The sequence below is a fragment of the Lepisosteus oculatus genome, chromosome 2 (assembly GCF_040954835.1).
Source record: "Lepisosteus oculatus isolate fLepOcu1 chromosome 2, fLepOcu1.hap2, whole genome shotgun sequence".
NCBI classification, from domain to species: Eukaryota; Metazoa; Chordata; class Actinopteri; order Semionotiformes; family Lepisosteidae; genus Lepisosteus; species Lepisosteus oculatus.
Genome location: NC_090697.1, coordinates 19165849 through 19281630, shown reverse-complemented (window position 1 = coordinate 19281630; position 115782 = coordinate 19165849). Strand labels below are relative to the sequence as shown.

The following is a 115782-nucleotide window of genomic DNA, read 5'->3' as shown; positions in this document are numbered from 1 at the left end:
AACAAATGGACACTTGGTAAGTATAGCGAAACAGCTCACTGCTTATGTTTACAGACACACCTAGATAGGATGTCTCTGCTGCTTTGAAGTTACCATGCAGAAAACATACAGTTACTGTACATGCATGTAAATAATGCACAGTTAAGGAATATAGGTGCATCATGTGACAATGGAACGCCCACCTCACAGCAAGGACTTGTGGTGTTCATGTCTTGAAATTCCTTAAAGATGCACCATGATTTGCAGATGACAGCATAAAGTAACATGCATCACATTTTTTTAATGTGCCCTTTTTTACCTTTTTATTTATTTTTTCATCTGACCTTTACACTGTCGCATTATAGTAATTTTACTAAGATTTTAGTATTTAGTAAAGTAATTTACATGGACATTATCCTTAAATTAAATATACTGTATATGTATAATTCATACCTTGTCTGAAAACATGTTCTTGTCAGTATTCACTTTACAAAAACGTATGAATCCAAAGTACCTTCAGCAAAACATTTCAGTGCTGAATGACAATGCAGAGATGTTATTTCTGACCATTCAACCCTCTTTAAAAACATATATTCTTAGCTGTTACAGAATAATCATTTCTCTAATGTCATAAGAGAAAGTTGAGGAGCTTGGGGCACTAAAAGCAATTCATTTTCATTCAACGGGATGACTAATAAACCTGTCAGAAAACTTGAGAGACTGAGAGAGAGCATGAGAGTCCTACAGTTCTTACAACTAAGATTGTGGATTGGATTGTGAAGTTATTTACAGAGCATAGAGCAGGAAAGGAGAAAAAAGACAAGTGGAGTAATATGATCCTGCTGCCTAGAAGACAGTAAGAGTTCAGACAGTAGTGTACTAAACACATTGCCGACTTGAAAGAGTTTTCTGTGGGAGTTGGCTGGCAGGGAATTACAGTAATCAAGTCTACATATGACCATAGAATGAATATATTTGTGGAAATCAGCTTTCATGAGACACGAAATACTGCAAAAACCTGTTTAATTAAAACTCATGTTGGAGCAGGGTTAGACAATCCTTGTCCTGGAGGCCCGATGTGTCTGAGTTGGTTTTCATTCCAGATCAGCTCTTAACAAGCTAAACCGGCTGATTACCAGCTTAACCGGATACATTTAACAGCTTTTTCAGGTCAGATTTTGCTGCTTTAAAAAGACCTGCCGATATATTAGCCATTCAGGAATAGTCATCCCCTGGGTTAGAGCCCTGAGTCTAGTATGAACCCTAAATTACATGAAATCGTCATGTTTTTAAAGCTAGAATATAAAGCCTATCAACCAAAACAAAGAAACTAGACAGTATTCCCTCCCCCAGTGATAATTATTCACCATGAATATTCTTTTTTCCACATTTGGTGCCCTCTTGAGTAAGAGCTTTAGAGTTGAGTTGTAGGGTAACAAGACACAATATAATTTGTCTATTTTATTTCGATGGATATGTTTTATTTTATGCAAAATGAGCACTTATTATGGTCAGATTAATTAGAGAATGAAAACGCTAAAGGACCACCCAACTGCATGTTTATACCTAAGTGCCAAGGAGTATTAGAAATAAAATGTAAGAGAGTGGTGTCAAGTTGCATTAGAATGCATTTACATCTAAAATTGAAATTCAATAAGAGTGAGTATTGCTGAAGAATATAGCATAAGATCATATGAACAGTGGTTGGGGTGTAGCACAAAAAGAGCATTCAGGAAGATACCCTCAATGCATCACAGGTCTCAGAATCTACCAGTCTGGTTTGACTGTTCAAGGAGTACACTATTGTAGCAGAATGGCCCAACCCCCTCCCGATGAGCTCATCGAGGACCTGTCTGTACAAGATCTTTCTTCGCTTCCTACTCACTTGACACAATTTCATTTCTTCTTTTTTTCTCATTCTATGTAACAACCCACAGCCCCCAATCACAGTTTACTCATTTTTTTCTCTTGCTTCCCAAGAGAGCCATTGAAGTCCTGTGGTCAGAGTTAGCCCAGCATTCCCCTCTAAGGAAGTCAGACAGCCCATATACTGTAAATAAAACCACTTATAACTGTAGTTCCACATCAATTCCATACAACTGCAACTTCCCAAATAGACACCTGCTGAAAGCCTGTCACAGCTACAGTACATTCAACCGAATTCAGATATTAATTATAGTGCAATATTGTATAACGAATTCAGTTATTCGAGTGAAAATGGCAAAGGTTAAAATTTCTTTACCTTTCTTCACATAGATTGGGGAATACTAATATGCACATCTGCATGGAGCGGTGGCTCTGTGGCTAAGGATCTGCACCTGTGACTGGAAGGTTGCCAGTTCAAATCCTGTGGCTGGCAGAGGAATCTTACTCCATTGGGCCCCTGAGCAAGGCCCTTAACCCCAACTGCTCCAGGGGTGCCATACAATGGCTGACCCTGCACTCTGACCCCAAGCTTCTCTCCCTGTCTGTGTCTCCATGGAGAAAAGTTGGGGTATGCGAAAAGATGAATTCATAATGCAAGAAATTGTATAGGGCTAATAAAGAAACATTATTATTATCTGAAACTGAAATGTCACGCATGGCTAACAATTGCTTTGCTATCTCAGTTTATCAGAACACCTACTGTACAAGAGGAATGGTCTATACTGGTCTATTTTTTACACAATAAATATAGAGTAAGGAAAAACATTGTGAGAGAGCAATTGGAACTGTACAGGCACAATAAACCTTTTTTTAATTTCAGGAATGCAGACTATGAAGGAATGAGACAGTTTGAGAGAAACAGAATGGACTAAAATAAGAACAGAATCAGTATAGAATGTAGGGATTGTAAAAGCATAAACATATTCTCTTTAAATCCCACAAGAGATTCATTCCATTATTAAATCAAAGTCTATAAATCAGTGCCCCATACGTTTTAGAGTCTCTCAATGTAGATGTAACAAAATGAGGAATTCCTTTATCTCACATTCAGTCAAACTACTCAATAAAGGATTATTGGTTTATGGGCAAGTGCAATTAGTTGTTAAATTAAAATGAAGGGATAATGTGCACTTATAGGAGCTTGGAGTGATGGTAGGGGAAGTAAATTTACAGGTTTACTGGTAAAGCACCTTGGGGCAACTTGGCGCTATATAAAAATAAATTGAATTGAATAATATGGTCTACAGTATATGCATTCCTGCAGGACTTTGTATGGGTTGCTGTGTTTTATGTAATGTTATATTATTTATTGTAATTTTTTAAAGCCTGTGTGTGCAAACATTGCTGCCTGGATGATAAACATTTCTGAGAAATCAGACAATAAATTGTCTTAAATTAAATTAAATTTAATTAAATTCTGAATGATCATTTTAGAATTAATTGATGTAAATTCAGAATTGCAATTTTAAGTGGGCATTTAAGGAAAGGCATGTTTTTGAATTGAAAGCTGTTTAATAAACAAAAACAGACAGATACGGTACAAATGCTAAAATTGGGACAATTCAAAACAAAAAGACCACCAATTTTCCTAATTTAAATCAATATTTTGTACTGATGTAGAATTTTTTACACACAATACCCTCCTCTCATTGGACGCCTCTTAGGTGCCCTTACAGTATATAGATATCATTAATAAGCCACTAATAACAAAAATTAAAAATTATGCGTGGTGTGGTTGACAAAATGCATTCAAGTAGGGTCCACAATTAAGTCAAATATAATCATACACAATTAGTGGTATACACCAATGAGACATTAAACACAAACCATGGTGGCGTCAGTCCATTAAACTTTCAGAGTAACAGTATTTTGGGGCAGTACATGTATATATACTTACAGTATATGTTCTAAATGTTAAACCCTATCTAACTGTTTATACAGTGGGATAGTACCTAACATTAGTTTCCGATTGATGCAAATGTTTTGAATTGTCTCTCATTTTCTGAGCGATCCTTGAGTGTGGGTATGCGGATTATCATGGTGAAATATTCATTTAACAATCGTATTTACAGTAATATTGATACTTTTTAAGAAATGTTGGAGCACGGGTCTTGAAATGCAGTGACATAACATACGTAATGCTGTATAATGATGTTTCTATTGATAACGTCTGCTCATAAAGTTGGCATTAATTATCCCACATTTTAGGCCAAATCAATTTAATTCCCTTATCAAAACAGCATTAAATGTTTTATGCTTTCCCTGTGAACATACTGCATACTTTACTGCTGTCAAATGATTTGTGAGTGATCACTCCTGTATTGCTACAATACGTGCTGTTGTTCAGTTCACGGATGCATCATTTCAAACTATAGTTCTGCTGGAGTCCATTTATAGTGGATAGGCAGGACCGAGCTTGCCATTCCACCTTCCAGCAATATTCCCAGAACATATTTCTCTCTTCTAGTGCCACAGAGTCATTGTGGTTTAATTAAACTTGCCCAACCAACATGTACAGTACAATAAATGCAAACTCAAGCATAAATTATGTGATATTATCAAATAATTATTGTAGTTTTTAAAGGTATATGCCACATAATATCATACTCACTTAAGTTCATTATGGAAGCTTTCTAAAATGACCAATTAAAGTTGAGAATATATGTTGAATTATTAAAGTGTTTATTTCGTGTGGGGAGGGTCTGATGGCTACCAATCTGGAATTCCATTTTTCTACATTATTTGCATTTATAGTTACATATAAAAAATGTCAGAGATCGTGTTTGTCCATTGGCCTATCACCTTTATGTAGTCTGCATTCTGCTCACTATTCAGTAATGCAGAAGAAGGCTGAATGATGTCATTGCAAATAGTTTTGTTTCTTTTCCCTCACTATATCTTACTTCCACATGTAGGATCCTTAACCTCTAGAGAGGCTAAAGATAAAGGATGCTTCCACAGAATCACATTTTTTTTTTCTGTTGGCTACTTTAAAATAAGACGATCCCAACAATTTAGTCCATATTTAAAAGCAAAATGTTGATAATGTTTTGCCAATTATTGTTCAGAAATAGACTTCAGGGAGTTCCCTTCTACCAGTGACGGGGACACTATACTCTAAACAGGCGCCGTCCTTTGGATGAGATGTAAAACAGAGGTCCTGACTCTCTGTGGTCATTAAATATCCCAGGACGTTTCTCGAAAAGAGTAGGGGTGTTACACTGGCTTCCTGACACAATTCCCATTGGCCCTTACCAATCATGGCCTCCTAATAATTCCGATCTATGAATTGGCTTCATCACTCTGCTCTCCTCCCCACTGATAGCTGATGTGTGGTGAGTGTTCTGGCGCACTATGGCAGCTGTCGGCAGGTGGATGCTGCACATTGGTGGTGGTGGAGGGGAGTCCCCATTACCCGTAAAGCGCTTTGAGTGGAGTGTCCAGAAAAGGGCTATATAAGTGTAAGCAATTAAATTAACTAGACCACTGTGAACAGGAGTTATTCTTGTAGTTGTGCATTTTTCATTGAGTACTTAAGAAAACTTGCCTCAGACAGAGAATTAGCTGGTGTTTATGTCTTACTGGGTGCTGGAGGTTTTGCAGTGTTGTTGGTGAGAGTCACATAATTCTTCTGGTCCATGTTAATTAATGCTGCTGTTGGCACTGAAGGAACCACTGTGCAAATGTGGAAATGGTTCAACAGAACTCATCATTCTGTCCTGATAGACACAGAACAGGGTGTTACATGGATTCAAAGATCATTACGTCTTAACAGTAAACGTTTACACTATGTCTCAGGATGAAACCCTCGAGCAGGAGCATGAATAATGAGAAGAGAGTGGGTACAAACACAGTGTCCTGCAGGATTCCTCACATTGATTTTGATAAGCATGAATTAAAAATTATGCGTGGTGTGGTTGACAAAATACATTCAAGTTGGGTACTTTACATTCCTCCTCTTGCAATGTTTTAACAACCTGAGACTTCTCACAAAAAGTAAAAAAAAAAAACAGAAGCACTAAGGGATTTTTGCCTTTAAAATGAGCTTACATTTTGCTTATTTCAATTCCTTAGTATGTTTTATTTTGTCCTGCTTTGTATCATAAGAATGTCTAACTTGTAAGTACATTTTTTTCAAAACTGTTAGTGTTTCAAAGACCATCCTCTGAGTGTCAATTTAAACAGATTCTATTAACTACATAGAATGAGGATATATTAAGTCTTTCAAATGTTGAGAAAAGATAATTTTGCTTCTATATTAAAACAATAATAAACCAACATTTCGAAAATTCTACAAATATTAGAATGTACTTGTAAAAATTCATCAATGATCTTATAATATCAGAAGAAGGGCATCATGTTTGAAAAGGATGATGTATGTTGTCTTCCATGGAGAGACAGATGTATATTATACATACAACATAATACAAAAATAGCAGAAGATAATAACTCTCAAGAATAAATCGGGACACTAAATCCGATCCTTCTACTAGTAATGGCTTCATAGTCTGTCAATTAGAAAGCAGCTGTCATCAAGTTCATATTTTAGGTCAGAGTAATCTGTTGGTGTGTGTTAATTTGTTTATTTTTAAATTAACGTTTACGCTGTATGTGATTCCATTAAATATCTTTCTTTACATGTCACTTGTAACATACTGTACATTTTAGTGTTGTTACCTCTTAGATAACTTCCAAAAGTTCAGAACTACTTCAGCATATTATCATTATTTTAACAGGTTTGGTAATGCTCATTTCAGGTTAATGGCTACCACGCCATCCCATTTCATTGAATATATTTTAGGTTAAATTCGTAGTACTGATGAGTATGTCTTTTCTGCAATTTCCCTCACGGGATCAATAAAGTATCTATCTTTACAGGTTTTCATTAAATTTCTTATAATATTTTTAACAGAAATGTGTGTTTTTGGGAGACTAAGTGAACTCTTCATACAAATAACCGTGAATTATCGTGACCTTTCACCCTATAAATGACATTTCACGAATCACGACTAACTGACTTAAAAGTCCCGCGAGCTGTCAAAACATCTATCAAAAAATAAACAGCATCCATTTAGAGTTTTTTCTTACTCAAACTGAATGAATAGTGTCGTCTTATAATCTTCTTCGTGGTCTGTTCTTTTCTAAGCAGTACTATTTCTTGCACTCTTTTTGAAAAAAAAAAGGTGGTATCGTTAAGTTTCGGAAAGCATCTATTTTCACTTATCGCTTTTATTCTATTGCCCAAGAAGACTATTTCAGAAGCCGTCTGTCCCAAAAATGTTTTGTTTGTAGAAAGAAAAAAGAGAAATGCATGTTATTTCCTCTTTTTCTAACGCAGATCATATTACTTGTATTGCAAGATCTTTTTTATTATTAATCGTGTTTTTTATATTGGGTTGTTCTCCCGGTATTTTTCCTTGGTGTTATTGTAGGGTGGGGCGCCAGCACTGCCTCCAGTTGTGCGGTTGAACAATTCATGACTCGAAATCCGTTTCCAACAGCTTTAAGCATCTTATCTAACACGGAGGAACAGGTTCATCAAGGGAATGTGTCCTTCTGTACAACCACGTTGACTGGCTACAATCCCGAATGTGGAAATTTATTTAACATCGCTTTATATATGTATATTAATCCATGACGGGCTGAATGCGGTAGTACTGTCAAGTTACTGTACCAAAGTTTTTTAGAAGCTGAAAACTCCACTCGGGCTGCGGAGAGAGAAAGAATGCTTCTTCGCAGAGACCAGCGTCCAGGGCAATAATAGAGAATGTAAGTTCAGAACTTATTTATTTTATTTTATTTCGCTCTTTTATGTTATGTATCATTTTTTTTCTTAAATTCTTTTTGCATGTTTCTGGAAATACTGTAGCCATAGTTTACAACCACATTCTCCGTTGCTCATTTTTGTCTTTAATCACGTTCGCTTTGTTAATTAAAATTTTGTACAATGTGTAATACAATCTAAGCATACATTAAATCTTTCTTTTACAAATAACACGACATAAAACATTACACATTCTCTCTATTACGTCTGTAGATCATATCTTAATCAAAACTCTGTTGTCTTAAGTCTTGTCCGCTTCAAAGCCAGGTTCATACAAATCGGAGGGTCTTTTCTCAGAGACACAGTGCGATTTGGTGTCTTGTTCATCACACGTACACTTCGTCAAGATAATAATGATAGAGAATCTGCAAGTATACAGTAGGCTATCTTAATGTGTTACAGTATATTCTCAATTTAAAATAACAACCAATAATCTGACTTCTTTGAAATGGCTATTTAATTCAGTTCAAAAACTTTTTTATCATCATTCACCTACTTTTGAAAGGCATTATTCACGGATTCTAGAAAACAAATGTCTAAAGATATGGGAATCTCAAGTTTCTCTGCCTAGGGAATTTATTTTCAAAAACGCATTTGCATCCATTTTCTAAACCGCTTTATCCGCGTGGGAAGCCAGAGCCTAACCAGAAAAGCAAGCAAGGGGCGCAAAACGCATTACATGATTAATAGCAATAGTGCTATCAATTATAAAACATTAGAAGTGGAACTGCAATTTAAATGTTCCAGTGTTAAAATAATCAGTGGAAACCAAATGTATAACAATCTTGATTTTGTGCCATAATATGTTTTGGGTGAAAGTGTCCTCTTTGTTTTGCGAGACCCTGGGTCAGTTGTGAGTACCCCTGGGGCTCCTTGGACTCCTGGCTGAGACTTTTAACATTCAGATATATATTTTTAAAGGAAAGTGAGTTGCAAAACTTCAGTTAAAATTTTCATTAAAACAATCTAATAAAGGATTAACTCCCAAAACATTTCTGGGTTGTATTCTGCTTCTCATTAGATACAGCACTAGGAATTTGTAGTTTACCATCAACATAAAACGATGTATTTCTAAAGAGACCCAAAGGGGCATTTTGAAATTGTTGCTCTTTACTTACCCAGGATTATTGAAGGATTTGAAAATCTGATAGCCATGAGCTGTTCAGATTATTTGTTTAAGTGTGGTAAACTCACTCTTAGTGATGCATTTAGTATAAAATTACATTCTGAACTGTTTTTTATGCTGTTCTTTTATGCTTTTTTAACCTCAGTGAGAATAATTTAGCGGACATGTGCCTTGTTGTTTGATGAACATTGAAGAGCAGAACTGTATATTATGCTGCAGAGATGTAGCCAGAAAGGAAAATCAAGCCCCTATAGTTAGTCTGTTTAGTGTCTTCATAGTCTGGCAGAGTTCCAAGACCTGAGCTGTACCATAGCTGGTTTCGGGTTAAGTAAAACAGTCAGGTGTAGAGTAGTTATTACCACAAAGGTGATGTTGTGGGAGTCTTTTCTATGCCCCAACTATACAAACAGTGATGAGTGTGATCAATAATGACTTTTATTTTACAATGGTTACCTCGAAGTAAGAACACAAAATAATTTAACTTTCAAACTTATAATGAAGGTGGATATTATTGAAAGGATTTGGATACAAGTTAAACTGTTAAAATTTCTATTAGTTTGTAGTAAGGCTGTACACCTTTGTGTCAAGGTTAAATAGAAATTACTTCATACATCATTGCGTATAAAGCGGTTGTGTTGCTATGGAAGAGTTCAATAGCTTTTTTTATTTTTCTTGGGGTGCAAGTTTATGGTGTTTTACTAAGTATAAAAACACTTTTTAATCTCTCTTTAAGTCTCCATTGATGTTCCAAAAAATAAAGCAAACTTCAGCCGTGAGTGTATTCTCTTATGTAATAGCTTTACAGTACATCAAGGGAGTACACGCATCCCCTCTTTTCATAAATTAACTTTTATTTTCTGTTTGAATAAGGGTTCAGGTTTTTTTCATGTGTGGCCATTTTCCAAAGTGCAAAACAAACATACTGTAAGTAAAATCAATTTCAGCCACAGCAGCTCACTGGGCCTGATCCTATTCTGGTTGCTCTAGCATTAAATGGACTACAGAGCATGGGACACCCCCACTGGATGAGACAGTGGTACTTCACATGGATTATTCCCCAGCAGGGCTGGTCCCCAGTTATCCAGCTACATGGACTGGAGCAAATGGGGTTAAATACTATACAGTACCCCCATCAAGGTACAACACCAGTTTCTGTAATAGAGACTTGAATCCAAAACCTGTTAGTCAAGAGTCTGAGTCCAAAAGCTGACCCACTGTGCTATACCACCTCCAAAGAGCAAGAATCTTAAACGTAATGGACTTTGAGAGAAGAGTTAAACATAAAAATAGTTATCTCTATACCACATAATGATAAGAGAACTGTGTGTGGAGAGAAACATACAGTACCTGTATTTAGCTGTGATTCACAAAAGCTGAGAGACATTCACTACTTTGCTGTTCCTTCAAGCATAATTCCAAAAGTAAATGTGATTTTAAAAAAACATGAATGGAAAATGAAAAAGAAGAAATAATTTGCAGTTAAATTTAAATTTTGTAGAACATGGTTTCTTTATTGAAAAAACACTTTCTTAATGAGTAGGCTGGATACTATGAGTACAGTCTTATGTTCTACTGTATAACAGAGTACAGTACGTACAGTATTAAAATATGCATTTAAGCTTTCGTTCTATTTACATCAAATATAGATGCCAAAGTCGTATCTTGTAGAAAATAAGAACATATACTACAACTATACTATACAATTTTCTGTATACATTTATAATTAAACCTGACTTATTTTTTTCTATGTCAGGTACTTAAGCTATAACTGTTATGATCTCTGAACTTTCTTTTACCATCTCTTAGTCAAACATTATTTCTCCACATATCTTTGAAAAAGGAATGTTTTTTATCATGATCCTCAGTGTTTCTTGACTTTCTTTTATGATAACTAAACAGTTCATACTAGTAGATAACCACCACCTAAACCATTAGGTATGGTTAACCTGAATATGAATGTAAAAATAGAATTTTCAAGGACTGGGGACTATGCGTTTGAATTGCTACCCTTGGTTATTTTACATTAACATGAGTTGACAGAAACAGGACCATAAAATTGTGGCAACACAGCCCCAAGACACATGGAAAATAGGATATTTGTAATTTCACATGTATTCCTGCATTGGAAACTATTTTGCTTTAGGAATGATGTGATGTCTCAAATTGGTTAATGAAATGAGGTTTTCATTCAAAATGTGACCAACATAAGAAAAGGGTAAACTGCCAATTTTTCACAGAGGTGCCATGAATCAGCAAGTGCATTTCATATACAGTACAGTCTTTTAACTGCTTCAGTGCACAAATAAATGTCTTGTTGTGGTTTTCAGTACTGTTAAAAGTAGTCTTTTAATATTTTAACAAGGTTTCTATAACTGCTGCTGTCTTGTGTCTTATATATCATGTCTTATGATGGGAGTTTCTGGTTTATCCAGCAGAGAAATTAATGCAAATCCAAGCAATAGCGGAAAAACATAGGTGTTTCTGCAAAACGTTTAATGCATACAAGAAACACAGACTCAGGCAGCAAATTCATAGTAATTAATGTGTTTTTTGCCATTCCTAAAATCTATCTTGGTCTCTTTCCTTGTACAAGACCATCTGTCAGGATCCTGTCCCACATTACTTCTGGGGTCTTCTTATATAATAGGCTCCAGTAACCGATCAATTATTATTTTAATTATAGTTAAGAGAAGTATGGTTGTGCAGCGGTTAGCAGTGGTTAACATTACTGCCATGCTGCCTTGCGGTACTGGTGTCCTGGTTTTAATGGCTGATGTGCTCTATGTGTGGAGGTTAACTGAGTTCTTGGGAAAACTGGCCCTGGTGTGAATGTGTGAGTGTCTGTGTCAGAGTGTGAGCCCTGCGATGGACTTGCGTCCTTTCCAGGGTGTATCCTGCTTTGCACCCATTGCTTCCCCGGCCAGGTTAGGAGCCACCGTCATCCTGAATTTGATAAGTGGTTTTGAAAATAATGTCATGTGATATTGCAGTTTTTAAGTAGAAATTCTGCAGGATGACATTTTCTAACCTCACCATTTCAACTCTTCTATGCATACATGTCTCTTGGCCACCCCTTTGGCACATGTTTTTCACATCCCTTCCTCCCCCACATCTTCATCCTTTCAGCTGCTCCCTGGTTCATTCCTCATGAAGTGAGGGAGGTGTCCTGTCAGCCTCGTCCCTAGAGTTGCTTTCATTTGCTTAACCAGGCGAGTTAATGCCAAATAACATCAATACATTTTGTCTCTATGTGGCATTAATTAGGAATTCACCAATCTACTGAATCATTATTATTTAAGTTCAAGAACAAACAGATGTTTACAAATGAGACGAGAATGCTAAAAAACTAGATAAGAGCTATTTAAACTTAATGTATTTCTCTTGTTTGTAAGTTTCTTACATTCTTATTCAGTTATTCCAACCAGTTTTGTAGATAATAGTGAATGTATCTGAACATATCATGCAGTCTTTTCAAGAAAGAAGCTAGGATATAAACTTTAGCTCTTTTGCTGAATATCATATTTGCATATTCCCACAACCTTTTGTGAAAAAAGTACCTTCAATTCTTGGCTTTAAATGCCCTACAGAATAATCCTATTCTCAAAGAATCCTATCATAGTTTTGGGGATTCATGCATAGTGCTATTCTGTGCCAACAAAGAATGTAAGTGTGTCTTGTAAATATTGTTCTTTTATTTCAATTCAATGAAATGATTTGTAAACATATGAATTTTCATATAGTACCAAAATCATACAGACCACTTTGTTTCTTATTTTTAATTTTTACTATTTTTAATTATATTCAGACTTACAATTTGTGGAATTATATCACCTATGTTTTAAAGAGGTTCCAACAAAGGTGTCCATTTGCCAAGAATAGTAAGGAAAATGATCCGTGCTGCTCTCACACTAATTATAATGGAGAACAGCAGTCATCAGGAAGGTGACAATCAATGGTGCTGCTCCAGAAAAATCCACATAACCTACTGCGTGCCAGTATTTGGAATAAATACAGTGGATCCTCATATTATGCTACCATATTATTTGTGACAGTTGATAGATTATGCCTTGCACAATTGATATTATATATGCCAGTTTTTACATCTTTGTAACATGCATTATTTTCAGTATTGGGTGTGTAACATTATGATGATTTAGTCCAAAATTTTACCAATTGCAGAGTGACTTAAGAACATGTACAGTGAGTGGGGTTATGCTTTACTTTTCATCAAACTTTGAGAATTGTTTAATAATCAATAGCAAAGTATCAGTCAGTGAAATACATTTCCTGGTATTTCTGACTGTAAAGGATCGGTGCACTTCAAACACCTGGTGCAAGTTGTCGTGCAGAAGACATTTATTCATTAAAGGGTGTTGCTTAATTTAGTTTCACAACTAACACGAAATGTGTGGGCAGTGAATGACTACATGGGCGTTACCATTCATTCTATCAGTGTTGTCAAATCTCACTCCAGTCTCTAGGAGCCCTTCCCATTTTTAGAATATTATATGGAAAGGCAACTATTGTTGTGCATATGGGACCTCCTTGAAGCATGGGTCTAATAAAATATGTTTCCAATTACCCCTGACTATAGATGATATCATAATCTGGCATTTGAAACACTAGGATTCCAGCATATTGGGTCTATCATACATAAATTTCATCTTACTGTAAATGAAGCATTATGTATCAGTTATGGTTTTAGTTAAGACAGGTTTATAGTTGTACATGGATTTAGACATTATACAGTACATCAGGCACGTAGAGTATTAGTGATAAGGCAACCTTGCAACATCCTTTCCCCGAATAAAAAATTCAAATAGGTGGTGATGCTTAGGAATGTCATAAAATATTTAAACTCTTTTACTGAGAAAGTATGTACTATATTCTAAGATTTTGCTTGCTATAGCATCTAAGTTGCATAAATACAAGGATCTTCTGTACTAACATATTTAATTTTAACAGATTTGTGTGTACATTTTTTATGAACATGTGCAATAGTGTACATTATTTTTCAGCCTCCTGCATATCATTGTAAAAGCTGGACAAAAATACAGAGAGACTATTGTTTCCCTTGAACTTAGGTGATTGATATCATCTACAGAAACCGTAATAATGATAATTACTTATTTACTTATACAGTACATTTAAACAGTATAGTGCTTTTCTGGAAACTCCACTCAAAGCGCTTTACACCAATGTGCAGTATCCACCTGGATGATGCCATGGCAGCCATAGTGCGCAGTACACTCACCACACATCAGCTATTAGTGGGTAGGAGATGAAGAGTGATGAACCTAATTCATAGATAGGGATTATTAGTTGGCCATGATTGGTAAAGGCCAATGGGAAATTTGGCCACTTTAGTAGAGACACCTACTATTTTTATGAAAAACCCTTTTAATGACCACAGAGAGTCAGGACCTTGGTTTTACATTTAATCCGAAGGATGGCACCTTTTTACACTATAGTGTCCCTGTCACTATACTGGGGCATTAGGACCCACACAGACCAAAGGGTGAGCACCCCCCACTGGCCCCACTAACACCTCTTCCAGCAGCAACCTTAGCTTTGCCAGGAGGTTTCCCATCCAGGTACTGACCAGGCTCACACCTGCTGAGCTTCAGTGGGTTTCCAGTTGTGAGTTGCAGGGTGGTATGGCTGCTGGCAGACTATTCGATGGCAGACAATGACTCCACCAAGAACAATTTTAAACAAATTAGCAAGCAACTGAAGAAAAGGACTAAATCAGTCACTTTTCTAAGGAATTGTATCAGCTTCTGGCAAAGTTGAACAATTATAAATGTTAATCCATAAAAACAACACACAGAAAAGGACATGGTGTTCTGTGTGCAGAAGAAGGCTTCATTTTTTTGGTTACTGGAAACCTTTCTATGGCAAAGACCATCTGTACTGACACATTTAATTTAAATAGCATGGGTACCAGTTATCTTGGTGCAAGAATCCACATACTGTAGAAATCCAGAAATATTTAAACTAGAAAGTTATGTGGAAAAAAACAAAGAAAATGGAAAGGGAAGTTACAAGGGGTCCAAAGACCAAGAGAGAACCAAAAATAAAAACAACACCAATGATGATGTAACTAAGTGCTTATACTTAAATGCTGCAAATATCAGAAACAAATAAAGTGTTTATACTTACTCATATTTAAAGGTCCTGTAAAATATGTGGAAGCAAAAAGGCAAGCAAAATGCTATGATATACTGTTAAAAGTGCATAATTTAAATCAAAGGATAGTATACTAAAATTACATTACATTATGAGTAAGGCCTCATTTAAAATATTGTCTATGCTGCACTTGCAACATGCCAGAAAAGAGCATACATTTCTATGGGTTTAAGGGGATGTCTTGCACAGAGTAGCCGAAGGGGCCAAACAGTTTTAGTATTGAGCAAAAATAATAAAAGATATTGACAAAGACATTGAAAAATCAACCCAGTGAATTTCTTTAGAATGAACAGTGAAGTACAAACCAGAAGGTACAGTGGAAACTATGTGGAAGTATATTTAAAACTGAGAACAGGCATTTTCCTCCCCAAAGGGTTGGGCTTTCATTCTGTTCTTTTCTGTTCACAACTGGAATTAATTATTATTTTGTTGTTCAAACTGTAAGCACAGTTTATACAGTTGATGTACTGTATGAATGAGTGTACAGTAAAGAAACAATAGACAACATCGTTCATGGAAAAGTATCTGTAAATTTGATTTCATCAGAAGTAAAATGTACCTGAAAACTGATTATTTAATATTTTGTAAGATATGCTTTAGTAAATATGCTAAATGGTATTAAACAGAAAAAGATTTCAAAATGTGATCTGGACACAAAAGTGACTGTAATTTATTAGTTCTTATTTATAACTATCAATCTTAACATGGATAATAGATTTTCCTTGTTCAGACGTTGTTGAAGAAACACGTGTAATCCCTGTGCAACTTCTTAAGATGCTGGAGCCTGAACATGTTCCTTTGCTCTTTTGCTGTCCAACAGGTATCTGAAAATAATCAGTATTGAGCAGTTGTTACATTTACGTACTGTATCTAGAAATTATCTAGTTTCCTTGTATTTTGATTTGTGTGTTATTTGGAGATAATCCCATTTCTGCAGACATTCATATGAGAACATATGAAACTACATACTGTACATCAAAATTTAGACCAATATTTAAATAGTAAGCAGTTCACTTAATATTCTATATACTGTACAGCCTAAGCTCTGTTTTCTACAAATATATTCATATCCTTGATAAAATGCAATTGAAATTACATGGGATCCTTTCAGAAATGGATAGATGGAATTGTTGGATCATTTAGCTTTGGGCAAACAAATGAGTATGATGGGCTTTACGGCCTCGTTTGATTTGTAAGAAATCAAGAATCTCAAAGACTCTTAGGCATCAGTCAGGATACTGAGTCTACAGCAATATGAAAAGAAAAGGCAGGTGATTTCTATGCAGCAACAGAGTTAGATAAGATAAGATCACTTTATTGGCCATATACAATTTCTTGATTTAGGAATTTGTGTTTTTTCACATTCCCCAACTTGCTCTCTATGAGACACACAGACAGGGAGAGAAGGTTGGGGTCAGAGCATGGGGCTAGCAATTTATACGGCACCCCTGGAGCAGTTGGGGTTAAGGGCCTTGCTCAGGGGCCCAACAGAGTAGGGTTTCTCTGCCGGCTGCAGGATACAAACCAGCAACCTTCCAGCCACAGGTGCAGATCCTTAGCCACAGAGCCATCACCCTGACCCCTTGGTGAGTTGAGTTGAGTGGGACTATGTGATGTGGTTGGAAGAAGCACCAATTGAGCATCTTGGATACTCTCACCAGTGGTATGTTTGGCACAGACAGGTCAGCATTGTGGTCTTCAGCATTATACAGCATAATATGTAAAATCATGTACAGTACAGTATATTCCTCAATTTACAGTTTTAAATTGTTTTGTGATCATTATTTTGCAGCTTTTCTTTTGACTTTGATAACTTGAACAAATTCAGGTTCTTCTCAAGAGGGATTTTAGACTACTCATCCATGCAGAACCATGGTCACATTTATGACCTGGTCCCTAAAGGACATGAAATTACTGCTTTACAGTGTACTGTATGTGAAAGTTGATAAACATTATAAATAGTCTTCCTAATTAGCCACTGATGGTTGTCAAACTGTCTCGTTTGTACACAAAAGACTGGTTTGGTGATCTCTGAAAAAACTGTAAATTATTAATTAAAATAACTGCTTGGCTATCTTGCAAACCATTTCTTACCAGAAAAGGTCTTCAACTGGCCTGTAGAGCTTCCTTCTTAGGTGTTAGAGATTATCTTCTTACAGTATGTAATGTTCTTGTTTTAAGTGTGTTTCATTTTTCTAAAGAAGTTTCTTTCCTAGAACAGTATTTGGTCCATGTGGAAGTCACTGTTGAATTTCTTTCTTTGTTCAGTATTGCTGGAATACTGTATATCTTGATATACTGTACTGTACTTAAATCATAAGTTACTTCACACATCGTGACTTGTGCCAGTACACTACATCATATGATAGCTTTTTAAAAATATAAGCTGTTTTTTAAGTAGAATGAAGAAACACAGGAACTTATAGGTCATGAGGACTGGGGAAGTTCTAGGCACGAGCAGAATTTTGAAATAATTAAGGAGCTGTGGCCTGGAGAGGGAAACAAGTTTAAGAGATATCTTTTAAACAAATGTGCTTAAACCCACTTCTTGTTTAATTGATAGTAAGCTTATTCAGTAAATTAATTTGTTGACAGGAATTCCCTTCAAAGGGATATGCTGAAAGACCAACATAATGCATTTTGCTGACAAAATTACATTTGCTTATGAGTCGTGGAGCAATTTTAAAACTTTGAAGTAAATTAAAAATTCTACCTTGTGGATGTAGGTCAGGAAGGTCTGGCTGCTTCATTCTTAGGGCACCAGAGGGAACTGTTTTAACTTTGTATAAGCACTCAACCAACCAATGAAACTTTTTTCTAGTTTAGAGTTGTCAGGATTAAACTTTTTACCAAGTGCAAAAGCCAGAAGTATTAATTTGATATTAATATCCTACCTGACCAAAGGAGGCCAGTGGGTTCAATTGTAACTTAAAATCAAACAAAATTACATCACAAAAAGTATACAGTAGTACGTCCTTATCCATCTTATTATTTTTTAAACATTTAAGTGTTTCCATCTTTCCATCTTCATATTCAAATAATTGGAAGTTTATGAATTAGAAATATTTTTTAAAACTTAATACTGTAGATTTAAGGGAAGAGCTATCCTAGTTAAATAAAATGTCCTTTATACAGAGGTGCTGAAGAATCTTCACGTATATACCAGTGCCATTTTTAAAGGTCTAATACAAATATATTGAAAATATTTTGTGTCTTTCCCACAAACAATGGTTCATCATGTTGCCACTGTAATTGCATTTTAATTAAAATCCCTGCTGCTTAAAACACACAAAAAGTTTTTTTAGTCCAAGACTGCATTGCTTGATAGCTAAAAAATGTTTGGCTTTGATTGCCTTTTAACAGTTTTCCTCTTTGCACTGTCATGACAAAAATTTGTGTGGACTATGAAAATATTTGGACAGATATTAATCTTTATTGTACACACTGCACATGCATTTGCATTTTGATCCCCGTGAAAACTTAATATTGTTGAAAGGCACTTGTCATCGAGTCAAGAATCAAGAATCTGGCATGGCATATACTGTACTGTACAGTACAGTAGTACAGCTGTGACAAAGGCCAAACAAGTATTGAAAAAAGGCAGTTTTCCATTACTCATGAGGTACAGTAGTCACCAAATGTTCTGGCTGAAATAAAATCACACTCACTCAGAAAATGATTGTGTTGGTTAGAATGATTTTGTGTCGCAGTAGCTCTTAAATACATCGACTTGTCATACTAAACACTAGTAACTTCTGCAAATGTAGTTAATTTTATGTTCCGTATCTTTTGTTTTGGGCTTTTTTGTCATGGCATGTTTTGAATTCAAATTAATCATTGATTTTATCAGGTTAAAACAAAAGGATTGAGTTAAAAAATTAAAATAAGTTATGGATTATCTTCCCAAATACAGAAAAACACTATTATTCCTTTTTCCATCACGTAGTATAACTGCATTTTAATTCAGATGCTGGAACTCTAATAACAGCTCCTTGCATTTGTGCCATGCTTTTAATCCCCAAAAAGTGTTTTTATACACAGGAGGGGATCCACTTCATTCACCATTGAAGTGTAGCACCCACCTGGGTGGTACACAGCAGTCAGTATGCAGCAGCAGCCTTGCTGCACTACAAGCTGTTAAAAAAAGAGAGGAAAATATAGGTGCCTTATACAATCTGTGTAAAATCAGAGCAGAATATGGCATAAATTGGGATAATACCCCTGCTCTTATGAACAGTGCCATGGGATCATAAAGACCAAGTACTATAGTCAGAAAATTGGTTTTCTGATGATCACTGGATCATTTCATAGAGGCATCGTGAAAGTGGCCATTTCAACTCCTATAAGTTGTAACCTGACAAACATGATAGCGGTGAACTTAACAAGAATATGAGAAAAGAAGTTAAAAGAGAAACACAATCTTGTAAATGTACTTTAATTTTTAAATAATTTATGTTAGCAATAGAGAAACAGGCAAAAAAGTATTCCCTACTGTAGGCTTTTTTTCTGGAATTCATTACAATTTGAATTTGGTATAAGCATTAATTATATAACTACATCAATAACTATGGAAAATGGCATTGCCATGGTTTTATTATCCAGTGCCGTAGACATACATTTAAAACATATTGGGTACTGGCAATGTTGGACACTGAAGAACACACAGGAAAAATATAAGCAAAATTGATAGACGTCAATGGATATAATGCACAAATAACACAATGCATGCTGCTTTTCCCTTTCCACTATTTGCTTGTTTTAAATAAGATTTTTATTGCTTGAATTAAATACCATAACTTTTGAGAATTAATCAAAACTACACAACGATTTCACCTGTTTTGTGACTGACAGGAAGTCCTTCATCAGAGGTGGATGGTGGAGATGGAAGTTCCGGAACATTCTCTATTCCATTGCTGTGCTGTTGATGTGTCTGCAGAAAACAGGTAAGCACATGTCTCAATTTAGACTCTAACAAAGTATGTCTCACAAGATTACTTTTAAGTCTTGCATGTGTATGAAACATTATTTTAAATGTGACTACCCATTTGAAACGTGCTTTTCTTTTTTTAAGGTCTGTATGAACTTTAAGTTTTTCTTGTGCATGTCTGCTCTTTCTGTTTCCCCTTGTCTCTGCTTTTAAGTTTGGTATAACTTTCATTGCTCTACTAATTTTCAGATTTCCAAACCTGATGTTATAATAATTCATTCAATTCAATTCAATTTATTTTTATATAGCGCCTTTCACAACAACGTTGCCCCAAGGCGCTTAAATAACGACACAGTTAAAACAGTATTATTTTCACATAAATAACCCAAGGTAAAATATCTGGATAATGTCTAGTTTCAAAATGTGTACAAAGTGTTTCAGCTTTAAACTGTTGCGGTGTGTATTTTACTATGGACTGTACAGTATATTTCAGGGTTTTATTTACCTAGCCCTCAGAATATTAAAAAATGTGTTTTTTAATTATACTTTTTATCACCACACCAAATGTTGAAATGCATCTTTGCAATGCACGTATGCTGCTTCAAAGGTAGCTGATATTTTTTATCTCTGTGCCTGGAAGCAGTACAAATTTGAACCAGAGCTTCTGGAAATTTCTAGTGTTTATGGGGCGCCTGGGCCTCTGGTGACTTGGTAATAATTGGTGAGCATAATGTTCTCAAAGCCACCCCATCCCCCTCCCCCTCCTCATTATTGTGTGACATGCTTGGAAGCCTACTGCCTACCTGCTTCCCCAGTGCCCATCCTCCACACCGAAACCTGGTTTTATGCTCGCAAACCCCAACACCGTCACTGGCTCCCCAGACTCTCACTTTCATTACAGTCTGTCTGTTGGTAATTTACTTCCGTGAAGTCATTAAGAAATACCATCTACCCAAGAACATTACGCACTTGTTATTCATATTTCTAAACAGCGTCTCAGACGTATCTTAAATAGGATAATTGTTCTGTGGCTTGGTAGGCTGTGACACAAAGTAGAAGGCTTTTTTGTGTCTCTATTTTTAAGGCAGCATTTAAATTTCTGTACAGACAAAATGAGGAAGTTATTGTCAGTTATGCAATATTGTTTGTGACTGGATGTTTCCAATCAAAGGCACTTTAGATTAAAGGGCAGAAGTGGAGAGCCATCATGGTTTTGACCACAATTCAAGAAGCTGCTCACAAAACGTGAGTTGTACTTTCAAAAGCATGTCTCATATTAATGTCACTTCCCACTCCAGTGGGAACATGTTTTCATGTTATTGAATTATTTTATTTAAATACCCCTGTGAAAAAATAATTGATATTTTTTTCTGTTTCTCATCTGCTGTTAGTAGCTCAGGAGGTTAGCTGCGTCATATGTTGTGGACAATAACTATGTGTAAAATTTGTAAAATGATTTAAAAGAACAAGCACATGCAAAAAGTATATTTATAGACAAAGAGAGAGGTAGAAAGGAATACTGCAATGAAGGCTAAAATATTTTTTTTTAGTATTATGACAGCAAGACCAGTAAAGGATGAAGTAATGTTTCTGGGTTAATAACTGAAAATGAATGATGTATTGAACTTACATAAACGAATGATGTATTAAACTAATATTTCATTTAGATGCTCACCAAGTAAAAAAAAAAATCATCAACAGGCTGAAGAAAGACAAATATTAGCAAAGGAAAGGCTGAAGTGTTACGGGCACTAGCAATACATGTGGCATTACGCGGGTCATGCCCAGTGTGGAGGTGGGGCCCTGGTAGAAGGACGACGTCTGGCCTTTGTAGTCCCAGCTGTCCTGGCTTCCAGTTGATGAGCCCCAGCTGGGCAGGTCCTATAAACGCACACTGGTAACCGCCTGATGGGACTAGTAGGGCCAACTCTGGAAGGAGGGAGTTTGATACCAACAGTCCCGTGTAAGCTTTTCTTTTTTCTTTTCGCCTACCCCCTCACGTATCTTCATTGGGGCAGACAAACCTTTTTCCACACACAAAAACAGTTTTTGTTTTGTTTTTGCCTTACGCGCCCTGCTCTACCAGACTGGACCCCGCTAAATAGGGTAAGTCCAGACTGGTCTCCGCTGTGCTAGCGGTTCTTTTTTCCCAGGCTGGACCCCGTTAAATAGTGTAAGACTAATCTGGAGGTATAGCGGCACAGCGGAAACACTTTATTTTTGCCTTTTGGTTGCATTTTTTTCCACCCTTGTTGTATTTTTGGTCCCTGCTAACCTTGCAATGCTGCTTTTGTCCCCTAACCCGGGGATGTTGACTTTTACTGGTGCTCGTCGCGGCACTTCCCACTACACACTGTCACACACAATCCAGATAAACACATATTCCAGGCCTGATGATGTTCTGCTAATTGTACATAAATATCTGTAGGCCATTAGCAAAGCTCTACCAGGAGTCACTCAAAAAATTCCCCCTTCTCATTCTGGGTAGGGGTACCCACTGACTGGAAAATTGCTCATTTAGTGCCAATCCTTAAAACATGTGACTGAACCAGATAATTATAGACCAAGGAGTCTTGCTTCTATTACATGTAAGGTTAAGGAAAAGAAAATTAGAACCTAAATTAGAGAGTCATTTAAATAGAAAGAGGATACTAGATGATAAAAAGCACAACTCTAGAAGAGATAGATCTAGCTTAACTAACTGGTTATACAGTATTTCTTTGAGTAAGCAACAAAAATAATGCATGAAAACAGACAGTATATGATACAGTGAATTTAGATTTGCAGAAGGCTTTTGATAGCGTTCCATTAAAGTTCCATTTAAGATGAATTCTCAAATTGTGCTTGAAGGCATTCAAAAGTACTGATGAATACAGAGTACAGGAGGGTGTATGCTCCAATTGAGGTGATGCAATTTGTGGAGTAATGCAGGGATCTCTAATAATTTTAGGACTCTCTCTAATAAATAATAGTATTATTTCTTACTATTATAGTATATCTATTAGTACTGTTGGTACTGGTGCTTCTTCTGATTTATATTAGTTATTTAGGTTCTGGTGTTGTTAATAAACCTGTAGACTAACCTCTGGTAGTTACGTTTAATGTAGTTGAGTGCAGAGTATTAAAGCAGGTAGCAAAATGAAAAACTATAGATACAAAATGAGAAACACTGAGCTTGAAGAAGCTATTATGAAAAAAGACTTAGATTTTCATCCTTAGGAAAAATAGCTGAACAATTAATGAGAAAATGTTAGGCTATATATTAACATACAGTATATAGTTAAAAGCGAAGAAATTTAAACTAGTGATGATTTTATGTTAAAGCTGTACAATTTCTTAGTAATACCTCATTTAGCATATTACAGTATGTATTACAAAAAGACCTTGCAGGAAGTAGTATAGAGAGAACAATGAGTTACATTCCTGCGCATAAAGGAATGTCTCACTTCAAACTGCTAAAAGAACTAAATCAGTAAAACAGTAATCACAGATAGAAACAGGAGGCACTTTGTAAAAAAACAGTTGTGGGTTCAGGAACAAGCTGTTGATTCATGTTGTAGAATCTGATATTCTGGCTTTTCTTCAAGAAACAGCTAGATGAGATTCTTGGATCAATTAGCTATTAGGATCTAAATGGGTGAGACAGGCTGACAGACCTATTCTCATTTGCAACCCAACTTATTTTGTTTTTTCTGTTCTTAGATCCCAGTTTATTTGTGGAAAATTGAACTATTTGCTATATACCTTCATGATAGGATCATATAGTGAGATCCTTGCAGCCATGTATACATTAGTTCATCTATAGTTTAAATGTTATAATAATTGCTTACACTTATATAGCACTTTTCTGGACAATCCACTCAAAGCTCTTTACAGGTAATGGGGACTCCCCTCCACCACCACCACCAATGTGCAGCATCCACCTGGATGATGCGACGGCAGCCATAGTGCGCCAGAACGCTCACCACACATTGGCTATCAGTGGGGAGGAGAGCAGAGTAATGAAGCCAATTCATAGATGGAGATTATTAGGAGGCCATGATTGGTAAGGCCCAATGGGAAATTTGGCCAGGACGCCAGGGTTACACCACTACTCTTTTTGAGAAATGCCCTGGGATTTTTAATGACCACAGAGAGTCAGGACCTCGGTTTTACATCTCATCCGAAGGACGGCACCTGTTTACAATATAGTGTTCCCGTCGCTATACTGGGGCATTAGGACCCTCATAGACTGCAGGGTGAGTGCCCCCTGCTGGCCCCACACCTCTTCCAGCAGCAACCTTAGTTTTTCCCAGGAGGTCTCCCATCCAGGTACTGACCAGGCTTACACCTGCTGAGCTTCAGTGGGGTGCCAGTTGTGAGTTGCAGGGTGATATGGCTGCTGGACAATCTGATATTGTGAGCAATGTTGTTATGTTCTTGGCATTCTGTTTTCCATTTTAACCCATATCAGTTCCATTCCCTGTAAACTCTTGCTTCATTTACATAGTTTGGATATTATTTTGGTATATAGGCCCACTCTACCAATTCTATTCTTCATGTCTTTCCCCAGAGATTTATACCCACTTATTTCATATCTACCACTATAATCTTCCCCTAGCTATGTTTCAGATATTCTTAGTGTAATAAATTCCTAGTTTTCTGTAAAATGTTGTTGATATTATGTTATTATTTTTTATGATGCATTGAACATAAAGGTATAGATTAAATTTTAATTTAATTTACAGAACAGTATATAAATATGTACACACAATTCACACTTAACATTTAAAGTTGTTACAGTATATGTTATCTTTTTTTAGAGACTCCTTAATGACCCTAATTAGTCATCTGCAGAATTGTTTGCCCTGAGGATTATACTGATCCCTGAAAATCCCTGAGATGGTTCTTTTAAAATGCTAATACAAGACACTAACAAGCTTTGTGCCATCACTTTTAAAATCACTCTAAAAGGAAATTTTAATGACTCTTCCCTCAGAATTTATGCCAGCCACAGTTTCTAGACTCCAGTGCTGAACCGCATTGCAAAGTATGATTTCAGATTCATATTGCAATGAAAATAACACTCTGCCTCAACATAGTGCTTGATAATTAGGTGCAGATGTTTACTCTAGCTCCTATCTTGCTGTCTGATCAAAATCTGTGTGTGAGTGTTTTGACTAATGAACGAAATTCTTTAAATATATTTTGGCATGCCATGAATTTAATTAATTATCATGCTACAGTTAAATCCCCACTGACTCCATTGCCAAACTTGTTTCAAACATTTCATGGGCACTCTGAATGAAAAGATGAAGACTTTTCGTGTGTGTGATCCAAGCTGACTACTTCATCAAGTCATACATAATTACAATGTTAATGATAGACGATAATGATGGACAGAGGAATGCAATTTGGTAGGAAACACCTGGGGGACAGAGATTGCAAGTGGGCTGCAAGCAGAGATAGATAGATATAAAGTGAAAGGCCCTTTGGAACTTTGTAGAGCTCACTCACCTGTGAGCGATCTTTTCAGAAATTAAATATTGCTGACGGGTAAACCTCTCCTGCCAACTTTCCCCATTTTACATACCATACAATCCTCCAGTATCGCCTCTCTGCTCCTGGCCTTCAAGTGACATTTTCTATCTGACATTTTAATTCCTTACACTGACCCTGGCCAATAGTCAGGCTGTTAATGATATCTTTAAGTTGACAACGGTTATTTCTTTTAAAATAAACCGTTGAAAGTAATGCAGATGGAAAAATAATGTGCAATCCTCTTTCAACCTGCTGCTCTTCAGAAAGTTCATTGTAATTATACAGCAGCTAGGAACAGATGACTCATTCATTCATTGGTGGCCACATTCCTCTTCATCAGAAAGGCCCGTCATTGTAGATTTGTTCACTAGAAAATCTTTGAATCTTCAAGTCACACTGCAGCTTTATTTGAGATACCTCACATGTGTCTTCTAGACAAAAAGCAAACACTGCTTTTTTAACAACACTTGTTAACATTATACAGGCCTTTTAAGATTTTTTTTGTCAGTTCATTTTATTGCTAAAAGCTATCTTCATATCTTTTCATTTATAGCTAATGTTGACATAATCTCGCAATTACTAACTTTTTAGTAATTTATTTGGCTGATTTTGCATAAAGTGACATACAGTAGGTTTGTGCCCATACTGTACATAAAGCTGGATGTTTTGCCCAGAAATCAGAGTAAAGCATGTTTTCCAAGGGTACAACAGCAGCATACATCATGGAATTTTTAACCTACAATTTTCCAGTTAGGAGTCTAAAGCCCCTGATGAACCCAAATAGTGAGGTTTGGCAAAGTCACAGTGCTGTAACCTTGTTAGAAATAACAGTTTCAGGATATATGACTATTGTCTCAAGTGACATCATACACTAGTTGCCCTGGTTTCATAAAAATAAGGTAACCCAATTCCTGGGTCACAGCTTTGGTGCTCTTCCTTATAAATATATGAATTATACTGTATGATATTTCAGACATTCTGGATTATGTAAATAACACCACACTGTGACAATTTCAGTGGGATTTAGTTTCTGTAAATTAACGACATTGGGACTTTGCATAGCCTGTGATGTGGGAAAAGGTATATTATCCAATTTAATGAATAATTCATATATTAAAGTAAATGATCACGCATATGTAGACATCTATAGTCATATTGCATTATAAGGTATCAGACATTTTGCTGACTGCAGCACCCTGAAGGTTTGCTTGTTTCACAAACCAAAAAGTGAAACCTTTGGTTTCGTATACCTTGCAGTTTGGTAAAGAGTATTGTGGCATCTTGTGGCATTTTCTAAAACCTGTAAAAAACAACAGCCTTTGCAATTGTATGATTTAGGCCTCTTTGATATGGTAGATGTAAATTTACCATTGAAAATTACTAGCACGCCTTTGAATATTCCACCCACTGCTATTAGAAAATTGATAACCGCTGCAGAATATATCTGGAAGCCACATCACATCATTGACTTTTCACTGGTATATTACCGTTCCTTCATCATGCTATACTGTATATCTGTCAACATCATGTTACTCAAGCAACCGTAGTTCTTTAATAAAAATACAAAATGACCAGATTTATACTTTAATTACACCAGCTGCTGTCCATTTTCCACCAGACTTGTGCAGGATTTTGTTAACACCTTACAAAACCATGAGAATACATTGTGTTCAAATAATGAAAATTGTAAAACAGTCTCAAAACTGAGTTTGTTTAATGAAGTCCCGGGAAGCTATTGTATGCTAGGTTGTATGAAGTGCTAGTTTGGGAGAAACAGGAAATGGCATGCTTGTTGATGGCCGAAGAGGGAGTCTTAAAGAACTTGTGTGATGTAAAATAAATAATTTTGAACAGACGTCCCTTATTCCTTGTTGGTACATGTTCCAAAGTAACTAAACACTCACAAATTGGTATATGTTAGCACTCTGAACACATTGCTAACATTGCTAAACATATCATGAAATAGTTGCTTCCATATTTTAAAACATTTTGTTGACAAATCACAAAACAACTGGAATTCTTAAATGAAAATCCAGAGAGGAAATCAATTTATGGATAGCAGAACATATTTATTATGCTCTATAATCTGAAAAAAAAAGTAATTACCTTTTCTAATTCATGGTGTTATTTACCAAAGTGGAGCATTGTGATTCTACCAGACAAATGTCTCATTCACAAGCAAGTAAAAACTCAGAAATTCAGAAGGAATGTCAAGACATATGAAAACCTGGACACCTTTCTAGTTCTGTTGGCTATTACCATGTGTCCATCTACCTCTAATACAATGTGATGCATTTTCCTTTCATGTTGGCAAGGAACCACAGCTTCTCTGGCTTATTTCCAATAAACAGTTCTCTTGGTTGCTCTGTGGTCCCAGATAAATTCACAAGGTATCCTCTGTCAATATTTAAAAAATGTATTTTATGATAACTCAGAATTAATCTGAAAGAGATTGATTCAATTTAGAGAAATATGATGCAATAACATTTAACTCAAGTTAATGACATTTAGTACTATTTAAATGGCTCTCCAGTTGAAAATGATCCTAAACACTAACCTTTCAGTCTGTACTTCTAACATCTGCTGGTCAACTACAGTCTACATATTAGCCATCATGAATTTGACCAACTTGTCTAACCAGTTTTCAGTCCAAAACCTAAATGTATCCACTTTAATGCAATGTCTATAAGTTTTATTGGGCCAAATGTTACCTACTAACTTATAGGACTGTCTTTGGCATTACATATAGTGTAAAGTATCCTTGAAATGAAATGACTTAATCCTAATAGATCTGTATTTTGTAGATTCAGATTAATGCGACCCAAACTAACTTGTATTAATTATAATGGTAGAAAACACGAATCCCCCAATAAATTGTTGATACTTACTGTATATTGTAACTTGATTGTGGCTAAGTCGTCTCAGCCTTTTGCTTTGTGTTAAGCATATACTCTTAACCACATGCTCTTAAGCACACTAATGTAAAAGCATGCTTAAAAGCGTACAGTAGCCTCAGACTGATCATTTTTCATCACAAGTATAATACTATCATCCACATCACTAGAGTTATATCAGTTATCACATGGAGCTAAGCTTTAAGATTTGTATAAGCAGAGAGGACAATAGAAAACAAGAAACTCATAACCTGGTTATTTATTTCTGCTCGTCTACATGTAACTGAACCTCTAAATGATTGAATTTCATCAATGTCCTAATTTTCATAAAAAATGTCAGTGTTCTAAAAAATACAAACAAATGACAAATTTCTGAAGTAGCGTAAAATGAAGTGATTACTCCTACCAGGGGGGAAATGAATGCACACTTGTACAAATCTACTTTCTCTTACAAAGTTCACAAACGTTCAATTTTAAACAAGCCTAGGAGCAACTCGTCATTGATGGCCAGAGCATTGCATAGTCCTACAGGTAGGGACCTCTGAAATCATCAGTCCAGAATTCAGTATGTAATAACAGGGTAGTATACTGTATTGTATAACAGAATAACCAGCCTTCCCAAAACACTTTTGTTATAAGTGGCAAATAGTTTAATTTCAGGATGACAGCATGACTCCTCTGTGGGGACTCATGTTCTTCTTGCTTTCATGTGAGTTTTCTCCAGTTTACTTCCACCTCCACAGACATGCTGGCTAGGTATGGTTGGCAATTCCAAATTGTCCTTTTCTCTGTGACCCTGTGATGGACTGTCATCCCATCCAGAGTACATAACAGGATAGTCGTACTGTAGGAATTCAGTCCTTTCTTGTGCCCAGTGATTCTAGGAAGGTTCCAGGTTACCTCAACCCTCACCTGGACTTTCTGATAATGAGCAGTAAAAGATAAAATAAGGTCTTGGCTTTATGATCAAGTTATTGCATGAGAGTGACAAAATGAGATCTCAGAAGGCACCATCCTTTATGTCACTTTCTAAGGGAGTACATGTGTCACGGTCGTCGGTTCTGACTCCTGTGAAATGCATAGTTAAAGACCCTATGCGAGACGGTATAATCCGTGACTGGAGTAGGACATCAGTGAAGACACAGCAGGATCAGGTCGGGTAGAAACACAGGGGGTGATGACGACCGTGATCTGGTACATGGGGGGAGTGCAGGCGAACGAGTCCAAAAAGAAGTCCAATAGGGGAAGTCAGGGCGCAGTCCAGGGTCCAGGTGCCGGGAGATCCATCCAAGATGAACACAGGGAACAGGGAACTAGGAATACAAGGCGCTCCGAGCCCCGGACTTAGTAGGTCAGGACAGTGCCTGTGCCCGGTGGTAGGTGGACTTCTGAGCCCAGAACTACGGAGACTCTGGGCTTAAATATGGAAAAGGTGATAAGACACAGCTGGGACAAATAAAACTGGGAACACAACAAAAAGGTAGAAACACACTCTAGAGGAGGGATGACGACCGTGACAACATGTTTTCATACTGAAATCTGAAGATCCTCTTGAAATATGATTACTCAAACATGTATCTACATATGTACTGTGGTACATAAGCAGATATATTAACATGCATTTCTAAAACAAAAAGTGTTATGGCTGTGGACTGAATAAAAAGAAAAAAAATGGGTACTAGTTTCACTTTTAAAAAAAGGAGCAGAATTCACAAACTCTGCATATTTTTTTTCTTCCAATTCTGCCATTACTTTTTTTAATCTTTGTTCGGTAACATTCATCTGGAAAAGCTAAGGAATAAAAAAGACTTTGTTTTCTCACAAAGAAATAAGTCATGATTTGTTTTCCTCAGATCCTTCTCGCCTAGTTTTAGGAAGTTATTTTTAAAAGAACATATTCATATTTAGATATAAAATGTTACAATGGCCATTTTTTGCGTAAGTCAAACCACATGTGTGAATTTAGAAATAATGGGGACATTTTATTCATTTTCGGTTTTATAGCCATGTTTCTGGTATTATAGAAACTTATAGCCTCTTCAAACCATTGTTTTTATTTTGTTCACATTTTCTTTCCTGTATTGTTTAATAGTAATTAGCAAAATAAGTGGTCTTGTTATTTATGTTGGATGCATTTCAATTACTCAACAGTGGGATTTTTTTTCTTGGATTTTTATATTTGACTTTATGATTGCTGTGGTTTTGGCTCATTTGAGATGCTGGCATTGATGAAGAGAAGTCATTGTTTGCTGAAATAAGACTGCTTTCCAGGTTATTAAAATTGTACTCAATAAGAAGTCTCCATATTACCTGTTAAGTTATGTGCGCTTTAAAAGTATTTGTTTAAATACATTTTTATGTATTTAAACTAGAGATCATTCAGTTTTTACACATTTTTATGTGTTCCATTCCCAGACGTTCTAGTGTGTAGTATATTTTAAAAAGCTGAAATGTGCAGTCTAGTTTGAATAGGCAAAGTTTTTTTTGAAAAGCATAGATCATGAGACTAGACTGCTGACTATTACGCATTTCTACTGAAACTAAGTCTGAATTTTCCCTGTTTCTTTCTGCCTGGCTCTGCATTCTGGTCCACTAACATAATTCCTGTACAGCTGCTAGCCTAGCTTTGCACTGAAACCTGTGCTCCTCAAGTCTTCATTACGCCCTCTGTCCCTTGCCATTCCTTTGGCCCTCAGTTTGAAAGTGACCTGTCCCTGTTTTGGTTCAGCAGTACTGAGCTGTCAAGTCGACTGCAACAAAGTGCTCACCGCCTCTTCAGGATTTTTTACGTCCCCATGCTACCCCAGCGAGTACCCCAAAAGTCAGGCCTGCAAGTGGACTCTGCAGGCACCAGCAGGATTCATCGTGCAGATCACATTCTGTGATTTCGAGCTCGAAGAAGCTCTGGGGTGCATCTATGATCGTGTCATTGTGAGCAATGGGAAGAGCGAAGTCACCTTCTGTGGCATTACAGCCAATGGCTTGAGCTTCAACTCCACCGGGAACGTAATGAACGTATCTTTTAACTCTGACTTTAGTGTACAAAAGAAAGGCTTCAATATCACTTACAGGCAAGGTATGTTGAGAAACGGGCACATTTTATTTAATTTTGTTTTGTTTTTGTTATTGTTGATCTTTTGGGATCTGTTTCTATATTATTCTTTTACTTTTATGTATTACTTTAAATAATTTGTGTACATGGCTTTTTATTATTGTTTGTTAATTATTTATAATTTATAAATCATAAAAAACATATTTAATAATGTTTTTATTCATTATTCATCTCTTGTGTTTGTTTGCAATGCCCCTAATGTTTCTCTTGTGTATTGAAAACTGAAGATAAAATACACTAGTTCCATGATAGAAGTGGTTTCTTACTATATTTAAATGTAGGAAAGCACCTGTTTTATTCCCTTTCAGTGAATAGGACTTACTGTAGCATTCAAAAGCATATAATCAGTAGGATGATATAAGCTTATTATATGTTCATGTATGTATTATACAATGAATCCAGTATTCATTAACTAGTTAAATTGACTATAGTCTTTAATATGCATATATATATATATTTTGTTAATTCATATTTTGGTTTGCCTTCACTCCTCACTTCTGTATTTTTTGACAATTGTATTGTTACATCAACCTATAATAGCATGCTCTACTGCCATGACACGTTGACCTGGAAGTGATATTTTATATACAGTACAGTAAAAACAGGAGAAAGGTTCAAATGCCATCTTCCATTCACAAAAAAATGGAGATCTTACAGATTTGAATAAAACTGACTTCTAAACAATTACTTAAAATATTGGAAGAGTCATTAAGCAATAGAGTGGAATTATCAGGACTTTTCCTAGTCGGCCTCAATGAAAGTTCAGTTTCATAGAAACCAGAATTTGCTGGTCAACTATCACATATCTTTATTTTAAATATCAGCACCCTCCTAATCCTTGAAAATAATGTATTTAAAACAGGGCTAATATCAGCAAAGAAAGATCATAACAGTGGAAGTACAGGATTCCAACTACAAATAATGTGTCAGGAAATTTGCTCAAGCTATACTTTCACAATAATTCAAAGTCTGGAGAAAGATTTTACAGAAAACGTCCTAAGCCAATACATTGGAAATAACTCAGTTTTTTTCTGTGCCAGTATAGTTCAAATACTGTTAAACAGTAAATCTAGCCAAGAAATCTGGTTTGAACTGTGCTTGCTCTGCATAATGATGTGAATTATCACAAAATTTTGAGCTGTAAGTTTGTTTAGGATTGTCAGAACAACTGATAGGGAAATTAATTAAATATTGTTTTTTAAAGAATAGCAATTATTTCAAGCAATTATTGAAGTGTATGCATTGTAGACATACAGTACTGTTTCCAAAAGAAGCTAGTTAACTCTTGGGTGTCAAGAACAAAAAGTTGTCATAAAATTGAAGGGAATATTTTGTGTTTTGTAAGTCTTCAAAGGAAAACATTACCTCTGTAGCCTACCCAAGACATAGAAGTGCGATAGTTTTAAATGAGAGTTATTGTAATTTCCATGGGAGTTTGAATAATTTACAGCTTCTTTGAAACATGATTCCCTTTCTACACACTGATGCTTTTGACATCAGTCCTCATTGTTCTTGACCTTCAGCTCGGTTGATAATGTTCAGGCGGGTAGAAAGACAACATAAGATGTGAATGGACCACATGGTGTCCTCTTATTTGCTACCTTTCTTATGTTCTCATATCTTGTATGAGTGTGAAGTCAATTTTCGAAAGATAACCTTACAGTACAGTCACAGTTGGGGCTATTGTAACCAGTTGCACATTGATAGTCACGTACCACTGTTAAGACAAACACTGAAATCATATTAACACCATGAAATTGATCTATGGCTCCGGCTCCCCAGAGATCCTGTGTCAAATAAAGCAGTTAGAAAATAAATGGATAGACAGATGAACGGATATTTGGATGGAGAGACATTTTGGACAGGTGGCGTTAAAATGTGACGAATAATTTTGGCCACACTTTTTGGATTCATTGTATTGTTTATTCATTTGCACTACAGGCAACCTTTAAATGCTCAGTAATTATGTCCAAATCTAACAACCATAAACCTCTACCACCCAAGCACCAAACTGTCTAGTGACATTTTCTTTGATGGCAGTGCTGCTTCATATGCGCTGGCGGCTATGGCAGGAATTAAAGCTTCTGTTAGGAGCTGGTAATTATCCTGGCAGACAATCTGTAGACAAGCAGAGTAAGAGACGATTTTGGATTTTAAATCTTGCAAACAGGACTACAAAGCAGAGGTGCTTTTATCAGAAGGTGACTTATTTGAAATGACATGACTGTACCCTGATTTTTACCTGCAACTCTTTTCTAATCCATGACAAGGGAGGGGAGATGGGGGGGATAAAGCTGTTAATGGTAGGACATGCAATATTTTGGGGAGAAAATGAGGCAAATAGAAACTGTTAACACAGAGGTAATCTAACACCAGAAGTTGCAGAGAAACAGGAAGCAGAATAATGATTATAAAGGCAAGCTTTTGCTGCATTTTCTAAACCACATTCTTAAAAACTAGTTTATACCATTTTTTATATCATTATTGATATATTTAGGAAATGTATTGCAGTAGTTTAAACAATAAGTCATTTTGTGTTATTATTACATAAAGTTATTATATCAACTGTATTAAATGGTCTGTATTAGCTGAATGTTAAAAGAATATTATGGATTACTTAAAAATGTAAATGGAATGTAAAAAAAGACCTGTAACATATCCAAAATGAGCAATGTACAGTACATGGAAACTAGCAAAGCAGTCGATAGCTGCTTGTTATAGGTAAGTACCCTCAGCTCAGAATGGCAATTACTAAAGAGTCAGGACAGTGTGAGTGACAGATATCAGTGTAACAGGTCCAGTATGTCAGTGCTGACTGGTGTATTGCAAATTGCTGTACTAAATTATGTTCAAACTAAACTGGCATCTTGGATTACAGAAATACTGTATTTCTCATAAATGAAACTGTTGCTCAGTGAATAATACTTTATATAAAACCAACCTCTGTTATCATTGCTTTGCTCTCTGAGTATTTATGCATCTAAAATGTACAATGTCTTCCTAAAGTATATCTGTTTTTTTTCTCTTTCTTTAACAGTTGCTGTGTCACTGAGGAATCAGAAAGTATCACTTAAACAAAATAAAGCATATATTGAAAGCGCACCTCAAGTGACCATACCTGTTCTTCGCCAGTTCACTACTTGCTTCGAGGCAGCAAAATCTGGCAGAGTCAACAAAGACTGGATGGTTTACTCCTACATGGACTCTTCTTCTAATGACATTCTTACTTTCGTAATATCAGGCACCTACACTGCTTTAACTGTCCTGAACCAGACATGCATGTTAACAAACATATTGAGTGAGAGTGATTTCTCATTACAGATGACCCTTTTTTGTCTTACATGGGATAGTACAACAGGGAACACTGCAGTGTATACTGGAGGGAATTATAAAACCTCTCTTTGTGGAAATACCAAAGGGAAGATACCACAAAGCAATGGGATGTTTGTTCTCGGATCCAAAAATGGGAATATGGATGCCTTTTCTGGAGACATTTACAACTTCAGACTGTGGGATTCTGCAAAGAGCAAACAGCAACTTTCTTCCCTCACCTGTGATGTAAAGGGAAGCATTCTTGATTGGGAAAATGAGTTCTGGGTTATCCCTGCATCCTACATAAAAACAGACAGCACATTGAGTTGTAGTAAGTATACCCTTATAATATAACAAATATAAGAAGCAGTTGAATCCTCTAGCTGTTATTCTAGGTTTAGAAAATGTTTATGTCACAGATTTTATCAAGTACTTTTTTTGCACTTTGATAGGAGATTATAAGGTTAATGATTGTACAGTCTGGTGTTATAAATAATATATATGGTAATTATGTGTATACAGTTTAATTATACTCAATTTAATATTCAGGCCATTTTCTGACATCCAGTACAGTTATTATACAGTAATTCAAATTTGTTTTCTTATAGAAATGGATATTGCATGCTTTACGCAGGTTAGACGTATATAACGTACTTTCATGTGCCTAAATATTTTTTCTTAGGCTTTTTCGTTAGAAAGTTTGGTTTAGAAATTGGGGTTTAAAATCACGTTTTATGCCCGTTAAGACATTAATGTTGAATTTCATGGTGAGTCTCTTTTCTTTTTATACCATTTTCAATTCAGGTTATTAACAGAAGAATCTTTTCTCATTTAAGAATTCAACTCTGAATCAGGCTTTATATACCCAGAATAATGCATTTGTAAAATTATCTTCTTCTTTTCTTTTTTCTTTTCATGACCATTCTAGCAAAAGACATAACTCATACCTGTACATACAATAGGTTTTCTTAATGCCTAAACTGTGACCCAAACCCTTGTATTAATATCAACCCTAATTCCTGTCCTAACAGTAATCATAGCTATAAACCAAAAATACATGCAATTTGCTAAATGTGATAAATATTTTGTTATGTTATAAGGAACAATAGTCTTTGGCATTGCATGTTGTTAGAACAACTAACAGTATATACCTTCTTCTAAGGTATTATGCAGGCTGCAAAAATGTAATAACATTCATAAATAATAATGCTACTGCATAAAACCTAATTCAAAGGAAGTGTGACAAAATACTTTGATATGAAACACATTTGTTGCTTTGCTGCCTGTTAATATTTTTTAGTTATTGCAGTTGCAGAATAAGCTAATCTAAGCAATTGCTGGTACAGCAGCATGCAGATGAGCTTTTTGACAAGCAGTAGCGTATGGATGGATCTCACAGTGTTTTGCTGTTTTTAAACAAAATGGCAAGTGAACTGTTAATGTTAAATTTAAAAATAGATTCTGATAACTTATGAATATGCTTACACAAAGTCTGGCAATTTATGATAATAGTAATACATCATAAACACAAATGTACAGTCTGGAACACTTAACAAAAAAAATTACAAACAGCAAATGAGAAGTAAACAAGTAGTATTTCATTCACGAATGCTTATCAATATATTTATAGATATATAGCAATTTCCAATGATGAAAAGTAGGCATACATGTATATGTGTTCAAAATTTATTCTCTTATTGGATTTTGGATCAGTGCATATTTATGACAATGTGAATTGAAGTAGGGAAAAATTCCTGATTTTCCACGTGAATTGAATCACATTGTAATTGAGGTCCTAGTAAATGAAAATCAATGGCATCAAATATGTATATGAATAGAGATAATAATGTATTAGTGATAAAATTAGTTATCATTAGCAAGTCAATCTAATGCTACAATGAATTATGTTTTCCAGATGATAAATGCTTTTATGAATGACCCTGTAAATACTATCATGTTAAGCACCAATAGTATCATAAAGGAGACATTGTGGTTTATGAATATTGATTGAAAACTGTAAAACATAAGATGAGCTGGTTGTAATGGGAAAAATGTCTTTCTCTGTATTCGGAGAAGCTATTGTGGTGTTTCAGATATTCTTTCTACTGCCTCTGATGCTCCAGTCATCCACAGAGCCTGAACTTTCACACCAATATTCTTCATGGACACATTTACTGTATACATTACTTAGCTCAAGATCTTATTCTGACAGGCTAAAAAACTGATTAGTCTTGAACAGATAAAAACTACAAAAGGTCCTGATTCAAATTCCAAAACCCTGAAAAGAACTGACAAAGTCCCAGTGGAGCTTTTCAGAATCAACAGGTAAACACAAACCACAGGTCTCAAATGGAAAATGAGGGGAAGTGTGTTTTAAAATTTAAAAAACAGGAGGCACATTATGACTGAAACTTGGGGCCCCTTTACACATAAATGGTTATTTGAGTCTGTAACAAGCTACTGAGTCGTGTTGTTGAAGCCAGTACCATGGCTTCTTTCATGAAACAGCTGATGGAGATCTTTATTCATGACGAATTAAAATTAACCACTATTAATCAGATGAAATAAATGGACCAAATGGCCACATCCTGTCACTGATAATTTTATGAGCTATTTTACATCAAACCTCTGAACACTAGCCTCTACAATCCAAAATACTGGGATACATACAATGAGATACTTTTCAGCTTGGTAATATAAACCTTGACAATTGCACAAAAATTGTATTTGATGGAATATTTGCAAATGCAAATCTCAGCAGAGTGTGAGGCAAAGGCTAATTAAAAATGTCAGAGTTGTACATCTTGAAGGCAGAGTGCATTGGGTTAATCTTCTCACTTCTTAAAGACTTTGGAAACAAACAAAACACTTTTAGTCAATGTCGTCTTGTTCTCCTTTAGTAGCAACAGATGTCTTAGTTAGAATGGAGCTCTGACTGATTATTTTATAGTACCCGAATAAACAGAGCTATGCCTGTATTTTATTGCACTGTGTCTTCTAGAGTATAAACATGAAGTGAAACCAAGAGACCCAGTCATCACAGCACTCAGAAACAATAATTTTAACAAGCAAAGCAGATGCATGCAATCCTTATTAAATTATGACAAATCATAACTTAATGAGTGCAAATACTTACACCCTGGATTTTCTGTGGAAAGTATACATAGTGAACATCTATTAGTTTTTATTATCGTTTTATTTCTGTCTGCTGTCTAGTGCAAACAGTGAAATGAGCCTTGAAAAAGAGGTCTTCAATTTACTGATTTTGTTGGATTTTTTTTTGGAAAAGCTGTTTTAATGGATAATACTGAAAAGAGTGTTTCGAGTAAGAACACTGTGTGTGACAGCTCTGAATGTAATGGTTTTGGAGTGGGAGCTTTAGAATTCTCTCTACAGGAAGATATTGAAAGACAGATTAAATTCTGGCAGCACTGTGCTCACTAGAGTTTGTAACTCTGTGGTTGCAGGGTAAATGAACTACAGAACTGGACATTTCTTTTACTTATTCAAAACCTCCTTGAAAAAGGTTCAGACCTTAATGTTAGGGAAATATTATTTCATCTATAGAGGTCCCGAAACATTAGATGTCAAGGCACATACTGTACTGATTGTCAACTTATCCGAACTAACAAGCATTTTAATTTGTGGTGTGCAGGGTCATGTAGTAGAAACTGGAGTAACATTTGCTTTCCATCATAGTTGTGGATATGGATATTATTCAGAGTCTTTCTTCAGCTTGTCTGTTATGTTGAACATTTTTCAAGTGTTTATCTTGGAAGTATGCACAGCATTTGGGTGTGGATAGTGTAGCGTTATAGAATCTGCCATTAATAACCTTCTTAAGTTACCCTGGCAAATCTAAACATTATAATGCCTGAATATAACTATTTTTCATTATGTTTTTCAAATATTTTATGCTAATTTTGTTTGATATCACTTAGATAATGTGATATCTAATATGGCATGACCATATTTTTTTTATTTTAACTTAATTGTGCACAGAGCTGTTTCGATATTAACGTTTTTTGTGTCTGTCTCTTTAATAACCATGGCTGCTACTACATGCAGTTTTAATTAAGTGACCTGTATAATGATCCCACTAATTGTTAATCTTCTTTTTACAGTCTGTTACCCAAGTTGCTCACACTTAACAACAGCTACCCCATCTCGTGGTGAGTTGCTTCTAACAAAGTGCTTGCTTAGAGGAAGTGCTTGCATGTTAATTGCTTGTAAAACGGATGATATGACAGTGTAAACTAGTGTTTTGCATGTCCTTAATTTTCTACAGCATGAATAACAGTGTGTTTAATTTGATAACTCATTGAAATCAATGAGACAGGTTGACCTGTACCAACTGTCTGTTGGATAAACTGAGGCTGGAATCATTGGAGAATTTGCTTTGCTGGTAACATACAATCAGAAACTATCAGACACAATTATGATATATTTCAGACTGAGTTCTTTGTCATACTGGAGCTTTCTGCTCCTTGGATAGCTCAGGCCTGTTCAGCAGGCAGTTATATTTTGATAGATACAGTATGTTTATGAACAGTACATACACATACTGTACCTTGGTGCATTAAAAGCATGTTTGTGGTCATTTTCAATTTTGCACTCAGACTTTTGATGCACAATTTGTCATCCTGTAATGACTGCTGAAACCAAAATCTCTCACAGACAGTAATTAAAAACTTCCTTTTCATTGACCTGCATAGAAAGACATATTGACATGAAGTCTAAAGTTCCAAAGGATCAGCCTAGATCAAACCATGCAGATACTAACCTTACCACTAATAACCCATCATCTGAAGGATTGGCATGGGATGTGAAAACACCCAGTATACTGCCAACTTGCACCGATCCACCCCCAGAAGACATCAACAGCCCCCTTATAAACCGCGTTGGGTTAGCTTCAAACCAAACGGAAATTGACCCTGGTTTGTCTTTGTGTTTCCATGACCTCCATCTTTTTCCAGGAAGACCCACTGTTTTCGCAGAAAGGTGGGGTGTAATACGTAAATCAGTCAAACGTTTGGCCAAATACAATATCTTGTGTTATTTTTCCAGAAAAATCCTGAGAAAGTGGTTTCCTTGTGGTTTACAACCTCAGAAAACATTTAAACCTACAGTTAACAGGTGACACTGTATCAGAATTAAATTGTTTAAGCATGTTAATGTTAGGCTAATGTAATAAAGCAGTGATTTGTATTGCCTCTTTTATTTGTTTAATGTCTATATACTCCTGATTAAAATGTCTCAAATATCGCTGAAGGGCAAATAATAATATTATTTCTCAGCTCTCGCTAGATACTGCACCTTCCACTAACACATTTTAAGACTATCTGGATTGGGTACAGGGGATGTATGTTTTTACCCTGTCATGGTTAAAAGGAGGAGGCTTCCATTAGAGGAAGATTATAAATGTCTCCCAGCCTCATCATCCTATCCTTTATCAAACGAGTCGAGATATAGGTGGGTAGCTGAGTCAGCATGCATAGGCTGCAAAGGAACAAGTAATAGGTTTATTCCATGCTGAAAAGACAAGAAAGAAAACACAACTCAGGTGAGAGGCTTACATTACAGTATACTTGATCACTTTTTCAAGTGAAATTGATGTTTTCATGTGAAGAAATTAGGCAGAAATTTCCTTATTACTCTTGAAAATCACAGATAGAAGAAATTTTACCCCATCCATTGGACTGACCCCTAATTAAGTCATAAGCATCAGTTTTTACAGATTTTCTCCTAAGTATTGTATTCATGCACGACTGTATTGTCACTTCACGTGACTATAACATAATACTGCATCCTTAAATCAGAGGATGTGTGCAAGCCTCCCTCATAAAATCATTACAAAAACAGAAGCAGGCACAAGGAAGTCATTTTACATTGTATGATAAAGTGATTAAGAAATGTTGCTGAGGACATCTTAGTACTCAATGGAATAAGTAAAGTGCAAAACACACAACCATGTTTAACCTGGTGAACCAAATATAGTCTGACAAATAAAAGCCCTTGCAATACCTCTAAATAAAAACCACTTCACCTCTAGTCATTCCTCCCTCAGTAATGCTTTACTGTCACAAGCTGTGAATAGGCGGCTTAATTCATCAAGTATGTGTCCTACTGTGTTGTCAAATTTTAGTTAAATCGCAATATTATACATTATAACATGGGTTCTGTGATTGGCAATTAGAAATCACTGATCGGAAAAGAAAACCAGTCTTATTACAACTCTCTGTGACATTTGGTCTCTGGTTAGAACTTTACAATCCAGAATCTTCTGTGAGCACTGCTTGCATTCCCAGTTTGAAAGACTCAAATTGCCTCTTAAGAGACAAATTCCGGAGCAACTTTGGTTCTCAGCTTGGAAATACTGTAATTATTTGTCTCTATTAGAAATGAAGTAACTCTCTGTAAGTAACCAAGACTCCACAATGTATAGTAGTTGATCTTTTTCATTGTTCGTGGCTGGCAAAAAAGTTTGGCTGCAATATAATAAAGTACTGCAATATAACCACACTGTATGTAGGTCTAATGAATAATTTTCCCCTCTATCAATTCAACACCACTAAAAGAATTATGTACAGTCAGTACTGTGCATTGCAATAGTATCGTGAAATTACAAAATGATGCACACCCATTCTTTAAACTTACTGTAATATTTTATTTAGAACTGGGATGCTCAAATTGAAGACTTTGAAGGGTGTGTTAAGTTATAGTAAATAATTCACAGAACCTAGGGAAAACAATTATATACAGGTATGTTGATTGCTTAACTATTCAGACCCACGTACTTACAGTAATAGCTGGTGGAAGTGCCATTGGCTGCTTTTTTGTGTAAGTCTCTACCACGTTTGCGCACTGGCTTTTATTGATTTGTTCATGCTCTCCCACATTGCTTGAGGATGATTCCACAGACACTCAAAAGAATTCATGGAATAACTTTGATTATCCATAGACATTTATTTTCTTATTTTTAAACAATTCCAATGGAGCTTTGATCTGGTGCAGCTCTGGATTATTGTTCTGCTCAAAGCTACATTTTTGGCCCAATTTTAGGTCTGAAGCAGCTTTACTAGTACTTTGCTCTGTCTATGTTCATATTAGTCTTCTCAACATTCAAGGAATCTGCTGAAAAGGAAAACTATAATATAATACAGCCACAACCATGCGTGACAGTAGGGATTGTCTAGACTGAGTGATATACTATGTTGGGTTTGCTTCTGATATAACACTTTGTATTTAGTCACAAAAAGTCTAATTGTGTGAACACAATACCTTTTTACTACATGTTTGCGGTAACACTCAGGTGCAAGAGTCCTTTGTGCAGTGACCAAGTATTGTTGGACCATGGACCATTCTTCCATGTCAACCACTGAACTCTTTCAAAGTTGTTGTTGGCTTCACAGTGGCATCACAAACAAGTTTTCTCCTTGCCTGGCTTCTCAGTCCGGAGGGTCTGTTCGATCTTGGCAGTCTTTCACTTCTTACTGATCGACTTCACCATGCTCAAAAAGATATTAATGGTCTTTGAAATGTTTTAATATCCTTTTCCTGATTTGTGCCTTTATACAGCTTTACTTACAGTACATACAATATTTGCTTAAAATTCCTTATATGACTACGGGACCTAATAGAGATGGTTTTAATTTACTGTAACAATTACTTTACAGTAAGTACTTTGATGACTGTTCAGTTGGGATTCAATCAAACATAATAATTTACAGTTTCAGAAATTGATTTTACATGTACTATACAGTACAATATACAGTTTGTTGATATAACACCAAACATGCATAACAATCCACAAACATAATAAGAATATTTTTGTGAATCAGTCTGCTGTGATACAAAAGGCTGATCATTCACGCAGGGATTACAAAGATCAGAGTTAATAACTTCAGAGTTAAAATCTAAAAATGACTTGTCTAACAATGTAATGTGTTATGATTTTATCAGTCTCAGATAATTATTCATCCTCCTTCAACTGAACTGGCAATCTGACTTTCCAACCATGTGACTACACGCAGTCTGAACGAGGACTAACTTTTCTCCAAGATGCCAGGTTGAGAGAGTGTTTTACTAAAGTACAGAATTCTGCCCAAGATATTCTTTCTGCAATAGAATAAACCTTGTAATTGTAAACCCATTGTTATTTTCGCCTAATCAACGAAATAAGACAGTTGTACTCTTTTTAATCGCCATCCTGAATATCCAATTATATTCAGAACCAAGATATAGCAGGGATGAACTGAGTTCTTTCCTCCTGTCTTCCCTGTGGCCTGACCCCAAGAAGACAAACTGTACACAGACTCCTTTTAAAGACTGAATTTGAGCTTTAGGGCAGAGACAGGACAGGGACAGTGTGTTAACCAATGAAAAGTAACTTTAGTGCTAGCTTTTAAGGTACAACACCACAGGTGGTGATTAGTTTAGGCTAATTAAATTTAATACATTGAGGCTAGGGTAACAAAGGGGGGGGCTTTGGGGGAGTTTAGACAGAGCTGTCCCAACAAAAGGCAGAGCTCTTTCTTTCTCCTGGACCATGCACCAACCCCAAGCTCTGTCTTTCCAGCTGTTAGTTTAAACTCATCAAGGACATTTGGATCTTTGAGTATAAAACATCTTTATTCACATTATAATTCTTAACAGTTTAATTTTTCCAAACACGTTTAATAGTTTCGTCCACAACAGTAAATGCATATTAACTTGTATCTGAGAATGTAATGTAATGACAGTATATGAGACTGATAAATACATACAGTATGTTATAGTCTAGGTGTATTTTTAAAACAAAATTATTTTGAGCTCTGAAATTCTTAACTCTTCTTCTTTTAATCCCCGAGTTAACAATCAGGCTTTCGTATCACTGCAGACTGTTTCACACAAGTATTCTATTACATTTGTTTCTTATGCATGTTTGGTGTTATATCAACAAATTTTACAGTATATTGTATATTTAGAATCTGTGTGTGAGACTGCAAATGACCATGTTTGATTGGTTCCTAAAAGTTGTCAAGTATTTTTGCAATTTCCAGGTTATATAGTATCCTGCCTTGCGCTCATTGCTTGCCGGAATAGGCTCTTGCTCCTCTGCGACCCTGTATTGCATAAAGTGGATGGATAAATCTTTCTATTGCAACCATTTAAGCTAAGAAAACATAGATTAAGCAAGCTGAAATGTATGATTTGAATATGTTTGTGCAGAATTTAGAAACAGTGAGTTTGTAGTGTACTTTTGAGTGGTGTACTATACTTAATACCAACACAGAACTCAAGGTCCTTGTAATAAAATGATTGATGGATGTGTTCACCATGTTTGTTTTAGTTTAACCTACAGTGTGCTATACTACTGTTTATTACAAGAAAGATAAGTATTTTGTGTTTGGTTTGTCTTTCAGGTACATCTATAGTTTCTCCTAGTGCTGCACCAACAGCTAGTTGTACCTCATCTGGTCTTGGCTGTCCAGGTAGGAAGAATTTAACCTTCATTTTTATTTACCTGATGGAATTTATTTGAAAGATTGATTGTTAAAATACAGTATCTGTAATTCAGCTTTAAACTATTAAATACAATCAATATTATTCCAGTATTATTATTCTAAGGGAAACTGACGCAAATAGAATTGATCGAATGAAGAAACAACCAGATAAGTACCATACTTAGTTCCTGATGAGAATTTGAAAATAATGGAGTTTGCATGTTCTGTTATTGGCATGCATTTGAGGAATACTGTAGGACAAGGTTCAGTGTTGTGACTGAAAAATATGGTTCCAGAATAGGACAGGGTAAGTCTCATCAACATGAGAGAATAGGTTTAAGGCGTGAGAAATCAGTTTGCTAGTGTTTACCCCTCATTATTAATGCATCTTTCTAAAATTACTTTCCTTTATGCAAAATGTGTCACCTCCATATTTTTGCATTGCATCATAAATAAAATAAGATTCTGTTCAGGGTGGATCAGCATTTTCTTTCAAAGAATAGCCATAAACACTCTAACTGCTTTGAAATAATATTTGGATTACATCAGAGTGGGGGCATGTTTATAAAAACAGGTATACTGTATGTTCTCTTTTGTTAGCTAATTTTTTTCCAAACCAGTTATAATACAAAGTGGTCACAGCTTGATTTTAAACTGGAGGAATCAAGTAATAAAAAAGAAGTCACAGAACAAGATGTGATGAGGCATATCAGGTATATTAGGCTGAATTAATGTTGTATTTTATGTGGAAAATTAAATATTTTTGTCAAGTCAATAATCCATATGCAAGCTAAGAGAATATACTGTATGTATTCACTTACAATTTAAAATAAGCTTTGTTTAATTGCATAATACAGACTTTCACAACAGCATAGTGACTATTCTGTGTGGAACATAATGTACAGTACTGATGAATGTATATAATGAATCTCAGGAAGAACTAACTGCTTCAGGTACTATTATTATTTCTAGAGAACAGAAAGAGTATGAATTAAAAATCCAGAGTTGGAAAGTACAGTATTACCATTACTGTACAGTAGGCTTTCCTTTGACCATGCACTCAGTGGGGAAATCAAACCCTTTGCATGTATAGCTCAGTTTCATTTACCAAAACTTTGATACATCAAAATCATTCAGGTATGAAGACTACTCATTTTTTGTGCCATTCATGGCATTTTACAGAATACAATATATGTATTGATGTCACAGACTACTTAGATAACATGGAAAAACAGACATTACTTTTTTGACAACTGAAACAAAACAACAATTTAAAACAAACGTTTTTCAAAAGAAATATGTCTCAAGCAATAGATGTGATGTCACACTGTATTTCTTTATGTTTGGTCCCTCTTTAATGAGACCTCTGAAGAAGGGCTTCAGAGGTCTCATTTATATGAGCTGCATTGTTCCACAGTTTTTGACGACCTAAAATAGACATCATCTTGAATAAATGATGTGTTATAATGTATACTGTATATATTTTTATTTGTTCATTTTTAAATTTCTTGAATTCAAAGAAAAATACAAAAATGTTTTTTTTTCACAAAATTAAGCAAACACGTGGTCTTTGAAATCATGCTCACCAACACGTGCATGCTGAGCTTGTTGATCCAGATGTCCTGATTTTGAGCTGTTCATGTCACGTGGTGATGGTGAAGAGGATTCCCCATGTAGCGCTCCTGTGATAGGAAAAGGATTAGTCCAGGACTCTCTGAGCTCCTAGAGACATTCCTGGAGTGGGAGCAGACTCCCATTGACATCCATAAAGGACCTGCCTCTTTACCACTTGACACTGAGCTGGTTTTACACTGTTGCAGAGCTGTTACTGGGTGAAAGGTTGAATATCTCAATGTGTGGGTTGATGGAGTCCGCCTTTCCTCATTCCCACACATGGGCCTACTGTAGCTGTCACTGCTGTGACATAAAGACACAATAGCTAGGTCCAAACTGAGTGTGTGTGCTGTATAACAATAAATACTCATCAAGTCCTAATAAAATTGTCTCGGCAAACTTGACCTTAAAGTATTTCTTTGAAAAGTTTAAGTGAGGTGTGACATTTTTTTCACTGTCTAGAGTGGTGTACCATGAAATAAGAATGTTGAATTAATTAATAATTTACAAAACAATGCATGTCTTATTTTCAAGTAATTTTTCCCTTTTTTCTTGAAAAGCTCAAATTCCTTGCATTTATATAGCACTTTTCAGCCCAAAGGATCTCAAAATGCTTAACATATACTGTAGATGGAGATTCACAATATTAACAACTGAAGTGCAGCAACATCTGGATGACAAACTTATCTGCATAATAAGAACTGAAGTAGTCCAAAAACATGACATAATGTTGAAAATTAATGGATTTGGATTTTTTACACATAGCTGAAAAATTAGAATTTGTTTCCTGGTTTTATTAGAAAAGAGATAATAAGTAAAGAATTAAAAGGCTAATACAATAATATGTCTTCAGAATATTCTACTTTTATTGTGATATACAGTAGCTTGAAAATACATTAAATCAATATTTCAGCTTTTCACCACTACGTTTTAAGTGTGATCCATGTCGATCCAAGTCTAATACTTTCACTCAACTGGTAAGTGTCCTTTAATAGCGCTTTGTGTTTCTGAGTATTTGTTCCATGTATTCTTTCAACATGTTTCATCACACATCCATTTAATTCATATTTAACCTTTTTCCATCCCTTCATCCAGCCACTTTAACTCCTACTACAACATCCTTTGTCACCACTAACATGACTGATACTAATCCAGCATCACACGGTAAGAAAGACTTTTAATTGTTCAAGGTGTTCACTGTTGTTATGTTGTTTGAAAAACTTGGTGTGAGGAGGGAGGGAAAAGGGGTTATTTTTAATTAAAAACTCTTGTCTGCTTTTCTTTTGTTGTTTAACCCAATGTGGAAATTTTGGAATGCCACCTCACTGACGTAACTGAGAAATAGGCCCATTATTTTGCAGCACTTAGTTAAACTTAAATGTTTACCACAATTTAATAAAAAATCTTTAGCTTTGTGAAATGTGCCAATTTCTGCACCATATTTTGCATATATGTTATACTGATTTTCAGGACTGGATGTTAGAATTGCTAGTGATAATCTAATAGTCTTCGCTTGCTGATTGTGGTGTGTCTGTACACATGATTTATATATTATTAATAAATGACAGACAGTTTAAGACAGTTGTGACTTGAAAACACCAGAAAGCAAATGACAAAATAAGCAAACATTCTGATTGATCTTTTCATATTGAAGTATAATATAAAGTTATTTCCTTCAGGTATTTATGTAACAATATATTTTTTTGTGTGGGTGTCAGACTTGCTTTATGGACCTATTGCTTTCTGTCGTGGAGCTAATTAAAAACTGTGTGACAGTATTATGGAATAAGAGTATTAAGTAACAGTCCTACTTTTATTAGAGTATGTAGAGCTGTAGACCACATGAGAGATCCCACAGCACATACCGTATAAAGCCTGTTTTCAACCATTAAATTTCATTTACTGCTGGGAAACTATGGAACAAGGGTGGAACTTGGATTACTTTTCTCTGTTTAGTTGATCTAAGTCACTGTGAATGAGGTAAATTATTCCCTTCCCAGCAATGACAATCTGAATGACCAAAGCAGTGCTCCACTTTAGGTCCTAAATAAAGTCAGCAACTTAGCAATCTTGGCTGAGCTCAGTCATGATTATTATTTTGAGTCTTTTTAGAATGTGAGTTAAACAATATAAAACATCAGTGCCCATTGCTCCAGTATGGGGGGCTCTCTCACTATTTAATTAATATTTAATTATCAGCAAGGAGCAATATGTTGTTTACTTTTAAATGATGATCCAAAAGGGAATAAATATGTCCAAAAACACTTAAGGTTTATATCACCTCACTTCACTTTATTCAATTCAGTGAATAAACTAAACAAAATCAAAGTAATACTGTATGTTACGAAATTTCCTAAAGAGACCACAGTCAGAATTTCTCTCATCCACCAAATGCATTTGTGTGTAAATGCACTTTTTTTCAAGCAATAAACCTTTTTATTATTAGTTAAACTCTTAGACATGATCATATCTTGAATTAAGCAAGACACCTCAATAACAATTTAAAAATCACTGTTGTGTGCACTAGTTCTGATCCAGCTCCTTTTAGTCAGCTGTTCTTTTTGATAGTATTCTGCAATGATTCCTCCTGTCTACAACCAGACATTTGCAGTCATTAACATACAAGCAAAGCTATCTGGTATGGATTAATGTATATATTAAAATAAGCACTTATTTTAACTTAAACCTCTATGATTGTTCCATTATTATGGCCCAGGCAGTTTAAAGTATGAACTGTAGCTTTGTTTGAGAAGCGTCTAATTCCCAGCAGGTCCATTCTCATTTTCCTCTCGGCCGTGAAATTACTTCTGAGTTCTGGTTTCACTGCTTGTTGAAACACGGTGGGTGACAGTTATGACAAATTCATTTTTCCATAAAACATTCTTGAACTGGGCACAGGACAAAGAAAAAATAACAGTGATTACTTTATGCATTTCATTAAGTGAGAACATGTGAATTAGTTCCAAACTAAGGCTTACCAGCACCCTTGCAGTGATTATCAAAGTTTTCTATTACTAAGCAAAATTAGCTTCTGACTTTGCAGAAGTTGGCTAATTGCAAAAACGTCGTAAGTATCAGTGGAAATATGTAACATGGAGATTAACATATATTTTTGTTTTTGGAATTTTATTTTGATTTTATCTGGTAGGTAAAAGTGAAACATATTTTCTGCTGGAACAGAAGGCTATGATAAACGTTTTTTTAGCAGTCAGCTACATCAACATCTGACAGAAAGGATTAGGTTTTATTTTAAATTATTGTATTTTAAGGATTTTGTTTAAAATGTGAAATGTGTAAATGCACATTTGAAACTGTGTTCAAAATTGCAGTACAACTAAATAAACTAATTATTACTAAAACTACAGAAATAATATTCAGGCACTGCTTTAACATTACCCATTTCGTAGACATTTCATGAAACTCATATTTGTTCCACAAATTCCTCTTTTCACTCTCAATTATTTTAGATTACAATTTCCTTTTTTAATTGGCATTTCAAAGCATCACCTTGTCCATTTTTATCACCAGTCTTTACAAAACCTATTGCAGCTACTGTCACTACTAACTTGCCTGACACTAATTGTACAGTACAATTTCTCACACATTTAAATGTTTTTCCTGTTGAAAGAAATGTACGTCTTTTCTTAAGATACACATTTATTGAGGTAATAAACAGAGGTAATTACATAGATCCCATACATTCCTTAAAGAATCAAAGCTTCTGGTAATGCAATGATGCCATATTTTCTTAAAAGCATGATTAAGTTTAAAGAATAAAAGAATACTTGAATCCAGCCACCAACTGCAAATGTGCACTATGAAAAGAATTCAAACAAAGAACATACTTGTTCCTCTTCCTCCAACTGAAATATTAATAGAAATGTTCATATAAATAAAATGCCCATTCAGTGCCCATCCAAGCACATACATTGATTTTAACCCTACAGCTTTCCAGTGCAGAGCCCACTTCAGCTACTATGATTCATTACTGTATAAAGAACAAAATAATTACATAGCTATTGATACCTGGCCACCCTGTTGGCACAATACCCTACTAGAGCACAGTGCCAGACATATTCTCCTAACCTCCGCTCTGCCACTTAAAGAGCAACCTACATCCCATGCTGTTCCTCCACTCTCTGAGCACCCTGTAAGGCAGCAAAGCTAGCCTCACTGCCACTGATCACATACCTATGGTTGAAGCTACTTTCTTGAAAGCAAGGTTTCCCCTGATGGCCACCCTATTAGTATCACACTACTGTGGGTGCAAAACTTTCTGCCATGTGCAGAAAATTGTCATACTGTCTTGTATTCTACAATGCATTTCCAGGACTCAGTTTCAGGATATGGCTATTTCATTTTTTCCTGTGTTCACTGCATTGAATGCACTTTATGTATGGAGCATATTCTAAAGAGATTAATGGAATAAAATTGGAATAAAAGGAAGTAATTACATAAGTATTGGTTTATTCATGTAAGCAATATATCCTGTAACATACTGTACTGTAGCATTTGTTCTGTTACACTGTAAACCTCTAAATCACATGCAGCAGTCATTTGTTACTAACACACCTGTCTCTTGGTCACAGCATGCCATATTCTGTGTTAATTTCTTAAACAATTTAGTTCACATTTCCTATCCTTGTCACCTGTTATTCATTGCTCTAGTATGCCCTCATCAGCCATGACTTGCATCCCAGTATTCACCAGTAGAGCGTAGGGTAAGGCTTACATTTGTCTTCTGGTGTTCAGAACTTTGCAGGATCTTATATATGCCTTTTTCATAGGCTGAAAGTTACTGTAGTATGATTTTGTTCTCGAAATACAGACTTAAACAGTTGACAGCACTCTTTGCACAATTCTGCAAACATTAAATTCTCTATAGATCTGCATGCCTCTGCTGAAAAAGAAAACAATTTGACGTGATATTTTTTAAAAGCATAAATAGCAACATATTAGTTACAGGATATAGAACAAGTAATAGGTTTATTCCATGGTGAAAAAAAGAAGAAAGAAAACACATATGCTAAATATATTAGTTATATGATATATTAGTCATATTAGCAGTATATTGTATTTTCTGTGGAGACAAGGAATACTGTAGACATTTCTGCATCAGTGGAATTCCCCAAGGGGTCTTGTAGCAAATCATCAAGCTCATAAGTAGATGAAGTGTCATACACAAAATACTCCACACATTCAAAGCAAAATTCACAAACAACAAAAGGAACATAAATAACTAATGCAAAAGAAAAATGGAGAGTCATGATTGCATTGGTATTCATATCCTTAGCTGTGACAGGCCTCAACTAATTTAGATGCACAACATTGCCGTAACGAGTCACACAATTAGTTGAAAGTCCTCTGCCTGTGTAACAATAGTGGTTCACATGATTTCAGAATAAATACATCCATCTCCGTAAGATCCCCCTCTCAGGTAGTGAGTTTTAAGCAAAGATTCAAACATGAATACCAAGGAGCTTGCAAAACAACTGAGATAAAGTTGTATAAAGACAAAAATCAGTGTACCACTCAGTTAAAACCATCCTACCTGTCAAGTATTATGTTATTGTTCTGCTTCTCAACATATAGTATGGTATTTGGAAGTTTGTCAAGACTGCTGGGAACATAGATGGAGGAAAGTTTCTCTAGTCCTAGAGAAAAACCAGCTTTTAATATAAAGTGGGAAAAAATAGTCTTTCGGTAGGACAGGTACCCACAACCAAGGAAAAACCAGCATTGGAGTCACTTATAAGAAACTCATAAAAAAGGAGTTACTCATAAGAAAAAGTGGAAAATATTAAATTGACCTTTATTTTAGATTTACATCCAATTGAATATGTATTTTATATGCTAAAGAAAAAATCAGTCAGACCACCTGAAGAATGGGCACAAACTCAAGGTGGCTACAGTAAAGGCTTTGCAAAGTATTTCACATTGACACAAAGAGTTTGGTGAATTCAGTCTGCTACAGGCATCACTTCTTTACTTAAAATGAGTGTTTCTCAATACTTTGGGTCATTTGAAATCACTGGCTTTTACAGTATGTTAAATGTTTAAAGTAAAACACAGTATGTATTTGTTCTAATATGATCAAATGTTTGCATGTAATCACCCAAAAATAAAACATTTATTGTACCTGTCATTCAAATTCAATCCATGATCAGAAATATACATTATATGACTGTAAAGTAAAAAATTCTTTTCATTTTGTCATCTCAATAAATTGGAGGGCACTATACAGTATATGCCAGTTAGTGTGGATCGGTTAGAGTTGCATCAGTGTGTGAGCTGCAGAAGGAACAAGTACTGTAGATATTCAGCTTTTCAGAAATTACTCCACTTACTGTGCTTGCTCCTTATACTGTATACTGTACGTGTGTGTTAAAGTAATATCATATGTACAGTATTTGCACATTTTCATAACTCATGTGACCATTTCCTTAATCCTTAAATGAAAAACATTATACATAGATAACTAAAGCAAGTGTTTTATTTTCCATTTGCCTTTCTAATTCTTCTCCTCATGTGCCATTCTTTGTAGTAGTGTCTGATACATCTACAGCTACTTCAGCCACTAACATACCTCCTACTAATAGCACTTCACAGTGTAAGAAATTCATATTTATGCTATTTCCTGGTTGTCCTCAAGAACACCATCCTGCTGCAGACCGAGCTCTTTAAATGCCCTTTGTACATCTTTAATTCTGATCTTCACAACACTGACAAGCAAATCTAATAGCTCAAAGTACAGTCATAGAATACCTTTTTTTCATATGTTAAATTTAAGGACTGTTTATTTTTATCTTGTTTTAACAGACTTGTTATCCTTATTTTTAGAAGATAGGTTGTTTATTACTTAAATGTATACTTTTAATACTATTTTATACTTAAATACTTAAAAAGTCTTTGTGCTACATACATTAGCTAGCTCGTGTGCTTTTGACGTGAAGAAGACTTGAAAATTAAGAAAATATAATCCTTACTATTACAGAAGAATTATGTTTTTAAAAGCTTTTAAAAATCTTGAATGCACAGAATGTGTTCTTCTATTCATATAAAAACTCCTAAAGTATACTACTTATACAGTATAAAAATGCTATGTATCAGACACTGTATCAGATACTAATTAACATACTTGCTACAACCATCACATTTGAATGCTCATGAAAAGGCTAGTTTGAACTCTTTCCTATGGACTCTCTTTAATGCATATGCAGTATTCTGGACTATTTTATGTATATATAATATAGACCACATAATATATTAAACAAATGCTCTTCTCCTTGATGTAACAGAACAGAGGGATCTAGAGTGTTAGTCGTGGGTTAGACCATAGTGTATAAACACTCCTAAGGCTGAACTAAATAGTTCACAATCTGCACGGGTTTGTTAGAGATATTGGTTTCACCTGTTGCTGAAACATATTTTTTTCTTTAAAATGCAACAGGAAAACTTTACAGATGGCTGCTGTGTCAGGATAAAAAAATATCATAAATTCCGCAAGGAAGATAGAAGCTTTACTGAAAGGGAGAGTGGAATGGCTAAAGGCCAAACCAGGGAGAGAAAATTTAAAAGAACAGGGATGGTCTGACCTCTGCCAATTAGCTACGTTTCCTAAAATTAAGAAAAATATAGTTATATATATATACATAGCTCCTTCAGACCACACTACCTAAAGATCTTCTACTAATTTCATACTGTATTTCAAATAATTATGATATTAAACAATATTTAATAAAGATTCTACTTTCTCACAAATATAGAAACAGTATGTACAGTAAACCAAATAAAGGGAACATAAACACTGGAAGAAAATTTAGAAATCACCACCTTTGCAGCAGCTACTGGAATTATTCCCCTTAGGGGAGGGAGTCTCCATTCTCTGTCTTGTCCCTTTTGCATCAATATTCACACAAGAGGTGTGGTATTGACTATGGCTGTCTGTTTTAGCTACCCAAAACTGCAACATGTGCCGTCTCTAAAGCTATGGTCCCTTTGAAAGGATCTAAACTAGTTTTGCTGTCTTTAAAAGGCTGCATGATTCTTAAATAACAAGACTCTGTGTTCATTTTACTGAAACATGTGACCAACCGATTGAGTATTTGCTGGTGAATTAGGTATCTTTCACTGAATATAGATATATTGAGAAATATTGCAACTCTGGCTGGAGTGGTGGTTAAGTAGTCATTATTTGCTTAGTCATTTTAATATAATTTCTATGTTGTGTTGTGTTACAGTCTTTGAACACTTCGGTTTTAAGGAGGATCTTTGACTCTGATAGTATTTCTGTCCCCCTAGAGTGCTACCTGAGCTTTCAATGTTACTAACTCTGCTTTTAACATTTCCTACAAGTAGTTTACATACTGATGCCATTTAGTAGGTAGTAATGTGGAGCACTTACTGTATTAGGGTTGTGGACTTCTCACTGGAAGGTTGTGGGTTGACATTCTAGGTGAAAATTGTTGCTGCTTACTTCACCATAAATTGTTCCATTAATATACCAAGCTGTATAAATGACTTTCAGAATATGTTTGCCTTTGATAAAAGCTTCATCCAAGGTTTGTAGTTCAATCTGCTCATGTGCTGCTCATTTACTTGCTACTTTTGGCTGTTTCAATTTTACTCAGCATGTCAGTTTTGCAAAATAAAACTGACTTGTGGTGTGGGTGTTTTCAATCTATATGTGAACTGCACATTTCTGATCAAAAGACTATTGCTGATTGACTGTTAATCGCTCTGTCTCCTATAACAGTAATAGACTGAGTTTTGTGAATTCACTTATATGTATTTGGTGGAGAATTTCACAAAAAACTTAGTGTATTTCAGTTTCTTTTGCATGAAGATTGTTTTGCTCTTCACGATAACAGTCTTAACAAGAGTATTGATATTCTAGCCCAAACATATCATTCTAGAGGAAGACTAAGCTAATCTGATCTGACTGTTCATCAAGAGGTTTCTGAAGAACATCAGCAGGGCTGTAGAAATGCTTTTAAGGTGGCCATATTCTCTTTCTATTCCAGTCTTACTGGGAGATGTCACAGTAATTCCAGTGTCTTTCACTCTCCTATTGATAAGAGGCTTGAACAATATAATAAGACTGTTTGTCGTTCTACTACTGACCAATGTAACACATTAATGCAATTATTTCATGAATAATATATATGATTAAAATATATACTGTATATACCTATATATATATATTATTAAAAATCAGATCCTAACCTCACCTCCTGCAGTTATAACAGCCACACCTGTTCCTTCTTTATGGCTTCAATTTTCTCTCATTTTTCTGCTGTTGATACTGCCTGTGAGGCTGAGGTGGTAGCTAAAATGACACCAGTTGCACTTGTTATGCCCCCTTTCTCTACACCCCTATTCAAAGCTAGTTTATCTGTTCTTTGTCCATTTGTTATTAACCTCAATTATGATTTCCTGGAATCTGATCTTGTTCCTGAAGGCTTTAAGTCTGCTTGCTCTCACATCTGTGTTAAAACAAACGTGGCCTAGTCGCATACTTAACAAATGGTAAAACCAAACTTAATTTCCCTTATATCACAAAAACACTGGAATTAAAGTGGCAGCTGAATTACCATCTCTTCTTATATCCAATGAACACTTTGAACCTTTCCAGCTGACATTTAGATAGAGAAACGCTACAATTTAAGGAACAATTCAGAAATGAAACAGCCATTTTACTATAATAATTTGCTAATGGTTTCTGACTTTGGGTCACTTAATGTACTTGTATGTCAGAACGTTAAGTGCAGCTTTTGGTACTGTCAGATAAGATATCTTACGGGATCACAAGGCAAATTATCTGCGAACCAGTGGAACTTATTTCTTTAGTTTGATTTCTGTTTCACTACGAAGAACACATTTATTGATTTTAACTGTTTAAAACCTAATGTTGTCCTACTTTATCAGTGAGGTTCTGTGCTGGGACTTTTACTTTAAAGTATGTACAGTGCATGTTTATTTCTTCATCAAAATATTAACCATCAAGGAGAGATTGAATGCAGTGCTCGTGACTTTCAGATGTATTCACTGACCAAATCAGATATGACTTCAACTGAACTGTAATAAGGCTGAGGTTCAAATAAGTCTAATATCTTTGCAAAGTTGGTGACTTCATTGTTGTTGTTGTTGTTGTTGTTGACAGTGATGTAATAAAACATTTGGTGGGAGTTAGAAAACATGGTGTTATTATTCTCTGCTTATCTAAAACTGAAATATTAGATACATGCTTTTATATTATCAAGATTAGATTACTGTAACATCTTACTTACTGGGGTATTGTCTTAGGTACTAAATAGACTTCAGTACATCCAGAAGTCTGTGGTGTACATGCTAAATAAAAGTACTTCAAATCAGTAGAAACTGGTTCCAATTGAAATGTAAGGAAATCCTGTTCACACATTTGGTACTGAATGGTCTAGCCCCAGGTTATTTAAATTGCTTATTCCATCAGTACAGTCCAGATCTTAACCTGAGATCTGAGCAAACCATCTTAACCTACCAAACTCCAGACTCCATCTAATAGATAACAGAGCCATCTCACGTGCAGCACTTCATCTGTGAAACTTGTTGGCAAACAACATTAGAGATTCAAAGAGTGTCAACATTCTTAAAAATGACTTTTTTCCCCTTTGTTTTGCAATTGTTTGTGCAATTGTACAACCCATTGAGTTTGTTGAAAAAATCAATAGTTGAATTTTTATTCATATTATTCTGAAGATGCCCTTTCACGACTGACCCTCTATTTCTCGGCTGCTTTAGACATTTGAAATGGCTAAATGAAATGAAAATGAAATAAAAATCAATTAATACATTAACTGTCAATTTATACATTAACTGTTATACTGATAAGACATCAGTTTATTTTCCCAAGTACTTGCTATTAATTGTACAGAGCTAACAAATGTGTATGTGCGACCTGTTCTCCCACAAACATTCTTTGAGGTTAGATTTCAATATTACTATTGAACAGCTGTAATACAAGGTTAAACAAAGGTAATTTCCACTTCTGAAAAACAAGCTTTATGAAGGCAAGATACCTGCAAGTACAACTTTGCTTGATTCAAAACCTTCATATTGGACTTTGAATAGCTTGGTTTGGGGAGATTAGGTCACATTAAATCTATTGTTATATTAGAGGTAAAAACACAAAACTCTAATTTGCCATTTTATTCACAGCATTGAAAATAGTTATTTTAGAATAAGAGTGTAAGTGTATTATATAGACCAGAGTTAAGAGAAACCAATAAGTGCAAATAACAGTAACAATTTGCTTTAACTTCTTTATTTTTCACAATGACCAATTGTCACGGAGCAGGAAATGATACGCTGACAGATCTTTGGTTGTCTTTCAACTTCACCGAATCCGAGGTAGCGGGCTCTACCCCACCACAGTCAAGATCACATGTCATCCAGGGTCCTAGGAGTTTGAAAACATCCTTGGGGATAATTTCAACACCTTTAATTTGGCCCAATAGGAAGAAACCAGACATTGTCACTCAGAGACAGGAAAAGCCGGTGATCCATCTGACTAAACCTCCGATCACAGATGCAAACCACACAACAGCCGTTCCCTCTAAGCCCAAAGTGGCCACAACACACTCCGTTGCTAGGAAAACAAAGGAGATACCTCATGACACAACTCATTCAGAAGTGGCTTTCCCATGGCAACCAATGGACAGCCAGAACAGAAGTGATGACATAGAATCATTTCAGGCAGCTTCACTCAGTAATCGCAAGAATAAGCCACTAGTTCCATACTGGACCCTGAATACTGACAGCGAAAACAAAACACTGAATTGGACAGATGCTTCAGAATACCCTTCTGGCTCTGAACCAGCTGTATATGACATTGAAACTTTCAGTGGCATGGAAACCTTTTCTTTCTATGACATGGATTCTTCTTATAAAGTAAATGCAAGCTCAGTTTCTGTTCCTCATAATGCTTCCAAAAATGCACCTATTGTCACGAAAGAAGAATTGAGCCAGATGACTTATTCTGCCAGAAGTTACTTGTTGGCAGAGAGCTCGCTTCGGGTTGCTCAAAGCCGCTTTGTAGAAATCCATCTTTTCAACAGGGTGCTTGAAGGGACAGGTGTGCAAACGCCTTCACAAAGACTGAGCACAATCAGTCAGGCAACAGCAAATATGAACTTTCAAACCAACCAGGCTGCACTGCCATCCACATCTCTAGACTTCATTCAGCATTTAAGAGCTGAATCACAGACACAGATATTAAGTTTCAACCCATCAGGAGCCTCCGTGCCTCATGGGTTGTCCACTGGCATTATACCCAACTATCAGGAAACAGTAATGTCTGTTTCTGGAAAAGAACACCATGAAGAAAGTAGTAGTTTCGATAACTTTTCAAAAGAGTTAACAAGATCTCCATTTCTATATAAAAATGACATTTCTACATTTAGGAAAGATACTGCCTACTTTGGCAATATTAAGAGTGATGCAATGCTTCCTAGCAATTCAGTAACTATTCAGCCTTCTCAAACTCTCACAGAGCACTTGAAAAATTCAGAAGCTATTTTAAAGGCATCAGCAGGGATTCAAAGTGAAGTATTAATAATAGAACCATCTAGGCCAAATATACTGCTCTTGTCAGATATGTCAGAGGTTTTCCCTTCTTTAATACATGATTTTATGGAAACAACCCTCACTTCTTATGATACAGATTATAGTTCCCTACTTCTTCCATCCTTGAAACATCAGTTAGAATTCACTGGAAACTCCCATACAGAGGACCAAAGACTCCCAATATATCAAAGTTCATTCCCTTCAAACCTGAAACCAGATAACACAATAATCATGTCAGAAACAATTAGTGATTCTGAGATGAGTTTCTTTTTATCTTCAGAACAATCCAATATAAACAGTTCAACAGAGCTCCTTTTCAGCAGCTTGACAGGCTACAACAGTAATAATCCTTCAGACTCTGGCCTTAAAGAGTTGTCACCTAAAGCTCATATTTACTTCAGTGCTGTCACTCATTTGACTTACAAGGCCCTCGAATCAATGAAAAATGAATTGACAGATTTACAGTTTTTGCCTTTTAATGCATTTTCTAAAATTAAAGGAGGGACAGCACAGTACACATTTAGCACAGACTCCTTTCTATCAGAAACCAGTATCCTTCCAGAAAATGTATTTGAGGAACTGGCAAACAGTTTTTCAATGAATTTAACAACAGGAATTATTGAGGATGAAAGTATTTATTCCATGGTTCAAGTATACTTGTCATTTTTAAGTGCCTCTTCAGCTTATTTAACAGGCAGGGCCCACTCAGAATCCATTTACTCTCTTACACTGAGGGAGATATCTACATCCTTCCATGGTCTACAGGGAACTCCATATAACGTTAATGAATTAGAAAATGCTTCAAAGAAAAAAACAATTGTATCACAGGATTATTTCTATAGTGGTGTGCAGCCTCCACCTAGCAGTAGTTTTCTCGGATCTAGCAGTGCATTTTCACACTTGAGCCATGAGCTTCTGCAACATCCATACATCAGCAGTTCCACTAAAACAAACTTGCAAAGCACTCCAACAAATTTGAACTCAAGGATTACTTCTCAAGGATTACTACCTGAGATATACTCTGATATGACTTGGTATTCACAGGAGTCCCAGTCTGTCAGTTCTGAATCTTACATGAATCTCTCACAACTGAGTGAGCCGTTTCAATTCAAAGAGCAAAATCAATTTTCTTATCCTACCCATCTTCTGGAAATGACCTCCGTGGAACCCACTGCTGCTCCTCAGCACATGGCCACTATCTTCAAAACCCCTGTGTCGAATGAAGTCATTATGCAAGAATCTTCTATCCTGTCAATGAAAATGCAGCCGGCATCTGGCCCAGTGTGGTCTACCAGATCTTCAGGAGCTGTAGAAAGTGAGTCCCCTGTGGCCAAAGATGTAATGGCTTCATCTGAGCTGAATCTTCTCCTATCTGGTTCAATGTTGGCAGGAAATGTGCAGTTTGAGATTTCTGCTGAAGATGACAAAAGTGATGAGAAATGGGATGATGGACTTGTGCTTACTTCTTTGGATCAGGATTTGCCTATGGCAAGTGCTTCGCTTGTTGTCCAGACACCTGCCAGTTATGCAGAACTCGTATATAATAAAACATCAACAGAGGACCACCTGTCTGGCTCAACAAAGGATCCTCATATTTTAAATATGTTAGGAAGTGGAATCAGTGGAGAAAACATTGACCTGCAATTGGGAAATACCACTGGAAGTCAAACAACAATGGGTGTCACTGAAGTCACCCTGTGCCTATGCAAAGATCATTTTGATAATTCATGTCTTTGTGGATTTTCAACCAGCAACCGTATGTTATAAAAAACACTACTATATATATGTAGTTTTGGACTAGTTCTTAGTACCAATAATAAAATGCAGTAGTTGTTTTTTGTTTCTTTGTTTTCTTTCTGTAGTATTCTGTAGATTTTCTTATATCTAATGGTGAGGTGATTTGCTGTGCTTAAATGAGTGGAGCCCATATAAATTGATGGGAGGAGGGAAATTAATCACAACAGACTACAATCAAAAGCCTGAGATTTTTTGAGCACTGGAAAATGATTGTTTAAAATGCAAAATCAGCTACTAATCTTGATTTCTAGTTTCCTTGTATGCCAACTCTCAGGAGACTGCATGTCAATTAACTGTATCTCAGTCAAAACAATGGGGTCTTATTTGGGCAATTAAAGAAAAGTCTGTCAATTTATTTGAAATCACTTAAAATACTGAAGTCTCCTAAGAGTGAAAGATTCTGCTTAGCACTTCAGTAGAGATGTAATTCAAAATAGACTAACCTTGGATGGTACTGGGTTGTCATCTAGTGGTGACTGTGTGGCATAGCAGCAGAGGACTAGTAATTTATGTTCTTTATTAAAACATTTGTTCCTAAGTTGACACCAGGCAATATAATGCTGATATTTATTTTGGTTACATTTTACTGTATCTATTAACATTTTTGTTTGCACAGTTCAGTTATTATATATTTGGAATTAAAGGTGTAGTACAGTGGACTATGCCTTGAATACATTATTGTTTTAAGGGCTGCAGGCTTTGTCATGAAAACTAAAGGTTAGTCTAACAAATGAATTGATGGTAACAGTGCTGAATGTTGTAGCCATGTTAAATACCTCTTTGATTAAACCCTAAATTAAGACTTAAACCCTTATTACTAAAAATAACGAATCTTTAATTTACAAAATGTATTAAATTTTTGTGCATAATAATAACAGTAGGCGTCTGGCTCCTTCCGAATGCATTTTTGCATGCAGCAAGTTGCATTCATTACACAATGAATGTAATGTTTGTTTTGCATGCTTTTCTTTTCATTTTGAGGGTGGTACACCCCTTGTTAAGCAGTCATCCAGTTAACATATTTACTGCAACAGACAGGCACATCTCAGAAACGTGTCTACTTTTTCACCTAGTATTAATACAATACAAGTATAAAATACAAGAAACACAATGAATTACTAAACAAATACTAGATAATTTACAAATATGACATGGCTTTTAAAGAGTATGCGTTTAGTAAAATACTGTGCATACTGCATCTTTTGAACACCAGCATTGAACACTACATTGAGATTTTTGTGAATAATGTTCCAATACTGAATGTGAGAGTGTTTTTTTACCCTCCTGCATTCCTGCTATGCGACACAGTGTAAGATTGCTCAGACACAGACATATTCTTCTCATTGGTTAATTTCCTGTATTTCCTTTTTTTAACAGAAGGGATATTCTACAGAATTTCTTTTGTTGTGTATGAGTACCAGGTTCATGTTACGGAACTGGAAGTGGAACAAGCTGTACTAACCTGGGTAGGACATATTCTACGTCAAAGTCACTTTGACGTTTTATGAACTATATTTAGAAATATAATGGCTGTATTGTTCTTCACTGCCATAAAATATAAAGCAGTTTGTTGTGTTAAGTAAAGGCTGAAAATTGTTTGGAATTGTTTATTTTGGATATATAATACAGACTGTATGTACAGTATGATAGAGTGTTACTGATATCTCACATTACCGTATTGGCAAAGCAATGGTCAGATTTCTAAAGTATCTGACCATTTCTAAAGTGGTCAATTATATGCTAACTGAAGTAAAAAAATCAAATTATATGTTGGCATTTTCTCAACAAAATAGAAAAACAGTATTACATACTATTCTCTGTGCAAAATATAGGCTTCAGTGCCTTTTATTAAAAAAGACCACTTCTCTTTTTAAAGATTTTCTTTAGCTAATAGCATAGTGAGAACATGAAAGCTGCGTGATTGCATAATGACTTGCTGTACAGTACATATAAAATCCAAGCAATGCTGTAGGAATATTAAATTTCATATGTCTGTACTAAATTTATTTTATTTATTTTAAACAATTATTAATAATATGTATTTTATAGTTTACAGTCTTAATTTATGGTGTGCCTTTACTTTTTCAGCTCAACCACACATTTCAAAACTGGACATACTCTGTTTATGTGGCTAATATCAGGTAGAGTATACACTCTGAATGTGTTACAGTGTTGTTTTAGTACAGTCACATGTATTGACTTATACAAGGAAAACTCTTGATTTATTCACTCTTATATTCTTAGCTTAAATATCCCATATATTTAACAATAAACTAGTTGCAAGATTCAAAACTGAGTTTGTATTTTTACAAAGTGTATATTAATTGGACAGTGAGCCTTAAGCTCTTACCTTATTTTTGTGTTTACCAGCATTCAGGTCAGCAGCAGCATATCCTCAAGATCTGCACGGAGCACTGTCAAAAGGTAAAAATTACTGTACTGATCTGTCATCACAATATTTACCCCTTAAAAGTAAAGGTCATTAACAGATCTTCTCAAACAACTTTTATGACAATCCAAATGTTGTAAAAATAGGCAATAATTTTGTGGTGATACATCTTTAAGACAAATTAATTATGTATTTATTGTATCAAAATTACAGTTAACATTTAAATTCCAGCATTATAATATCTTGCACAAGCATAACAGGTGTCACGGACGTCCAAAGGGACTAACCGTGGGGAGCAGGAGAGCAGAAAAACACCCATATGCGTAGCGGCGAGACGGGAAAAAGACCCGGGCTCATTAGTGCAAAGAGTTCAGGAATGCCGTATAGAAACCTATGCCCTCAGGGAGCGGACGTGGGGCGCCCTGGTGCTAGGCGGGTCTCAGAACATCCGAACGTCAATGCTGAGCGAGGACAGAGTGCAAGACCCGGAAATATATAGCCCAAGGAAGAGAGGGACAGGAAGGACAGCAGACCGGAAACTAGGGACAGGACAGAGAAGGAGCACCCTCTGGCTGCAGAGGGCGTGACAACAGGATGTGAAGTGAGGAAGACCTTTTGAGTGGATATGGATAAATATGTTCAGGACTCAGAAAATCAAACCCTAAAATGCAAATACTTGTTTACAAGAGACAATGATAAAAAAAAACTATGATTTTGTTTTAAGAGAAATCTATTTACTATACCTATCAATACCATTTTTTGTGTATACCATGATTTTAACATAGTCACATTTCTTTGAAGTTGTTTCTATTTCTACCATTCTGCTTAAAGATTTTAATTTGCTTTCGTGGGATTACTTTAATACTCTAGTCCTGAAGGATTGTTTTTTGTTTAATCTTTGTCATTATTTTCACATTAATTTCAGTGAAAATGACTCACCCACCACCAGAGATAAGATTTCCTATGTCTCAGTTCACTCTGTCACATGTGTGTATCTCTGCCGAAGTACAGAATGTCGGGTACAAACAGAGACTTGGTTATGTGGGGGATTCAAAACCCTAACATTTCACCTTGAAAAATCTAGGGTCTTCATTCTGGTTCATGTCTCGATCGAGAATAAATAAGGTGCTTTCAATTTAATTCTGGAGGGCATTTTTTTCCATCAGAAGTGGAAGACTGGGTGGCTGGGACCTGGGGCACTTTCAGAGCTATAGGAAGGAGTGACTGCCCATAACCAGTACATATCCCTTACTTTTCATTTGATTTGTATTAAAATATAAATTAAACTACACTCATCCCTTTTAAAATTAGCACTTTACTTTCAAGTACTTGCTAAAACAAACAATGAATATACATACCTTTCCCCAGCTAATCCAAGCACAGACTGCAACTTGTTCTTCCATTTGTATTTTTCATGCCTCTCAGCTATTGTCTTAACAGTGTCTTAACAGAAATTGTAAGGTTGTTATACTACTTATGGTGCAAAATAATATTTGAATGTATAGCATAAAAAAAGAAATCTGAACATTTTCTTCGACAAAATGTTTTATTTTGATTATGCACACTATAAATGCATGTTATTGGTGTGACCAGACAGGTCGATATTCTGTCTTACTTTTAAATGTTATTTTTTTTTTATTTTATAGATATTAAGCTGTACAAAATGTATTAACTATCATGATACATTTTTGTTTATTGAGACATCTTGATGAAATTTTAGTTCTCCCCATAATGGCTTCAGAATACATTCTTATGTGTACTTCATACACATAATAATCTAACAAAAGAATTTACCCACACTGGACTTCTAAAGTAATTCAGTTAATTAGTTATTTTCTGTTTTATATTTATAATCAATTGAGGATGATCTGTAGGATTTTGTTTTTACTGTGACATTATAGTGTGTTTTGTGTTAATAAATGGCAAAATATCACAATTAAATTATGATTCCATATTGAAATTTCACACAATACCTTGCGGAAAAGTGCAAGAAGGGTGAATACTTTTGATACCCACTGTAACCACTTGCATAAAAAACGAATTGTTGGTAAATTCTGCTTCTTATAATGTATACTTAGCAATTGATGGTGCCAAACTATTCAAATACATCTGAAAGGTAAAGTACCTACAGTAAATGCGGCTGGTTTATGCCCAGCTATGAGGACTTGGAATGAATAAGTGACCTTTAAATATGTTTTAATGGGAATTTGGGAACCAGTCACCTGCACAGTGAGAGATGAGTGTATTAGTCTTTTTGATTTTTATGCACTCAAAAGACCTTAGAATTTATATTTATGTAATAAATAAAAGTTTTATCTATAGTGACAATTTTGTCATTTCTAGATACATATGTCAAGCATTGCTCATTTACAAATATACCAGCGTTATCCTTCTTCAAGAGGAAGCCATCCAGCGCCGACTGGTACAGAACAACATTACAATGGGCAGTGGGCTGGTGCTAGAAACTGTAGCTGTCCAGTCAGTTGGTAAGAGTAAATCTACGGCTCAAACCTTTAAATTAATGTGCATCACAGTTTGGTTCTAATTGCAAATGTTGATCTACTTTGTATAATAATTTGAATTATCAGATTTCTCTGTCCTGGCCCACACTTCTGGAGGATATTTAAATTTAGTAAGGTACTGTATTGATTGGTTTGTATGTATAAAGCAACAGACTCAGGTTCATTTTTAAATAAAATGTATTTTACCTACTGTATATATGATGAACTCTTGTTGACCTAAACATACCAAATTCTGCTAATTAATATATTTTTGTAAGCAACATTTTTGTGTTTTCTATTTGTTTTAGTCAAAATCTCTTAAACACTAAAAAACACAAGAATATTAAGTTACATTCTGTGATGCATTTTAAAGAAAAGAAGAATAAAAAGTGGAGACATTATCTCCACTAATGTTTCTATCTTGCTTGGTATTCTAGAAAACTGTTATGCTGAAGAAAATCCCTTCCATTATAAATGGCCAGAGAGCAGACCAATAGTTACTCAGTTTTCACCCTGCTTCCCAAATAAAGCTCAGAATGCTTCAAGAACATGGTGAGTCATCTGTACTGTGCCTTTTTCTTTTTCTGAAGAGTAATGGTTTACAAGCCAACTGTTACCATAGTGAGTTTTTACAATGGGTTATACATTTTTGGTATTTTAAAAGCATGTGGGAAATGGTAAAGGGCATTTTGAAGGATATATTTTGCGATAAGGTTTATATTATATAAAAGATAATGTAAGGCAACATTAGTGTTTGGTGTTTTCTTACACTGTGCTGTTTTTCTGTTAGCATGTTAAATTTGCAGAACTACACATCTTATTGGAGCCCACCTGACCTTGGTAATTGCACAGGTGACATTGACAGCATTGCAGTGTCTGCTGGTAAGGTTTAAAAACACTGATACAGCTCTATTAATTAATCTATTGGCATTGTTATTAATGCAAGTACGGACAATAAGGAAATTAAACAGGGACATATTACTTAAACTAGACAGACTCCTGTTGTTGAAATTTGATTTTTAATTAGGATATGAACCAAGAATAACATTTCAACTAAAAAACTTGGAATAGAGAACATTTTAAGAAAATCTAATGAGGAAATTATTAAACCAAACAAAGAGTGGCATCAAAGCTCTACTGAAAACTTTTATCAAAAGATACATTTTTTTTCAATTTTGTTCCGGTGTAGGATGACTATTTATCTCAGCAAAATAGTTCATAATCAGCAGAAAAACAAAATGTAACCTGTACATGTAGGATGATGTTTCTCAGTGCTAATAGTTATGCTGATGCTGACAGTATCCCCTTTTCACATTCACAAAAACAAAATACAAAAAGTAGGGGGGATATTAATAATCAAATTATTGTTAAATTACTTTTTATACAGTTTCTATTTGTCTATTGCATCATTCTTACTATCACATCACTGAGAGAGTGTCTTTACATATGTTTTTTCCACTTTGACCATCTTTTTACAAATATGTGTTGTCGATTTCTAATTTCCTCCATCAGATTCAGTACATTTCATTCATAGAGACCTTCCACATTAGGCTAGGCCTGTTCAACTTAATCCAGTTTCTCTGGATTTGTTTCATGGCTTCAAGTCCGATAATTCTAAACAAATATTTTTTCTGCTTCTGTTGGCAGTTCATGTGGTGTTTGTCCTAGAAGCAAATTTCTAGAATCCAGTTTTAATCTGACACTGAAGATTTCTAATATTTCCCTGAGACTCCTTCTCCAATATATTTTATTACTTTGCATGATGAAACAAATGCAATTTGTGTGATTTCCAGATGTTCCCCACAATTCCTCCAACATTTTGTATTCCCACATTTATCATATTTATCTTGTAAATGAAGGGGTTCTATAATAACAAATATGAAGTTTCCATGTATATTCTCTACATGCAGGTGAATTTGTGGTTTTATGTAAATTTAAACTTCCCATAAACTTCCCATTCCTCACTTGGTATGAAACCTTATTTTCATTTTGTGATTATTTACTTTACAAGGATTTATTATCAGTTTATTTTCTTCACAATGCTATTGATGATAACGAAACTGGTATGTTTGTCTTTTTATCTCAATTTTAACCATTTCTATCCCTATATGACAGAAAATGCTGCAGATGTAGCCACACAGCTGGTAGACATAACAAACTTTGAGCTGACAAAAGAAGAGGTGACAAAAATTGTGACAAAACTGAAGGAGATTATTAATGTGGCTAAGATCAATGCATCACTGGCTTCCACTGTTGTGACAGTATTTTCTAATGTAATGACGAGCTCTGACAGTGCCTTAGCAGCCTCTTCACCACTGTGAGTATACAAATGAGACCATAATCTTGCTATTTGCTGTTATCCCGTTATTGAATTATTGCAAATACCGTAGATGGCTAGATTTTCCTGGTACACTTCACCACTAAGAATAGATCCTTTTTTCCTTTTAACATGCCTATTTTAAATGAAACCCTGATCCCAAATATGGACTGAGTTTGATTTTTAACTTGCTATGAAAACATCTCAAAGCACTGTGGTAATGAGTTCTTTAGCACATTATAAGATTGTCTTAAATTTGTAAACCAGCATTGCTGTCTGCAATATTGCACAAAAATGTGAAGTGAATCATTTCAAATGTATTTGTTGTTTTAGAAAATAAAGATGACACTACTTTGTAGATTACATACATGTATGTTATTGCATTTTTTGTCTGAAGATTAAGCATAGAGATCTTAATGGAGTTTATAACAAAAGTTCGGGAGGGATGACAGCAACCACGCTCAATCGTACTCAGCTGTCAGTAATTAGCAATCTCTCCCATCATCCTTCCTCCACCAAAAGCTATATACCAATGTGATTTCCTACTCTCCCTTGTGTACGACTTTTGCATCCTACCTCCACCCCAACTCCACCTCTGCAGCTACCCCTTGGTTATCCTGTGTGGGGGTCCTGGCCTCCTTGTGCTATGGCCCTCAGCCAAGTGGGTTAAGCCAATATCTGCTCCATAATAGTTCATCACACTTTGGTCTTGGGCATTGTCATTCCTAGTTAACTTTATTAATACATTTTTACGGCCCATGAGTATATGTACCTAAGTCGCTTCTGTTTTAATTTTAAAGTGCACTGAAAACAGTGGATGAATTGGCCCTGAAAATCCTTTTTGATGGACCATCCCTGAGCATCACATCTAAAAACCTGGCTCTTGGCATTTCAGCAGTGAATCACAGCATGTTTAATGGCACATTATTTAGTGCAACAGCTGCCAACAATGCTTCCGATATCCAGGTACGGTTGAACAGAATTGTTACATGACACGTTCTTTTTCTTTAAGTAAAATATCTTGAATAGAAGAAGTACAGCAGGTGATTTCAACGTTAATGAAACTGAAACCTTAAGGAATCTGTTTTCTAAATGAGGTGTTATTAGTTTTCTTAACATCCACTATGGAAAGGAACCATTTCTTTCATGTATGCATCTCACAGACAATACCTCATTTAACAGAGCTTCCAACATTGTGTATTGCCAGCTTTCCTAGCATGGGCACTGGCAATCATCAGTATCTAATTCTGACCAAATGACCAGCTTGTGAACAAAGAATTAAACGGAGAATACACTCACCACACATTGTAGCGTGTGAAACTAGCAAGAAGCAAAATAATGAATAACACAGTTCTTAGATACAGTAAGTTTTTACTTAAATTGTGCTGTACATAGTTTCTAACTTCTACATGCATTTATATTAATTGTTATATATTTTTAAAGGTGGATTTTGAGACTGACCAACAGAATCCACTGGCTGAGATCCGATTGCCTTCAACTCTGCTGAGTAACCTAAGTGATGTGGAAATTGACATTGTTTCTAGGATACACTTCACATTTTTTAGTAAAACTGGGCTTTTTCAGGTGAGTTCTTGTGCTTTATACAAAGGCAAATTAGTAAGATTTTAGAAGACAAAAATAAGTCTGGATTTGATAGATTATGTAGTATTATAGTGAAGAAATTGCTTTAGTGGTAGACACATTATTTAAAGAACGCAAATTAATGAATAGAAATTATACATCTTGGCAAATTAAAAATGTACAGGATTGCTTGTTGTGAATAAAACTGTGTTGTACAGTACATACGGAATATCAGAATACTATCAGTGATATCGACAATATCAGGTTGAAAATAAAAATGTATAAATGCATTACAAAAAGGCTGTTAACATTAAACTGAGAATGAATAAAAGAATATTAATTCGGCAAATAATGTATATGAAGAATTATATGTATGAGGTTCAGTTGTTATAATAAACATGATAACCAGTAAGAATCATGTCATACTAAGTTATTACTCTTAGTCTGTGCATTAATCTAAATACTTAAAAAAAAAGGATTTGCAGATCATAATTCAGGTATTAGGTGTTAACAAATATATAAGTCAAGTAATCTACATGAAACAGTCACCAGTCTAGTAAACAATATGACGTCATTAAGCAGTCTTCATATTGTCTACTAGACTGCATTGCTACCTCATATTTCTATTTTTTAGGAACAAAAAACCAATGGAAATTCCCTGAACAGTTTTGTGGTGGCAAGCAGTGTTGGGAATGTATCAATAAATAATCTGCAAGACCCTGTCAGGATTCAGATCCAGCACATACACTACCAGGTACTTAAAATAAAGAAGTATTTTCCACAGTCAGAGGCTGTACTGTGCATTACTTTACATTGATTTTTTCTGCCTGGGAAAAATGAACTGGAATTGCTTAGTGGTTAGTAGATCGGAAATGCTGCCATTTCATAATTCTTAACTTTAAGTGTATCTTATCATTTTTTATAGCCAGCCAAATTAGATTAGTGTCATTGAAAATATTAAGTAATGTTAGAGGCAGCAGTTGTTAGGGGTCTATATTCAGAATCCCAGGTGAGACACTCGTTACCTTGAGCAAGATAATATCCAACTGAATAAATGGGTACTAATGTAACTTAGGATAAAGGTGTCACCCAATATTACTATTAACTAGTAGTAGTTAAATAGAAAATAGATTATTTATAATCTATAGAAAATAGATTAACTTTAAAAACAGCCTCTGGAAGAATTAGTTCGCTTTACAAGATTATCCTCAGTCAACATTCTGTTTATTGGGGACACAAATCTTCCAGAATATATACTGTATGGATAAGCAGTGCTAAGACTTATTATTTTCATGTTTCCTTACAAAACTAAAACTTTTTTTTTTCAGCCAGAACCAAAACCTGTGTGTGTGTTTTGGGATTTTACTTTAAAAAGTAAGTGCCATTCAAGACTTTGTGTACATTCTGCAAATATTGCAAATATTTTGGACTTATATTTTCAATAGCCTGAAAATATTAAGCAATTGTTTAAATGTGTTTAAAAAGTGTGTTATAATTGTTAACTATCAACCCCATCTATGCACTTAACTTACAACATCCTTTACACCCGTTAAAGGCTAATAGCACACGTGAGACAATAAGATACAGCTATGAAAGAATAATATATCTTATGGTTATTACCATTTATCTGTTTACTATTATATTATATTTAATATTGTATACTATTTATACCGGGCAATTTATACTATAAACAATATTATACAGAATATAATACACAGTATTAGTACAAGGAATAACTTTGCGGCTACAAGAAGGTTACAACAAGGCTAGCACAAACTGGGCAGATATGAAACTGTGGAATACAGTCCAAATGCAAATTCATGAAATATTAAAAACTCTGTGGCCGACTTGTCATTCTTTTCTTCAGATGGGAGTGGGGGGTGGAGTGGGGATGGCTGTGCTGTCAGTCCTGAATCGAACAGCAATATGACCATCTGCCTGTGCAATCATCTTACACACTTTGGAGTTTTAATGGTAAGATTCAGATTTGTAAAGAATGAACTTTCACAGTCAGCTGTGGTGATGCTAATATTGCACTACCTAAAGATTGCACTGAATGGTGGGAATCTGTTTAATACATCAGTGACTTATGTTTATGTCTTACCATCTTTCTCTCATCCCGGAGGTGATGATGTAACTGACACTTCTACATTGCACAAATGAACTGCAGTATATCTTTACAACGGCCAAAGCAATTTTAATAATTAGAAATATCTAAATATAGCAAACTCTCATAAACCTTAAAACCAGATCGCAGAAATTCAAAAAACATATATGGTCAGTACTAGGATGGGAAATCACTAAGGAGAAGCGGGCTACTGCTGGTCGTGGTACAAAGAGTAAGAGTCCTTAGAAAATTCTCATTTAATTTTACTCAGTTTTGCCTACCTGAATTTCTTCCTCAATTAAATTGATGAATTAATTTCTTACTTTTGCACCTGATCTGCAATGTAGTCAGGCTGAGGGGGCAGAAAGGGTTGTGGAAGGCTGGACCAAGTCATCAAGTCATGTTGTTGAAGCTGATTTCTTGACTTCTTTGAGGAAACGGCAGGATAGGATCCTCAGATTTATTAGATACCACCAGCCAAACAAACTAGATGAGCCATATGGCCTCCTGACATGGCTTCTTTACCACATTATTACAACATTCTAGACTGAACTCACCAGATCTCTGAAGATAAGAAGCCTGGGCTAGACTTGGTCTGTACTAGGATTGGAGACCTTTTAAGTGAGCCACATTTTTGTCAAAAGAAATGTTGGTAGACCAGTGTGAAAGTGTCGCTTTTTGTTCTGGACTAGAAATTCCAATCCAATGCCCTAGTTTGGTGATCAGGGCCTTTGTACAGTATTAAACCAAGGTCTTGATTACTTGGTTAAGGATCCCAGAACCAAGTATGGGATTAGCCCTGTTCAGGTTAAGCAGTTTCTAACTTTTCCACCTCATCTGCTGTGTCCTGATGGCTGCCGTGCATCACCGAGGTTGGTGCTACTCTTTGGTGGGTGATAAAGTTGAGTTGAAGTAATTTGGGATCTTTCTGGATAAAGCACTATACATTGCAAGGAATTATTTATTCGTTTTCAGATTAAGTACTGTAGTAATATTCAATATTTTTTGTATATAAGGAATAAGTTGTAAGTGTACTGTATATTCCTGTAGCTCAATAGCGTCATATCAGAGGCCTGCTACCCTCTGGTCAAACGGTGCAGAAAACAGTGTTGACTTGGAGACTAGCAGTGGCTCTGATATAGTTCCTGTCTTTTGATTACAGCTAAATTAATACTGCTTTAACCACGTTTTAGATGATTCTACAGTACACAGGAAGAACACAATCTTTAAAGATGAAAAATAGAAATGTATCAAAAGTTATTTGATAAAAGATATAAATAGTTATTTTAAGCAAGTCTTTTTTTGTATTTTCTTGTTAACAGGACATTTCTGGAGCTGCTCATCAGATTGATCAACAAAACACAAAGATCCTGACCTTCATCACCTACATTGGCTGTGGCATCTCTGCCATCTTCTCTGCTGCAACACTTCTTACTTATATAGCCTTTGAGTTAGTATTTTGTTTTACTTACATGTTTTTATGTGAAGTTCAGAATTTACCAACTACTGCATGGTCATGGACTTAAAAGCACATAATCCTTTATTGTGTATTTTTCCTAATGTTAATGGCACGAACTAGTAGCATTGTGTAGGAGCTTTGTTGCATCATTAAGGGCCTAACAGAGATGCTTAAACAGAACGCTGATATTTAACCACTGAGGTAGAGGTGTGGCGGGAATTCTGCACAACTAAAGTACTACACTGTTATTGAAGGAGGTCAGTGTAATATGTCAGTACTGTTTATAGAGAAATATATCTTAAATATTCATCTGTGGTTGAAAGCATGTCATTTTAAATAGAAACAAATGAAAAAAAAAGCTTTATTACTAAGTTAATAAGGTAATATCTGTTTTACTTTTTGCCTTTTTAATTTAATTATCTAATCTATATTTATAATTACTCTTAGAAAATTACGCCGGGATTACCCTTCGAAAATCCTGATGAATCTCAGCACTTCTCTGCTGTTCCTTAACATGGTGTTCCTGGTGGATGGCTGGCTGACCTCCTTTGAAGTCAAAGGCCTTTGCATTGCTGTCGCAGTGTTCCTGCATTATTTTCTCCTGACCTCCTTCACCTGGATGGGTCTAGAATCCATTCATATGTACATCGCCTTGGTTAAAGTGTTCAACACTTACATCAGGAGGTACATTCTGAAGTTCTGCATTGTTGGATGGGGTAAGTTTAGAGAAAAAAGGGTTTTTACCTTTGGGATAAACAGGGATCATGGAGTACATGGCAAGGTCTTGATTTTTTTACTTTAATAATAGATAAACTTGGTCACTGTTTAACTAAATCTTATCAAAACAAGGGTGGGAGACATAGAAGTTTTTTTTGTTTAATATGTTCTTCACATATTAAAAAAGAATTTTGGCTTTGTCAACAATTTTTAAGCCTTCATTCACAGTATGCTATGTGAAATATCATTTGCTTAACCTTTATGAACGTGTTTACATATATTATTAAAATATATAAATAAATATATTGAAAAATGATGAATGTGGTGTTGAGGTGGCACAGTGATTAGCATTGCTGCTTTGCAGCGCTGGGTTTCCGTACCTGCGGTACAATCTGCTTGGAGTTTTTGTTATGTGTTTTGTTATGTGTTTCCTCCTGGTGCTCTGGTCCCTTCGCTTCTGGGAAAAGTGCCCTGCAATTGGAAAAAAAGGTTAGAAATTGGATGGAAAATGGTGAATACAGTTCTGACTGATGTGTTTATTTTTTATAAAACTTTTTATTTACTTTTCAGGACTTCCTGCGGTCATAGTTGGCATTGTAATAGCAATTGATAGAAATTCCTATGGAAAGCAACATTATGGAAAAGATGAAAATGGACAAAGCTCCTCTGAATTGTAAGTCTCATATAAAATACTTAAGTGAACTGAACAGAAAAAATAGAATGTCATGATATATCCCAGTACATTTTGCATGCTGATACCTCACAGGGCAGTCACTATCATAATCCATTTTGTAGTTTGGATTTAATTTGTAAAACATTTGTATCAAAATGTTTTAATATATACTGTATGAATAGCAATGCAGAGAGTAAAAGTATTAATATCCTGTATCATACTGTATATCCCTCAGTTTCAACTTTCCATTTAAGCAACGCTTGATGTTTTCTATTAAATGGATCCAAAATCTATTTTATTTCAGCTGCTGGGTGAACAATCAAGTGGTCTTCTATGTCACCTGTGCGGGTTATTTTGGGATTGTGTTCCTAATGAACGTGGCCATGTTCATCGTGGTGATGATGCAGATTTGCGGAAGGAACGGGAAGAGAAGCAACCGCACCTTAAGGGAAGAGGTTTTGCGCAACTTGCGGAGTGTCGTCAGTTTGACCTTCCTGTTGGGGATGACCTGGGGCTTTGCTTTCTTTGCCTGGGGACCTGTTAACCTTGCCTTCATGTACCTCTTCTCTATTTTCAACTCTCTTCAAGGTCAGTCAAAAATTCTCCTTTTAATTTTTTTCAACTTAATTTGGTAACTTTAAAATGAGAATGCGCTGAAAAAGAATCATTCTTTTCCTTCTGCTATTACATTTTTTATCAAGATAAAAAGACCGACATTTACACAGTACCATTGAAGGCAAATCTTCGGTTCTGAAAAGCATCTCTGTAACAATAAACATCTTAGTAAATTACTTAGTAACTGTTGCACAATACACAGTGTGTATTTGTCAGGGAACCAATACGTGGAATGGGAGGATCCTTATGTGTGACCGGAATCCCACAGGAAACAGGGTAGCAAAGGGACAATCCAAAAGACAAAATCCAAAGGCTGGGTTGATAAGGGAGGCAGAGGATCTGGTAACAAGAGATATTCAAAACAATTCAAAGGCAAGGTCAAGAGGCAGAGGCAGACGATTCATAACAGGAGATCAGTCAAAAGGTTTGGAAACACACACTGGAGAATACTAAGATAGGCTTCTCAATAGTGAGCGTGGGAAGGTGTGCGAAAAGGGGTTTAAATACTGAAATGAAAGGGGTGTGATTGGATGATTGGTTAGGGAGTGACAATTTGAGGAATCTGATGCATCTGAGAATGTGCTGGGTTCAATCAGGGATGAGACTGGGAAGCAGAGGTTCCGGGAATGTAATGTCATTTGCGAGGGAGAGTGTGGGGCGTGACAGTATTGTGCAATGCTTTTGTTTCCAAAGACAAAAATCCTTGATCATCAAAGGTGTGACCTGTTATTTTAAATTACTTTCACACAACTCACTTGAGTGATTTTGCCCCGTGAAAAAATATCATTGATATTTGCTAAATTCCTTAACTATTATAGTAAAAATATCTTCTTCTCAAACTCATAGTGATGAAGTAAGAAAATTAACCTACTGTATGTGTCGTTACCGCTTTTTTATCAGTTGGTGAAGCAGTATAGTTCAGAAGTGAATAGATTTACATGCAGTTCAGAAAACATCTGATTCACCATCCACTGTTTTGCAGAAATACATAACTAGACATAAGCTGATAAGATTATTACTACTGCATTGACCCCCAGTCAACTGAGCCTTGTTAATCACTCTTCTGTCAATTTCAATCCATTTAACTACATTAAATTCACCCATTTGGGATGTTTTTCAAGGTGACAGTTTTGATGGAGGAGGTAATGAATACGTTATGAATACATTCTATTAACTGAGTTCAATGGACAGTAAATAGCAGGGTTGTGTATAACAGCTTACTCCTTAAGTAGGAATGTGTACAATCTCAATACTATTTAAAACGGCCTTTGCAAATGCGTTTGAATGCAAATATGGATGTAACACAGACAATGCATGCATATTTCCTGCAGTGAAATTTGGTACTTTTAAGAAGATATTTTAGAAGATGTGCAATCAAATTAAAGTTCAGTGGTACCATAAGTTTATGACACTTTCAAAGAGCTATAAAGACATCTCGAACATCACCGTACTGTACATCCCAGTAACGCAGATCATACAAGGAACAGTACAAGGAGCTGTTCAATTTCTGGCCTCTGCAATCCATTCCACTACGCAATTTTGCTGATACCAGCTCCCTATTTATTTAATTGATCATAGGCCAGATTGAAGTAGAAATTAGAATGGCAGAAAATGGAGTAGCTGTGCTCTGAATCTACTCATCTAGTAGATTAGAACACTGGAAGCATACACGTTACTCCTTAAAAAATCATGTCTGCTATGAGCCAAGCACAAGTTTTCTTAAAACACATACAATACAGTATCATTGTATACGATATGTTACTGTTGTACTTAATTATAGTGTATAGTAGATGGTTGTAGGCTCATGAGCAACCACAAATGCATAGTAGTCTATAGGCAATACAGTCTGCAGCTAAATGCAGGTAATATATATGGTTAATTCATTCATACATGACTTTTTGATCCATCCTTCTGGTCAAATGGAAAATTACTGTAGCTCAAACTCAGTAATTTACTCCTTAAAAGGTCAAAGGCAAAACTGCATCGAAGTACCTTATAAAGTGTATTAACTAATCATAAACCAATCAAGAGTTTAAACCTATGCACATTTTCTCCTTAGAATGTAATATAAAATATGAAGCTCTAATGGGTTCCCTAGAGATAGCACCTGAGGTCATGGCTTGTAAATACATATAGGAAACCATATATACTATATCGAAAAATGTCTTTGTCCATGAAGAATATGTTGGCTTGACCACTGACAGTTGCTTTTTGTAACTATGTTATTTTTGCTACACATTGATGGTGTCGAGCCAGACATTTAATTTATTAAATGTATCATGAACACTCAATTCTTAATTAGTAGTCAAGAATTTGTCTGCTAATTAATTATATTTTAGCACCATTTTTGTATCCATGTCCCATTATTTTCCTTACAGGCAGTATGGTATTTTGATTAAGAGAGAGTGTAATAGTTTAATTGGATTATTATTGTTGTTTAGATTAGTAGAACCTGAATGCCTACAGTATATAGGATGCTGGAGATTCAGGTCTGTGTTTACAAAGTTAAAATGTTTTGGTTGGGATATCTTGTGGGACAAACAACCATCTACAGCAAACTTAAAAATAAATAAACACATATCCATAGAAAACACCATTTTAGAAATAAATTAATATATCATTTATATATAAACTTTTTATTTGAAACAATAATGTAAATTGTAGCTTCTACTGAATGAACCTGCACTGCTGTATTCCAGCAGAGGTCTCCCCTGCCTACAGAAATTAATTGTGCTTCACTTTGGTTCAGTTTGTTATTTTCAGTGATAGTGACAGTCAATACAATTGCTGTTCAAATAGTATGTTAAAATATACTCTTGCATGATGAAAATTCAGTGGTTTAAGTTTTACATTAATAGGTCATTGGACACTTAGTGGTATTGTCTGAATAGTTACAAAATCACAAATTCAGGTCACAATTGTATAACAAACAGCAAGTGCTCAGTGTTTGGAATTTGAGTTAAAATGACCAAAATGTGATTAATTAAGAGTTAGGAATCTATATAAATGGCCAAGCAAAAGCACGGATTTTAATTTATGTGAAAATTAAAATCTTTAGTAAGGAAGACAACCTGGTCACTTTTAGTATGGTTGAAGGACATCTGTCTATGAGAAAAGTTAGCAATAGTCTAAAATGTTCTGTTTCAACAATCAACAGGCCACTGTCAATAAACAATAAACTACTCTCTGAGAGAAAGACCACATCCTGCAAGAAGGAGAGTCACTACTCATGTCCTTAAGATCCATCTGTGTAATTGTTTGCAGACTGTAATGGCTATCACAGCAGCAGACACTTCAGGTTGAAATAACACACACACATCAACAAATTGACTGCATCTCGCCATCAGCACGAGAATTAACTGCATTATGTTCAGGTTAACATGTTGACACCTGAGAGAAATCGCTGTGTTCTGTGGGCTATAGAACAGAGGTGGCAGAGATAATGGTGGAATGTTTTCATCTCCAGTGAAAGCAATTGCCATTGACAGAATTGCTGGAAGGCAAAATGTGTGCAGGCAACTGTTGTGTGATTCAGGTCCTCCAGTGGGGTAATAGCAGTATGATGATGTGGGGGAAGAAAACCTTTTAATCAAGCCCAGATTGCAGATTGAGGGAGATTTTGCTGCACTGTAACCTTGGTTAACAAAGGCTTTGAAGAAATATTTCTTTCTCTGTGCTTGCAAGCCTGTCCAGATGTATCGATTTTCCACCGGGTCAATGTTACGCCACAGGGTAATTCGTGCACTGTGACACAACTTCAAGAAAATATTTTTCTCTTTACCTGAGTCCAACAGAACATCTGTAGGGCCAGCTTGCCCATGCTTTAAGCAGCTGGAACTGGCTGACCCTTAGTCAAAAGCAAGCTGTACCTGCATGGTGAAAATGGTGGAATGTCCTATGCAGGTTTTCTTGAAAGGGTGATCATATATATCTGTCAATTACACTACTGTTCAGGGAGATCATATTAATTTTATTTTACAATGTTGTGTTTTTCATACTGAGAATGTCTCATTAGTCTTTGATCTGTATTGATGCTCAGAATTTATGTGATTTTGTTTAACATCTATGCTTAGAAAATGACTTGAGTTTTGTGCTTTTTTGTATACAAGTACATATTACAGTATAATCTTACATATTAATTATGTTCTATGTAACTTTTTTCTATTAGAAAAGTCAGAAAAGAAAAATGGACTGAACCATTGACAGTGTCAATATAAGCTGTTTAAAGTGTGGTTTGAAAGTGTAACAGTACATTTTACGATACCTTCAAAACTGATATTCAATTCTTATTTTTTATGGCAAAAAGTATTTTTATATATGTGGTTTTAATGCCAAGTGTGTCACGCTTTATGTTTGCAATGACTTAATAATGCTTTCCTGCATAATTCCATTTATTTTTTACTGCAGGTTTGTTTATATTTATTTTCCACTGTGCTTTGAAAGAAAATGTTCAGAAACAATGGAGAAGATATCTGTGTTGTGGAAGATTCCGCCTCGCAGATAATTCAGGTAAATTATGCAGACAGAGACCATGAGTTTAACTGTTCATCTGTCTACTTTACACAGTTGTTCAAAACTATTGTTCAACAGAGAGTAGTTTGCCTTCATTTTCATTGTGCAGGAAATGCAAAGATAGATACTTTATTGATCCCATGAGGAAAATTGCAGTGCAACAGCCGCTTAACACAGTCAACACAGCACAGTGTAACGAATGATTCAATAATAATAATACAATACATGCAATACAATCAGTACAGTGAGAAGTGCACTAAGAAGAGTTACTCACAGTCTAGAACATTCAAAGACAAACCAGAGCAGTACACAAAAAGTTGTATTGCACAATATAAATATAAAGATAAATGTATTGCACAAGTCCCTGGCATATATTGCACGAAAATGGTTGCAAACGTAAAAAACACAGATGTAGCAGTTTGCTGTTCAGTCCAAGAACAGGTCACTGTCAATGTTGCCCCTGCCCAGACGCAAAGTGGATGCATTGTACAGTCTTAGGGCAGAAGGCAAGAATGACCTCCTGTAGCGCTCCCTGTCACACCGTGGATGGATCAGCTTATTGCTGAACGTACTATTCATTTCCACAAGCATATCATAGAGGGGATGGGAGATGTTGTCCATGATGGCCTCTAGTTTGGACACCATTCTCGTCTCAGCCACTGCCTCCAAGGGGTGCAGGCCAGACCCAATTACTGAGCTTGCTCTTCTGATGAGCTTGTTCAGCCTGTTAGAATCCCCTGCTCTAATCCCAGAGCCCCAGCATACCACCACATAGAAAATGGCGCTCGCCACAACCTATTGATAGATCATATGTAGCATCTTACTACATACATTGAAGGACCTGAGCCTCCTCAAGAAGTAAAGTCAGCTCTGACCCTTCTTGTAGATTGCCTCAATGTTCTTAGACCATTCCAGTCTATCGTCGATGTGCACTCCCAGGTACTTGTATGAGTCCACTATTTCCACGCCACTCCCATGGATGTAGACAGGAGTAGGTTGAACCCTTTTCCTCCTGAAATCTATCACCAGCTCCTTCGTCTTTGCTACATTGCAGGTGGTTCTCCCAACACCACTCCTAAGAGCTGCTGACCAGTCCTCTGTACTCTTCCTTCCGCCCACCCTCGATACATCCCACAATTGCAGAGTCAACTTCTGCAGGTGGCACAACTTTGAGTTGTATTTAAAGTCCGAAGTATGGAGGGTGAAGAGGAACGGAGAAAGAACTGTCCCCTGAGGAGCCCCCGTGTTACTACCCGTTCAGACACACAGTTCTGAAGTCTGACAGACTGTGTCTGCCTGTCAGATAGTCAGTGATCCATGAGATCATGGAGGGACCAACTTGCATCTCCTCTAGCTTCCTCCTTAGAAGTAAGGGCTAGAAAGTATTGAAGTCACTGGAGAAGTTGAAAAACATAATCCTTACTGTGTTGCCAGCCTTGTCCAGGTGTGAGTAGGCCCTTTGCAGCATGTAGATGATCGCATCCTCCACACCAACACTGGGCTGGTAGGCAAACTGTAGGGTGTCCAGTGATGAACTGACCAGGGGTCTCAGGTGGGACAAGACCAGCCTCTCCAGTGTCTTCATGACGTGAGAAGTCAGCGCAACTGGTCTGTAGTCATTGAGGACAGAGGGGCGCCCTTTCTTTGGTACCGGGACCAGGCATGATGTCTTCCAGAGCACAGGGACTCTCTCCAAGCGCAGGCTTAGGTTGAACAGTTGCTGGAGCACTCAGCTCAGCTGATCAGCACAAGCCCTCAGAATTCTGGGACAGACGTTATCTGGTCCTGATGCCTTACCCTGGTGCAGCCTCTTCGGCTCCCTCTTCACCTGGTCGGCCGTGACGGTCAGCCTGGCCTGGGGGATGGTGCTCATAGCGCTGTCAGTGCTGCAGGTGTTAATGGCGGAGGTGTTGGAGAGTGGTAGCTGTGGGGGATGGGGGGTGAGTAGTTGTCGGGAGTTGTAGCTGTAGGCGGCCATGATTGTGTGGGGATGGAGGAGGTGTTGGGCAGTTGCAGCTGCGAGGGCTTAGGGAGCGTGTGGCTGTGGGAGGATGGGTGTTGAGCCACAGAGGGCCCTGAATCAAACCTGTTAAGGAACTGGTTCAGCTCGTTGGCCAATGTTGAATATAACATTCAAGTCCGGAATAAGTTCCTGCAGCCACGTCTCGGTGAAACACATGATACTGCATTCTCTATACTCCCTCTGACTCCTCACCAATGCTCCCAGCTCGTCCATCTTGTTCGCTACAGACCTCATATTTCCCATAGTGATCAAAGGGTTTAAATCTCCTTCTCTTCGCCTTTTGCGTCGCACCAGCCCTACAGCCTTGGCTTTTTCTCCTCAGCAGCTCCAGAACTGATGGCTTCTCTCCAGTGAGTAGAGCCGGACACGCTAGCGTGATCAGCTGGTCCCGCGTGTAGTCAATGCCTCTGTAGCTATCGGCATTGCAACCCGATAAAAACAGAGGTCCGAGTAACAGAAAAAACAATAAAAAGTATCTCAGCTCCCTAGTATCCATCATGTTGCGATCACAAATCTAGTCACTGGCAAGGATATGAAAGAAAGACACTAACTCACTAACACTCACTTACTGAAAGAAACAAAAAAGACAACAAAAAGACACAGAGCTGCTGTTACAGGCTGCAACTAACACGGCGCCATGTGATAAAAATATCACATGTATTATGTTTATAATTGAATTCCTAGGCAAAGAAACAATTAGTTCCAATATTTAAAGTTAATATTATTTGGAATCATACCAGTGCTGCTAAATACTCTGTTCTAACCCATAACAAATTCCAATAAACCCCTACGCAACGAACTGCTTCAAGGTTCTCGGATAATAATAGAAATGGGATTATTTCAATTGAAACCTGATAAAAAACATTGAAAAAGACTTCCTGCTTCAATTTGATAAAAATAACAGATATAATAAAACAAAAAGTAATTCATTTCTGAGAACTGTTTTGTTTGTAACTTTCCACCTTTGCCTCGTCACAACACTGGGCAGTGGTGTTACAATAGTTCACCTTGCATTCTAGAAATTTACAGCTTTTAATTTAAAATCAGTAGATGCCGCTGCAACTGCTCTTTTAGAAAATAATATAATAATAAATAGCTGTTTTAAATTCATAAAGGTATAAACTTGTATGTGTTACAGATTGGAGTAAGACGGCAACCAATAACACAAAGAAAGTCAGCTCAGATAACCTTGGAAAGTCATTATCGTCTAGTTCCATTGGATCCACCACTGCCAACTGGACATCTAAAGCCAAGTCAACTTTAAACCCCTTTGCAAAGCGTGGCAGTAACACAGGTATGGTACTATGGGATTCGGAAACCAAGTAATTGCGTGCAAGTGCCATGCATTTAGTTATAATTATTTGAACATGCAGGAAGACTGCAGAAGTAACTACTTTTTAGTTCCATTTACCTTTCTTTCAGAGGGTATTTTGCAGTGTGTTTGATGACACGGCTGACCTTTTGTGAATGTCTCTTGTTCTTGATTGCTTTTTTGCACTGTAGTTAATCTCTAGCAGAAACACATGAAAGGAAACTCATGTCTTGAGTGACTTAGCTAGAGTTATCACTATGTTTCTTGAATATTAGTTGTTATTCATGGAGCCAAAGCTCCATTGCTTTTAAAAACAAGATAAATAGATGTTGTATATACAGTACACTGTATTCCTAGTAGAAAACAAGTATTGCATTCCGTTAAGAAGCCAGTGAAGACAAAAAAATCTATGTGATTAATATAAATATATAAAGACTTGCTTCACACTTATCTGTTCAAATTCTCTATTAGTTGGTGAAACGGAAAACATAAATTATGTAATATTTTCTTTATTTTTTCATTTCTATTTTAACAGCTGGAATGTTGGTGAAAATGTCTAAGGTTTTTTTTTTTGTTAAAAAAGGAAATTTTAGTCTACGTTTCAGAAGGACCAATATGTACCACTCATTAATGAATTAGACGGGGTCTTTTGTTCTTCCCACTGTATATTAGTATATAAACTCTCCATTGTACATCTCTCCAGATTCTACACTACCCATTTAAGGAGCCTCTAATTTCTAGCTCTACCTAGGGGTTTTCAACTTTGATCCTTATCTGTGTACAGTAGAAGTCAAGGTTTCCTAAAGAAACATCTCTTACATCTGTTCCATTTCCTCATGTCAGCAGCTGGAACCTATTCACAATCCAGTTCTTTAAAGTTCACTATGAGGCTAATAATCGCATCTCTGCTAAATGGGCAATCATTACAAAGCAGAAGCTTCTTTCCAGTCTAAGAAAAGTAGAATTAATAAACTGTAACTCACTTGTGGGGAGATTTAGGGGTCTAGTATAGTTGTACTTCTGTCAGAAAATCTTTCTTGTCTTTGTTGTTATTTTGTGGGTCACTAAACTCAGTAGTTCTTGATCATTTCATTTATGTTTGTGGTGTAGATATTGGGTCTAAGTCCTTCCAATAATCAGATGGGGAACTCCTGTAAGGTAAACTATTTCACAGCCAGCTTTGCTCCATGCTTCTTCATCATGTGATTAGCCTTTTCCACTTTGAAATAAAACAGATATACAAAAAAAGTGTAACATTTAGACCTTTCAAACCACAAAGCTCTGTTTTTTAATCAAATCAAAAAAATGAAAAAATGTTTTACATACTTAAAATCTACCTGGGTCAAAAGATAAATGAGGCAGACTAGATTAGGCACAAATTAGTCTAGAAAAACTAATGTTTTGGGTTAAAATTTGAAACGTGTGCAGTAAAATTAGTATTTTTTAATAAATAGGTGAGAGGTGAACTGCCCTTATGCCAGCTCTGTTTGAAGGGTCTGATTGTTACTTTCTCTCATACAATGCTAATTCTGCTTTCCTGGGAGTTTTTTTTTTTTTTTGGCTTGCTGTGTTGACTACAATACAGAAACCTACAAGTCTCACACAGCAAAACACAGAAATGTCAGATGGAGAACCATATGCAGTGTGTGCACTCCAAAGTGTTTTAAGGCAGCCCCTAAATCTGAATTGACACAGTATTTATGTAACACTTTGATCTATGGCTATATAGACAAAAAATACATGAATTAAGCATTAACCCTTAAAGTGACCAATGCACCATGTATATGGTTTAAATGGCATCAATTTATTTGCTTCTTAACTTGGGATATCTTACCACATGCCACTTCATCATTTATTTGAGTTCAATACTAATATTTTTATACCATGCATGACATTTGCGTAGATAGCCATGTTCTGTTGTATGTGCAAAAACATGTTTCAAACAGCAAGTTGCAACTTTTAGCAATCTTATGTTTTAGTATTTAGTCTTGAAATGCCACAAAGAAGAGAAATGTATTGAAGAATGTTTGCAGTTTAAATGGCTTGAAATATTCATTCAATCTATTTCCCAGTACTATAGATTTTCTGTAGACAGCAAACATGCTGTTATCAATGACCTTATCATCACCATTCCTGTGCAAAATACCATGCAATTCTTTTTCAGAGCTTATTGTACTGCATTCTGTGAGGTTGCCATTTTAGTTATATACAGTTTCTGTATCACAAAGACTTTAATCTCAAGGATCAGTTTAAAATAAAATATATTAATTTTTCATGAAAAGTAGAATGGGGGCAGTAATCATACTTTGTGCTACTGTTACATCTGTCTTTCTTAGATTTATTTACCAAGGTGTGTACTTGATATAGTTGTAACACATTTGTGAATGTCTTTGCTGACTTGACTGAACTGCAGTTCACGTTTATACAGGTTCTAGATGATTGTGCAACTGTCTATGATGTACAACACACTTACTGTAACTGTCAAATTATACTGAGCGCAGGTGTAAAATATACTCTGTAAAAGTGCAAAAAATCAGGTGTGATTTTAGAGAACAGAAGATTCTACATGAACTATTGTTTTAATGTAAAGATAACTGAAATCACTTAAACACATAAAGACAAAATAATTCAAATGTTGCATTCAAAAGTAATAAATAAATATCAGTATCTAAATGAGTTAGATGGGGAGGGGAGGTATTGATAATTCATAGAACAAGAATAATTTATTGTAGTTGGGTACATATTTTAGTAGCTTCATAAATTCAGTTCACTATTTATGGTAATAGAAAAACTATTGAAGACTGAAGACTGCATAGAATAACAGCAAAACTGCAGCAAAATTCTAAACATACAGTAATAGTTCATGGTGTTTGTCATTTTGAACTAAATGTTCCACAGGCTATGGGCAATGCAAAGCTTTTTAAAGTAAGTTTTAAAAGATTATGTGTGAAGCACGGTTTCATTCTCAGAGTAAATAACTCAAAGTTTTAAAATCAGTGGCCTAAAAGGTTTAATAAATCAATTAAGAAAAATATAAGAGAAAGTTGTACATTTTATACAATGATTAAACAAAAGGAGAACAAAACACTGTAAGAACAGGTTAAAAATATTAGAAAGGCCAATCTAAAATAGATCATTAAAAAAACGATAGTTCTTATCCATGCTACAATACTGTACCAATAAAAGTTAATGTAAATGTAAAGTCTCTTAAAAGATAGCAATGGGAAACTTTTATGAGATGAACTACAAATGGCTAATGTGTTAAATTAGTATTTTACTCTTTTGTTTTCTCAGGAAGGAATAGACAACAAGGCCCAAGCTATGAAAATACAAAGTACTATGTTAAATAATATTAACATAGATGAGCACTAGAAGAATTTAAGATAAACAAATTTCCAGATATACTGACAACTATGGTGAAGGAAATGTTGACTGTTTTTTGTAACAACATCAAGAATGTACCAGGCCACTCTTCTTTTGGACTAATCCTAGAGTAGCAGTGGTTTTACTACTGTACTATATAATTTTAACATTTCTTACAATCATAACTTAATGTTCGTTTAAGACCATTGCTACTTTGGTATTAGTCCAAAGAAGAGTGGCCTGGTACATTCCTCGGTTTGTAGAAGTGTCCTACACTGACATGCTAAAATAACTAAATCTTTTTAATCTTGAGCAAAGAAGATTACAAAGAGCCCTGACTCAAGATTTCAAAATCCTTAACCAATTTACCAAAATCAACACAAATGACTTCTTCAAAACCAACAGTGCAGCACAAACCACAACACACAAGTGGAAAATATGGGGAATTGCATTTAAAACTGACAACAGAAGGGTCTTATTTTCCATGGAGAATTGTGGCAAATTAGAGCAAGCTATCCAGCCATGCTGCTGAAACTGATATCTTGGCTTCTTGCAAGGAATGCCTGATGACATCCTTTACACCAATTAACTACTCACAATCAGTCAAGTTATCTGGACAATAAAGCCTCCTGTGGGGGAGATTTCCTTCAGTATGGCACACAATTGGTAGAGCAGCTCTGAGGGTAAAGTTGGGATTAGTGGGGCAGGGCTCTCTTGGACTTGCAATGAGGTCCTGCAGACATGCAGTGACATCAGTAAGACACATACAGTACCACTTCTCTGTTCAGTGCCAGCTGCCTGTCAGGTGCTATGGAGCTTTCAATTTGTGAACAGATGGATGGGTCCTTGGGGGGACAGGTAGTATCTGCCCCTTGCTGTACCAGAAGTACAGCTGCTGTGAGCCAAAACATAATCAATTGATGGTTGCAAGCTAGGAGGGTATAAACTGAAATAGGATACTAAAAACATGTGCGTTTCCTGTCAGTTTCTTGTGCTTTCCACACTGTTTAGTAGTCTGAACAGTGTTCCTACTTAATATGGAGTGTTTCAAGGGACATACGCTGAGGATGCAGTAGGAAGACGGTTGCTTAAACTTATCTAACTTTAAAAGTTTGCAAAGAAATGGTCTACGATAATATATGGGTTATGTATAGTCCTGTGAATAAAAGTGTTCCACATTTTCTGTTTTATTTTTTCTCACGCTTAGTTACTTAAACAAGACCTTTTTAGTGTCCCAGTTAAAAACACTAAGAATCTGCTTTTCACTTTTCATTTTTGTTTAACAAATTTCAGCTGCTGTTTTGCATCTTAAAACAGTTTACAAGTGATACTGATCACTAATCCCAGAAATTTGCATTTAAGTTTAGCTTGCATTTAAGTCCTCCAGGTTACCACCTGATACCTGATATTCATTTCATGTTTCAACTTCAGTCACTTCATGGTTACTATGCAGGTATAAAAATATTTTGAAGTGTTACAGAAATACAGGGCATATCTGTATTTCTTATTATACCATACAATATATGTTATAAATAAGCAGTAATCATATCAATTTAGAAAAAAAATCTTTAAAGCTTGATTTATTTTGTTATTTTCTTTCACTGTGGGAGCACAATAAAATCACAGAATCTGAAGTTAACCTTAGATGTAGTATAACCCTGCAGTCTTTTTCAATGCCTAACGTATACACATCCAGGGTATGACCTTAAATATTTAAGCCTAAACTACACAGATATGCAACTGATCTTGACAGATTTAATAATTCTGGAACAAAAATGCATCAAAAACTAAAAATAACACAATAAAAGGGAAACATCCTGCAGAAGTAAATAAAGTGGTGTTTGTAATTTCCATGACTAAATTTCAAAGATGCTCATTTTATATTTTGTTTTGTCATTGCCAGGTAAAATGTATTCTGACCAGACTAACACTAAATTGAACCCAGTAGAAGGGGACCCTACTTCCATCATTCCTGTGCACCAGGTCATTGACAAAGTGAAAGGATACTGCTCTGTGCGCTCTGACAACTTCTACAAGAACATCATCATGTCAGACAGCTTCAGCCACAGCACCAAGTTCTAGAACAACCCCTTCCTTTTGCAAATGTGATGTGAATCGCCATTGAAGTTGAGAGTGGCCCGAGCAGTAATGTAAAAAAAAGTAATTGGAACATGTGTATACAATCATGAGTAAATAGAACTTAAAAGCAAAAGCAGATAAAATACTAACTGTATAGATAAATAGGAAGAACGTAGTGTGAGAATTACATACTGTGATGTTTTTTAAACTGGTTCTTTGTTTTGATAATATTTATTTTTGGTGTATTTTCTAATTGCTTTCTGTGCCTGTTCCATGTTCTGTTTCTGTATAGTTTGCTTTCTTGTGTATGAATGTTTCCTTGCACTGGGACCTTCACATTGCTCTCAGAGTGACATGGAATTGCAAACAGGAAATAAAAAGAGAGAAACCGCTAAAAAATCTGGACATTTCCGAACATTTCAGAATATTTAAAAACCACAAAGACTAACAGAACTACTGGATGTGTGTAATGCCACTTTTGGCTTTTGAAAAGGAACGTCTCTGATTTTAGATGCTTTCCTTCCTGTTTTTTGTTTGAGAAACTTATTATTTTGCTGGAAAGCACTGTAAGCCATCTTTAAACAGTTACCAAAGCTTACACATACATATTATCTGTTTGAAAACCTTCTTACAAATATTTTTCATACTTTTCATAGTTCGGCTTGAAAGTGCTTTACTACTGAGTGAGATAAAGTCTAATATCTTCTTCTGAAAGGGAGAGAAGGGTGCTGATCATGATGGATTCATACTAGCAGTATCACACATCTGGCTACAGTATGTGTTCTTCAGTACAGTGGAGCTTAAACAAAGTTGTTGTCAAACATCACCATGCTCACCATCTGAAAAAAAACATTTGATTTTGCCCAAAACAACTTCAGTGTGCTTATTATAGCTAAGTATTTAGGCCTACTATCCTGTGACAAATAGAGATCAATATTCTTATTCAGACTTTTTATTTTGATATAATGCCGCTAAAGTGAATAGTAGTGTGTCCTACCTGTCTTGAGACCATTAATGTCTCATTGTGTTGTTTTATTATAAAGTGTGTGAACCATCACAGCAGTTATAGTGGATCCATAGCTAAGGTTGGAGCCTTCTAAATAAAACTGAGAGGCAAAAGCAATGGTGAGTAGAAAATGAGGAAGAAGGGTGTATTATTTTATGTTGTTATCAGAGTATAAAGGTTTTCATCAAATATAGTTTTCAAGACTGTTCTGGACAAAGTGGTGGAAAAGTAGTGTTTGAAACATTAAGAAAAATACAGAAGATTGTTTTCTCATTCTCTAATTTGTCCGTTGGATCAATGAAGGTGGCTATTGTGGTCACTCTAAGAATATATTCTGATGACGAATATCCCAGAACCAGTTTGTTTGTAACTTTATTTGCCCCAGAGTTTATGTCCATCAATTCATGTGTGAAATGTTTTTGACCTACATTTCCAATCATTATAAATGGCCTACACATGATAGGCTGGATATATAATTTTCTGTGAATGTTCAGAAAAACTAGTATGGTCCGTAATAAAAGCAATGTTATCTTGTAATAAAATTGTTGGGTTATACAGTTAAATACAATAGATGTTAAAAACTGAAAAAGTGCTGTGGGAGAGAAACTGGACCTGGGTGTGCTGTGTATTTCTAACTTGTTTTTCAGTGCATATTAGAAAAATTCATATGAATTAAAATGTTGAGTCCACAAATCATCATGAAAATTGTTCTAAATCCTTTAGCAATAGAAAGGCGCTATTATGGAAAGTTGTTTATTTTGTCCATAATTCATCCCTTTTGAGTCCAATTCATATTTTAATCAATCCTCTGAACTCTCATATTAGACCACATCGTAAGTAAATTAAAAATGTGGGATAAAAAAACAGCTACTTGCTTTAGAGTTACAATTTTCTAAATCTTGTATGTTGATGAATAATGGCAACACAGAATTGGATGCACTTCAGGATGTTAATTTCTGTTCTGATGATGCTTAAATATATTTCCTTACTTAACCTGCTACACGCCATGTACCATCAACTACGTAAAACTCATTTAGTAACCCTATCAATGGATGGCATTGTGTTGGAATTTCAAGAAAGTTTAAAGACTTTTCAGGTGATGTTTGATCCTGGCTTGACTATGTGCAGAATATTGTAAAAACATCAGTCTTCCATCTCAGAAATATTGTCATACTACATCGTATGTTGTCTCTGACTGTAGCAGAAAATCTGGTCAACACGTTTGTCTTCCCTGATTCCCTACTCACTTGGGTATTTAAATCCCCCCCTTAACTCTCAATATTTTAGAATTCGGCAGACAGAAGCCCGACCATCACATGCAAGTGATCACGTTACACCTACCATGGAGTCCTTACACTGCCTCCTTATGAAGTCAACTATATTCTAGTCAACTTCAAAATCCTCAGGCTTACAGTATAAGGATATGCATGGCTTAGCACCTCAATACCTTTCTGACTTTTTATCTGTCTACTCCCCACCTCACAGTCTTCATTCATCTGACTTTAGTCTTCGATATGTGCTCCAAGTTCATTTAAATTCTATGGGTGACAGGGCCTTCTCTCCGACCCAAAGCTAGACCCAAAGCTCTTCAATTCTATTCCCAAGGATTTCAGGAAATCACCTCGCCTATGTTCATTTAAATCTAGAATCTAGAGCGCTTTGAGAACTTTTAAAAACATAACATAAATTCAAGTATCATGACATTTGGATTATTCCACTTGGCTGAGAGCCATCCCTTTAATCATAGGATGAAGAGCCTGGCACCCCTATGCAGAATGAGAAGTTAACCATGGAGTAGCTACAAAGGTGGAGATGGTGTGGTATATGATCATTCATAAGAGAGGGATTTGTGAATGATAATTATAGTTTTTAGGGATAACATCTGGAATTTTTATAATGCATAGCAACTTCAACAAATGTGGCTGTTATTTCAGTTAAGAACTTCCATACAGTGCATCATAAGGAAAACTACATGGTCCAACCTTCCTACAACTTCCCCTTTATTCTTAAACATCTTGTAAGATTTGGTTGAAATGACTAGAGCCGAGTTGGATATCATACCTTTTTTGGATGCTATTTATATCTGCAAACCAAATCAACCGATGGCTTAAAAATACCTATAGTACTTAATTATCTTTCTGAAGTAATTTACAGAGACAGAGAGATTGACCCTGAAGCTAAAGACTTTGATTATACAGAAACGGAGACGGTTACACCCATTTTGTGACATTTCAGCTATTCTTTATTACCCGGACTGATTTAGGCGTGTTGTAGCAAAGAGGCCAATTACTTGATCATCTCATTTTCTTTAAAATGCAATTTACACACAGATTTTTTTTCTTGTGTCAGTTTGAAGTTTGTGTAGATTCTTTATGTCTTATTTCACATTGTCATGATTAAAATGTAATGTTTTTCAGGATTGCAAACTCTTACATTGCAAACAGAAATAAAGTCGTTCAGGTGGGTCGCCGCGTCAGCATGCATAGGCTGCAAAGGAGCAAGTAATAGGTTTATTCCATGCTGAAAATAGGAAACAAAACATTCCAGCTGTGGAGTCTTCTTCAGGTGTCAAAGAAGGCTCCTGGAGAAGGCTCCACAGCCTAAACATTTTTTTTTCCTTTCCTCTCTTTTCAGCATGGTATAAACCTATTACTTGTTCCTAAAATGTATAAACTTTACAGAAGGATGGACACGGTTTGAAGGCACTGCACGTAACAGAGAAATAACTTACTTTAAATACTATTGCTCAAATAGAAAATCTCCTGTGCCTTACCTATTTGCAAAATTGTACAAGTAACTCAGCAGTGTTTTATTCCTTGATCTTTTGTACAAAAATGTAAACAAACAGTAATCGCAAAAGTATAATTCAAAAACACCTTTTAAAAAAATAGTTTACAGAAGAACAAATGCAATGAATAACAGAAATCATAATTGTAAATGCAGTAGTTTTACTCAAAGTATTAGATACACAAAGTGGAACACTTTGGAGGAACACAGGTGGAGAATGGAGTGAATGAGAAATATATACAGTATTGTATGACTGCAAGTCAGCAAACAGTAACATTTAAGGATCTGGCTTGCTTGAGACTGGAACTCCGTGGCAAGCAGCTGTATTGATGCAAGAAGTCATAACATATGTCAGTAAAGTTTTGAAATGCATTTTTATTTTATATTAAGGTCACTTTATTGGCCATATACAATTTCCTGTATTAGGGATTGGACTTTTCACATACCCCAACTTGCTCTCCATGAGACACACAGACAAGGAGTGAAACTTACAGTACATTAAGAGCACAGGTTCAGCCATTGATAGGGCACCGCTGGAGCAGTTGGGTTTAAGGACCTTGCTCGGGGGCCCAACGGAGTAAGATTCCTCAGCTGGCCACAGGATACAAACCAGCAACCTTCCAGCTACAGGCGCAGAGCCTTAGCCACAGAGCCACCACACCGGTTTGAAAGGCCTTTTAGAGAGAATTTTACTTTCTCTCAAATTTCTGTTTAACAACATCTTGAAGTTTGACTTGTGCAAAACTGTAAAATCAACATTCTACCGTATGTCTCTTTGATTGGAATTCCAAGCACAATAATGGGGGATATTATTAAATGTGATAAAGATCAAATCTGGAGTTAAAAAATGTAACAAATCACAATGTACAAAATTATACAAATTAGGATGTGAGTGGTTTTACCGAATAGGCTTTCCATTCAATATTTTATTTTTACATTTTTGACACATTCTTACTCTTCCACACAGCTGGTACACCTACTGTTAAACAATGGTTTAGGGTAATGTCTGTTTAATGTTATTCCAATATGTGAGGCTCAAGGCTTATGGGCCTACTCTCACAGAAAAGACTATGCATACATCACATTAAATTACACTTACCTGTTTGCCGCATCAAGGAACGTGTGTTTGTGAGGTGTAGCTACCAGAATGAGAGAACAGTCTTATATAGGAAATGGTGGAATGTGTTCAAGGACAGAGAGGGAGTAGCTACTAGGAGGCAGGGCTTCAGGTATATAAAGAGGGAGAGTGGTGCTGACCTAGGCCAATAAAACTTTTTGTGCTGGGAATATGTTGCTCTGAGTCCTTTGACTAGCTTGGTGTCAGAAACCAGTAGGGCTGATTCGGACCCTATGCGGGGCTGGAGTGAACGGTAGAGAGGGAAAGTATGAGTCCCATTACCGAAGTCCAAATTGTAAGGCAATACTGCGGTCAAGAAGGAGGGCACAGATCCGTAATCCCGAGAGCAGAGTCTGAAAACCAAATTCAATCCATGAGGCAGGTTTGATGTTGATGGGGAGGCCAAATCAGTAAACCAAGATTCGGGAGAGATTTCCAAATCCAAATCATGAAGCAGGTCCGTGGTCGGTGGTAAGGCTGAATCCGTAATCCAAAACGTTGCTAGACAAACAGCAAAAGGAGTAGCTCAGGTGAGTGAAACTCAATAGTGAGCATGGAAGTGTGCCGCAGAACGGTTTAGGCAGGGAGAAAGGTGAAAACAGGTTGAATAATGGATTAATTGTGGTGAACAATAAACATTGGAATGCGGCGGTGAATGAGTGGATGCGTGGTGACTCTGACACTTGGGCCTGCTCCAGTGAAGGTACTATTCACATTGAAGTATCGATCTCCCTTCACTTGTGTTTTACTCTTATTTTTATTGGTAATAAGAAAAAAAATGCAGTTAAGATGGGGGTAAACTTTCCACTGATTTTCCTCTTTTTCCCATTTATTAAATTCTCTCAGCTTTTTGCTTTCTGATAGACCTACAATGTTTGAAATCAAAACCAAAAGAATGAGATCCAGCCAAAGTGTTTGAAAAGGTCATTTAATGCACATGTTCAGTACAGCCAAAATAAGAACCAAACTAACTTTTTAAAGACTAAGTACCACAGGTCATTCTACACGATCAACTAATGCATGAATTCTAAATGAGGTTTCAGATAAAAGCTTGAGTGAAGGTCAAACCATAATATCGCCGGCTTTTGCCTACCTACATGGATAATATAAATCATTCTTCATGATTCTTTACCAAGGTGTGCATTTTGTTTCATATGTTACCATTTTACACTTGTTCTCACATGAGACAGACCTTAATAACTCTTGGCGACTTCCTTTATCCATCTGCTCAAAGGAAACTAAATCCCAAACCTTCCAGTGCCTCAGCAAGCTGCAGAACTCCAGTCTGATTAAGATGCTGAATTTCTCCTGGAACACAGCACTACCCAGAATTCCATTTCCAATTCACTATCACTGCTGTCTTCTTGCTTTTTCCATTCATTTATCTGTCTCCAAAACCTGCACCACAGTGGCTGGCGGCATCACTCAGACTCCTGCTCTCAGTCTCCCCAAGCCCCCTGGTCTTCACACAGGTCTCCCAGCAATTGGCCTCTATCTTGGCTGCTTCAGTCCATTCTGAATTCTTCCAGCACCCAGATTCAACCAGGGTCCCAAGTCTCTTCTCCATGCAAGCCACTCTAGTCCAACCTTTTCACATCACATTGACAACCTACTCACTGGAATTTTACTACCAAGTCCCTTTTCCCTCAGCCTGTCCTTTCCACTGAGCTCTGATGCAATCATACTCCTCGTGCCAAACCATTCATTATCACCTCTCACGTTGGCAACCCTTGTATTCTTTAATTTCAGAACTGACATTACAAAACCTTCCTTAACTTCTAAGAAACTAATTAAATCAGACATTTTCTTAAAATTTGGCCTTTTTTTATTTCTATCTTACAACCTCCAAAGAGGTTGTTAAATCACACTAAATGAAGGCCTGTGCATGCACTTCTCTGACATACAAATATGTCAGATTAATTAGTTATTCAATGCACTTTGTGCTCTACTGTTAAACCAAGAAAATGTACAGTAATTGAAGATGTTGCATGGATACAGTATGGTGAAGTGTGGATAAAAATTGAAACAAACTTAGTGCTGTCACTGGTTGTTGGTACTTAACAAAGAGAATGTATGGGAAAGATCAGGTGTTGTTGACAATGAGACCAGTGAGGAAAACCTGCCGAACTCCTGATTTAGGATCTTAAAGTGGATGTGAGATTTACAGGATGTAAAGACAGACAGACCATCTGGTATCCCTTCAGAAGATATGTTCTGTCACTGCTTTTCTCAATAGGAGGGCAGTAAAACAGTAAATTAAAGTTAAAAGGGTGAAGCAACTGAAAATTGAACAAATGTTCTACAGATATATCAAAGACAATATAACTGTCGCAACCATCAGCCGGCGGAGATCATCTCACAAAAGAGTTAGACAGTACCAGCAGCGGGTTAATAATAACAAGCGCCGCAGCACGTGCTAATCCATCAGCACACGCTCTACCGTGCGACGAACAGCTCTATTTAAACCATCCTAACCCGCTTCCCATTGCTTGGTATTGAGTCTACTCCTCGAGAGCTCTACCTGGCATTTATGCTGTACCTCCCATTCTTCTGGATTCTGGATTCTGGATTCTGGATTCTGGATTTCCCTTTGCCTTTCGACTGGACTTCACCTCTCATTTCGGATTGTTTGCCACTATTTGTACTTCCTGGATTTCGATCCACCTTTCTCCTTTTGACCTCAGACTCGCCTTACGTACCGGATTGTTCGCCTGCTTTGTCACCTACTGTACCTACTCCTGCGTCTGCACAGGATCTGTATACCTTTTTATTGAGGATTCCTGACAATAACACCTGGATTCTGTTTTGAAAGGGTACAATGTCTTGAAAATGTTATGATATAATAAATTACATGTGCTTGAAGAATTTTCATTGGGGTTATACTAATGATAATACAACCAATGTAAACACTACATCTTTTATTGGGCTTGATCTTACTCTGTAATGACTTTACAAAAATTAACAGTCAATGTAATTTCACAATATTATGTAATTAAGGCAAAACTTTAAACATAATTCAATAACTGAAAAACAGTTGGTACAGATCAAACCAACTATAGAATTAAATATGTTGATATTGATAAGGAAAAAATCTTGGAGCTTAGGTTTGAATATTGATAGTTGTGCCTCCTAGCATTAACATTTTAATCAAACACGCAGAGCTTCCCAATTCCTTTAGAATAAAAATAAATACTCAAAAGTAAAAAACAAACCATGATTTTATTACTTAACAGATGTGATGAGTTTTTCATTATGGACCTCTCCTTTTCATTGTCCCTGTTTTCAGAAACAACTGAATTATCCTGCTTTTGGACATAAATGAACACATCTGGCTGGTGGATATAGCTTTTGACACCATATATTCACCATATGAGTAATGTCATGAGCTTTAGGTTTCATTGTGCCTCAAATACAGTGTTTAAACCTCTTGTTTGAGAGTGTTCTGATCTTTGTCATGCTGCATGTCCTTATTTTGCATAGTTTGTGCAATTTCCTAAATACTTGTTGGTTTCAGTATGCATTGTAAGGGGATATTACCTGGCTATGAAACAGTGTTTTGTTAATACTAATTTTGTGAGAAATATGTGAGAATTGGTTCAATCAGTTCATATTGTTCCTGAACTTTTTCATTTTGAACCAATGAAAACATTTTATGTCATAGTTTTCTGTTGCATTGCCAATATAGATAATGCAGTCAAAATGTTGCCTGGTTTGAACATAAACACTTGGGACACACCCAGATGGACATATCCCAGTTTCTTTTCTTTGTTTGATCAAACAAGAAATTTCCAAAATATTCACAGGCCAAAACCCTCAAAATGGTTTCAATCATTCCCCTGCTGCAGGTCATTTTGTGTCTGCAATGCCTTGCTACGGCTGACTTAGACGTGGCCAGATTTAAACCGAACACTTTATTATAAACACATTTATACCAAGATCTTAATTTTTTTTAATGGCATAGTTGAACTAAACTCAATATTTAAATTTTGTTTCGCTTTTGCCTATGTCAACTTAATAGATAATTTAGTTTTGTACTTAAATCTGTTCACATTTGTTCACACTGAACTGTATGTCACACAATTTACCAAAAAATGTGGGTAAAATGTTTTGGTGGTTGCTGAAACCCAAAAGAATATAAAAGTTGAGAAATAAAAAGAAACAGTAAGGTCTCAAAACCGTATTTTTATATTCAGAGTGAGAGGAGGCAATGAGAAATAAAACTTGAATTAAGTTTTCATCAAGAAAATTAATAAAAATAAATGTAAATTAAAAGTAAATTAAAATAAGGAGCTGGTATTCAATTAGAAATATCAAGCGAATATCAAAACTTTAATAAGGTGTTTTAATACTGATAAAATGACACTCAAGTTTAGATCTGTACAGTATCTCATAATAACCCATTTGGATATTTTTATTATCAATTGAGTTATCAGTACACAAAAGCACATTAATAAATCTACTCACAAAATATTATAAAAATTAAAAACTATGCAAAAAATGTTTTAAATATGTGAATCTAATAAAAAGCTTAGTTTTTGGACCAGTGTTTTAAATCAATCCCCACCCCTTCTGGAGATATTAATACTTTCAGTGCCTAGCAATCTAATCAAGCACACTTCATGACTGTGTGCATTACAATGTCGGACAAAAGGTGAATGTTGCTTTCCATTTTAGATTTTGCTTTTACATTAATAAATCCTAATCTTTATTTATTGAAAGTGAAGGTTTTTCTAGCCCTGGTCCTTGAGAATGGTAATCAATATGCCTTATACTGTAGGTCTATCTTATCACCTGTTTCTAAACATTAAGAGCATTAGAATGTTATTGATCAATTAAGCAAGCAATGAGCTCCATTAAGTGAACACAGGTCTTTGAAAGCTGTATGTACAGTATATCTTCAGAATCCCCTCTAATCCCTTGCTTCTTTAAAAAAAATAGCTGCTATCAAATGGGATAAATGGGTCAAATAGCACCCTCTCTTTCGTAACTGTTTGTAAGCTCTTAGTCATTCAAGTAATATATCCCTCTGTGTTTCTTGCCAGAATGTGGGCAAACACAATTTTGAAATGAGCTTGTCCCAGTTCCCCATAATTAAAAGGTTTGTTATTGGCTATACAAATAATCTTACAGATTAATCTCCCGTTCCTTGTTTTAATTTAAGATCCATGAAGTGGCCCCCCTACAAACAGTACAAATAATTAATCCTACCGCATTCGTTAGTGTTCCATTCATGCCAGTTTGTACTGTTGAAACTAGTGTTTGTGCTGCTCTTGTTCCCTAGATATAGCGCCTTATTTCTTCAGGAATGTGACGTAACTCCTGCCCCACAGACCACCAGAACAGCGCAGGACAAACAAACTTGTCTCATTTGTTAATGTCTGTGCTGGTTTGTGCCAATGAAAGTAGTGTCTGAGGTGCTATCATTCCTGGAGATATACATGTAGCGTCTTCTTTTTTGGGGGAGTCGCATGACTGTTGTCGGCATTGTGGGGGGCTGAGTGACGAAAGAAGATGAAATCCATCAAAAAGAAGGTGCTACAGTACATCTTGGGAACAAAAGCAGCACAAACAGAGAGCTAATGAATGTGGAGGGTTTCATTGTTTGTGCTGTTTGTAGGGGGTTCAGCTTCACAGAGATTCTATTTTATAAAATGGAGTCCTCGATTTTGTAAACTACTTGATTTACATGACCTAATACATTATTTTGTAAATGTACTAGATTGAGGAAACACATCAACTTTTTTGCTCTTGCCTCCCCTTTTGTTGAAAAGGAAAAACAGTGTTTAAAGACTGCTGGCTTACTTTCTTTTTCCTTTACATGTTATTGGATACCTTGCATTTGTATGCCTTCTTAGTAATTCAAAAAACAATTAATGTCAATTAATATCTTTTTTATTGACCTGCTCATTGTTTGGCAGCCAGCAACTTCTTTGTCCGAAATTGTGTTTCTAATGGTTGATACTGCAATATTGCTCCTGTTGTCATTCTCTAGTCAACATACTGTAGTCACAGATTACTTTAATTGGATTGAAATTCAGATTCTTTGAAGCCCCTCATACTGATTTTTGTCTTTCGTCTTCTGGTTATTTTAGATAAGTCGATTATATTATCATTCACTAAAACGCCTTGATATAGGTGAAGTCCACAACAGAGCCATGTCATCTTTGTGGGCCAGGGTTTATACTGTTTCCTGTAGTATTAAATCAACTCAAGTGCACCTGACTCCCTTTGCTAGATGAGATTAGGGGTGCAAAAATACGAAGGATTCGATAAAGAAAATCACTTGTAAATAGCTAAATCACAAAACTCCATCTTCAACTATACACCATCAGGATAAATTTCATTACAGTAACTTGAAATGACCATGTTAAATCTTCCAATGAAATGAATGCAACTGCATGAAAATAATTGACATTGGAAACTGCTCAAAGAATTTTCTTTATATTTGTGTTACTATTTACTGATGTTGGAGTTTGGGGAATTTACTGGGACAATTTATTAATTGTAACAGTACATTAGGAGGTGATTCTTTTTGGCTATTAGGAATCAATTTTCAGAACAATCAACAATACACACACAGGTTCAAATACACAAAATAAATTTATTAATACATAACATTGTGAACATAAAAACATATACCAGTCTGCGAGGATACTGAAGAAAGATATAAGATGTGAAGAAGGGGTTAACAGATTCCTTTCTGCACAAGCACTGGACTTCTTGGGACACAAGACATTCCATGCTTAGAGTTATGGCAGGAAAGGGGGATAACTGATAAGGATTTCAGATGCCAGCTACCCTAACCCTAACCCTAACCCTTTAATAATTCAGATATAGCCACGTCCCATAGTATTTTACTCTAAATGTCAAGACAAGGATATATTTAACCATAGATTGTAAAAGTAATACATACACAGTAAAGCACCAGTCACAGAATAGAAGTCAGCTGAACATCTAAATGGTTACAGCAAGAGTCAAATGATACTGTATTTTTTATCTGCTTAATTCTTCAGTAGGCCTGGATGTAAAAAGAAATCAAATGAACCAAGGTGTGTTATAGTTAAAAGGTAATGCGGTATCATTCAGGGCATCCCATTAAAATCAAGGATGTGTAAAGGGTGTGTTTTTTTTATTATATTGAAACCAAAAGAGGTTCAACAAAAATGTTGGCTAAAATCTTTAAGGTTTTTTAATATTTCTGTATGTTTGATTACCACTACATTTTAAAAACAGAATGTTTACAAATAAGTATTATATTGATAAAACATGTCCTCTTAATGTACATTTTTTTTCCATTACTGTCAATGGTAGAAAAGCCACATTACCAATACAAACATATGGTAAGATAGTTTTCTATTTTTAAACTTTTAACTTCACCAATGTTTTTGTCACTGATTTTGAAGTACCTTAAAAGACCTCATCCAATTTTAGTGATCCAACCCAACATTATGTTGGGTAGCTTTATGGTAATGGTATAAAATAATGACAGCTAAGATTCTTTCCAATTATTGAGCCTTAAAGTTATTACTGTGAATGGAACAAGGAGAAGATTCTGCAGTTTCCCTGCCAGCAGAAGATTGCAGTCATGAAACCACTGGCTGCTGTGTAGCAAGCAGTTGTACTTTGCAGTGACAGTCAACAAACTTGAGACTGAAAATATTTTAACTAACAGATAAACTACATAGTACTGCTTCTTAGTGGTTTGCCGAATGCAAAATTCCAGTGGGAGAAGTATCCTGTAATTCTGTCAAATTGGACGAAACTGAAAAAAAAAATCATCCATTAATTAGAGTAATGCCTCTGGTAGATATCAGATGTGTTACGCATAATACCTACAAAGTCCCTAATTACCAACTCCACAATTTATAACAGCAAGCAGCAAGAGATTTTTAAAATTCAAATTTCAAAACTTGGATTTCTATCAGTGGCTAATGTGTGAAGGAAGAGGGGGTGACTGTGCTTCCTGCATGATGATTGCTGTGATGTGACAATTGAAGTAACAGTGAGGAGCATCTAATAATAGATAAATAACTGAGCACTTTGGTTCTCCAGATTAATCCAAAGGAATGTCAACAAATTCAGGCCCAATAACATCTGAAGAAGGCTCCACAGTTGAAACATTGTGTTTTCTTTCTTCTCTTTTCAGCATGGAATAAACCTGTTACCTGTTCCTCAACATATCCTAATCATATAGAAAGTGTACTATACATTGTTCACTTTGCATCCTAGGCATCCATGAATTTAACTGATTTGTGATCCAAAATTAAATATTTTCATCTTACTGAACTCCAGTTATGAGTTAAAGTGTTTATTGATCATTTCAGGAAATGACTGCTTGTTCAGCTGATTATGAACATGAGATGCTTTCTGCTAAACCTGTATTTGTTAAGAAAGGTTAGGGAATAAGGCCCATATTTGTAATTTTCCTGCATCTTTCATCTGACCCCCTCCATTCTCTGGCCAATGTTTTGACTCCCAAGAATACTTGTTCCCACTATCTGTCTAGGACTTGCAGTTCTTCATTCTTTTCCTGGCAAGTCAAATTCGTACACCTACAGTATGCATGGAGTTTCTATACTCTCCCATGTCATGTGGGTTTCCTCCCATAGTCCATAGACATACTGGTAGGTTAATTAGTATCTGTGAAAACTGGCCCAAGGGTGAGTGTGTGCATATCTGCATGTCTGCCCTTTGATGGATTGGCATGCAGTCCAGGGTGTACCCTGCCTTGCATCAGTTGGTAGCTGGGATAAGCTTCATCCCCCGATACCCCCCCACCCCCCCCGCCGGCCCTGAATTGGAAAATGGATGGATGGTTAGTTCAATTTAAACCTTTGCATTCTGCAACAGTTCAGCTGTACTTGACATGTTGTCTTGTGACCCCACCTGTTTTATAAAACAGTCATTTTAAAACGACCACCCTTTTTCCATTTTGCTATTTAATGCAAAAAGTTTGGTACAGATGGTGGCAGCTCAGTCTCATCTTGCATCTATTGAGCTCTTTGAACCTTTCCTTTCAGGGTCCAAACAGGTATACTGTACTGAAGCAGCCCATGTTAATGTAGTTAATGTTCACAGACTTCTCTTTCTGGTTATAAATGCTTTTTTGTTATTGCCAATCAATGCATATTACTTGATCACATAAAAAGATGTTATAGTGATTACTGGGAATTTCTAAAAGAGCAAATTCAGCAAATTCATGCATTTTGCCCATATTAAAGAGGAACTGCAACGCTTATGTTTAAGGGTTAGAAAAAAGCTGCAGTGATGAGTGCATTTCAAAGCACACCAAAAGTAAAGTGTACACAGTCACATGTAATTTATATCACCAAATAAACAAAATTTCCAGGTATTTCACAATTCACTTGAGACCATCGCTTTGCAACAACATGGCAACTATCCAGTACTTTCTTCATTCAGAATTTGTCAAATTTTGTGATGCCATCAATTAATTTATTTTGTTACTAAGATTTAGTAACCAGTCTGAGAAATTGGAACTGCAGTTTCCCTTTAATTATAATATTAGTAAGTTACCTCTTGGATAGATTATGTGCCTCTGTGTTACTTCCCAGTGTGTGGTCTGTGTGTGTTTTTTTTTTATGTTCCACACTGCTGACCTTTGATTGTTCTCCCTTCTCCATTGGCCCACCATTACACCACTGTTCCGTATGACATCATCATCAATCAGCCTCTCACCCAATCAGACTGCATCTTATCCAGTATATAACATGGAGGTTTTCAGGAAGGAGAGGCCTTTTGTTTGACTTTGGTCCCACTTGGCTTCGCTTTGTTTATCGCTTTGTTTATCGCTTTGTTTATCGCTTTGTTTATCGCTTTGTTTATCGCTTTGTTTATCGCTTTGTTTATCGCTTTGTTTATCGCTTTGTTTATCTTCGTATAGCTTCTGCTTCGTTGTTTTGTTGGTTTCTGTTTGTTTCTTTGTACTTTTGTTTGTTTGTGTTTATCCTTGTTTTGCCATTACCTTTGTGTTCTTTTGTACCCTGTTCCTGTTGATTACTCTCGTTTTCCCTTATTTGTATTCCTAGTTCACTTGTGTTTTGAGTGAACTTTTGTGTATAAGGTTAGTTTAGGTTGTTGGGTACATTCTATACACTTATTTGATTTTGTATTAGTAACACTAGTTTAGTACGGGTGAGTGCTGTTTGTCTTGTATGGTTTTGGGTAGTCAGTGGAGGTTAACTAGGGTGTTGAAGACGCCGAAGACCATGTGTTTCGGGTTTTCTTTTGTAGTCAGGTTAGCTTTCCCTTACTTTCCTAGCCAGCTCCATTTTGTTTATTTTCTGTGGCACCACTCTAGTTCCTTACTCCTGTGTGTTATCGTGTCTTACCAGTCACTTATTCAACTTAAAATCATCACTTTTGCACCCACCTTTGTTATCACGCTTCCTTGTCCCTCACCAGAACCCACCTGCTTCCTAGACACCTGGGGCCGTAACACTCTGAACTTATTTCACTGCTTTGTGGATGACATTCAGATCTATTTGTAGGCCAAGACAGACATCGTCTGTCTGACATTAAAATATGGATGTAAAAGAGCAGATAAAGGTTTATTCCATGCTGAAAGGGAAAAAAAAGGGACAACATTTTGTTCTCAACACCTGAAGAAGGATTCACAGCAAAAACATCATGTCTTTCAGCATGGAATAACGTTTTACCTGTTCCTTTGCAGCCTATGCAGCTACCTACTTGAGCTTATTAAAATATGGATGCAACAAAACTCTTAGGCTAAACGGTATGAATCCCCAAGTCACCCTATTAATCAGCAAAACAACCTTCTCCATCAAGATCAAATACTCTGAACAGCTGTTTGGTTTGTTATCATTCCAGTCCATTTAAATCAGTCTCTTTCAGTACCATTCAAAAATTGCACCCTATCTTCATCCTTTGCCTCGAAGCCAATGAGCCCACCAGGCAGCTCCACATAGCCATGCCAGGTAGACCTGTTCATGCTTGGTTGGCTTCAGGGGTTGTGTGGTTTAGATCTGAACCAACATAATTGTCATGGGCTGGATTGTTTTTCTTCTGGGACATCATCTCATACCTGTTCACTAAGGGGGTGTCACAGATGTTGGAAGGGACGAACCATGGAATGGCAGGAGAGTGAAAAAAGACCCTATGTGTAGCGGCGTGACGGGGTTTAGCCGGGGCTCAGCTGTTCAGGAAATGCCGTAAGAAACCTATGTCCTCAGGTCGAGGACAGGAGCGACCTGGTGCAAGATGGGTCTCAGGACATCCGAACCTCAATGCTGAGTGAGGAGCAGAGCAGACACAGTAAGTAAATAGGCTACACAACAAGACACACCAGAAAGACATGAATAATCACAGGGAACTAGGAACAGGACAAAAGTAGAGTGCACTCTGGGTGTACTGGGCGTGACAGAGGGATGCCACCCGGAATATTGGGTTTCAGCCTACATTACTATGGAGTTTGCTGGAATATGCAAGCTTCTCCAAGATACCGTGCCCTTGAAATGTATTGAGACTGCAAAGTCAAAACTTATTTTTGCTTATTTTTGTCAAGTAGTTTGTATTTGTGATTATGAGATTAATATGCATGATAAGTACAGAGAAATGCATGTTTAATTGTTGAATAATTCCATACAAAAATTTTCTGTTCAACCAAGTGATTTCAAGTAAGCCTTATGTATAAGGACCTATGGTTTAAAGATGAGGTGGTTATTTTTGGAGCACCTACAGTTTCTATCTTTCCTCAAACTTTAATCTTTCCATCACTTTGGTACTGGTTGATCTTGATTCCATGTGTCCATACAATGTTTTTTTCCCAAAACTCTCTAGACTCATCTTTGCACTTTCCAGCTAATTCTGAAGCATAATGTAGATAATGTCATGGCCTGTGCATACATGGCTTCCCCTAGAACTGGCTCAAATGTTTTTCTTGATGATGTAAAAAATGCTAGCAGTGGCAAAATCAATTCTGTAGTTTACAGAACCATACAGTGTCACGGATGTCGGATGGGACGAACTGTGGAGAGGCAGGAGAGCGGAAAAAGACCCTATGTGTAGAGGTATTTGGTATACACGTTTTTTTAAATGACAAAATACCTGTTAAGTGCAGGTACAGTACATACAATATATGCAGAACACTATAATGTACTATTTATCCAATGATACAGTATATAATACAGAATATGGATTACTGTTTAATGTCTGAATTGCGACACTTAGGATAAACAGTGGTAGATGTGTTTTATTGCCTAACTGACTGGAAGATCAATGCTTTGAAGTTGAGAATGCAACACATTCTGGACTGCCACCAAAATGAATCTCCTACCAAAAAGATTTCTGAAAATTGTATTAAAATTGGGCATTTGTTTCACTTCTTATATTCTGTATACACAAAAAACAATAAAAGTCAATTTTAGAATTTTCTGTAGTCCTCATTTTATATATTTTATTTTAATATTTATTTTTAAAAATCAAGATTTAATCAGATTTACGTAATGCAAATTTGAAAATTTAGTTATTTTAATATTTAAAACTTGTAACATGAGGAAAGCAAATTATTTATATATTGAAAATGAACCTTTAAATATTTTGACTTTTCCTAACTCAAATACATTTTTAAAATGAAATGTTTCGCTTATAATAAAAAGCCTTTACTGTATGTAGGTGAATTAGAACGACCTGAGTAGCCAGCAGTTCAGACTGAAATCTGACATTGATTAAGATACTTAATGACTAAGTGAAGTTAAAAAGATAATATCTACACCTAAATGTAAAATATTCACTGATAATAAGGGACAATTACCAAATTTAAATGGTTTATGCTTTACATAGTACCAACACAAGTTGGTAATGATACATGGTAAATAGTTATAATAGTAAATAATATTTAAAACAGATCAATTTACTAGTTCAGTGCAAGAACTCCCAAACACATTTATGGCAGTAAAGCAGAGTGAACGCAGTAAAACTGTTCAAAACTGTTAACTGTTAAAAACATTTATTTGATGATAAATACACAATAATCTGGTATAAAGTCACTTAAACTTTTTTTACATAACACTGAGATAGTGTGAAAGTATGAAAGAGTATGAAAATAATTAAGAACACACAGAAAATGAGCAATTCTCCTTAAAAACACCTTCCTATTTCTTAGATTGTAAATTTGATAAGATCATATATGTGTTCATATACAGCACTAGAGCCCTGGGTTCAATTCCTGGTGTGCTATCTGTGCCAAACGTTTATGTTCTCCCCATGTTTGAGTGGGTTTCTTCCAACAATCCAAAAACATACTACAGAAGTAGGTCAATTGACCTCTGGGAAAATATGGCCCTGGTACATGTGTCTGTTTGTCTGTGCCCTGCGATGGACTGGCATCCCATTCAGGGTGTACCCTGCCTAGCCCCTGTTGCCTGCTGAGATAGGCTCGTACTCCCCTAAGACCCTGTATTGGATAAAGTGGTTAGAAAATGGATGAATGGATTTTGAAATTATATGCTAATATTTGCTCAGTATTCATTGCAAATCACAATTATTCAGCATTTATTTGGCTTTGAGGTAAATTATGACCTTTTTCATTTTTAGTTGTTTGCTTTTCCTCTTTGCATTGATGAGTAAATTAATTAATTTTAAGGGTGAATGTGTAAAGTCATCATCCATTTAATGGCCCAGGATTAAACAATTTTTAATAACATTTTTATGTTTTTAATCAAGTTTTTGTTGTGGATTTAAGTCCTTAGAGTGTGAGAATCAGTGACCCTCCTTTAATTTGAAAGATGATCTTCTGTTGGCTGCCGCTGTTTGATTATGTAAAGTTTGTTATATTATGCAAAGCTAATGTTTTCTTTAGGGTTTTATCCATGTGGCAAGATTTTTGTGAAAAGCAAGGATGACGTCCAACATTGTTTTATAAATAAAGTTTTGCTTTGAAGTTCATTTTGCTATACTACTGAGGTTGTGTGTATTACTTTATTGGACCATATTAGATTTCTATATTTTTATGATTTAGCTAGTTTTGTTTGCTAGGATTTGCAATGCTGTTTCCATAACATTTAAAATCTGTTCAAGAACAATTAATAGTTTAAGCATTTGGCAATTCAAAAGATGTTCAAGAGGAGGTCAAAATCTAATCTTGCACTTTCATTCTCCTATTTATAAATATTCACAGGGTGTCCACAGTTCTTAGCAAATCTTTTTCTAGCCCTCTGTGTTTCAGTCTTGTCAGAGACAGATATCTCTGGACTCAGCATTGCTAAGACCTTAGTTTTGTCATGTTCTCCAGGACTGGAGTCACTTTGTTCCTCTTTCTCCAACAATCAGCTCTTCAACCTCAAATATCCTTTTCAACCTTTTTCTCCATGGAAAATTCACTGGTCTCTGCACCTGCCAAGCCTTTTGCTCCTTTTTTCAGTTCTTTTGATGTTGTCACTTCAGTCAAGCATTCAATCCACTTCCCCAGCTTATATTTGTTATTTCATCTTTCCCTTTGATCAATCCCTCTTTTTGTCCCCATAGCAGAGTGCAGGCCTCCTTGTTTGCTTATTTTGCAAGAACTCAGGTGTAGGCCTGGCTACTATGGTGACAGGTTGCCCCCCTCACTGTTGATGTCCAACTAGTGAGGTGTCAGCCCTTGTCTCTTTTTCCTACCCAAACTTCCATCTGTGAAAGTAGCTGAGACTTTTTCTTCATTCTATTAATTCTGCTAGAAATCCATCCTCTTCTATTCAGTTCAAGCAAACTTCATCAAGTGATTACTCACTACCTGCTCCTATCCTACTTTTGTGTCAGCATATTTCACCTTACACTACTCTTGCAGTATTCCACAGTGTCTTCTACTGCCCACAATAGAGTTCCAATCTCACGTGACATTTCAAGCTGTATTCCTTCTGTAAGCTGACTTGCATTCCATCACCTTCAACATACTTAATACTTTGGGCTTCTTTTTCATTTCATTCTCCTTCAGTGTTGCTCTGAGGCATTGCATATCCAAATCAATCAAAGCTAAAGCCTGCATCACGCATACTTCTGATTCACTCCTCACTATGACTCAGGTCTAAACATTTTGCAGCTGCACTTGGTCTTAGCTTAGTGTATTCAAAGAAATCTGATTTGGTTACCACCAAAGTATTAAGTATGCAACCCCTTTATATAAGTTAGCTCATTTCATCATTATTAGAATTTGACCAGACAACTGAAATGGTGTTATTTAACACAAATCCAGTAGGAGGTCAAATTTTAATCTCATACTTCCATTCTCATACAGTATTTAAAATACTTTTTGGATGCCTACAACTCATCATACATTTTAAAGCACTCCCCTTTTCTCCCCATTGCTCTTCTAGCTACATCTCTAGTTCATTCCTTGTAAGTCAGTGGGGTTAAAACAGGGCTGAACTTTGGCCAGCTTGTCATTTCCTCAGCCAGGCATATAATGCCAGTATATTAATTATGCTATCCCTTTATATTCATTGGTTTCATCATTATTAGAAGTTGAACAAACTAATGAATTAAAGTATGTGCATATATTTTGAAAAGCGGACCCAAAAACCTGTTCAGTAAAGAATCTTGGACTCAATAATGCCCATGTAACCAGGTGACAAGGTGGTGACGCAGGACTCAGAACAGCCTACAGTTGGGAAAAGTTAGAACAGGGTTATACATGCATCAGGCACATGCAGTAGACTTTCCAAATTGGTTTCATATGATTTCAGCAGTTTGTTGGATTGCAAGAAAGTGATAATGAAACTGGCCAAGTAGTTACGCCATGGGTGTCTTAAACATTGCCTTCAACACCTGCTCATCACAGTATCAATGCTGAAGGGAGAAAGATGAGCAGAAATCTCCTATCAACCTATAATATATATTAAATATTATTTAATAAATACAGAGCCATGCAAATGTATTTACCGCTTCTAAATTTCTTGAATCACAAATGATGAGAATACAGTATATTTTGAAAAAGCAAATATTTTAATTAAATCTTAAAATCTTTACTGCTCAAACTAAAATTAATTATTCTCTGGGTAAAAGAAATGCCAGTAAAAACTGCAAAGAAAAGTAAAAACTAAGAACTGAAATATGTTTTTGAATTTATAATATGTTGCAATTGAAAATTCACTCCCTTTTCTCTGGCAAACCCAACTTAGTTTGGGTACACAAAACAGCTTTCACAACACTCACAATTAGTTGAGTGGCCTCTGTGTGTGTGATTTCAGAAAACAATACACCTGCTTTTGTAAGGTTTTTTAGTTGGGTAGATTCAGCTGTGAAGACCAAGGTGATTTCAAAACAACCCAGCAATAACATTCTAGAACATTACAGATCAGGAGAAGGATATAGAAGAATTTCAAAGTCAATCATCCACAAGTGGAAGGTGTACCGTATCGTACCACTCGCATGCTGCCTTGATCAAGCCTTGATCCCTCCAAACTGAGCAGTCAGGTAACCATTCCCAACCAACTTGCCAGATCTTGAGCAAGTTTTCAAAGAAGAATGATCAAAAACAGCATCGTGGTGTACAAGTGTTTGACACTTACTGTAGTTGCTTCCACATGCAGTGCAATGCAGTGTATGAATATTTTCACATTCAACATATGTTAGGTCATATTTCTGTAAAGAGTCAGTACTGTATAAATGTATTTAGCAATTTCATAAAGGTTTTAGTAATATTCTGTCAATTTTATGTACATTATACTGTTAACTTTTTTAGTATTAGCTGTGTTACTTGATGTAGTCCCCTATTTATTACTTGTTCCATGTAGAACTAGAATACTTCCTGTCCACAGTCTATGGATGGCAATCTGGCATTCCATAACTCTGGATGATCTTCAATCCTTTAATTCTCCTGCAGATGTCCAGCACATGCTGTGTTTTTCTAACATCTACTTGATTTATTGCAGTTCATCCTACAGCATACGAAGCTAACTATTCAAGTAGGCATTTTGATCTTGCACAAGTCACGCCATTTCTGTATATCAGAAGATCTATTTTGCAAATGAACGTTTTAATGTTTTTTTGTATGCCTCTTCAGCAAAAGATTTTACTATGTTGCATTTTGAAAATGGCTGAAATAAAGATCAATGTGTTCATTCATATCAAACAGTGGAATGTAGTGTCATTTTTAGGGAATATAAAGGAAGACATGTTTTTACAGAACAAGAGAGGCACAAATATATCCTGTACAGTAAAACCTTAATATTTAAGTGGGACAGTTTACTTGAAGTTTCCACAAATGGTGAATTTGTGAGAATGGAAATTGACAAAAAGATGGTGTATGATAGATACCACAGCTCACAAAACTGTACATTTTCCTAGTAATATTTTTTAATGTCTTTTAACTATTTGAGATACTGTATACTATTAGTAATTATTGTTAGTAAGTATATTTAATTAAAATGAGTACTGGAAAATTGAAAAATCATTGTTTCCCCTTTCTGGGAAAATTATTTGCATGTGTAAGCAAATACATTAGAGCACTGTTATGGTATATTACATCTTACCATGTATGCATTAGAGTTATGTTTTCATTCTTACTAGTGCATATTTTCTTTACTTTTTACATTGTGTTTTATTGCTCTTATGAATCCAGTGCTACTATACTGTGATAAAGTTTATTACAGTACAGTAACAACTGACATAAAAATGTGTTCTCACTACCTTCCCACTCAAATTAAACACTCTTGCAATTTGTTTAATTGTCTTTCTCGTAATTTTTTCTTATTCTTGTTTTACAAGACAAATGAGAAATACCACAGAGTTTTTAGCATTTCTTTTATTTCTCTACAATACTGGGTCACATCTGATAACAGATAATCTGTTATTATTCTGATAACAGGCCTATCTGTAATGCCCATTAACACTGCCATGAAGAAAACTGAATAACTGAAGCATAATCTATGGTGCCCTTAGAAAAACAACTTTTAAATATCGTAATACCAATATATAAATTACAACAAATGTGGGTTAAACAGTGGTATCCATTTCTCCTCCTGGAGAATTTCAATCCAGTTCCGTCGCTAAAGATTGGCTACACATGTGAGTTATTTACCAATTAATCAAGTAATTTGTTCAAGTAGCAATTACAATTCAATTCAAGCTTTATTGTCCCATTTGGGGAAATTCATTTTACAGCATGCTCCCAACATAAGAACACAATGACACAAAAAAAATCAGTGCAATAGTGTTACAGCAACATAAGAGAGAAGATAGTTATTATAATAATTAGACATTGAGGTCTAAGAAGCACTATGATTGTATTCCAAAATGTTCTCTTAATGATGTAATGTAATAAATCACTTGCTTAATTGATCACAGGAAAATTATGTATTTTGGAATTTAATGGTCACCTATAAAAACCTGTAGGACTGGGGTTCTCCAGTACCAGGGTTGGTGACCTTGGGCTTAATAGCAAGAGGAAGTTAGTAATAATAATAATTGCTTACACTTATATAGCGCTTTTCTGGACACTCCACTCAAAGCGCTTTACAGGTAATGGGGACTCCCCTCCACCACCACCAATGTGCAGCATCCACCTGCCGACAGCTGCCATAGTACACCAGAACACTCACCACACATCAGCTATCAGTGGGGAGGAGAGCAGAGTAATGTAGCCAATTCATAAAGGGGGATTATTAGGAGGCCATGATTGGTAAGGGCCAATGGGAAATTTGGCCAGGCCGCCTGGGTTACACCCCTACTCTTTTCGAGAAGCGCCCTGGGATTTTTCATGACCACAGAAAGTCAGGACATTGGTTTTACATCTCATCTGAAGGACGGCGCCTGTTTAAAGTATAGTGTCCCCGTCACTATAGTGGGGCATTAGGACCCACATGGACCACAGGGTGAGCGCCCCCTGCTGGCCCCACTAACACCTCTTCCAGCTGCAACCTTAGTTTTTCCCAGGAGGTCTCCATCCAGGTACTGACCAGGCACACGTGCTTAGCTTCAGTGGGGTGCCAGTTGTGAGTTGCAGGGTGATATGACTGCTTCGTATTAATGAGCAAAAAAACCCTTGGTGTACGAATTTATTTGACCAATGGAATGAATGTCATCCTTAATAACAAGGCAGATCCTGTATTTGTTTTTTAGTAAAGACCTACGCCACACTATTTTCTACAGTTCTAAGCTCTTTGCCAGACCTTCACCACACACCACATACTGCAACCAAGGGACAACCTCAGGACTAGCCTGTGTAAATCTGTATTCCAAATATTTTAATATCATTTGCATTTTTGGGGTTATTTACTGCTGTTTGGATTTTCTCTGTCAGCTCTTCTTTGGATAGAAGTGGCAATCATTTCCTTTTCACAACCCGCCTTTCCCCCCACTTCTATTGAGAATTTTTAACAATTAATTTTGCAGCAACCACAACTTGCCTAGTCAGTTGCTAAGTAACAGTTTTAGAAAAGCTCCAGCAAGGGCATGCTTAAGTACTGCAAGTGACACATTATAAAATAGCTGTAATTTAAAAACAAATCTTTTTCACTATTATTAGGACATTTGACTGAAGGGTCCTCTGTTTGAATTAAATGAAACTTGTATTTTTACATTGCCCAGAAGACCCCATTAAAATGAATTTTAGTGACCTGCTTTGAGGTTATGGCTCCATTTGAGAACTGATGATTGAATGCTTTAAAACTAAAATCGTTTTATAATTTCATAGCTTTTCTATAGATTTATATGTATTTCTGCATTGGTTACTTGTGGATTCAAAGTCTTCTTCCAAACTCGCTTCTTATATTCTTCATTCGCACTTCAGAAATATTGCACATCCGAATCTACTCGATTAAGTAAGGTCAAGCCTGCATCATAGGCACTTCTCATTCATTTGATGAAACACCCATGTTCTGCTCAGTTCCTGCAAAACTGAGGGGATGGGACAGCACTAATCTCTGACTAGCACAGTCATTTCCTCAGGTATGTGGAATATGATATTCCTCAGTGAACGTCAAATAATGAAGTATGCTATCCATTAATATTCTTCAACTCGTTTTATCAGTAGTTTCATCAGACTACTGAAATACATATTGCACAAAAAGAGAGACGATTTGCGATATGTTCAGATTTGGAAAACCACCTTGTATTGCATGGCAGATTCCATGTTAAGAATTGCCAACCCTTACATAAGCTAACATTCAGTCATATTGTTTATGTTTTCTAGCTTATTGTGAGTACATTTGCCGAGGAATTGCTTTGTAACTAAAGTTCTTTTAATTACTGTGTTTTATAATAATACCTTCTTACACTTACTGTATATAGTGCTTTTCAGACAATAAATAGCACTTAAAGTGTTTTACAGGTAATAGGGACTCCCCTCCACCACCAAAGTGCAGCATCCACCTGAATGATGCAAAGGCAGCCATAGTGCGCCAGTACGCTCACCACACACCAGCTATCAGAGGGGAGGAGAACAGAGTGATAAAGCCAATTCACAGATGGGGATTATTAGGAGGCCATGATTGGTATGGGCCAATAGGAATTTTGGCCAGGATGCTGGGATTACAACCCTACTCTTCTCGAGAAACACTCTGTGATTTTAATAACCACAGAGGTTCAGGACCTCAGTGTTATGTCTCATCCAAAGGATAGAGTATTTTTATAGTATAGTGTCCCTGTCACTATACTGGGGCATTAGGACCCACACAGACCATAGCATGAGCACCCCTAATGGCCCCACTAACACCACTTCTAACAGCAACATTCCAAGGAGGTCTCCCAGGTGCTGTCAAGGCTCACACCTGCTTAGCTTCAGTGAGCTTTCAGGTTTGAATTGCTGCTGTTTTACTCTCAAGTTTCATTGGTACAATTTATGTACTGTAAGATGCTGAGCCTGTCAGGGATGGCAGTAGGAGCACCTGGTTGGACCCTATGTAGCGCTAAGACTGTAGGTAGCTAATGATTGGCATCCAAATTCCAAAGGCAAAAGGCAAAAGGCAAAAGTCGTAGTCGAGGTAGAAGAGCTAGGTCGGGTATCACAAGAGTCAGGTCGAGAGTATCCAAATCCAAAATGAGAGATGAGACAAAGTTGAAGCAGGAGGAAAACAAGGTCAGGTAGCCAGAAATCGGGTCAAGAGTAGTTTATGTGCGCAAGAGAAAGCCAAGGGTTATTCTCACTAGTGAGCAAGGACTGGGTGGAGTGAGAGGGTATAAATAGGGAAGAGAATGAGGAATGACAATTGACGAATTAGTGCATGACTGTCTACCGGGAGAGGTGCTTGTAAAATGTGGTTTGTGACAGCGCCTAATGGAACTTTAGCTGGTTTACACTACCATGCATCAGTCTTGCAAAGAAACAAATGGAAAACTCATTTGTTACATTGCAAGCAGTGTTACTTATTTTACTATTATCAGCAAAGTTCAAATGATTTACAGTAAATTAAATATTTTGATGAAACTGCAATTTTAGTAAATAGGAAAAGCATCAGGAAAAAAATAGATCATTGATACCTGTAATTTGACATCATAGCAACTCTTCAGGCCTATACTTTCGAGCATAGGACATCAAGGCTTTTCCCAGGCATAGACTGCCTGACCTCACCCGGAGCCATCTCTGTCAGTATTAATAAGGAGAAACGAGGCTGATTACCCACAGCTATTTAATCGTCTGGGTGTGGGAGCCAGGAGGCCAAGGATTGTTTTTTTCTGTGGTGTGGAGCCAATGGTGTCACATCTAGGGCTGAAAAAATCACATGACAGCCTGTATCCCTTGTATATGCCATTTCATTTAACTCAGGCACTTAGAGTCCTTTTAATCTTAAATAATGTTTTGATCTGATTTCAAGTTTTTCCTACAGGTATGCATCTGAAATGCTCAAAGTACAGTATCATTTCCAGAACATGCCATTATCAGTTTTATCTCAGCTCAGAGATCTGTGTGTTCAAGAGATCTTTGCACTGAAACTAGATAGACATGTCAGGGATGGTACCTGAACTTCTCATCGGTGGAGCACGTCTAGAGGATATAGGTTTATTCTTGTGAATTTAATTTATTAATTTATTGCTGTACTTTTTAGGCTGCAAATATTTCCTTCAATTTCCTACTTTACAAGTTAGAAATACATTTTTATATGAAATAAAATGGAATCACTGGTTAAAGTAAAAAATGTTAAAAATTGTTTCTTAATATTAGAAGCAGAAATTTCCATTTCCATTCAATTTACTTTTCTGTTTTTTTTGCCATCAGAATTCTGTTCTTTTTAGTTCAATGTAGCCAGATTTCATCAGATTTCAGAAGCTAAGAATCATGTCACATAGGTTGGCCTAAAAAAATCAAAGCTGCTGCAGCAGGAAGTGTCAGTGGACACTGGGTGGTAGATAGCACTCTTCCCTCTGTACAAAAAGTCCAAAGCAATGCACCAGTATTGTGACTGCAGAAACGGCCGTGTAGAACGTGCTGTCTTGCAAATGAGACTTCAAAACGAAGTCATGACTACACAGTCATCAAAAAGTAGAGGTGTTAAATCAAATGTCTTGGATACAGTAAATTTAATTCTTGTAATATTTGTCTTTAATTCATTTACTAAAGGACTTTCTCTCTATTGTACCTGATCTGCAGTAATGGGGCTGGTGGCAAACAATGGCTGTCATGTGTCACTCAAGTGGGTATAGTCATCACTTCATCTACTTCAAAGGTGGATGAAGTGAGTTTCCTTCTATGTGTAAAGCACTTTGAGATCCTTTGGGATCAAATGAGAGAGTAGAGGAGCAGACATTCATGAAAGGAAGCTCTATCATGGGTTTATCATGTTTACACAATCTGTTAATCTGTCATATACTGTATATACAACCACACATCCCTTTCTCAGAAATCTTCTAATTCCTGGAAAGGTCATGGCAATCTGGAGCACTAACAGAAGTACAGGTTCAATTAACAGACATTAATTACAAATTAACTAACATGTCTTTGAAAACCCAGAAGGAATTTTCAATGA

At 36.0% G+C, this 115782-nt stretch overlaps 1 protein-coding gene and 1 long non-coding RNA gene across 9 annotated transcripts; one reads left to right on the top strand and one right to left on the bottom strand.

Moving 5' to 3' along the window:
- Positions 1 to 7144: 7144 nt before the first annotated feature.
- Positions 7145 to 89658, top strand: adgrg6 (adhesion G protein-coupled receptor G6). Of its 8 annotated transcripts, XM_015339137.2 has the most exons (27): positions 7222 to 7674; positions 19896 to 19987; positions 31114 to 31461; positions 34535 to 35140; positions 38934 to 38981; positions 44214 to 44282; positions 47004 to 47072; positions 61686 to 61774; positions 62397 to 62449; positions 62679 to 62732; positions 65041 to 65183; positions 65636 to 65750; positions 65989 to 66080; positions 67314 to 67515; positions 68316 to 68481; positions 68959 to 69099; positions 69731 to 69850; positions 70425 to 70470; positions 70964 to 71070; positions 72526 to 72653; positions 73110 to 73378; positions 73950 to 74052; positions 74357 to 74640; positions 79075 to 79176; positions 82341 to 82496; positions 83625 to 83672; positions 87781 to 87870. In XM_015339137.2, coding segments are annotated over exons 1-26 (3630 nt in total). In that variant the 5' UTR covers positions 7222 to 7672; the 3' UTR covers positions 83651 to 83672; positions 87781 to 87870. The 8 variants fall into 8 exon arrangements, with proteins under 8 accessions (XP_015194619.1, XP_015194617.2, XP_015194616.2 ...); XM_015339134.2 differs by lacking the exon at positions 83625 to 83672 and having other exon boundaries at positions 7224 to 7674; positions 87781 to 89658; XM_015339135.2 differs by lacking the exons at positions 47004 to 47072; positions 83625 to 83672 and having other exon boundaries at positions 7224 to 7674; positions 87781 to 89658.
- LOC138242705 (uncharacterized) lies at positions 15691 to 46097 on the bottom strand. Its single transcript, XR_011191665.1, has 3 exons — positions 45881 to 46097; positions 19878 to 19974; positions 15691 to 15868 (listed from the first exon to the last, which is right to left on the bottom strand). It is a non-coding gene; the product is annotated as an uncharacterized lncRNA (long non-coding RNA).
- Positions 89659 to 115782: the final 26124 nt, after the last annotated feature.

Bases quoted from the DNA above. Each gene is read 5' to 3' on its own strand.
- adgrg6 (XM_015339130.2), top strand. The intron at 31,462-34,534 runs GTATGTTGAGAA...TTTCTTTAACAG, and splicing joins CAATATCACTTACAGGCAAG to TTGCTGTGTCACTGAGGAAT. The intron at 38,982-44,213 runs GTGAGTTGCTTC...TTTGTCTTTCAG, and splicing joins AACAGCTACCCCATCTCGTG to GTACATCTATAGTTTCTCCT.